A 144,179-nucleotide genomic window follows, 5' to 3' on the forward strand; every position below is an offset into this window, starting at 1 on the left:
GCCCAGGTTCAGCAAAAGGCACTGTCTCAGAAAGGAAGGTGAAGAATTTTCTTAGTTGGTTTTTCTGTTGCAGTGATAAAACACCAGGACCAAGGGCAACTCTGGGAGGAAGGGGTTTATGTCACCTACACTTTCCTATCACTGTCCGTCATTGGAGGAAATCAGGGCAGGGATTCAAACAAGGCAGGATCATTGAGAAAGAAGTCATTGAGGAGTGCTGTGTGCTGGCTTGTGCCTCAGAGTTTGCTCAGTCTTCTTTTTTACACATCCAGGACCACCTGCCTAGGGCCTGGCAACCTCTACAACAGGCTTGGTCTGACCACTCAATCTGTAATTAAGAAAATGTCCTACAGACCTGCCTGCAGGCCAGTCTGATGGAGGCATTGTCTCAGTTGATGTTCATCTTCCTAAATGATTCTAGCTTGTGCCAAATTGACACAAAACTAGCCAGGACAAGAATGAGAAAAACACTAGATGTTAACCTCTGACCTTCACATGTGTGCATGTGGTGTGTGTGTGTGTGTGTGTGTGTGTGTGTGTGTGTGTAGGGTGCTTGTTGCACAGGTCTGCCGACCTTAATTTCACCCCTGGAACTCATGGTGGAGGCAGAGAAAAGATTCTCGAAGGTTGTCCCCTGATCTCCACACATGTGTGTTGCCTGCCCCAACAACACACACAAAGAATAAATAGAAAAAATTGTGGCGAGAAATTAAAGTCAGCAGTGACTTGAAAGGATTTGTATTTTATAAATCACACATGTTTGTGTGCAAGTGTTTACATGTGTGCATGGACAGCTGTGTGTTTGAAAAAGCATTAGAAAACCATTTCTAGGTTAGTAGCATCTTCAGGTCCCTTCAAATGTTCGGGCCAAGCACCCGTGTGACGACTCCATTGATGCTTGTCAGAGCCAGATGCTATCTTGGTCCTGATGGGAGATATTTTGTAGGTTGTCCTTCAATGCCTCCATCTAGGAGAGCAGGTTCTGGGCAGGGAGTTGAAGCAATGAGTCAAAGCTTGTCTTGAAGGCGGAACACAGCATCATGTCTAACTGCAAGCGGAGTTTTATTGCCACCTGCCCTTGAGCAACTGAAACCTTTTGAGTGCGTGTCAGGAACTGAGCTCACATGCTTGTAACCCAAGGCGTGTAATAAAGTGTATGGCTGGTGACTCAGACTCAGGTTGCCCGGTGCTCTTGGGAAACAGACATGACAATGGAGGGTCGAAACATTACTGAAGATCTTTTCAAGGATTTGTTAGTGCGGCTTCGAGGAGACATAGTCGAAGACCCAGAAAGGAACACAGAAGAAGGAAGATAGGAGTGCCAACATGGAAAATTTCCTGGTTATTTTCCACGCAAAAGCCTGGCTGCACCACACGCGTGCATGCATGCACTCACACATACCGCTTCTTTTCTCCTTCCTTCTCATATCTTACCAGGCAATCCTGAAGTGTCACCATCTTTTCTGACTTGCCTAGTAGTATCTGAGGTCAGAGAGTGGGAAGGTAGCTCTTTCACAAGCGAGTGTATCAAATGAGATATGATATGTCTCTGCTTGCTAGGAGGACAGGTCAACACAGCTCCCGAACCCTTCAGATTACCCAACTAATGTCCTTAGAGTCACTGCTCACCTTTAACTCCCTAGGTGCACATAGTTTTTTCTGGCAACCTGCTCTGGCTCCCTCTGGAAAGTGCCTCATGGTTTTGCCCAGCGCTTTGTTACTCTGTGAGCAGACTCCGGAGATTAAGGTACAAACCATGGAGGCGTCCAAGCTGTGCCTCATCAGGAGATACAGTTCCTACAAACTGGCCCACATTGGTTAGTTTCTGTCTACTTGACACAAACTAAAGTCACTTGGGGAGAGGGATCATCAGCTAGGAAATTGCCTTTATCAAACTGGCCTATGAGCGAATCTGGGTGGGCATTTTCTTGATTAAGGGTTGGTGTGGGAGGGCCTAGCCCGTGGCGAGCAGTGCCGTCCCTCGGCGGGGATCTTGCGCTGTAATAGGAACTGCTAAACAAGGCTACAGAGAGCGAGCCTGTCAGCATCACCCCTCCACCAGCCCTGCTTCAGTTCCAGATTTGGGGTTCCCACCTTGAGCCCCTGCCTTGGCTTTCCTCAGAACAGACTAGAACTCGTAGGCTAAAATAAACCGTTTCCACCCCGAGTTGCTCTTTGGAACAGGGCCTTTCTATCAACACTTCCTCTGAACTCTGGGGCCGCTGGATCATCAGGAAAGCCTAGTAAGAGGCTTGCAGAACTCACTGCGCTCAGAACAGAATGCACCCTTCTCTGGGAGCTTCTCACTGGGAGTCACCGTCACTGTGTGTACTGTGGAACTCTGGGATTTCTCTCACTCGCCGGCAGGATCAGCATGCCGTTCTTTTGTAAAGAGATCGCTCTAAGTAGCAGCCTCATGTTGTTGTTTCCAGCATTTCCATACCATCTTTTGTTCCAACTGGAAAGCAAGCTGGAGTCTCCTAATAATATCATGGGCGAAGGGCTAGGGCTATAGCGCCGCTGGTAGAATACTTGCCTAGCATGCAGGAAGTCCTGGGTTCAATCCCTAGAATTGTGTAAAACTAGACGTGTTTGTTCTTGTTTGTAACCCCAGAACTTTGGAGTTGCAGGCAGGAGAATAAGGAATTCAGCTGCATAGACAGAGGCCAGATGGGATATATATTGAGAACTCGAGAAGGAAAAAAAAAAGAAAGGTTGAGACAGACATGCATTGAAACCCTGCTCTTACCACCTTACAGGTTGGTGGGAGAAAATCCCATTTCTTACAGTTTCCTGCTTCTCATCTGCATCCGTGAGGATGCTTAAGGAGCAGAGGAGAAGTGTCTGGGAAAAGTACTGGTTTAACAGAACTCCAGCTCTAAGTGGGTCCTTTTCTCCTTGGACCTGAGCAGCTTTGCCCAAGACCTCATTTTGTGGCCTCTAGGCCACATTTTGTGTCAGCTAGGTCTGCCCTTGTCTTAAAGAACTGTAGAAATTTGAAATTTTAAGCCTGGAAACATAAGGTCAACCTCCTCATTTTACTGATTGAGAACTGAGGCTCAGAAGTTTGCATTAGCTTGCCCAGACTGATAGTTGGTGGTCTCAAGGGTTTTGCCCTGTGTTTGGTATGGCACCCACAACCCCTGGCACCCATTTACAGATTAGAAATAGAGAGTCAATCTCTCCAAGCCCCATAGACCTCTGCTGAGGAACCCAGAGCACATTCTCTAGGTTCATCTTCTCTTTATATTCAAGGCGTCTTCCCCACCGTTAACGGGACGGTCTATGCCAAGGTCATTGCCTTTCCATGCTGTCTAAAGAAGTCTTTAAACTCATGGGGACACCATCTACAGAAAAATCTTTTAATTTTTTATTTTAAAAACATTGACCTGGTTATGGTTACTATTGCTGTGATGAAATGCTATGACCAAAGCAGCTTGTGGAGGAAAGACTTTATTTGGCTTATGAATCACAATCCATCGAGGGAAGCCAAGGCAGGAGCTCAAACTGGGCAGGAACCAGGATGGAGGAACTGATGTGGAGGCCATGAAGGAGTTATGATTACTGACTTGCTCCTCATGGCTTGCTCAACCTTTTTTTTTTTTATTTAAAAGTGTTATTTTAATTTTGCATAACAAACGCAGTTTCCCCTTCCTTCCCTTCTTCTGCTTCCCCCTTGGTCTCCCCTCACCCAACCCCCATTCACTCCTCAGAGAGGTAAGGCATCCCATGGGGAGTCAACAAAGTCTGGCATATCAAGTTGAGGCTGGACCAAGTGTACCCCCACCAGCTGTATCTAGGCTGAGCAAAGAATCACACCATAGGAAATGGGCTCCAAAAAGCAGTTCATGCACTGGGGATAAAATCCTGGACCTGAGTTTCCCCATCTTGATCTTGATCCCTTTGCTCAAATAATCCCCCTTCCCTCTCTTTGACTGGACTCTGGGAACTCGATCCAGTACTTAGCTGTGGACCACTGCATCTGCTTTTATAGTCATTGGATGAAGGTTCTGTTAGGTTGAGATCACGGAGTCCTCCCAAAACCAACTAGGAGACGAGTCCTGTATGTAAAACACAGTTTATAAACTCGGACTCTTCATGTGTCCATCATATTGGAGTGGTCAGAGAGCCCTGAGCTCAGCTGGGGTTTGGTTTTTGTAGTAGCAAAGGAGAGGATGAGGAATTTCTAAAGTTCATGACCCCTGATTGGCTGACATTTGTCTAGGGGTGTCCTGGTGAAAAGTGATGGGTGTGTGCTGGCAGGTGATCCTACCTACAATGGTTGGAACATTAGGAATTTCCTTGGGATGGTCTGTTCCTGGGTGGTGCCTGGGTAGTCTCAGTTTGTGGTCTTTCTTGGAACGAGGGTAAACTACTGAGACTCAGGCCTCTAGTGATCTTGTCATGGCTGGGTCCCACATTTCTTGCTTCACAAGTACCAAGGACAGGACCCAGTCATGGGTCCTGCTTACCCATGGATTTAAGGAGATATAATTGGGACCTAAGAAACATTAGCTATCACATTTTTCCAGGGCAGTGGCCATCCTACAAGGTCCTGTAACTCTCATCTTTGAGTAGAACCAAATTGTAATTATAATCCTGAATGTCCTCTTTGGTCTTGTGGTTCTGCATAAAGAATCAAGGTGTCTTTTTATTGTAGAACAATTTTAGTTAATAAATCCATTAATTGACAACTCTGGGCCTATTTTTTGGGGGTACATCAATGGGCATTAGAGATAGCTATTTTTGTCCCCCATGCCAGGGAGTTCCCCTTTGTCTCAGCATTTCTACCTATTCTGAGCAGGGAGCATGGTACAACGTGTTCCTTTTTGCAACTATTTCAAGCTGACACTGGGGTGTTGTCATCAGGGCCCAAGAAGGCTGAAGGCTAGACAAAGGTAAGGAGGGAATTCAGGCAATGGGGCACTCATCAGAAGCATCTGGTTCACAGACTCTGCTGAAGAGACAGGGAGCAGTCACATGAGCTGGCTTGGTCCACATCAGCTTCCAGCAAGTTCAGGGCTTGCCGTCATTTGGAGCAGGTTGTAGTCGGCAACTGATGCTTAGATGTGTCTGCCAGCCAAGTGGAAACATACTGAGATAGGTTTAAACTAGGAACAGAAGTTAAAATTTATGTGCTGAAAGAAAAAATTGAAACTTCCAGGCCCATATTGAAATCCATATCACAGATAAAAGCAGATAACAGGTATCTGTAAACAGCAGGAATAGACTCATACCTTTGAGTCCTAGCAAAAACTACAGATTTTGGTTAGAAATATGTATATTTTTCTGCTGTTCAGAAAGCCAGGTATGGGTTGGACAGAGATGTCTTTGGACTGATGAAAAACATCTTTAAGTTCTTATTTAGATGGCAACCAGAATAAATCTAAAATCTTGAGCTTGTGATCCAAACAGTAAGTAGTGATTGCTCTATCAGCTTGTTAGAATTATACCATAGAAAGGGAAAGAAATCAGAAACATTTTCTATATCTTAACCTGTATTTACATCTTAAATCATTTAGACCCATAATGCTTATGAGTTTTTATATCCTCAGACCTTTATATATCCTAAAACTTTTTTTTAATCAAGAGACCCAGTAGCTTAAAAAAAAAAAAAGCAAGTCTTGATTTCTATATATATAAAACGAGCTAACAAGCTGGCTGTAGCTCTATGGAAGGGTCTGGATACCTGCTGCTGCTAACCTGACAACATTATAACAGGCCTAGCCATCAATACTATTATAAATCCCAGAAGGATAAATAAATTATACCTGCTTACAGGCCAAGCAGCTTCTGAATCTACTAAAAATGACAGGGACCAGTGTCCATGTATAGTTCTCCATACCCAGGTCTCCATAGCCTTGGAGGCAGAAGTATCCAGAACAGCAATCTTACAGTCTTAGCCAGGCACATAAGGCAAAAAAAAAAAATTTTTTTCCCCTGTGGAAGAGGGACTGACCTTATTTTGTCTAGGCAAAAGTGGTAAATCAATTCTCCAATGTCCTGCTGTTTGCCCACAGTCTGGACCCAGTCCTGGCAGCAGGTGTTGCACTGGGGCACCTCGCCCAGTGGTCAGCATCATTATAATCCGGGAGGAGACATCACGGTGTCTCAGAATCTTCTGCAGAGACCGTGGGTCGCTGCTAGGCTCTCAGAGTCTTTGTCTAATATAAGCTTTTTAATCATGATTTTAAATGTCATATTCTGCAGACCTCTGAAGTATGAGGGCTGCTTAGGTGTATCTGATTAGACAGACTTTGTTTCTAGTTACTTGTTTTAAGTTTGACTTTGAAAACATATACAGGGAACTAAATAAGGCTTATTCCAGTAATTAATTATATCAATACTTTAAGGATGACTGACTAACTTGTATTTCTTAACAGTCTATAATAAGTTAGCAGCTTTCATAAGACTAAAACTTTACTTCTGCCAGGTTTAGCCTTAAAAAAATGATTTTGAATTGAAGCTAATAAAGAGTCATTTCGAAGGTAAAAAACGAATGAGTTTGTATCCAGCTGTTAATGCTGTCTCCTGTAAAGGCAAGGAAAAGGTCCCAGGGCAAATGGGAACAGGAGGGAGCCTAGGGGCTAACATTGCCCTTGACAAGTTCTAAGGAGCTACAGTCCTGAGTTTGGAAGAGCCACAAGTTTCCTTTTGCCAGAGATAAGGAGGGCGATGCCCATTTTAGGGAGTAAGAACTTTCTCAAAGCAACCTGAGGGAATGGGAGCTTTATCCAATGCCTGACTTTGGGAAAAGGACTTTGTAGTTTTATTTCTGTTAAGTATGAGCCTTAGGAAACAGCAGTTTTTCAACTGAAGTTTCTCTTAGTATCAATACAAAAAAATTATGACTCAGTTTATCCAAATAGCTTAAACCCAACTAAGTTAGTGAGGGGACCAAGAATAAGAATATAAAAATGTAGATTTCAGAACTAAGAATGTAGAAATAAAGAAATTTAAAATTGTAAACCTAGGAGAATGAGTACAGACCATCAGTGGCTTTCTCAGCAGCTTGAGGATTAACTATTAACAGTGGGTTATTTTGTTTTACAACCTATAGCTCTATTTACAAGGCTGAAGCATCCCTCTGCAAACTGAAAATCTAACACCCCCGGCCATCCTTGACTAACAAGGATATGAACTAAGTTTTAGGAGATAGATATATGACCTCTGGGTTATGCATCAAACTGGCAGCATCAAAGGGGAGAGCACAGGGCTTCAGTAAACACCACCTGGAAGTACCAAGGAAGACAATAGATTAAGTACAAACACTAGTTTAACTGAAAAACTGTTGTTTTCATTTTCAGAAAAAATGAAAGTAACTATGTTATTGTAAAGTAAGACAATCTGTATCTGAGTTTTACCTTAAGATTGTAAAAATTCCATTGTTCAGACCTAATGCTTGGTGCCCCTACTATAAAAAGGTGGGTTCAGAAACTGGCCTTTGCCACAGCCTTACAAAATCCATCTCTGGCTGTGGTCTCAGCGAGTTGATAAACTTTTTGTGCCCCCATGGAGATTTTTTATTTTATTTTTTATTTTTTCCTGAATTCTGGTTTCTGGAATAAAGTTTGTTTCTGGTTTATTAGACTTTGGTGGTTTGTCCCCATCTTTGCCTGGACCCAACAGTTAACAAAAACAAGGAGGCTAAACATACATTTTTTTTTAAGCCTGAATAGATCTTGAGCAAGGAGATACATTTTTAAAGCCATTAGTTAATATTTTTAATGCTTGGACCTTTTAATATAGCTTTTTATATGGTGGTGATCCTCCCATTACAAGTTTTTTTCCCATTGTTATTTTACAACTGCAGTTTTGTCATTGTTATGAGTCTTAATGCAAACATGACCTGCAGGTGGTCCTAGGCTACCCCTGTAAAAAGGTGGTTTTTGTTTTGTTTTGTTTTTTACCACCAAAGGGTCAAGACTCAATGGCCTGAGAAACTGTTTTGAGCCCTTTGTCAGACTGCTTAGGCCATTGTCTTGCTGCATTACAAGAAATGAACATCCCAGTATTTAGTTAGCATTTTGAGCTTATGGCTGTGATTCTAATTTTTAGCTTTTTATTTTAATCCCAAATATTAACAACATAAAACATTTTATAAGCACAAATGTCTCATAGTCTTAACTGTTCTTAAAAAAATTAAAATCTCTTAAATGCCTTCCTGCAATACCAAAAATAAAGTAGCTCTTTCACCCCATCTTTGATGGCATATACATAGCCTGTCTTTTAGATCTCAGCTCGCTCTATTTCACTGTGGCTGGTACTTCTGGTGACTGTCACCTGTCAGTGGCATTTGTAAAACTGTTAAGGTCCATTCTTGCAACTGCACATTCTTTGGGACTCTAGTCCTGCCATGCATCTGTAAACCTTGGCTATTTCCTGTGATCCCTTTATGTCTTTATAACCATTATCACCTGGGTGACTCTTAAATTAACAAAGTCTAGCTGGCAGAGCAAGGTACATTTTTGAGTATAAAAATATTGGGGTGCAGCATTAACACTTTAAATCATATATATATATGATTTAAATATATATTAAATCTTGTTTTCGGAATGGGATATGAGTCATCATGCAAAAATCTATCCAATCCAAACTGTCTTAGAGATCTGTTGTTGCCTCCTATTAAGTCACTCTACATGGTCACCTTTAATCAAGATGGTGGTGAAATTATGTGGCATCCAATTTGTTTTTTTAACTCTAGCAAAATGACAATCCAAAATTTAAAATGGAATTATGACTTACGATTTAAAATTACCCCTGCATAGATTTTTTAAATATTTATTTATTTATTATGTATACAATATTCTGTCTGTGTGTATGCCTGCAGGCCAGAAGAGGGCACCAGACCCCATTACAGATGGTTGTGAGCCACCATGTGGTTGCTGGGAATTGAACTCAGGACCTTTGGAAGAACAGGCAATGCTCTTAACCCCTGAGCCATCTCTCCAGCCCCCCCCATGCATAGATTTTAAGTTATCAATTCCCAGTGTTACTAATGACCTTTTAACTAGTTTCTTTTAATTTTAACAGATTTATGACCATATTTAGCAAAACAAACCTATAAATCTGAAGCTACAAAATGTGGCTGCTCTGCTTTGTTTCCTTCTCCTTGTCATTGTGTCGGGGGCTCAGACTGACAGATGACAGAGAAACTTTTACATAGGCATGGGTCTAATAAAGGGAGAGCCATAACCCAACTCCAGAGCCAGCTTTTCAATAAAAAACAGCATAAAACAGTTCAAACATTATCCATACCATCTAAATGTCTGCTAACCCAAATCCAGTAACCAGAGCTCAGAGATAAATTCTGAGGTCAGGCCCATAAATGTGGCCACAGCAGTGATGGATGATAGAGACAGCAAACGTATCCAAACCATTCCTGTCTCAGCTCCATGACTGCAAGAAAACTTTCTTAGATAAACTTTTCAACAAAACAGGCATATTCGGTATTTATAGGTATGAGAAACCACAGCAAACACAGTTCACATCCCTTCTGGTCCTCTATAACTTTTTATATACCTTTAATCCATTTTTCCTCTCTTCATTCTTTCAGTCTCCTGCTTTCTTCTTCGCTTTCCAGGCAATATACCAAAGTCTCTCTCACTTTTCAGACAACATAAAAACTCTTGCCAAAGTGGTTTTTTTTTTGTGTGGTTTCCCACAGTATATCATACTGTATGACTATAATATTTAAACAAGAACAGAAGCATTCATACACTATAAAATAAATAACTTTAAATTTGCATCACATTAAATCCTGTACCAGTGTGAAACATTTGAGACTAACAGTATTTTTCCATACCCTAACCAATAATAAATTGTAACTAACCCCTCTAAATGATGACAGATATTTATAACCCATTGGATCTGAATGACCAAAACAGCTCTGGTGAAGGGAAGTCTGGCTATATTGTAGCTTAATGCTTATAGCCAGTGCCCTTGGCCACGGAGCCAAACCTTGGTTAGGTTTGGCCATAAGTCGAGGCACACAGCCCCCACGACAGGCTTAGGTAGCCCATCCACCAGCATGGGAGGGGACAGGGTGGCATGCAGCATGGGGAAAAAGGATTGTTAACTTCTCCAGCCATAGCAATTAACCAGATTCTCTGTTCACTGTTTGAAATCTTACTGGAGTACATCTGCCTTTACAACGGTGGCTGGCAGCCTTGCTACATCGTAACAAGGCTGTGTAGCCCCACCACCCATCCATACAAGCATGCTACCCTGCAGCCTGGTGCTTGTATGGCAAATCAGCCTGTGTTGCCCCCACCCGCAGCCCCACTACAGGACAAGGCTGATTCCTTTTAATGAAGAGTTTAAGGTGGATAGAGGTTATTTGTCTCATCCCTTTTAGGAAAATATACCCCTGTGTTTATGGCCCTATCGCTGCAGTCCTGGAAGTGATCCAATATCAAAGTCAAAGAAGAGTTGAGTCTGTCCCATCATATTGGTCTCGTAGCCAGAAAGAGGACACACAAAAGACAAAAACAAAACAACACACAACGTAATACAGAATTCTCCTGGCTCCTGGAGGCAAAACCGAACCGAAGACGACAGCCTCGAGTGTGTGGTGTGACCCGCCTGTCTGCCTACAGAACTGAGACGCTGGGAGCACCCAGTAGTCTATCTACAAAAACCAGAGAGATCCACTCTCATGCAGAAGAGCCCTGGGGACATCTCCCCAGGTTCCCCACCTGTGATCTTTTCGCATATCCATGCAGATGGTCTACAGGTTCTTACAGATTCTGTGCCCATTTACAGAAGAATATCTAAAACAGAAAGACACAAAACAAAGCTCACACACAGAAAACACAGAAAACTTACTGGCTGGCTGAAGGCTCTACAGGGCGGTGGTCCTGGTGGGCTTGGGGGATCCCAGAGAGCCTCTAAATGTTATGCCTAGATTACGAAGTCCCCCCAAAACCAAGTAGGAGACCGAGTTCTGTATGTAAAAGCAAAGAGTCTTTATTCTTACACAAGTTTACAAACTTGGACTCTCCATGTCCATCATTGGAGTGCTCAGAGAGTCCTGAGCTCAGTTAGGGTTGGGTTTTTGTAGTAGCAAAGGTGGGGGTGAGGGATTTCTAAGGTTCAGGACCCCTGATTGGCTGACATTTGTCTTGGGGTGTCCTGGTGAAAAGCAATGGGTGTGTGCTGGCAGGTGATCCTACCTACAATGGTTGGAACATTAGAAATTTCCTTGGGCTGGTCTGTTCCTGGGAGGTGCCTGGGTGGTCTCAGTTTGTGGTCTTTCTTAGAACCAGAGTAAACTACTGAGTCTCAAGCCTCTAATGGGCTTGTTATGGCTGGCTTCTACAGTTCTATGATGACAATTAGGGGGTTATCTATCTGACTATAGGGGAAGACCAGTTCAGGTACCCTCTCCACTTTGCTAGGATCATCCTTGTGGATTCCTGGGAGCTTCTCTAGCACCAGGTTTCTTCCTAGCCCATAATGGCTCCCTCTATCAAGGTATTTCTTTCCTTGCTCTCCCTCTCTGTCCCTCCCCCAACTCAAGCATTCTGTTCCCTCATGTTCTCTTCCCTGCCCCCCTCCACTGCTTTCCCTCCCAATTTACTCAGGATATCTTATTTGTTTTCACTTCCCAGGGGCATCCTCTCTTAGGGTTCTCCTTGTTACCTAGCTTCTCAAAGGTTGTGGATTGTAGCTAGGTTATCCTTTTCTTTATACCTAATATCTACTTATAAGTGAGTACATATTGTGTTTATCTTCCTGGGTCTGGATTACCTCACTCCGGATGATTTTTTTCTAGTTCCATCCATTTGCCTGCTAATTTCAAAATCTCATTGTGGGTTTTTTTTTGTTTTGTTTTGTTTTGTTTTTACCACTGAGTAAAATACTCCATTGTGTAGATATACCACATTTTCTTTATCAGTTCTTGAGTGAGGGGTATCTAGGTTGTTTCCAGGTTCTGGTTATTATGAATAATGCTGCTATGAACATAGGTGAGCAAATGTCCTTGTGGTATGAGTGAGCAGCCTTTGGGTATATGCCCAAGAGTGGTATTGCTGGGTCTTGAGGTAGATTGATTTCCAATTTTCTGAGAAACTTCCAAACTGATTTCCAAAGCATTAGCTTGCTTTCTTATAGTACCCAGAACCACTTACCCCAGAGTGGCACTGCCCACATTGAAGTGGGCTCTCACACATCAACCATGGATCAAGAAAATACCCCACAGGCTTGACTATACCTGATTTTATAGAAACATTTTCTCAGTTAGGCTCCTTCTCGATGACTCTAGCTTGTCTCAAGCTGATATAATACTAGCCAGCAGAAACCGGCCGAGCAGGTTAATGTACTTGCTGTTAAGCTTGGTGACCTGAGTTTGGTCCCCAAGACCCACCTGTTATTCCATTGGGACACTTTAAGAACTAACCACGCCCACCCTAGCCACTTTTGACCTCCCCCTCGCCGCCATCTTTTCTCTCTCTCTCTTTCTCTCTCTCTCTCTCTCTCTCATGTGTGTGTGTGTGTGTTTGTTCTATGTTTGCTATGTCTCCCTTTTTTTAAGTAATAAATGTCTAGCTTTATGTATAGCCTTATGTCCATTTACTCTGCCGTCCACCGCATCCAGCCGCCTGACTCTGCCGCTCGCCCGGGGACCCTGACTCCCCCGGCCGCATGGCGCTGCCACCCTGGAGATCTTGTGGGGACCCACAGCCACTAGCAGCTGCTCCGTGAGCTGCCCGGGACATTCCATCATCATATTATTTTTAAAAAGAGCAACATTGGTGCCGGGACTCGAGAGATTCACCCGCCAAGGGCCAGGGTTCCAGCTTTACCTTTCGTCCGGGGCTCTGACCACCAACTTCCGGGATTGAATTGGACCGAGGGCCTTCCTCAACACCACCAACTGCCTGGACTCCTTCCTACAAACTACACTGGCTTCTAATTGTAAGTTTCCTCACTCCAGCCAGCTTATTTGAGCCTTTTTAACCCGGGATTGACCGGTCCTCCCGGTGTTTCTGGGCTCGGGGAGGGGTACTTCTCTGCCCCGTCGCTGGTGTCCATTACGGCTTGCATCCTGTTAAGCCCGTGCATTCCCTCATCTGGAGGCCCGGGGCTTCCAGTCTCCTTCTTCCTCTTTATTTCAGTCTTTTCTTCCTTCCTACCTTTCTCGTGGACGTAATTGGCTGATCCGGTTTGGCCTTTATCATCCCACATGGGCACTCGGACGCCTGGGCACATGGTTTGGATGTTCGCTTGCATCTCATCAACAGGGAGCCGTTCCCCATAGGCTTGAGATGCCACGGTTTTTGAGGGATTTTCACGGTCTTGACCTGGGAAAGCAAGTCGTACCAGCCTATGCGGGTTTTTCACAATTCAACAACCAGGCGGCCCCTGGCTTTTAAAATCCCCGCGGTTTTTCCATTCAAGCCACAACACGTGGCCACTGCCATGTTCATTGGGGTCAGGTGACTTTATCACTAGATTCAGTAAGTGCCAGATCACGCGACCAAGCTCTCTCATTCTTATAAATGTCCTGCCTTTTCTCTCCCCCCTCCTCGGTGTTCTCGGTGTTCTCGTTAACTCTGATTACAGGTGCTTTACATAGTGATGTGCTTTCTGATAGGGCCCATCAGAAACATACACTTTGCCTAATTCCTGTTTAATCTTTCTATATAAAATAATTGTTCGCTTCATCTCATTTCAGACCACAAAATCATAATTCTCATATTTTAAACTGGTATGTACTTTTTAAGTTGTTTTCTACCATTGTCAGTTCTGCCACTAATCTTAATGTTGCAAACAGTTTTTTTTTCTTTCTGTCTATCTTTTTACAAATGTGGATCTTACCTGTTAAGAGTCAGTACAGTCAAACTTAAACCCAATCTTCCAGACAGATTCTACAGCTATACCTAATAATCAGCCCTCAACTGCTCAGAGATCTGGGGAATGCGATATTTAAATGTTTAATTATTTAAAAAACTTTTCATAACAAAAAGAGACAGGTTGGCTCCTAGCAAGCACTCTCTTTCCTCCGAGAAGACAGAAGACCAACGTCCATCTGCAGTTTGCTTCGACTACCAAGCGCTGACCATTGGGCAAAAACTGCCTATCACCTAAACTGCAGACCTCCAAATGTGGACAAAACCACTGGAATTGACAGTCTAGCTGCCCAGGGTCAAGGTAGGCCTGTCTTCCTAAAGATTTCTTAGTCCACAGGGTCTTCAAAAGCCTGACAGGCTCTACATTAAACAACAAAGGTCAAATGCAACCTTCAGCGACCAGGGAGGACCAAAGAGTAGCTCTGGGTGCCAACCAAGTAAGTTCTCTGTTATTTTTTAATCAGTAACTCAAGTAAAATCTTATCCTTCTCAAAGATCTCTGACAGTCTGATAGCTGAGAGGTTTTGCCAGGTTGTCTCACCAAATAAAAATACTTTTCATTGTAATTTCTGTTTTTACAAACCCAAGGAGTTCTTAATACAATGTATATGTCTAAAACTTCTGTTTTTCTTATAAGTTCCAGGGAGCCAATTTAAAGAACCCATCATAAACAGGTCAGATACAAACCCCTCAATTCCCTGGTCCTAAATTTTTTTTTCTCAATTTAACTTTGTCCTCTGTTCTGCCAACACCCTAACCTGGTACAAGAGACACCAGACATTTCCATGCCACAGACACCTGTCCTGTCAGGAACAGAGACCAACTATGCCAAGATGTGACCAGCACCCAGCCTTCTCTCGGATCTCCCTCCCCCCCAAAGACGACGCCCACAAATCAGCCGGAAGCAGTCTTGAGAATTCGCCGCCCCAATTCCTTCAACCTGTAATGTCTAACCTTCTACTTTTTATTATAAAAAGGATCCGGGAATGTTATTCCATTGGGACACTTTAAGAACTAACCACGCCCACCCCAGCCACTTTTGACCTCCCCCTCGCCGCCATCTTTTCTCTCTCTCTCTCTCATGTGTGCGTGTATGTGTGTGTGTGTGTGTGTGTCTTTGTTCTCTCTATGTTTGTCTATGTCTCCCCCTTTTTAAGTAATAAATGTCTAGCTTTATGTATAGCCTTATGTCCATTTACTCTGCCGTCCACCTCATCCAGCCACCTGACTCTGCCGCTCACCCGGGGACCCTGACTCCCCCGGCCGCATGGCGCTGCCACCCTGGAGATCTTGCGGGGACCCACAGCCATTAGCAGCTGCTCCGCGAGCTGCCCGGGACATCCCATCATCTTATTATTTTTAAAAAGAACAATGCCACTAATATGGTAGAAGGAGAGAACCGACTTCTGCAAGCTCTCCTCTGATCTTCCCACTCATGCCGAGACATGTACATTGCCCCCAAGATAAACAAATTCGAAAAATGTAATACCCCTCCCCACTATTGTTTGCTGGACTGGTCACTGTAGCATACGTTTTTAACCCCAGTACTCAGGAGGCCCTGAGTTTGAAGTTAGCTTGATCTACTAGTGAGTTCTCATCCAGCCAGGGCTGAATACTGAGACCCTACCTCAAACAAACAAACACAAAAGTAATAAAAACTGATATTTTTTTAGGATACTTTTAGGTTTACACACCTGAAATGACTGGAATTTAAGTACAAATAGAAGAAGCAAAGTATACTTATATTTGGAGAGCTCTGTCTTAACAGAGAACCAGCTGTTGCTGTCCCTTCCTTTGTCACTTGAAATGGGCTTCACAACCTGTTTTATCATATTGGCTCTTTTCATCTAGGTCCCCTCCTATGGCAGTTATTCCTCTGGTCCAGGCATCCATAACAACCCACATTCTCAACCCCTGGTGTCTGGGTGGTGCATCTGACAATGCAGCAGAGATGCAGCATTAACTGCAAGGCATCTGCTACCTGAGGCAGTCACTGTGAGGTACAGGTTTTTGACAGGTATATTTTGATATGCTGTATTAATTTCTTCTCATGAACTGTGACAAAGACAACTTAAGGAAGGAAGATGTTATTTTGGTTCATGGTTTGTGGTGCAGTCCATTATGGTGGAGGAGGCTTGGAGGCAGGAGCATGAGGCAGCTGGTTGCATTTCTTCCAGTCAGAACACAGAGAAATGAGTGCTGGTCTTAGCTCATTTTCTCCCTTTTGTTCATTCCTGGAGTCTAGCCCAAGGGATGGTGCCACCCACATTCAGGGTGCATCTTCCCTCCTCGCGGAAGCATTTCTGGAAACAGAGATACCACACGTGAGTTTCTATGGTGATTCTGAACCCAGTGGAGACAAAGTTGATGACATCACCTCAGATTCAGCATTACAATATGGTACCGAGTAGTTCATTGTTCTCAAAGTCAGCCATACTTTACTTGTTTACCCCTTCCATTCTGTCCATCTTTGTCTGTCTCTCCTGTTCCCCCTCTTCTTACCCCCCTCTGTGTGTGTGTGTGCGCACATCTGTGTGTCTCTGCTAATCCTTGGCAACCACTAACATATTTTTCTGCCTCCATATTTTTGTCTTTTCCTGATTATCATATAGCAGAACCAAACGTTATTCGTCCTCTCCACAATGGCTACTTACATTTAGGAGTTTACCCGTATTACTCCCTCATGTTTTTGTACGGCTCAGTAGCCCATTTCTTTTCATCACTGACTGATGTTCCATTGTATCCATGTATCCCACCTTTTTTATCCACTCACCTAATGAAGGACATCTTCCTTTCTTTCAACTTTTGGCATCAATTATGTTACAATATGAACAAGCCTACTATAAATATGTAGACTTTTGTACAGAATAAATGTTTTTTTTTGGATGACCAACTGGTGTAGAAGGTCCTTCTTTCGATGTGTTGCTTGTATTGGTTAATGAATAAAGAAACTGCCTTTCTTTATTCTGATAGGCCAGAACTTAGGTAGGTGGAGAAGACAGAACTGAAAGCTGGGAAGAAGAAAGCAGAGTCAGGGAGAAGCCATGGATCCTCTGCCTGAGACAGACGCTGGTTAGAATCTTTCCCAGGAAGCCACTGCCATGTGGCGATACACAGATTAATAGAGATGGGTTAAACTGAGATGTAAGAGTTATCCAATAAGAAGTTAGAGTTAATGGGCCAGGCAGTGTTTTAATTAATACAGTTTCTGTGTGGTTATTTCGGGTGTAAGCTGGCTGGGCGGCCGGGATGAACAAGCAGGCCCTCATCCTCTGACAACCAACCACCCCTCATCCTCTGACAACCAACCACACTTTCAGAGTATTTTCATCTTCTCCAACTCCCTTTTTTCGGTTATCTGCTTTGTCACATCCTTTGAGGTGATCTTTCCCATTTACAAAGGAATATTCTGTATTGTATGAACTGCAGAACTTTGGGGCTTGGTGTACTGGGAGGTTTTGTAAGTCAACTTGACACAAGCTAGGGTCATCAGAAGAAGGAGCCTTAGCTGAGAAAATGCCTCTTTGAGATCCAGCTGTAGTGCATTTTCTCAATTAATGATCAATGCAGAGGACCCAGCCCATGGTGGCTGGTGCCATCCCTGGGCTGCTGGTCCTGGGTTCTATAAGAAGGTGGACTGAGCAGGCTGTGGGAAGCAAGCCAGTAAGTAGCACCATGGGCTCTGCATCAGCTCCTGCCTCTGGGATCCTGCACTGTTTGAGTTCCTGTCCTCACTTCCTATAGTGATGAACAGCAATGCTGAAGTGTCAGCCAAATCAACCCTTTCCTCTCCAACTTGCTTTTTGGTTATGACATTTTGTTGCAGCACTAGAAAGCCTAACTAAGACTCTTGGGAAACCTCGTGGTGGCTCCATTTACAAATAGCACTTGAAATACTCAGACTCCATTAGGCCGAAGGGAGCTCATCACCCCTAGAATGATCAGTTGCCGTGAGGTCTCAGCCCACAGGGAGGTCTCTGAACACTGTCAGTCACTGATGGTGCTTTGGGCTCCAGGAAGATTCTAATGACTTTCAATCCCATTGCCCCATCTTAGCTCACTGTCTCTGCTGTTGTGATAAACACTGAGCAGAACCAAGGTGGTAGTGGTGGTGGGGAGTTTTCCCTCACCTTATAACCCACCAGGTCATGGTTGTCACTGAGGGATGTCAGGCAGGAACTCCAGGCAGTAGCCTGCAGGTAAGAACTGACACAGAGGACGGGGAAGAATGCCGTTTGCGTCCAAATGAATCACCAGGAGCATTATCTACAGACTGGTATCAACCCCCTGTGCTAACTGAAGATGATCTCTGTGTAAAAAATATAGCTAGGGCTGACATATAAGATGCCATTCCTAGGATACTGACAGACTTGACACTGCACTCCTCTGGGTACTGGTTTCTTCTTGACACAGAATCTGGTTTTCAAACCTCTTCTCTCTTGACGGGTTTAGTTTCGTTTCTGTTGCTATGATGACATGTCGAATAAAAGTCAACTTGTGGAGTAAGAGTTTTTTCCACTCACAATTTCTGGTAACAGTTCATCACTGGGGAAGCCACATGCAGGAACTTGAGAGAGCTTTTATATTGTATCCGCAGTCAAGAGCAGGGGGAAACATTGCCGGCTAGTTACTCAGTTAACTCTTCCATAGTGAAAGAGCTGGTCACATTGTATCCACCAGCAGTGGGAAACATTGCGTATACACTAACTACTGGATTAACCTCCACTCTTCCATAGTTCTCCTGTTCTGGGTAGGAATGAGCTTCAAGGCAGTTCCTGACTGGATAGGAAGGTCTGCGTCTGACATTTTCATCTTTCATCAGTGAGAAAGGAAGAAAGTCCTCGGCATCTGCGAGCGCAGATTACGGCACGAGCCTCAGCACTTTCAGGCTCTAGACACCAAGGTCTTGTTTGGGAGATCTTAAGTGCAGCCGCAGAGAGGTTTTACATAGTAGCACGCGTGATCTCCAGTCGCCGTCCATCCTAGTGGAGAGAACAAATATCCTCATTTCAGAGCAACTGTTGTTGGAAATTCTACATGGAAGACAAACAGGAAGTTTTGCGGGTTTTTTTTTTTTTCAATTTCCCATTTCTGTTTCCTGCCTCTTCCCTTTGTGAAGTAATTGGAGCTACTGGGACCTGGTAGAGAACTCTCTGCTAAGGAGCAAGAATTTTGCTGAAGTTCGGGAGAGGGGGAAATGTTGATATCAGTTATAGAACATGTATACATCGTGGGCTATGTTTCCTCTTTCCATGCCATGCGATGTGTCACATGTGCCACGTGTGTCATAGCTACCAGGCGGTGGATGTTCTGGCTATGTTATGAGTTTTTAGAGGAAAAATTACTAAGACCATTTTCCAAGTCCACCTTTGGATGACTTCCTCGGAATCCAGCCAGCACGTTTTTTTGGCTCCATGGCGAGTGCTTTGTTTTATGACCTTGAGGTGTTCTGCAGCTGGACTCAGATGTAGGAACACTGCGCAGGGTGTTCTTCACGCCAGTCTTGACCACACTAGAATCTGCAATTTCCAGAATTCCCTTCTAGTTGGAGTCGCCAGAAATTAGAGGCGCTCAAGGGAGGTGACAGCTGGTTCTCCCTGACACTCTTTGCAGGTGCGTATAGTGGCAGATAGACGAGGGTGTCTCTGGGTGTCCCGGGATGTCCTTGCACCCTTCTTTTTACTGCACATCTCTTCTTTCTGGTTGTTGGCCCAGAATGTGGGTCAACACTTGACTGCAACATGTCTCACCCCCACACACTCATTTTTACACACCCACACACAAACACACTCATGTATACATAATTCTGATAATAAGATGAATCTCTGCAAGAGAATATATTTTTAAACTTTCACCTGATAGTCAGAAGGATGCTGTGTCAGACACAGGGCTAGGCAATGAATGCATTTTAAGGTCCTAAAAATAGTACAAGATGCTGCGGCTCTAGTGTGCCGCATGTCCACTGTCCAGTCAGGAAATCCTAATCAATCACTTAGCATTGTAGACCCTGTAACACAGCTGTGGCTCCATATTTTTCTGGGAACTTAGGTTAACACTGAATGAAACCCAGACAATCCACACTGCTTCTACCAGGCAGGTAAAACAGGCCTTTATCTGTCTTCTTTCAACCAAAAGGAGAGATGAAATGAGAGACTACTACATTTACCCAGAAAGCTTGCAAAGACCCCATCTCATACTCTCAGTCGTCATTCCCAGCTTTCGTTTCCCTAAAATGCCTGTGAAGGCAGGAGAACACAGCCATCCCAGCGCTGCAGGCCTCTCCTCGTCCAGCTGTCCTTTGGGTCCTGCATGTCGCTTGCTAGAGCGGTTTCTAACTCCCTCTTGGTCAGTAAGCTGGGACCTGACACTGGCCCCTAAGACTCCTGAGATTCGCCTGTTTGGGGGAGGTGGTCATGCCCTCTCTACTTCATTTCCTGACCTCATCTCTGATGACTGCCACGTTCTGTCAGAATCTGCACACCATACTCTGGGCCCACTTGTAGCTTTCTGAATTCTACACCAGGGCTATAAGGGAGCCAGGGAATCTGCAGACAGGACAGGAAAGGTTTTTAGATCTACCAGAACATTGCTGTCCAGAATGGTGGGATGGGGCCATGCCATGGGAGAATGGGGATTTAAAATAGTTGTGTCTAAGGAAGAGGGGAGGCTCCCTGAGTTCCCCAACTGGAGAGGGAGAATAGAGTGTATGGACATGCTGACTATAGGTATCAGTTAGCATGACTGGGGGCACTTTAAGGGAGTCTACAGGGAACCTGGGAGCTTGGGGCAAAATTGGAGGATGTTCAAGGGAGCAGAACAACTGTGGGCCCTGTAAGTGAACCTCAAGAGCTCAAATCCTGGGCCTTGGGTCAAAGGTAAATCATTTTTTGAGCCTCATTTTCCCCAGGCAGTGAGAATTAAAATGGTGTCAGTCAGGAGCAGGGATCTGGGGCATTGTGATTGCCTTCATTGACCACACTTACTAGATCTCATTAGCTACTAAATGCCAGCCAGATCAGCACTTAGAAATCAGCCCCAGCGTGACCCGAAGATGATCCATTTTCTTGAGTCTCTAAAATCTACATGGTGCACCTAGTATTGTTCTGGCTCCCAGTTTTGGCCCTTTTGTCCTCTTGTTAAATTGTTGTGCATGTCTGAATTGACACAGAAAGCACCCCGTCTGTCTCTGGGTGCGTGTGAAGGTACAGCATCACTTGGTGTTGCTTCTGGTCTTGCTATCCTTCCAGTCGGCATACCCATTATGTGTCGTGCCATGGCACACCATTAGGATGTCGTCTCCCACATCCTAGGGAAGCTGAGAGAAATGGAAACTCATAGAACCTCATGGTGCCACTATCTCTTTTCATACTGCTGCACACCACGAGAACACAGGCTCTTAATGCTAGGCTTAGCAAAAGTCAACGGGAATTGATTCCACATGCCAAGTATGTAAACGACAAGCGAAACGTCAAGATGTGATTCCTTCATGAAGGTTCAAGAAGGAATTAGCTTGAAACAGAAGCAAGTGGGATTCCAGTGATAGTTCAAGAAGAACTGATTCTCAGAAGCTAAGAACTTGAAGAGTGGATTGTCAAGGACAGTAGGGTCCTTTCTCTTGTCAATGGCTCTGATTGGGATACCTTCTCAGCATGCTTAAACTCTTTGGAACCCTGACTATATATGTATATATATATTGTAGACTGCAAAGCGTCTCACGGACATTTCTTTATCTAGGCTGGTGTGGCTTTCTGTATCCTTGAAACACAAGCAGGTGTAGAAGCTGAATTAGATTCAAGGGCTGGGCAAGCGGAGCTGCCGCAGTCCATACATTTTCCCTTCAGTGATCACGGGAGTCCATAAACTGAATGAGCAAAGAAAACTTGTTCTGCACCAAAAGAAAATCAGAAGCAAACCCCTCAAGCCAACAGCAGTGCTGCCTGATCTCTGAAGGCTCCGTAAACCTCAGAGCCCTTGGTTTGCTCTTGTTACAACCCCACCGTGCTGCCGAGAAGGAATGTTGCCCAGCCCAGCTTTGACCTCCTCCACAGTAACCTGGTTGCTAGGTGATGGTAAGGATTAGCTTTGTAGTAAATGGAAATTTCCCTCTTGCATTGATGCTTAGAGAGATGGAAAATAATTGAGGAGAAAAGCCTCGCCTATATCTTTGGCTCTTGGATTGTTTTTGAGGTTAATTTTTATTTATTTGCTTGCTTATTTACTTACTTAGTATGTGTGTGTGCATGTGTGCATGTGTGCCTGCCCAATGTGCCTGCTGGTGTTCATTGGCATTCAATCCCCTGTAACTGGAGCTATGATGGCTGTATATTGTCAGTGGGTTTTTGGAGCTGAACCCAAGTTTGTGGGTGCTGAGAACCGTATCCCTGCCTTCTGCAAGAACTGTACGCAGGTGCTCTTAAGTACTGACCTTCCTCCCCAGCCCTTAGATTATTATCTAAAGAGTTGCTTTTCTCCTAACAAATCCAAAGACAGGACAGGCAATAGATGGCTTTCTGTAGCCCCACAAAGCTCTCATTCGGGGCTTTTTTTTTTCTCTTATTCCTGTAGTTATTTCTTTCTCAAGAAAAAAAGTCTAATAATTCGAAAATGGAGGGAGGCTGGCTATGGTGGCACAGCCGATAACCCTAGTAACGAGGGAGGTGGAGACTCCTCAAATTGAAGGCCAGCTTCGACTACCGAGTGGGACCTTGTCGCTCTGCCTACCCTGCTGCCAAAAATGGAAAGAAAGGTGAAAGGGCAGGGACGGAGGGACAGAGAGGATCTTGGATAGTTGCATAGGCCTCCAGCAAAGCAAGGGTCCTATACTGTCAGGCTCAGCACTGTGGATGGACCAATAGGCCTTAGCACTCGAGAGGCCGAGGCTTGGAACTTGCTTGAGCTCGGGAGCCTGGGGCTGGCCTTGGACAGCACAGCAAGACTGCAAACTCCACCTCCCAAACTAAAAGACCAACTCTAGAATTTTTGAGAATATTAATACTCACCAAAAATTCTTTCGAATTTGCTGTGTGCATGAAAATTTTCTCCAGATTGCTGGGGGGGGGGGGGGAAATGTGTCTCCTGACACATGTAAGCTCTCAGCTACTTTTGGTCCTATTCTCTGTAGTTTAAGGACATCTAAGAACAAATTCCATGTGCAAAGTGTTGTGTGTAGGTAGAGATTTGAGACAAAGTGCACATAGTTCCATAAAGTAGACCCAAGCAGCACTGGACTGTCTCGAGCACAGACACGTGGACAGACTTACGCAGCCCTCTGCTGTCTCTGTCAGTGTGAGGGGGCCCTTAAGTGCATGGCTATATTCTATTTTGACGGTTTTATATACAAATATGCCCATAAATCAAGAACAATTCTTTGGTCATGGGTATCTTTCAATTTGAGTTACAGAAATATGTGTTTACAAGAACTATATTTTGCCTCTGTTGGTTTTATGACTTTGTTGACATAACATTTGATATTTACTTTAGAGCAAGGAAAAGAAGCACTGGGAATACATGGAAAAATCAATAAGATTCAGAAGAGAAAAAAGATGTTAATGTTTAACATTCCCAGTGGGTAGCATTGCCTTCAATCCCCTGACCACCTTTGGAGCCTGTCACCTCCGGCCCACCTACCCCAGAGCCAGAAGGTTCTTTCTAGGAGCTGACTGCCCGAGACCAGGGCTTGGATTGTAAGGATAGTCTCATAATCACTGGCCAGTCTTCCCAGAATGCTCTGGGCTGCTTCGTCACTCACAGCTTCAGTTCTGTCCACTGCCTCCCTACCAGCCCCTGACCTGTGTGAGGTGAGTGCTGATCTGGCTGGGCCCTCTCCTTGCTTTTGCACTAAACCCTCCCTCTCTAAAAAGACCCACATCTTCTCTGTCCCTTTGTTTCCGAGGGGCGGGCAATGAAAGGAGAAATAAATCTCTCTGGTAAGTTTTATCTCTTTCCTTCCTCTCTGCTCCCTCCTTCCTCTCTTCCCTTCCTCCTCCCTCTCCTTCCTCCTCTCCCCCTGCCTCTTATTGACCCCAGGGCCTTATCCCACTCAACAATCACTCCAGGGCTTAATGACCCCTTCAGCCTCCATCTTGTCATCTTTGGCCGCTTCTTTATCAGAGCAGGCCTCGTTTTCAGAATAAGTTCTTATGACCTGCGCTTCCCCTCCACAGTAGGCAGGGAGGGCAGGAGCTGGACTTTACTCTTTAAGTCACAAAGAAGTGCTCTCTGTAGAGTGAGACTTAAGCCAGTCTTTGCTTGAACGCCTTTTTGCTGAGAAAGTCAGCATCTATTCTCAAAACGCACCCCCCCCCCCCGGCTGTGTGTCACGTGTCTGTCAATCAGTGCCATTTTCTTCCGTGTCAACGTTTGAAAGATAACCAGACGCCCATCATTCACCTTCAGAAAGCATTGGATATTTCAGGTTTTATCTGATTTCCACATTTGGGGCTTCACTTCACAAGCGCTTTGTTTTTAAAGTATTTTTTGTTTGCAGTGTGTGTGTTTGTGGTGTGGGAATGCAGGACCACACATGGCACTGCCTGTGTGAGGTCACAGGACAATTTTCCTTACTCAGGTCTCTCCTTCCACTGAGGAAGGAAGCCTGAATTCAGGTTGTTCATCTGGTGTGACAAGCGCCTTTGGCCTACGGCACTGGCCCATTGCTGGCAATGTAAAAGCACCTCACATTATCTGGGAGACCCATACTAAAGGAAAACACCCACCAGTTTGCATTGCTCATGAACCTAGCAAATTGCTTTTTGACTCCTAGGTGGCTTAGTGTGTGACTTTGCCATTTTCCTGCATGCACAGTGCCATCTGGTGGCCACGGTGAACATAGCCCCTATATTTGCTGTTGCTATGGAAGCTTAGATAACTGCTCAGTTAATTTTGTTTTCCCCATTCTGGTATTTGACTCTGAGATCTGCCACTGAGATCCACCACTGCGCTGCTCTTTCATGGGAGTTATTTTTACATGAGGTAAATATCCTCATAGCTTACTGCTAAGCCCTCTCGAAATGGGCCTTATCTAATAGCAAGATATATTTGGGAGCATTCATAAATTTGTGTTTTGTGCGTTTCCCACCTCTCTCACCGAAATACCTCAAAACTATCAATTTAGTCTCTTTAATCCTATGTAAAACTCAGACAATGAAGGAAGTGGCCACTGGAGGGGTGGGGCATGAGAACACTCAGAAAGGTTCAACGCCAGGGGCGTGGTGAAAGTAAAGACACTTGCATTATAGTATCAGTTTCTTTTCATATTGCTGAGAGCAAACATTTGAGCAGAAGAAACTTAGGGAGGCTCAGGTTTGAGGGTAAGCCCATGGTGGCAGGGAGTGAGAGCAACTGTTAGCTATGGTGGCAGGAGCTACTGGCCCAGATATCAGAGAGCCAGAAGTGGAAATGAGACAGGAAACTGGGTGAGTTATGAACCCCAAGATTCAACTTCCTGTGACCAACTTTGCTCCACAAGGTTCAACTTCCCAAAGGTTTCACAAGCCCCCAAACCAGGAGCTGGAGATCAAGTGTTGAAACACATGAGGACATCTTACATTCAAACATATGGTAAAGGATAAGGCGTAAGAAGCAAACACCCTTGAAATCCTTCGGTCATGTCTAATTGTTTTTTCCTTGTCCCTTGAGATGGGGGTCTCATTTCTACTGATCTTGGCTGATATTAGGGCTCAGTAGGCACCACGTTGTCTCAAAGAAAAGTTCAGAGACACCAGTCACAGCAGAGGCAGGGACAGTTCATCAGGAGAGCAGCTCCTTCCACAGGAGGAAGGGGGCCCGAGCAGAGGGTAGAAGCTTAGCGGCCATGCGGTGCAAATAACTGGAACTTTCAGGTCACAGAGTGTGAGCTTTTTGGTTCATTTCAGTACCACTAGCTTCCTTTGTTTGTGCTCTGTCTGTTACCTGTAGCTGTACATAGAGCTTCATACATTACGTATCTGAATAGTGTCTTAGGTCTCCACCCAGGGGTGTGTGTCTAATATTATAGTGAGCCACAGATTGCCTGGTACTCGAATATCCTCATGCCAGGGCGGATGTCACGTACTTTAGCAAGGGGCGAGGATTCCTCAATCTTCCTCTGCACCACTTTTTGCCTGCTAACTTTTGAGTATAAAGCACAGACTGCCCTCGCCTCACTCTGCCCTGTTTCCTGCCTTGCTACTTTTCCAGTCTTGCCAGTCTCTGGTGATGACTGACTGGGGTCGCCGTTGCTTGCATGTCTTCACGCAGACCTGGACTCGGGACAGTGCACACGCTCGTCTCAGTTGCTCAGCTTTGCTGGTGGGCGAGTGAGCTTTGTAATCCGAGGAGCAGTGCAAGCTCATGCTCGCCCCGCTGTGGGGTTGTTTCAGAACTGTGATGATAACCTATGTTAGCAAGTGCAGCTGTGACGGGCTGCGAGTCAGGAGAGCCTACATCTGATTAGGTTGTAGGTGTGCGTAAGGAGAGTTTCATGGTGTGACCATGGCGGTAGATGAAGACGTGGTGGAAAAGCAAGGTGCTCTCAGGAGAAATGTTCACAGCCTCCCTTCCGCACTCACGCGATCGCTGCTTTCCGTGAGCAGTTAGTGTCTCCAGGAGACTGCGGGAGTCCAGCCCAGTCTGATTTCCATGGAAAATACAGAAAAAAAAAATCTCCATTATCAACTTGTCAAAGGAATGGACCCAGGGACAAAGAACACTACCAGACCCAGACACAATCTTTTCTTAACATTTATTTATTTATTTTTATGTATTTATTTGTTTTTATTTTTTATTTTTTTTTTTTTGAGACAGAGTTTCTCTGTGTAACAGCCCTGGCTGTTCTAGAATTCTTTTTTGTAGATCAGGCTGGCCTCCAGCTCACACAGATCCACTTGCTTCTGCCTCCCAAGTGCTGGGATGGAAGGTGTGTGCTACACCAGACAAAATTTAATTTTTTAGATCACAGTTAGTTACTTAGTGTGGAGGAAGGGGCATGCCATAGTCACATGTGTGGAGGTCAGAGGACAACTTCTTAGAAAACCAGCTTTAGTTTATCCAGTCACTGTGTGGGAGCTCCCAGGAGATAACACCCCCCCCCCAGGTTATCAGGAAGTTGAAGGGGATCCTATAGACATAGTAATCTGAGAAGATTTAGGGAAGTGGTCATTTTACATGGTATGCATTCATTCTAAGTGAAGTAGATGTTAAATTCAAGGACAACTCAGAACAAAATTTTCCCCCATGGAAAGACTTGGCAACAGTAATATTGGAGGCTGGTCCTCAGTTACAATGGCAAACATTGTGGAAAGAAGAAGCTAGGGCCACAGAACAGTAAACAGGGCTAGAGATATTAATATTTCTCAAGATCAGTTATAGATGAAGGCCAGTGTAGCACAAATAATAAAAACCCAGAAGCAGTCCAATCTGAAGATCAGAAAAGCAAAGCAGCCAAGTCACTAGAGAGCTCTTACTTCTTTGAAATCTTCAGACTGAAAGAGAGGGCGTTACTGTCTCACCCTGCCTCATATTCCTCTATAGTGCTAGGATTAAAGGTGCACACCACCACCACCCAGCCTCTATGGCTAACTAGTGTGACTACTGGGATTAAAGGGATGTGCAACCACTGCCTGATGTGTATGGCTGAGTAGTATGGTTGCTTTGCCCTGACCTTCAGGTAAGTTTATTTGTTAAAACACAAATAATATACCACTTGTTGGCAGAGGCTACTCATTCATTTCCCTGCCACCTAGACCCAAAATGATCACATAGAAACTATATTAATTATAACACTGCTTGGCCAATAGCTTAGGCATATTCCTGGCTAACTCTTATATCTTAAAATAACCAATTTCTTTTAATCTGTATATCATCACATTTTTATGACCTACTGGCAAAATTCTGTCTGGCATCCAGCATCTCTCTCCTGCGGCAGCTACATGGTGTCTCCCTGACTCTGCCTTCTTTTCTCCTCTATCTCTGCCTGGAATTCCTACCCTGCTCTATTCTGTTCTGCAATAGGCCCAAAGAAGCCTCTTTATTCATTAACCAATAAAAGCAACACACATATAGAAGGACTTCCCACATCAACCACTATAGGCCAATAAACCCAATTGCAATGGTAGCTTGAATTTGATGATCACTCCTTGACCCTACGTCATTTAGTAGCTTTAAATGCTTGAGACAAGGTTGAAGAAGCTGGAAAGAGGTCTGAGTAATTTAGGAAAATTATACATGGCCCAAAAGAAGTCTTGACAGATTTTTTTTTTTACAAAGATTGACTTCAGCTATAAATAGAATAGTATCAGATCCTAAAGTCAGACAGATTAATCAAATTTTTGGCTTTTAAAAATGCTAATTCAGAATGCAAAAGGGTGATTAGGCCTTTAAAGGCAAGATCAGCACCAATATATGAATGGATTGGAAATATGGCTGATATTGGATCTCATGCTTATGATGTTGCTTTGATAAGAGAAGTAATTTCTGAAAAATTTAAGAATAATCAAAATGTCATGTGTTTTAATTATAGTAAACAGGGCCATTTGAAAAGGGATTGTAGGCTAGGCATTTCTAAAAATAATAATTTTAGGTTCTAGGTATAATGGCAGCTAAATGCTCAACATATTGAAGAATCAAGTCTTTGGAATTCTCATTAAAAAGAAATCTGAAAAATGGAGAATGGTAACAGATCTGAGAGCTATAATTAAATTGCTTCAGCCAATGAGTCTTTACTTATAAAGACTTCCTTATTACCTAATGGATGGTTTATTATAGTGATTGGTTTAGAAGACTGCTTTTTTTACTGTATCTGCCCTCACAGTGTCTACCTATAATTCTTCTTAATTGGTTAAAAGGTATCAGTGGAAAATTCTTCTACAAGGAATGTTAAACAGCCCCACTTTGTGTCAATTTCTGTACAATAGTTGTTAGAAATAATTCATAAACAGTTTTCTCAATCTGTAGTTTACCATTATATAGATGATATCTTACTGGCTAATTCAGGTGAAGATGAAGTAAAGAGAATATTGCCTTGTTGAAGATTACAAATTGTTCCTGAAAAAATGCAGAGGAAATTCTATTAATTACCTAGGATATGATATAGGTTTACAGAAAACTTAGTCACAGAAAATACAAACTGGAAGAATTCAATTACAAGCTCCTAATGATTTTCCAAAATTTCTGGAAGATATTAACTGGCTACAGCCCACAACTGGATTGCTCAAGTGCTAAGCAATTTATTTCAAACCTTATAAGATGATTCAGACAAAGAGTCCAAGAAAATTACCAGATGAGGCCGAGAATTGGCTCTGATAGAAAAAGAATTACAGGGTGCACATGTGGACAGCTTGGATCTGGAGCTCGATGGTAGTCTAGTCATTTCACATTCTACTCATTCTCCCACAGGTATTCTTATGCAGAAGGACGATAATATCTTAAAATGGCTATTTTATCACACAAACAGTAAAAAACTAAAGACATATGTAGAAAAATTTTCTGAATTGGTTCTGAAAGGAAAAATGAGGTTTCCTTAATTAACAAAAATTGAGCCAGCAGAAATTGTGATACCTTTTACTAATACTCAGATGCCTCATTATGGGCAGAACATTGTCAAAGAGCTTGCAGCTAGAGACTAATGGAATTAGTTTAAACAAACTAATTGGATTCTTCTTCATATAGTGAAATAAGCACCAATTTCTGGAACCCCTCAAATCTATACTAATGCAAATAAATCAGGGAAGAAAGGCTTCTTGGAAGTTAAGAAAACTAAGTAAAATGGCTCAAAGCCATTATGATTCAATTTTAAAAAATCAGAATTATTAGCTATTCTCATGGTATTATTAGATTTTCCAGAATCTATCTCTCTCTCTCTCTCTCTCTCTCTCTCTCTCTCTCTCTCTCTCTTTCTTTCTTTTGTCTTTTCAAGACAGGGTTTCTCTGTGTAGCCTTGGCTGTCCTGAAACTCACTCTGTAGACTAGGCTGACCTTGAACTCAGATACCTGCCTGCCTCTGCCTCCCAAATGCTGGGATTAAAGGTGTGTACCACCATCACCTGGCTCAGAACCTCTTAATGTAGTTACTGACTCTCAATAAGCAAAAAGAGTTATTTTACATGTTGAAACCACTGAACTTATTCCAAGTAATTAGGAATAGAGATCATCCATTGTATGTAACACATATCAGATCCCATATGGGCCTACCAGACCCTCTTCCATTAGGCAGTAATGAAATTGATCTCTTATTAATAGGTAATGTTCTAAAAGCCTCAGAATTTCATAAGAAACACCACATTAATAGCAAGGGTTTGAAGAAAGATTTTTCTATTAATTGGCAACAAACCAAGGAAATTATAAGGAATTGTCCTATTTGTTTTTTGTATAACCAAACTCCATTATCTACAGAAAGTAATCCAAAAGATACTCAAATAGATGAAATTTGGCAAATGGATGTTTCATTTTGCAGAGTTTAGAAAATTAAAATATGCATGACATCCCATAGATACATATTCAGAATTTCAATGGCCAACAGCTTTAAGTTCTGAAAAGACTGATGTCTTTTATTTTTTTTTCTTGCCTTTTTGCTCTTTACTCTTTTGGCTCTTTTGGGGACCATCTACCAAGATCCCAAATAAATACACACAAGACTTATTATTTATAAATGCCTGGCCCTAGCTTGGCTTGTTTCTAGTCATTTTTCTTAAATTATGCTGCCAACCTTTTGAGCTTTTACTTTTCTTTATTTCTGTATATGTTTTTCCCCTTTTTATTCCGTGTCTGGCTATGCAGCTGTGTGGCTGGCCCCCCGATGTCTCCCTCCTTCTTTTCTCACTCCTAGGTCTCTCTCCCCAGATTTTTCCTTCTACTGATTCTCTCCACCTTCCAGCCCCACCTATCCTTTCTCCTGCCTTGCTAGTGGTCGTTCAGCTCTTTATTAGAACAATCAGATGTTTTATACAGGCACAGTAACACAACTTCACAGTTAAACAAATGTAGTATAACAGAATGAAACACATCTTTGCTTCATAAAAAAGTGTTTCACAACATAAATGAATATAACACAACTTAAAATAATATTCCACAACAGGCTAATTCTGTAATTACACATTTATCAGAAGTTATGGTCATTATGGGGATACTTGTACAAATTAAGACTCACAAAGCTCCAGCATAGTTCTCTAGTAAAATTAAATAGGTTTTTGCATATTTTAACAAAGCATATTGCAGGTATTACATATTACATAATCCTACAGAACAAGCAGTTATAAAAAGAGCTAATAACACTTTTAGAATATGCTTAGTAAACAGAATGGGGTAATAAAGACTCCCCAAAATAGATTACACAGTGCTTTATTAACTTTAAAGTTTTTAAATGCTAATTATAAAGGAACAAAGGTTGAATTAAATAAGCCTGTTTATTTTAAAGATGTGTTGACCTCAGAATGGAAACCAGGATATTTGTTATGTTGGGGAAGGAACTTTCTTTTGTTTTCACAGGAGAAGAAAAGTTATGGATACTGTCAAGATGGGTAAAAATTAGATTTGAGCAGAAGAGACTTCCTGAATAGGGAGAGGCAATAGTTGATCAGACAGCTTGTCATTCAGTCCAAACTAACTTCTAAAAACCAACAAATGCCTTTCATTGGGTCAGGCATGAAAAAACAAAAATAAATAATATTTTTGAATGATAATTTACCAAATGCGTAATTGCCTTACTGTCATGAAAGGAAAAATGGGTTTTCTTAAACCACCTGTCTTAATTCCCTGCTAGAAATGTTAAACTATAGATTGACATGTGGCCCCTGCCATTCTGATCATCAGCTTTTGAGTTTTTCTTAAATAAAAAGGATATTTTTATTGTTTGGCATTAAAAACCCAGTTAAGAGGTTTAAAATGCTTTATGTAAATTCAAAAAGTTACTACAGTTCAAGATTGTTTTCTAAATACCTAAGAGTTAGAACGATTTGGAGCTGAGATAGCTTGTTTGAGCAGGGCAGTGATAGTGCATGCCTTTAGTCACAGTAGAGACAGATGAATCTCTATAAGTTAGTTGTTGTCTAAATTCTAGACTTACAGTAAATAAGGTGGTATACCATATGTCTTTAATCCCACCATCCAGAGACAAAATTCAGGTACAGTTCCTAATTGGTATGTTTGTATACTAGAAAAATCACATACCGTATTTTTAGATTATTATAAAAAACCATCTACAGGGTTACTAGAAAGCTAGGCTAAAATTAAAAATGAATGTCCTTTGTGATCTAAAAATAAATATTCTTTAACCTTGAATATATATAAATATATATATATTTATCCACATATACCAAGACATATTTGATTTGAAAATTTCAAAATAATTTTTAAATTAAAACATAATACTTTTTCTGTTGCTAAAAAACATTTTGCTTAAACAAAGATATAATCTGCCAAAAAAAGTAACGCCCCAAAATTAAGGTTAGGGCAGGGTTTTGTTTTTGTCTTTCCAGGAGAATAAAAGCTTCCAACTAAGGAATCCAGAGACCACTGGACACATGAGACATCTGAAGAAGGGCAGACCATCAGGAGAAAATTTCCCAAGAAAAAAGAGTAAATTGGCCTAATGGTATTATCCATCTTCAACAGGGTAGAATTTCATAAATCTTCCCAAATGCTTGTTTCTGCTGTTGCCTGCAGATATAAAAGGCAAATGGTCTTTTTGTGGTCTCAAGTCAATTAAAAATTAAAGTTGGCTTTGGAGTTAGAGCATGGCTCTTTCCTTCTCTAAACCCATGCATGCTTGTTAAAGGAAAATCCAAAATCTTTGTCTTATGTTGAAAGAGCCACTTGACATGGGACAGAAGAAAACTAAAAATAAGTGATTGTTCTATTGTCACTAATCCCATAATTCTTTGATTTTATTTTGATTTTTTAAAATTTTTCTTAAGTTTTAAGTATTATCTCAACATCTATAATATTTTTATGCATATATAAACTTTCTGTCATGATTTTAGTGATCATACAGAATATTGACTAACTCTAGAAAAAAGATTCATCTAGCTTCTTATATGTGTTTTCAGGGTTTGAATATGAAACATATAACTAGAAATTAAGTTTGTGTATCCTGAATATACTTAATAGATCGCAGTCTTCTAACCTTTTGGAGATCTGCTACATCTGGCATTCAAAATGCATAAATTTTCTGCAGTGAACCATGACCATTCCTAACAGTGACCTTTGAGGCCTCCAAAAGGATGATGGGACCCTACAAAGACGAATCCACATGTGATATGGAATTATCCTCTTTATGCTGTGAATGTCATTGGTTAATAAAAGACTTCTTGGGGCTGGAGAGATGGCTCAGTGGTTAAGAGCACTGGCTGCTCTTCCAAAGGTCCTGAGTTCAATTTCCAGCAGCCACATGGTGGCTCACAACCATCTGTAATGAGATCTGGGGCCCTCCTCTGGCATGCAGGCATACGTGGAGGCAGAATGTTGTATACATAATAAATAAATAAATCTTTAAAAAAAATTTAAAAAATTAAATAAAAAAATAAAAGACTTCTTTGGACCTATATCAGGGCAGAACTTAGCTAGGTGGGGAAAACTAAATTGAATGCTGGAAGAAGGAAGGTGGAGTGGGAGAGAAGCCATGTAGCCCCAGTGGACACAGATTCCGGAACTTTACCTGGTAAGTCACAGCCACATGATGATACACAGATTACTACAATTGGATTAAATTAATATGTAAGAGTTAGCCAGAAATACACTTAAACTATTGACCAAACAGTATTGCAAATAATATGGTTCTGAGTGATTATTTTGGCTGAGCAGGTGGGAACTAACTAGCGGCCTTCCTTACAACAAGTTGGTGCCAACGTGGCCAACTAAAATCCACACAAAACCCGAGAGGGCTTGGAAAGGAATTCTAGACACTAAAAAACAAAGTTTAGCCACAATTCCCTCCCCTCTGAATGGGCTTTGCTTGCTGGAGACATGCTGTGACTCCTTTAAGAGAGGTTTATCTAATTCAGTGGTAGCAGAAAAACAGTTTTGCAGTTTTGAAATGGCGGCTTCATGGACATGGGCCATGTTCCCAGCAGAAACTCTGACTCTTTCAGGAGGCCAAGCATTTAAATGGGGTTTCTGGCTGGCATGCTGCAAATTACTTGGTGGAAGCATGGGCCAACTGGTTATCAGAGTTGAGGAGGTGAGGACAGATCCCACCCTGCAGTCTCAGAGGTAGTAAATGAACTTCCACCCTGTATGACTGGGTGGAGCACACAGGCTGGGCCATATTTTCCCTAGCAATGATGCTGCTTAGGTTTTTAAGAAGCTCTTAGCATTTTAAGAAGTAGTCCTGGTCAGAAAAATATTTTAGATACACATGGACAGATTCAGACATAAAAGACCTTTAAATGAAGCACAGTGTGTTTAAAAAAATGTATGGAGGCTTAGGAGAGAGAAGAAAAGGAGTATAGAGAGTTAAAAAAATTATTTTTTAAAAAAAGGTAGCATCTTTAAAGACAGTCAGAGATTAAAGGAGTAAAGATAATAAAATAAATATTAAAAATATTAGAGTAAAAAAATAAGCCATGTAAAGATGAAAAATACACAGAGAGTCTGAATTATGTATATTATTGTGTTTTCTTTGAATTTTTTGACCGTGAAGAAGCAAAGTAACCAACAAATATTCTTTAAATGTGTCTTGTTTTTAAAATTTGGGTCTAAGGATATGTTGCTTTGGAAAAGAGCTTCTTCTTTAGTTTTCACAGAGGAAGACAAACTGTGGAATCCTTCCAAACTAATGTGGTTTGATGGACCAAGAGCCCCTGAAAGGCTGCCGTAAACACCCCCAAAAATTAATTTACCCAACAAAAAACAGGAAGCAGTTTGGAGAGAATTATGCCCAAATTCCCTAAATGATTGTTTATAAATATTTGTTTACATTTAAAGGGGGAGATGCTATAGAAATAGATACTTTGCATTGGTATGGATCTTGGTTTATTGATACAAATTTAAGGTCAATTTTGTTATACTGTGTGTATGTATATTTCTGCTCTTGATTAAGGTATTGTGTTTATGAGGCTCATTTAAACATATAATATATAATTAAGAAATAAAGGTTAATAGATAATTATTTATAATAGTCAAACTTGTAGTCATGTTAGTTAGGTTTTCTAGATGTACAGAGATGTATTTCAGATAGATAGGCATTCTTAAAACCTTTCAAAGACTACAGAATATGGCATTTAAACTGTTTAAGAACTTAGGACTTTTCATGACAGTGAGACACATCTGCTCCTGGTAGCACCAATTACTTCAAGAGGAAGATGGGCATCGAAGAGGCTCCTTATGGACTTGGTTAGCCATTTGGGTAAGAAACTGCTCTTGCCTGGACTGCTTGATGGTATCCTGTGTGAACTGGACATGGAGGACTCACAAAAATGACTGATGAAGTTGCCTAAAGAAGGAGAGACAGTTCTTCAAGATTCCTGCTTCATGAAAGAGTCTGCCAGACATTCTACAGGACACAGAAAGGTCTGCTGGATACTATGGGCCTGTAGGCAAGATGGATGCCCTAATAATACAGAAGTTTGAGTGACTGTCCAAGCAGCGAGATGTCTCTGTCAATTCTAGAGTTTTAGAAGTTGCTTACAATATACTTCCTGTTTACTTAGGTAATATTGTATCCTTCTGAAGCCTTTGATGGAGTTGAAGAATTGATAATTATGGTTTTTCTTAGTCATGATAAAAGATAAAGTAGATATAAATATTTAACTATAATTCTTAATTGATACCTGTCTTATATATGTAATTGTACTATGTTAAAGTTAAAATCTTCCTTTTCATTTAATCAGAAAAGGGGAGGTGATATGTGATTCCCCTCTGTATGCTGTGAATACCATTGGTTAATTAAGGACTAGTTTGGACCTATAGAAGGTGGGGAAAAATAAACCGAATGCTAGGAGAAGGAAGGTGGAGTGGGAGAGAAGCCATGTAACCCTGCTGGACACAGATGCCAGAATTTTACCTGGTAAGCCACAGCCACATGGCGGTACACAGATTACTAGAAATGGGTTAAATTAAGATATAAGAGTAAGCCAGAAATACACTTAAGCTATTGGCCAAACAGTATTACAAATAACATGGTTTCTGTGTGATTATTTTGGGGCTAAGCAGCTGGGAACTAACTAGCGGCCTTCCTACAACACACATGGATTGTGATAATGCCATTAAGTCAACAAATACCCTTCAATGAGCAGTTTTGGACTACGGACTGCCCAGGACAACTTTAAAGCAGCTAGCTAAGATGATCCAGACTCACAGACTACTTCAGCCCAGACTTCAGATAAGTCTTGCATGTTCCTATCACACAGAGATTGAACAATAAATAATACAGCTAGCTCTCCCAGGACTTGACCATTATCCCAATTTTGTCAGGGTTCTCTAAAGATGCCATCCCCCATCCCAAGATAACAGGAATCCATTTTAAGAACATGATACCCACATTCCCAGAGCTAGGGTAGGTGGTTTTTGGTCATTGGGTGTGTTTTGGATGTTTGTTGTCATTTAAGAGAGGTTGATTACAACTTATTTCTGACCATGACAGTCAGGGAGAAAACTAAACAAATGAAGTTAGATTAAGGAATTTCTTTCTTCTTTTTCTTTCCTCTATTCCCCTTATTTAGACAAAAGAGGGGATGAGGAATGAAATAAAAAAAGGGGGGATAAGGGATGAAAAAGGGGAGATATAGGAATGATAGAATAAAAGGGTAGATTATTGATCTACTTTTAAACTAAAAAGTAACTAATAGCCTCAAATACTTTACATTAGTATGAATTTTTGTATATTGATACAAATTTAAGGTTATTTTTGTTACAACATACTATATACATGTTTCTACTCTTGTTCAAGCTATTGTACCTATGAAGTGCATTTAAAAATGTAAAGTTTTGGTTCTTGAAAGCTACTATTTAAACTGTTTAGGATAGTTAAGAAATGCAGGTTAGTAGTTAGTCACCCAGAACAATCAAACTTGTGATCATATTAGGTATGTTTTCAAGCTTAAACAGATAGATCTTAGATACATAGGTGGTCTTCAAACACTTCAGAGATCTATAGAATATGACATTTAAAATGTTTTAATAATGTAAGGTTTTTTCATGACAGTGAGAGATAGCTGCTCCTGGCTGCATCAATCTACTTCAAAGAAGATGATGGTCATTGAAGAACCTCTGTATTGAGTTCGTGCTGAATGTGACAAAGCTAGCCACTGGGCAAGAAACTGCCCTTGACTCAACTACTGATAGTATGTTGTCTAAATTGGACAATCAGGAAACAAAGGAAGTCAACTGCTGAACTTTACCAAGACAAGGTAGGCCAGTGCTTCAAAATTCCTGCTTTACAGGAAAGTCTGTCAGATATTCTAGGCCTGTAGACCAAAGATGGATGTTTCAACACTTCAGAGGAACCTTGGATGACTGTCAAGACAGCCAATTGTTTTTGAAATTTTATAGTTTTTGAAGTTGCTTACTCTGCCCTTCCTGTTTACTCAGGTAGTGTTTTATCCTTCTCCAATCTCTGATGGGGTTGAGGACTAGATAGCTACAATTGTATAGTTTTTCTTGTTACCAAATTAAGAAAAGAAACTCTCAAAGGAGATACAAAGTTTAAAATGGTTGAGAGACATAAAGTTTAAGTTGTTTATCTAAAAAATGTTTTAAAGTAGAAAAAATATTTTTAAGTTGGTAATACAAGTTGTAAGAGAAAGTGATTTAGGTACAAAACCTTGAATTCAATTCAATAAAGGATAGATAATAGAATACACACACATATACATACATACATATAATATATGTATATATAAAACTATATATGTATATATAATGTATGTATCCAAACACATATTTTTAAAATAGTAAAATTATTTTCTTTCTCTATGGAAAGATTTTAGGGTTGGTAAGGGCATTTTTTAAAACATTATTTTCCCACCCCCACCATGCCATACAACTGGCCGGGGCAGGACTAACCAGGAGCCATCAGGGGCCTCTAGCTCCAGGCCTCAACACAGAAATTGCAATAGTTCCTCATCATGCCATGTGGCTGGCATGAGCAGGACTCAGCCAGAAGCTGCAAGAGGACTCTAGCCTGGGGCCGAGACAGGGCAACAGCTCCGTGCCCTGCCACACAGCTGGCAGGGGCAGGACTCAACTAGGAGAGAATACAAGATGGCCGTATGGGAGAGAGAGCAGCAGAATGCCCATGGGAGAAAAGGAGATTTGAAGAGAGGAGGGAGTGAGGAATGGGCTGAGGCAGAGGTCCTACTGCCACCTAGGGTCAGATGTCTGGGTCTGGGCTGCTGCAAAGGATGAGGACTTGGTCCATGACCCTGATGAAGACAGAGAGGACAGGGCTGTATGGAGTAGGCCCCACCCCTCATGGAAGCATTCAGGAGAGCAGGCCCTCCATCTCACCTCAGCAGCACAATAGAGCTGACCCTGTTCGCAGCGGCAGAGGTGAGCTGGCCCGAGGCCATGAGAATGGGAGAGCATGTTGTGCCCCTCTTGTCCGCCACGTGGTAATGTAGTCGAGGGTAAGATGCCCTCCTCCTCTCATCCCTCAACACCTGCAGTCAGTGGGGGACCTGACCCAACCCCTCACCAGGTGCAGCACTAGGGAGAATGGGCCCTCTGCCTCACCTGAGCACCATAATAGAGTTGACCGTGTGGACAGGGGCAAGGATGAGCCAGCCCTGAGGGTGTGCGAGGGGCGTGGCTGGTACCACCTCTCTTGTCTGCTGTGTGTGGTGGTGGGGATGAGGGAAAGATGCCCTCCTCTCTTGCCCCTACCACCTCCAGCTGGTGAGCGAACTGACCCCTTTGTCAGCTGCATCACTTGGGAACGGGGGTCCTACACCTCGTCTGGGCAGCACGAGAGAGCCAACCCTGTTGACAGAGGTGGGTGAGCCAGCTCCAAAGCTGTAAGTCTACGAGAGCTGTCCCTACTACTTGTCTGTCATGCATTGGTATGAGTTGGGGTGGGGGCAGATGCACCCTCTTACTACCTGCATCAGACTAACAAGCTGACCTTCCCAGTTACTAGCTGCAGCACTCGGGAAAGTGGACTCTGCACTGAGCCTGGGCAGCATAGTAGAGCTGACCGTGGTAGCAAAGGTGTGGGTGACAGTCCCAAAGTTGTGAGCACGGGAGAGCTGTCTCCATTTCTCATCTGTCCTGCGGCAGCATGGGCAGGAGAGAGATGCCTCCTCCCCCAACCCCTTACTAACCAACCAACAATTCCTGAAGCTGATGGAAGAGTTGGCGCTGAGGGCATAAGAGTGGGGAGTTGTCCCGGTTCCTCATCAGCTACAGCACGCGGGAAAATGACCCCTATACCTGGACAACACAGTATTGCTGGCCCTGAAGCTGCAGGTGTGGGAGAATTGATCCTGAGGATGTGAGAGCAGAACGGGCCCCGCCCCTTGCTCATTGCTCCTGAGCTAGCCAGGGCAACGCTGTTGAGCTCACCCTGGTGGAGAAGACGGGGAAGAGCTGGCAGGCTGACCAACCCTGCAGCTACCCAGGGCCAGGACCTGTTGGCCCATCCCAACATCCATCCCATCTGTGATCTGCTGGAGCATGGGGGGGCGGTGAGGGTAAGGTCGGTCCTGTGGACCTATGGTTGCAGGGTCTCCACGACACAGGGCAGCAACAGGATGCCCAGGAAGAGTCCCAGTGAGGGCCCTGTGTTGATGGTGTAGACCAGGGGACCTTTGAGCCCAGACCAAGGATCCTTTGTGATGAAAGCCTGAAAGTAAAAATGTACAGATAAAGGGGTTTGCTGTGTGGTTCACCGCGTCACACTGAAGCTTCCATAATAAGATTTCCCCCTTTCTCCCTCTCCCCTTTAAATTTTATTTTGTTTTATTCTGCAGGGTGGGGAGGAAGACGGGTGTAACTGGGAGGCATGATGTGAACGACACAAAGAATGAATAAAAAGAAAGTTAAAACAATTATTTTCTATCAGAGCAACCACTGAAGCAACAAACACAGGAGGTTTAGTTAAAAAGTCAATAGAGCGGCTGCAGTAGAACCCTGCTTATCCCCTGGGTGAGAATAAGACCTCTATCACAAAGTTTGAGCCAAATTTGAAGCAAGGATTCCCAGAGAATGGATGTGAATTACACTAGTCAGAAGCTTATAAAGGCAAGCCCACAAGACTATGTGCTTCCTGCCTTTGTCCCATGGGGGCAAGCATGCATCCTGGAGTACTTCCTGCCTATGTATTTCCCACCTATGTGTGCCCAAGCACGTCCTGTGCAGTTGGGGCAACCAACCTTGTTTATAGAAGAGAAAACGCGTGACTTGTTATCTTACCTGAACAACGGAACCCAGTGTTCTAGGACATTATCTGTCCTTGGGCAAGTGGGGCTTAAATGTCAGCGGCATTTTGTTTTACGGATCTATTAAGCACAGTAATTTAAACCTAAAACATAACTTTAGCCCTTGCACCTAAAGCAGTAGGTAAATAAATACAAGAATGTGTAGTTCCCAGGTCAGCAGAGGAGCTATGTGGACCCCTAAAGAGAGCATTGCACAAGAGGTGTTATTAGTGCTGCGAGACTGGAGAGTAGGTCTGGAAGGATTTGCACAGAGCCCTACAAAATTTGCAAACTGTACAAACAAGTTGTCCAAGAGGAAGGCTAGAAATCCCGGCCAGGCCAAAGTTCCCGGGCACAGAAGTGATCCACAGTGCTCCAGAGTGACCTACGGTCCACCCTAACACCTAAATGCACACCTCAACCGAAGGCTGCTGGTGAGGCATGTGATATGCGAAGTTACATGTAGAGTTACATACTGTAGAGCATGTGCCAAAAAGCTGCACTGTGCAAATGAGCCCAAGGTTTGTGATAAGGTGACGTGAAAGATGCAGCCAGGCCATTCCATTGGGTATCTCTCCCACAGCAGCAGAGCTTCAGCAAGGGCCACAGACGTGAACATGCCGGAAGGCGGGAGTAAAAAAGCTGACGAGGCCGAGAAAGTCAGCACCAAGACAGAAGAGAAAACAGCCGCGTGAACAATCGCTACAAAGCCTACCTACACGCCCTTGACATGGTGTGTGCTGGAGGCATAGACAGACTGGCAGTGAGCCGGAGAACCAGAAAGGCAAATCATGGAAGCACTGGGCGCCAGAAATTCGGCTGGTCATTTTAATGATGAGGAAAGTCGATTTTAAAGGAAACAAGAAGACCAGAGATGCAGTGAGATAATGCACAAGGCCAAAGAAACCCATTTTAAAGGAGCATTAATTAACTAGTTCTAAATCTTTGTGCCTGGTAACAACACAGATAAAAAGCTTCAGAATACAGAAAGCCAAGGCAGACCCATAGGAGACAGTAAGCAAAACTGAAAGATGTTGGAGACTTTAATAGTTTCCTTCCAGCCACACATAGGGTAGGAAGAAAATATAAAAATACATAATATTTAAATTATACCAAAAGAAGTAGGTAAGAATTAATCATCTGAGAGTCACTACCTGAAACTCTTTGTTTCTAGTGCCAAGCACCAGCTCCATCTCACTGTACCTTTTGAGGTTGTGATGGTGGGCATGTGGTCTTCACGGGGGGGCGGGGCAGTTACACCTGTGTGCCACCTGGAGAGGAGACCCTGGTTCTCCATGCTTCAGGAGATCCTGACACACCAGTGTTGTGAAGCTGTCATTAGTGTTCATTATTGCCAGTGCGGAGATCAAAATGTGCCACCTCTACAGATGGCTTTTCATCATGAGGACACTACTAGGGTCTGTCAGCAGAGGCGGGACAACAAGCAGAGATGCTTCTCCATGACGCAATGGTCTCAGCAGCCCGAGGGATTCCTTTGAGAGACAAGCTGCATCCTTGGCTTCACTGCAGCAAGGAATCTGGCACGTGCCAGTGTGAAGTAGAGGCAAAGTTTATTAAAGGTTTCAAAAAAGATTTATTAATTCTTATGTTTATGGGTGTTTTGACTGCATGTATGTGTATCACATGCATGCATGGTGCCTGTGGGGGCCAGAAGAGGCTGTTGACCCCCATGGAGCTAGAGTTACAGACAGTTGTGAGCCATCATGTGTGCTGGGAACTGCACCCGGACCCTCTGTAAGCAGTCAGTACTCTTAACCACTTAGCCCATTTTCCGACTCCTAAAATAGATTTTCAACATAGATGTAAGTGTGGGGGTCAGTAGACAGTGAGGTGTCCAGGGGAAGAGAAGACACACCCAAGTGTGGTATGGGCTTCTCGAGAGTCCCCTTGCCTAGCCTTTGATGTCGCGGGTTGCCAAGGAGTGTAAAGGGCGTGGCAGGTGCCTCTTGCCATGCTCTCTGCAGGGCTTTAGCTGATGCTTTTACACCTTAGATTCTAAGAATTGTAAGGGAAGCTGAGCTTTCAAAACATCGTCTGGGGAAGGAAGATGGCCACACTGAAGGTCACATGTTCGTGGTTATTCAGGGTCATCGCTATTTTAACATTCTTATTTGAAAATACCTCATGCAGAAGGAATACCGTCTCTACGTCATCAACCTCCACAGCAAACGTTAGTTGTTCTGAAATTCTTTCTTTTCAGTTGACAAAGGCTTTGACCAAACTTTGAAGTGAGGGCTCCTGCCTTTTCCTGAGTCTCCACAATTTCCCCCATCATATTAAGTGAGATCATATCAAATAAGGAAATCCAGGAACATCTGCAAAGGCAGCTCTCTTCCCCACGCAGGAGCACCCCCCGTAATATATGACAGATCAGTAGGGAGACTGGCAGAATTCCACTCAGAAGGAAGATAGTCTTTTTATTGAGATATTTTACATGAACACACACGCAAATACAATCCTCCGAGGGAACAAATGTAAAAACTGACAAACCACCCAAACCACCCTTTCAGGAACGAGGAGGACCATACACGTGCAGATGAGAGGCAGGGCCTCAAGCCTACCCACACAGAAAGTTCTAGCTTGGTTTTCTGAGCACATGGGCCGTATTTGTAGCTTCACAGAGTAGGGCGAGTCCTGCTGCAGCAGCATGGTGAAATAACAGAAATTGCAACGAAGACAAAACGAAGCAAAACAAACCCGTACGAAGCTTGCTGTGCGGAAAGTACACAGTTCTAGGTTGCAGAAATAAGTTGGCCTCCACTCCCTTGCAGACCATTTGTAAAAACCCTTCACCACTCAGTTATTGGGGTGCATAGTATGTTTTCACAATGGGGCACATGTAAACATCATTTCAAAAATGTCTACAAAAGTGTAAGTGGAGAATTTCTATTTTTCGAGCAAAATATTGAGAAATTTGACTGTTTTTAACAGTTTTTTTTTGTGGGACGTATACATATAAATTTTTACTGATATACATATGTTTTGAAACATTGTTTTTATTTTTTGTTTTCAAACATTATTGTTTTCAGAAACAATTTTTATTTATATACTACTTTGCACTGACGAGCTGCACAAATCAAATGACGTCTTTAAAGAAACAAGGCAAGGAAGCTGAGTGAAACTGATCCAATAATTCAAGGTTTTTATGGTAAAATATTTACTTCATGTACACCAACTTCAGTTACATTTAGACGTCAGAGGTGGTAAAAATTAGAATTCAGAATTGTGAAAACAGAGTCCTTTTGATGTTTGAATAGTTGAAAGCAAAGAGTGGTTTGTGGGACTCAGCTTGACCCCCAGACACTGGCTTGATACCTACGTGAGGCCCTGAGGATGAAGAAGCAGTGAACGCAGGGCAGGATAGGGCCAGACTCTTGACTACCTGCAATTGTGTAAGTGCAGTGCCTCTGGAGGCCATTAGAGGGCATCAGACCCCCAAGGTGGGATTAGCAGTGGCAGTGAACCACAGGACAAGGACGGCAGAAACTAAATTAGTGCTTTCCGCAAGAGTGTGATGTACTCTTAACCACTGAGCCATCAACCCGGCCCCTAAGTGCATTAAATTGTAGTATATAACAAATATATGCTGAGTGTTTTAAAAGACTATTATCACTTTACAGAAAAATTAAGTATGAATTTTATTCTGGATTATTATTATTGTTATTATTATTGCTTTTTATGAGACAGAGTTTCTTTTTGTAGCTCTGAATGTCCTGGAACTCTATATAGACCCGGCTGACCTCAAACTCGCAGATACCTCCTGCCTCCGAAGTGCTGGGACTAAAAGGCATGTGTCACCACAGGTGGCTGTCCTGGATTATTTAACTGAATGTGAAATGCTTAATATTTTTATGACCTCTGAGAAACAAGGAGAACTATGCAGTCATTTTTTTAAGCTCACAGGACATGCGTGCACACAAGCTGTGTGTAGAGAAATACGCAATATGTATTCTTAGCATGTCAGTGTTCTAAAGTTCCAACAATTTACACAATTAAAAGGGCATTAAGGTTTTTTCTTTTTCTTCCTTCTGGCCTCCCATGATACTCAGGGTTCCAGTGTTAAAGAGAACCTGCAGCAGAAGGAGAGGCCCAGAGTCGAGATGCTCCTCTGGGTAGATGAGCTATTTGGTATCTGTAATCTATGAGGTTTTATAAGGGGTGGAACTGTCCCTGCTGGATATCAACGCACTGTGCAGAGACCCATCCTTCTAGACTGGATGAACTAGAAATCATGTTTTAATTTGGTAAGTTCCTGGAAGCCAATTTTTCTTGTCTGGTCTGTGAGTATTGCTTGCATAGCGTGTTAAAAGGCACATAGGGCACAATGTCTTCCCTCCATCCCCTGAGTAGCACAGAGTATTTCTGAAATGCAGCCTTGCCAGAGACACTGCGGCCCTTGGCACATCAGTGACTTCTTTCACTGTGTAGGTCTTTGTACGGCTCATATAAGGTTAGGGGCCTGGGAACACGCATCCAGCGAAGCCTTTAAGCTCCGGTCAGACTGCAGCTGGCCTCTGTTTAGGAGTAAGAATGCTGCACGGTGCTGTGCTTGGTGACCCTGGTGGAAGATGTGGTTACGGTAGAATTGCGATGGCCAGATTCCTCTAAATCTAAACTATGCTGTGGGCCCAGGCCTCCCACACTGGAAACCACAGTCTTCCTAGCCTTGAGAGAGGTTTCGCTGGGAATCTGGTAATCGGACTGCAGTGTGGAAGCAGGGGTCACTACTCTTTCTGTCACTGTGACATTCTGTCCTGCTGCCACACTGGGCACTACCAGAGCGGGCTGCACGGCAGAGCTGGGGGCAAGGATGCTCTCCCTTTCCCTCACCATAACATACTGCGCATCTTTCAGATGCTGGGTGACCTCGACTGGGTTAGGGATTCCGCCATTAGGCTGGATTACTCGTTCAGTAACAAGGACATTTTCGTCATTGGCATAATGCTGATCTACCAGGGTGGCGGCTGGAGCGTACACCCTCTCTGTCACAATTAGGCTCTGTGGCTGTCTAGGACCCAGGATCAGAGTGCTGGACGGCCCTGTGGCGCCTGTGGCATAGGAAGTTTCTGTCACTATGATATTACCAGAAGCCACGGGATCAGGAGCTGGTGGCACTACCTTCTGACTCTGCCTGGAAGACACAGAGCTTTCAGTGACAATTTCCTGCGTGACTGTCTCTGTGTGTGCTTCGGGCAGAGGTTTGGAGACTTGGAAGCCACGGTCAGAGGAGTATGTGCTCTCTGAATTGACCGTCATTTGTTTGTAGTGTGAGCCCGAAGCTGGCTTCACACTCGCTTCTTGGACACGCTTTTGTCTGTGTTCAACGTCCACATCCAAATTGATCTTTCGACCCAGGCAAACTTCGGCTAGTGTCTTGAATTTAAGCCCCAGGTCGTCTAAGAAGAGGTCATCATGTTCTCCCTCGATAAAGCTGCAACAGCCGATGGAGCCTCGGAGAGAGTCCGTCTCTTCCTGGGAGTAAACGAGGAGGCAGTCTTTGGCCATGTGGAGGTCGTCTTCCTCGGCATAGGAGGCCGCTTTCTAACATGGAAATAAGAATGGGGCCGGATCATTACCAACACAAATTCATTTAAAAGCAAGGCTTGATGTTCCCGTTTATAACGCAAAAACTAAGGAAAATTGAGTCTAATTACAAGAAAACGTAAGAGAAACATAATGAGACATCCTACATCACAGCTGGCCCATCTTCTCACAAACATCACTACTATGCAAGATGAAAAACAGTCGGGAACACAATGCCAGACTGAAAGTGAACAGTGTCACGGTGACTCAGTTAGAATCACACAGAAAAGCGAATTGCTTTAGAAGACAATTACTATTACCATGGAATTTACCAGTGACTAAACTGAGATGTAAATTGTATCAATTTCCGTTTCTTAATTTGCTAGGTGTACTGTGGTAACAGAGAACATGTGTGTGTTTGTAGGTGTGCATATGTGTTTGTGAGAGTGTGAGACCGAACAGAAAAAACAGGTAGGAAATAATGGCAAACGGAGTTGGCCCATGTAAGGAACGAATTGGCTTGAAAATTTCTGCTATCGTTGAGATATAATGTTATATATCCCAGGCTGGCCTCAGACTCAGTATGCGGCTGGGTCTTCCTGCCTCTGCCTCCTGCATGCTGCAGTTAGAGATGTGTGTCTCCACATCCAGTCGTTGATTCCTCTGACAATCTTATGAAAGCTTTGAAGTTCTGGCTCCCTTTTCTCTTTTGGGGGAAAGACTGAGCTTTGAACCTAGAGCTTTAAGCGCTTCCATTGAGCTAAATTTCTAACCCCTGCAATGCTACCAGACCTGTTCAAACACTGTGACACCCAGCGCTCAACTGCGGCAGTTAGATTCAGCCAGTTAACAGTGCTGCTATGTTTCTTGCATCCTTGCCAATTCGCTCTCTACTCTGACAGAATAGGCTCCATCCTGCACCTATAATTGTGGGTTTGTCTATTTCTCCAGCAGTTTTGGCTTGATTTGAAAAACCAAGGCTTTCAATTCCTGTTGTAAGGCAAAGACATACTTAGGAGTGGCAGGCTTCTGCATGAATTGACTAGTTTCCGGTTTGAAATAGATTTGGTTCTAGTAATGAATGTATTCTGGATGAATTTTGTCTACATGTAACACTTGTTTCCAGCCCTGTTTTCAGTCTCTAGTCTCAGGCCACGATCTCTGACCACCATCTTTCATGGAACTTTTTTCATTGTTTCATTGTGAATTCCCATCAGAATGACAAGTTTTATCGTATAAACAGTAAAAATGTGGAACTGAAGAGATTGTTCAGTGCTTGATCAGCACTTGCTGATCTTCCAGAGGACCCAGGTTTGATTCCCACCACCCACACGACAGCTCGCAGCCATATGTTCCTCCAGTTCCCGGGATCTGATGCCCTTTTCATTGCCTGCATGTGGTGCATAGACAAACATGTAGGCAAAGCATCCATACACACAAAACCAATAAATAAACTAAAACAAACAAAAAACCAAAGAAACAAAAATGTAAGTAGATCTATTAGCCTGCGTGTTTTAGGCTATGTTCTCTGTCCTCCTTCCGGTGTTTACCCTCTCCCCCCGCCCCCTCATGCCTGCTTCCTCAGAGAGGTTGTATCTTTTTGACCCAGGGTCACTTATCATAGTCACATGACTTCCTTTGACCAAAGAAATGCAAGTGTAGAAAGGGAGAGAGTCCGAAAGAGCCTGTGATGATTAATCTTCATTATTGACCTGACTGAATGGAGAATCACCTTGCTGACACGCCTCTATATGTGTCTCTGGGGCAGTTTGCAAAGAGGTTTGAATGAGGATGGAAGACTCTCCCACACTAAATGTGGGTGGTGCCATCCATGGGCTGGGTTCCCAAACGAAAGAAAAAGGAAAGAAGAAGATAGTGAACTGAGCACCAACCTGCACCTCTGCCTCCTGACGGTGGACATAATTTGACTAGTTATCTCATGAGTCCATTGCTATGCCTTCCTGGTGATGGTCTGCAACTAACTTCTCCAGCCAGCGGAACGCTCCCTCAAGCTGTGTCTGTCAGTTGTTTTATCACTTAATGAGATAAGCAGCCACCAGAGCTGATGTCTGGTTTTGCCACTGCAGTTTGCCCTGCGCCACAGGATGGCAGCTTCCGGGGCTCAATCTGCTTTCCTAGTGTACATCTTAGAATGATAACGACTTGGGACAGAGCAGGAGGAAGTTGACAGTAGAAACATCGAGAAGAGGCCTTTGTAAGAACTAAGCGGACTGTGCAGCCATTTGTTAACGCATAACTTGGTGAACACTGTCTGTCTCAATGGACCCCATCTCTCGTTCCCATTGCCTGTAAACACAACTAAACAGGGCTCCAAAACATTCCCACTAATTATACCTCTCACAAAAGCCACTTAGGAACCTAGAATCTCACATGTACATGTACATGCTTCCCGCTCCCTCCTCACCACTCATGAAAAGCAGGGCTCACCTCTGTGAAGTAGCTTCTTAAGAATTCCTCATTCATTGCAACAGCAGCTCCTCGAGCCCCACCCATGCCTCCGGAAGCCCCTGTGGCTCTTGTTGTCCTTAGTGCTTCATTGGCTGCTATGACTCCTGCTGTCCCCACTTGATGAGTGTTCCCGGCAGTAAGGAGGCTTCTGTGTTCTTCCCATCTTCCGTCCATATCGGACATCTCATGCTGTCCTTTGGTAAAGGAAGCTGAGCTACTGCCTTTCACCAGGCTTTCCTTGATCATCGCGCCTCCTGCACCTCCTAGTCCGTTTCTCACTGCTGAATTCTCGGCGTGATCCGCCACCAGAAGCGATGGCACCACCTAGGGGGAAACACGGCTCAGAAATGAATTCGAAGGACAGAGGGTCGGTGTACTTGGCAGAAGACGTGAGCTAAGAGAATGTAAAGCAGGAGAAGCAATTTTCTCCTCAGTGAATCAGGAAAACAGGGTGGGGCACATCTGTTGGAATCTTGTGAAGAACTTCTTCTTCCTGCTTCAGAGCTGATTATAACCCGTGCAGGACCCAAAGCCCAGATTTCCTTATGTGGTCTTGATTTACTCTCTTTCCCAGAATCCACCTCTCCCTTGAGATTGTCTGTGACAGTTATAAAACTTTGAAACTTCAGCTGGACACATGGCCATTCAAAATAAAGATTCTATTTCCAGTCTTCCATTGCTACCAGATAGGAGTCTCTTGCCTTCTTATTAGTTCTTATCACTTATATTAACCCATTATTCTTATCTATGTAGCCACATGGCTCGGTACCTTTGTTATAAGAGCTAATAAGAAGCCTGAGCTAATGGGCCAATCAGTTTATAACCTAATGTAGACTCTCTGTATGATTTTCTTTGGAGCTTACTGGCTGTGGGAACTGGGCAGGATAGAAACCCCAACAAGCTGGCCCTCATGTTACAGAATTGAGCCCAGTGAGGATAACTGAATCCACAGAAAGCCTGAGAAAGCTTGGGAAAGAATAGAGTAAAGAATATTTTCTTGGTAGCAGCAATTTCTCAGATCTCATCTAAGAGAGGCTTCCTGACTTAGCTTTAGCTGTAAAACCTTGCATCTCTTTTAAGAGGTCCTGCCATGAACACTTAAAAAGTGTTGATGAAAAGCTGACTGCATGCTTTTCGGTTTTCATCTGTAGCAGGAAAAAGGCTGTGCTGTTTTAAAATGCCGGCTTTCTGAGCCATCATGCCAGGGCAAATTCTGACTCTTTCAGATAGGCGGTCCGACTATGGAGCATTTGAGTGTGGTTTGTGAGCACACTGCAGCAGCTTCCTTGCTGGCAGGGATCTTGAAACACCACAGAATTATGGCAATAAATGTGGCTACACCCGGTACCTCCGCCATGAGCCTGAAATCTCAGAAAGCTAAGGAATGGGCTGGATCGAGCCATCAAAGTCACGGTTTTAATCCTCTCTATATTGCCTAACAAATTAAAGACTCATGTAGTCAGAAAAAGAGAGAGATATACAGTAAAGACAGATTCAAAGACGAAGAAAATCTCTAAATGGTTTACACTGTGTCAAAAAATGTGCATGCTAAAGGTTAAAGTCCTTAAAATAAAAAAGAAAGAGAATAGTTGGGTGTGGTGGTACACACCTTTAATCCCAATGCCTGAGAGGCAGAGGCAGATAGATCTCTGTGAGTTCAGGGTGTGGTAGCACACACATTTAATCCTAGCACTGGGGAAGCAGAGACAGGCAGGTCTCTGTGAATTCAAGGACAGCCTGGTCTACAGAGTGAGCTCCAGGATAAGATACACAGAAACCCTGCCTCAAAAAGCCAAAAAGTAAAAATAAAAGAAATAGAGGTTAAAATAAAGCCACATAAAGATGAAAAATACACAGAGAATCTTGATACTGTATGTTATTATGCTCTGTTTGAATTGTTTGAATGCTGAGGAAGGAGCAACAGCTGCTAAAAGATTTTTTTTTTATAAATGCTGCTGAATTAATTCAAGATAGGTATTTTGAAAATACCTTGACTTCAAAGTTGAAGTCAAAAGGTATGTTGCTTTGGAGAAGAGATTTTGCTTTTGTTTCCACAGGGAATGAGAGGCTGTGGATTCATTCTGAGTTAAGAAAAATCAGGTTTGATCAAGAAAGACGACCTGAGAAATCTCTGGTAGGAACTGATGGCCCAGATGTCAGAGTTCTACATCCAAAACAGGTTCAAAACTGCTGCCTGAAATGATTAAGGCTCACAGGATACTCCAGTCATGACTTGATCATAATTCAAAATTTTCTTTAGGTCCCCATAAGATTATCAGCTCCCCAACCAGCAGGAAGTAGCCTGGAATACTATGCCCACATTCCCCAAAAATGGACTATACATATTTTCCTTTGTTTAAAATAAAAGAGGGGGAAATGGTGTGGGACAATTCTGTATTCTGTTAATTATGTAAATTATGTTAATTATGTAAATGCTAATTGGCCAGTAGCCAGGCAGAAAGTATAGGTGGGACAACCAGACAGGAAGTAGAGGTAGGGCATTGAGAACAGAAGTATTCTGGGAAGAAGGAAGCTCTTCTGGCAGTCCTGTCCAGACACCAAAGAAGCAGGATGGGACCTGCCCCACTGAAAAAGGTACTGAGCCATGTGGCTAACATAGATTAGAATAATTGGTTAATATAAGTTATAAGAGCTAATACAAAGCCTGAGCTAATGGGCCAATGCTTTTATAAATTATGTAGACCTCTGTGTGATTTTCTTTGGGACCCAATGATTGTGGGAACTGGGCAGAACAGAAACCCTAAAAAGCAGGCTCTCATGCTACACTTCCTGTTGCCTACGGGTCAAGTTGTAGGAATCTCAGCTTCTTCTCCAGCACCATGTCTGCCTGCTTGCACCATGTCTCACCATGATGATAATGGACTAAACCTTTGAACTGTAAACCAGCCCATAAAATGCTTTCCTTTGTAACAGTTGCCAAGGTCATGGTGTCTCTGCACAGCATTAGAAACCTTAACTAAAACAGTAATCAACACGGAGAACCATCATGTTCTTCTTTGCCAATATTCAGCTTTCTGACACTTGCCGTTGCAACAGATATCCTGCAGGAAATGATACTTGTGGCAGACAAAGAGAGACCCCGGGTGAAGAAACATTGGAAGGGTAGGGGATCTGATCGTCAAACAATAGGAAAAGGGATTTGGGCCACTCCAAAAGCACCTTGGGGGTTGGGTCTACCTTGTCAGTGGACTATGCTGAGAACGGAAGGGATGCTGAGAGGACCACTTAGCAGCGGGACAGAAGTTCCAAGTCTAAATTCCCACAGGCTCCTGCTCTTCCAGCCTCTTGCTCTACATAGTTTGGATCACCTGCTGACTCCTGGTCTGCATTCTTGTTAGCACAGGATAGACCACAGTACAGTCAAAGCCTCTCAAGTCTGCTCTAGCACACGAGAGAGAATACGCTATCGCGGGAACCTGTTGTTTAACCAAGGCATGTGCGTGAGATCCAATGACCACTGCTGGACGAGCATGGGCATACGATTTAATGTCTGTTGTTCTGCCTTCTCTGTCACACCACAACACCAGCACAGGCTCCCCGACCTTGAAAGGTAGAGGGCTTTTCCTCTCCAGCAAGCGTGGTCATCTGCTGAGTCCCTCTAATCAGTTCCACTGTGAACACTCAGATCCCAAAGATGGAGAGCCCAGTCTTCCAGACACTGTTACTTCCTAGATGCTAAGGACTTTAAGAGTTGGATGCCAGCTCTTACTGTATACGTTTTGCAACTCAATTGCTGTGTCAATCTCTCATGACCAAAAATATTGCAAATACCCTCTAAGTAAGACACCTTTAAAATCATAAAATAAGGCTGGGCATGGTGGTTCACAACTGTAATCCCCATGCTCGGGAGTCCAAGGCAGGAGGACTGTTTTGAGTTCAAGGCTAGTCTGGGCTACAGAGTGAGATTGTTCGAACGCCCCGCATCCTCCCGATGAAATCAGACCAGAGAGCACCACTGTCTGATGAACTGACCTTGTCCTCAGGTGGTGCCCCTTCATTATTCCACGGGTGCAGCATCTCTATGGTCCCAGGAATGGGGGTGAAGCCTTTGGCGCCCTCTCCACAGTGGCATAACAGCAGCAAGAGCGGCACAACTGTACAAAGCAAAGCAGAGTCCAGAGTCCATTTTCCAACGAAGGCCACACCATTTAGAGCTCACACTGGACTTCCTGGAGCCCAGGCTTCACTTTGACACTTCATCTTATGTTTTGTGTTTCTTCACTGTGGTCCAGCCTTCCCAACTTTGCTTTGGTTGAATTACACCAAAGCCAGAAGGCAGACTAAGCCCTCTGACTCAGAGGTTTTATTCATTACAGAGAGCCTGTCTCTGGCTAGTGAGTAGAATGTTGTGATTGTATGAGATCAGATGTAAATCAGAGGACCAAACAAACGGAATGTTTTAAGGCTACTGTCAAAATCTTTTTTTGTCAGGCTGCTATCTAAGAGATGTAGCAGAGCGATCGAAAGCAGCCAAGCACGGCAGCACGTGCCTGGGATCGCACTTAGCTGCTTGGGAGCCTAAAACCTTGTCTCTAAAGCTCCATCCAAAACATGTGCATGGATGTGCACGCACACACACACACACACACACACACACACACACACACACACACACAAACCTGGGGAGTGGTAAGAACAGATGAAAACATCAACATATTCTAGCACACCAAAGCTATTGTACTTTACCTCAGAGTGGGGCTGGGTACGAGACCTGACTCTCTGACATTCCAGTTTGCCTTTCAATGACCTAATACTATTTTCTTTTCGTTGGTTTCGATTTTTTTTTTTTTCTGATAGGCGATTATACAGCCCAGACTGGCCTTAAACTCAATATGTAACTGAGAAAGACTCTGAAGTTCTGATGCCTCTGTTTCCTCTTCCTAAGTTTTGGGGTCACAAGTGTGCTGTACCACGCTCATTTCTATGAAATTTGGAGGCTGAGCCCAGGCACGTTAGGTAAGCGCTCTACCACTGAGCCATACACCCAGCTCCTACAGTAATTAAGTGTCGTGGGCTGAGTGACAGGTTAGGCTTCAGGGAAGCTGGGATGGGAAACCAGGGCATGGAATCCCTGGGTAAAATATGTACACCCAACTCCATGGTGAGTCAAAGCAAGCCACTCACCAGCAAGTAGAAACAATGGGCTAGAGCTCCACTGTAAACTGTTGAGTTCTGTGTACTTAACTAGCTATCTACAAGTGTCTTTAATGGGTTCCTCCTCTTTCCGTGGAGACAGCCCAGGCTGCCTTAGAGGTTGTGCATGCTCTGCCAAAGTTCAAGTAGACTGGGAGTGTAGGCGACCTCAGGCCTTTGGCGGACTGGAGGGCGAGAAGGACTGGCTGGGCACAGCGTGTTATTGCAAAGACACACAGAGTACTTAGAAAAGAGTTGACTGCACCTGGGGCTGGCCAGAGCAAGCTGAAAAGCCAGAAATGGAGGCAGGGAAGCCTCAGTGACGTGACTGTGCAAAGCATGGTTGGATTGGAATACACGAGCTTTGTAAAAATAACCTTATATCCACATGGCATATGCATGTGGCAAGCCTTTCTGAAGACCTGTTGATACTGCTTCTGGTACTGGGAATACAGCTGTGCAACAGCCCCCTCCCCCCCACAGAGCTGATCAAGATACCCACAGGAGTTACGGCAAAAGGTGGAGGAGCATAGCAATGCTCTGCAGTTATCCTAACGTTCACCCTCCAAAGTGTTCTCATGAGGTTGAAGCAGGAGTGTAAGGAAGTCGTTGGCTACAGGGCTAAGACGTCACTCTGGACGGGAGACACTGAAGACTTACGCAGCAAGAGCAGCAGGGCCAGGATCATGAGAGCGATTGCGGCGGGCCCCAGGCCAACGTAGTTGTCATACTGGGCTTCTGCACAGCCACCGCCCCTCAGACACTCACAGACTGTGAGCTGAAGGACCTGCGTCTCGGGGCAGCTGAAGCCCTGGCTGTCGGAAATGAGGACGGGGACCTCACTTCTCCCGAGCTTCCACTCGCTTTGCCGCAGCAGCACACTGGTCCCTGTGAGGGGGAGGCACACGGGCATGAAAACGATGGCTGTTGAGGGAAGAGAAACTAACCCACGTGAAGGGTCTTAGTGTAGCTCCGGCTGTGAGCGTTATTCCTCCCCAGCTCCCCATGGAGTTCATTTCGTTTGCTCATCAAATGTGTCCATAGATTTCAAAAGAAGTTTAACCAGCAGGGGGATAGGGTTAGACTCAGCTTTCCTAAGGTTTACTTTTAACTAATGTGTGTGGCCTAGAAAATGCTGGAACAGCCACAACACTGTCCAGTCAGCGGGAATGCAGCGATGCACGAGTTGACGTTTATATAAGTAAAATTTTCATCCAATGATGTTTATCTTACTGATTATTAAAAAATAAGCTGCCGAAGTAGTTTTCAAGTGTAGCAGAACCTGCACAGCGTCACCCCCAGTTTGGATAATTTTCAGCACAGGCAGACCCATCTTATTTTTATCTCGTTCCACTCTTTAGAGACAATACCTTTTCTTTATATACCTATTGTTCTGTTTTTTTTCTTAAGAAATTTGATAATGGAATTTCACATTATTTTACAAGCATTAGAATACAGTGAAAGACATATTAAAAAAGGAAAATGTGGGATTTGCCTCTGTATGTTGTGAATATGTTTTATTACCATTGGTTAATAAAGAATCTGTTTTGGGCCTATGGCAGCACAGAATTCCAAGAAGGGATAGAGGAGAAAAGAAGGGAGACGCCATGTGGACCCCAAAAGGAGACAGAAGCAGGACGGAACCATACTGGTGGGTCACAGCCACATGGCGATACACAAATGAATAAAAATGGGTTAATTTCAGATGTAAGAGTTAGGTAATAAGAAACCTAGGCTAATAGACTGAGCAGTGTTTTAATTAACATAATTTCTGTGTGATTATTTTGGGTCTTGGTGGCCGGAAAATGAATAAGCAGCCTCTGCCTATAGTTAGCACCCAACTGTTGAGGCAGGATTATAGCAGTCTGAGACCAGCATAGGCTACAGAGTAAGACCCTGTTTCAAAAAACAAGCAAACAGAAACGGCAACAACAGAAAGAGAAAGAGAGAAAGAGAGAGAGAGATTTATTGTGGGTGTGGCTATGCCTGTGTGTTCCAGTACCATGGTCAGCATGTGGAGGTTAAAGATGGATCCTGGGTGGGAACCCAGTAGTTAGGCTTGGCAGCTAGCACCTTTTCCAATTGGGTTCCCTTGCTGATATTATTTCTTTGGGACAGAGCTGAGCTATGTCAATTAGGCCAGTCTGGAACTTGAAGCGAGGTTGAGGCTAATCTCAAAACAGTCGTCTTGCCTCTGCCTCCTAAGTGCAAGGGTTGTGAGAACCACTGTACCAGACTTGTGTGTGTATTCAAAAAAAAAAAAGTAGTGGGAAAACCCAACAAAACCTTTCTCTGAACTATTTGAAGTAAGTTATAATAACTGGTAAGACGGTAGCTGATAACTATGCTGTAAATCTTTCTGAAATGGACTCCACCTGCTAAACAGTTTTCTGGGTGAAATTTTCTGCATTTGAGACTGTCCCAAGGACACTCAAAAGATCACATCAGCAAGAGAAATACGCCCAAGATACAGTGACTGTGTCTGGCAGCACCAGGTTAGCATGAGTGTCAGACCTTTGCCAGGTCACGTCCATCACAAACTAGCTTTGTGCCTTTTAACAAGTCACTACACCTGAGTAAGGCCAGCGTTCTCCACCATCAGGAAATTATGCAACTGAGCAAGGATTAGCTGAGACAGTGTGTGCAGAGGGCCTGGCACACAGTACATGCTCAATAACCATTATTTTAAACAGAATTATGAGTTCACTTTATAAATGTCTGATTGCTGGACACGGCTCCCGTCTCCCCATCTTATGAGACAAAAGTGCTTGAGCTAAAATATTATTGTATGTTCAGAGCCTCATTTCATAAGCCCCTTGAGAACCATATTGGGGATCACATTGGAAGTACAATTTGAGAGAAGAAACAAGGCCTACATGATTATTGTGACTATTATTTTTGATACAGGGTCTCACTGTGTAGCTCTGGCTGGGTTGAACTCCTGATGTAGACTAAGCTGGCATTGAACTCACAGAAATCTACTTGTTCTAACTCCCAAGTGCTGTGACTAAAGGTGTGTGTCACCACGCCTGGTCAGAAAGCATGGGAATTATACTAGAAGTAAAATTTGAGAGAAGAAACAGCCCGTGTTATAAACATCTTCATTATCTATCATGCTTACTGTTTAGACTTTGATAAGGTCAGTCATCTACGTACCTTCTTGGTGTACTATTTTCCACTGCTCTGCAGTTCCAGACGGCTGGTCGAGGACGGAGAAAGTGAACGGCCCGCTGTTCTGGGGTCCATCCAGATCCTTTGCAGTGACATTCACGTAAGGGGCATCCTCGCAGATACTCTGTACTGGCTCCACCAGCGTGGGGCAATTGTCATTGCTGTCTTCAACAGTGATAACGACGGTGCCAGTGATGGTTTTTTGAGGATGATCTTGAAAATAAACAGGAGAGCGTTCAGAATTCTGAGTCTATGGCTGACCACCGGCTAATCAGGTAAGGAGGGGGTGCTAACCGCTGAGGGCAGCTCCCATCCCGGCTGGGTCTCAGATTCGAATCAGTTCTAAGTCACTATGTAAGCAAGAATATGAAGGCATAACCGCTGAAGAGATGAGCCTTTTTTACACAGAACACATGCTTCCCGCACTGAAAGATAACAGCTGAATGCATTTAGTCACACAAAACATCTGTTTAAGAACTTACCACTGGATATAGCCACAACCTTCACAGTGTAGGTGCCATTCTGGACATATCTAGACTCAAAATCGGGAATCTTTACAAGCTTAATTTCCGAAGTGGCAGAATCCACGGAGACCCAGTTGTCTATATCGTCCACCTTTGCATATCTGTTCCAAAACAAACACCAAGTTCATCCTTAATTCTGGGCACACTGGGACTAACATCCCATTGTGCAGGTACTTGTTATACACACTGGATCTGAATGTCACATGGTAGTGGAATAGGCTTATGGTATTCAGTATACAGGGATGTTGTCAATATTTAAAAACAACCTAAAAAACAGTGGTTGCCTTAACTGGGAGCACCTAAACATTTTGAGATGCTGTACGTTGTTAGGAATGATGACTTTCAACCGAACTGGCTAAAAGTGAAGACAACGCATCTCTGGGTTTCCTCTCTGAAGTGAGGAAAATCACTGTGGAAAGCCAGCTATAAGAAGGCACAGGAAATATGCTCATATTTATAAGTTTTCAGAATTGTGTACAGCGAGTACTATTGAGTTTAACATATAAACTACAAACACAAGGCAAACACACGAGTCTCTTGGTTCAATCAAATCAATAATCCATTTTCTAGTAAGTAGCTATTTAAGCACATGGGAATAGATGACTAATCTACAGTAATATTTGTGTATGCTATTTGGAAATAATCCACTTGTATGCTTGAACTGCCCTTTATGCCTACTGTTGTTTCTAGTAACTGATTATAGAGGAAGGTATGATCCAGAACTTGGGAGGTGAAGGCAGAAGGATCAGGAGTTGAAGGTTAGTCTTGTCTGACATAGTGAGTTCAAAGCCAGCCTGGGCTAATGACATCCTGTCTTAACAAACAAACAACACCTAAAACTGTAAAAATAAAACTATGAAAATAAAATGTAAAAAGCAAATGGCAGCACATCTGGATTTTCACAGGTACTTTTGAATGTGCGTCGGGAATTTTAAAGCAGGCATTGATTTGCCTGCCCCGATTTTCCATATCCAAAGCCACACACTAAGGTTGCCTACCTGATGCGGCACAGGGAATGTGTCATGTGATGCCATTTCAGAAGCTTTGCAACTGATCCATTGTGGAACTCAGCAGCTCACATGTCATATCAATATCCATAAACTACCGGATGGGCAATCAGTTCAATACCACACGATGACAAAATTAAAGATATGATTCTTTTGCTGTTCTTATTATATTTTTTAAGAGAATTTTATTATTTTAATATTAAATTATGTGTAAGGGTGCTTATCTGTGTGTGGATATGTGCATGTGCAAGCAGGTGACCTCAGAGGCCAGAAGAGGGGGTCTGAGCCTCCGGAGCGGGCACAGGTGACTGTGAGCCACCTGAAGCTCTAGGAACCAAACTGGGTCCTCTACAAAAGCTGCAGGTGCTCTAAGTGCTGAGCCATTTCCAGACCTTACCGTCTTTAAGACTTCAAAAGCAGGAACTACTAACGAGTTAAACGGTTTAACTTAGCTGTGCCTCCCAGAACTTATGAAATGGTTAGGGCACTCCTGTTCTAACACTCTATAAGTGCACGCTAAAGAAGGAAGGAAGACTCTTTTGGGAGAGAAGCATCTTTTATCATTCTTCAAAGAATGCACACCATTTTCATGATAGTCACAGGTTCTGATAAAAATAGCAAAATTAAAAAAAAAAACCTGTCAGGAAGCCATTCTTAATAGTGTTAGAACATACAAGCTTCTCAGCATATGCAGAGAAAAATCACACAGAATCCTCCAGTCTGGGGACTTGGTTACGGGTGGCCCTGTCAGGCACACAGAGTCACGGGAGTTAAAAGTAGATCCCTGTGGAAGGGCGAATAAAAGATGCTTACAAAGACATCAGCGGAAGGCACTTGTTAGGATCAATTTGGGAAAGAGTTACCCACTCTATGGCCCATAGGTTCCATTAATGGAGACTCAGGAAATATAAACAGACAGTTGGGGAGCCTTGCTGCCACAGCTGGTCCTGTTTTTAGATGTTTTATGAAGCGGCAGCACCCAGGACACAGGCCTAAGGAAGGTGAGCCCCAGAGCGTCTTTGTTATAGAGCAGAGGGTCCCAAGCCTGTGTGTGTCCCCACGCCTGTGTGTGTCCCCGAGCCTGTGTGTGTCCCCGAGCCTGTGTGTGTCCCCGAGCCTGTGTGTGTCCCCGAGCCTGTGTGTGTCCCCGAGCCTGTGTGTGTCCCAAGCCTGTGTGTGTGTCCCCGAGCCTGTGTGTGTCCCCGAGCCTGTGTGTGTCCCCGAGCCTGTGTGTGTCCCCAAGCCTGTGTGTCTGAGCTGCAGGAGGAGTCTTCAAGCTCAACGACGTAACTTCATAAACAGCAACTTTGTAGAGAGAGATGCATTCTGATAATCTTAAAAGATATCAATGTAAGCTATAGAGACAGGGCACAATGAACTCCTTAGCGCAGTGACAGCAAATGCATTTTTCGCAATGACCATTGTGACCCCCCTCACACACCCAAGTTTCCTGGAAAGATGGTTCAGTGGTCAAGAGTGCTTCGTCATCTTGGAGAGGGCCTGGTTTCTGTTCCCAGTACCCACCGAGTGGCTCACAAGTGCCTGTGACTTGAGGTCCGGGAGCCTGGCTCCCTCTTCTGATGTCTGTGGGCTCATGCAGACATGTGGAACAGATATTCATTCATGTGCACACACAGAAAAGTTCACCCCCCCTTGAAATAAATAAAGTGGCTTAAATAAAGATTAATTCTCAGAATTTATTTGTACATAAAATGACTACTCCCATACTGAAATGTGTGAAATTACACCCCCATCCCCGAAAGCTCAGGACTGAACCCAGGGCCTTGCATTTGCTAGATAAGCAATCTACTTCTGAGCTAAATCCCCAACCCCAGGAATGTGTGAAACTATTAAAACGATGTGTGTGTGAAGTGGAATTTGTGGCAGGATTCTCTCTTTATTCACCTATTTGAGACAGGGTGTCACTGTATAGCTCAGGTTGGCCAGGATCTCAGAATCCCCCTGCCTCAGCCTTCACAGTCCTGGTTATAATAGTGTGCTGGCATCGTTCTCATGTGGTTAACCTTATCTGCTACTTCCTCACCGCCTAGTATGCTGGGAAATAAGGGAATTTTACAGTTATTTTCTGAGACGCTTTCAGCCTTCTCTAGTAGGTGTCTTAGAGGTGACCAGCCCAGCCCTGCTCAGAGGCTGACGGAAAGATGGAAACTCCGCCTTCCTTCGACGGCAGGCTCAGTTTGGTGAGAACTGATTTTAGGGCCTTCGGCAAACTGTAATTCTGGGATGTGAGGGAATGAGCTGCTACGATTTTCTAATGAGTTTTGAAAACCGACATTTAAAAACAACTGTCACGTAAGGTAATTAAAACCTGGAAACCCACTCAGAGCCATATCTTACTTTACTTTAGCTGCTTGTCCAGTGTCTTCATCAAAAACTTGAAATTTTCCGATCGACCGGCTGAGGCTGGATCTATCCATCGCCTCACTCACTCGGACGGAGACTACGTTGCTCTTGAAATGGATGCCTTCAACCACGTTCTTGACCTTGACCGTGATGGGGATGGGCGTAGGCTTGAACTTGTTCCCAATAGACTTGTGGAAAGCTGCTTTATTAGTGACAAGGATGCTGAAGTTGAGATCCTTCATTGTCTCGTAGTCCACTTCCTAGAGAGACAAAGCCAACATTACTGCAGAGGAAGCGGAGCCCAGCATATGCAGAGAGACACACGGATTTAAACAACAACATGAAATCTGGGGACACAGCTGCACGGGCAGTCCACTGTCACACCGACAGCAACCGGCTGCAAATCCTGGAAATCCATAAACATGAAATGTTCAGGAGGTTTCATTATTATTGTTTTTTTATTCTTTGAGAATTTTACTCAGTGAATTTTGATCAGTTTCACATCCATCTCACAACCTTCCGAGCTCTGCCTCCACTTTCTCTATGTTTTCTCTCTCTCTCGTCCTCTCTCTCTTAAGCCATGGAGTCCAGTTTGTGCTGTTCAGTTACTCTTGGGTAAGAGGGCTGCCCTAGACTGTGCCAATATATCAGGTGTCACGCCATTAAAGCTGACTCTTCCTCTTCCAGCAGCCTTCAAATGCCAATAGCTCCCCAGCAAGTGCTGGGACTTGGTACCCAACTACCCCCTCTGTGCCGGGAGTTTGTCTGGCTTGAGCATGTCTTATATATGATGTCACAGTCTCTGTGAGTTCACACGTGCAAAGAAACACTATCTTTAAAGTCATCTACTACCTCTGGCCCTTACAATTATTAGTATTTTTGGAACAAAAAATATAGCTCTTTCCTGGCCTAGAACTCACTCTGCAAGCCAAGCTGGCCTTGAACGCTTCTTCATTTTTTTCTGCCCACCTCATTAGGTGCTGCCTTAGGTGGCCTGATCCACCATGTCGAACAAAGCAAGTACTTTCGATTGATTTTTATAAAGATCATAATTGTTTGCAGAAGCATATATTTCTACTTTTTTTAACAAGTAAAAGAAATGTTTTGCAATAGGGAAATTAATGGGCATTTAATAAAAATTAATATTCAGTAACACATGTTCCATGGGCTTGTTTTTGATGAATGTGTGTGGAGTACATGGTGGCTGTGCTGGACAGTTTATCTCAACTTGACACAAGCTAAAGTCATCTGAGAGGATGGTGTCTCAATTGTGAAAGTGCCTCAATAAGATTGGGTTGTAGGCAAGCCTGCAGGGCCTTTTTAAAATTGGTGATTGATGGGGGTGGGTCACCCCTGGGCTGCTGGGGTCTTAGGTTCTATAAAAAAGCAGGCTGAGTAAGCCATGATGAGCAAACCAGTAAGCAACACTCCTCCATGGCCTCTACATCAGCTCCTGCCTCCAGTCTCTCCAGCTTACTTTTGGTTGTGGGTTTCATCATGACTCAGTGGCACGGCAAGCTCTGTTCCTACGGTAGCCTTTCCTCCTTTCCTTTCCTTTCCTTTCCTTTCCTTTCCTTTCCTTTCCTTTCCTTTCCTTTCCTTTCCTTTCCTTTCCTTTCCTTTCCTTTCCTGTCCTGTCCTGTCCTGTCCTTTCCCTCTCTCCCCCTTCCTCCTTCCTCCCTCCCTTCCTTCCTTCCTTCCTTCCTTCCTTCCTTCCTTCCTTCCTTCCTTCCTTTCTTTTTTTTTTTTGTGACAGGGTTTATCTGTGCAGCCCTGGCTGTTGGGAACTAGCTCTGTAGACCAGGCTGGCCTCGAACTTAGGGATCCATCTGTCTCTGCCTCCTGAGTGCTGGGATTAAAGGTGTGCACTACCACTGCTTAGATCCTAAGACAGATTCACACTGCACCTTAACATGCTAAAGGATCTGATCTTTCCTGGTGTAAAGAGAAAGCCTGCTCCCTACTTTTGCAGTGCGATGAGTATCCTACCTCTGGGATGCTGAGTCCAAGGAAGATCAGCCTTCCTTCAGCAAGCTTTGGTAAACTCTGCTATTTACAACACCCACTATGCAGTTTGTGTGATCACTGTGCACATAGTGTATGCTCCAACTCTCCATTTTAGAAATAAATATTGGTATTAAGCTACGCTTAACTCACTTAGTCAGTCTGTGACTAGCTTTTGAGCAATTTACAATTTTTATATAAAATTGATGTTGTTTTGAGAATTTCTATGTAGTTATTTTTTTTTTCCTGTGTTGACTTATATATAGCCTATCATAAAAAAAAAATCACCTACCCGAATTCACTAGGATTCTAGCCCTTCATCACTTTTACCTCTGGCAGTGTTCTGAGTAGTGTAGGTATGGGCTTGTGCTTCAGCGTATTCTACAGCTTCCCTCGTGACTGGATGATCTCGGGCTCCCTTCCCTGTGCGTTTGCTGTTTGTTTACATCTGTCCTGGGATTTGCTATGTAGACCAGGCTGGTTTTGAATTTACAGAGATCTGCCTGCCTCTGCCTCCTGATTGCTGGATTAAAGGCGTGTACCACCACTACACAGCTGCTCATCATCCTCCTCCTCCTCCTCCTCCTCATCATCATCCTCATCAGTCATTTATTTATTTATTTATTTATTTATTTATTATGTATACAATATTCTTTCTGCATGTATGCTTGCAGGCCAGAAGAGGGCATCAGACCTCATTACAGATGGTTGTGAGCCACCATGTAGTTGCCGGAAATTGAACTCAGGACCTTTGGAAGAGTAAGCAATGCTCTTAACCACTGAGCCATCTCTCCAGCCCCCCATCATTACTGTTTTTTAAGACAGAGTTTCACTTTGTAGCCCAGGCTGTCCTGGAATTTGCAATGAGGTCTAGGTTGGCCTTGAATTTTCAACAGTTCTCCCACCAAGTGCTGGGATTATAGGTACAAATCACCATATCCCACCAAGTTTTAATTTATTTGGCACTGCGGATTAAACCGAGGACCTCACACATGCTAGGTCGGCTGTCCACCGCTGAGCTGAATTACACATGCTCTCTAAGACTACTTAATTCAGTTTTTCCTTCATTGATCCAGGAGGCATAGGAAAGCAGACTACTGTGTTTCAAAATGCATCCCTTACAATACTTGCAGTAAAATCACGATAGACTTTTGTTCAAAAGGCAAGTTATGGAGCCCTGGCCCACCAAGTTCACGCTAGGTAGTGAGCTGCCGGGAAGTGCGCCATGCGAGGCCATGTGGCTGGGATCTGAGTTCCTGATCTGGTTCTGAACTATATATAGGGTGACTGCTTCTTTCCATATGACTTGGCCCCGTAAGGATGTCTCTGATCCTGAGCAAGGCTGGTGCCAGTTGATGTCCTCGTAAAGCATGAGAGTAAGGGGCTCAAAACATGTTAGTCTCTCCTACAGCCGCGGTCTGCTCTGATGGCGAACACTCACCACTTACCTTGACAAGGGTCACAATCCCTTCATTAGTCTGCGTGTCAGTCTCAATGTGGAAGTAACCCCCTTCATTTCCCGACGCGAACGTAAAATTTGCTAACCAGTTATCCGAGCCTATTTCATCCGCATCGGTCACTTTGATCCGCATGACTTCCACATCGACTTGGTTTTCTTCTACCAACCCTCCATACTGCAAAACACAGAGAAACACACAGCTCTCATTAATACAGTAAAGCACTTTTAGTTGGGACTCAAGAAATAGTAAAGCTACTACAAAAGTAAGTTACCAATTTATTTTCCACCACAGGTATATTGTCATTGACATCCAAGATCTGAATCTGAACTTGAGCCTGCTGTACCGGCTTATCGGTTATCTGCCCATCAGCATCTCTTGCTTCCACCGTCAAGGAATAGCTGCTGTGTTCCTGCAGAGCAATAAAAAATGAAGAGGACCCATCTGAGGAGGAAATTAGGACTTCCGGAAGCTGCCTTTCTGGTTTTGGTTCACCCTACCCTTAGGAAATGAATCACTGTCTAGTTCACTCACAAGTAACCTCCGGGGTCTATTGTTGGTTTGGGGATGCTAGTTATATGCAGTCAGAGCTTTTAGAGAAGGGCAGAAAACCTGGGGGAGTTTTGGATAATCCTACTGTGTCACCGGGAACACTCTTATGAGCCGGCTTCTTCAAACAAAGGTGGACTGTTCGAGGTGCGCTGGAGGAGGCTGTGGGACTGAGGCGGTAGCTTTGGTTCGGCTCCTATACAATTTCATCCAAGTTAAATGCTAAGTCAGGAAGACTTGGCCAGGGGAAGTAAAACTTGGAAGGCTTGGTCCAGACTCCTGTAGACAGAGGACTCCTAGGAACCATGTCCAACAGATGCCCTGATGTCAAATGTCGCTCAAAAGTACGAAGAAAAAAAAAAAAACCCAAACAAAAGCCAAACAAAAAACAGAGCATTCTCTTCTGGAGGTGGAAGCAGGAGGACCGGAAGCTCCTGGTCATCCTCAGCTCCGTGAGAAATCATAAAAAAATCAGATCACAGCACAAAGCAAAACAGTTGAGAAAGTGAACCCCCTTCTTATATATGGTCTCCGGTCCACGGCTCCATTCATCGAGTCTGGGGCTTAAGGGACTTAACAGCCACTTCAGTGTGGGAAGGTACCGTGTGGGATAGAGCAGAGTCTCATCTCTGCGGTTAGCTGCTTGCTTGTCTGCACACAGACTTAATCCTTTTGAGTCTCAGTTTCCTTATGTGTAAGACGGGAATAAGAGCTGGATTTGTCGCCCACGGTTTCAATGTGGATTAAACAAGACAAGCCTGGAGGCTGCCTGATGAGAGGCGGCTGTGATGGTCAGCTCCACGTCCACACCTCAGAAACAGCAGCTTCTCCGAGGAGCACTAGAGGAGACTTCCCACTCGAGATTCAGGCGAAAGCGCATCAGCAGAAGTTAGGAGTCACTGAGACCTTACATTTCAGGGAGATCTCAACAGGAACGCTGGCCAAGGTCCTTCCCGTTTGAGCCGTTGACTCCCAAACACGACACAGTGCAACAAAGTGTGTCTGCTTCAGATTTACGTCTGGTAGGACTGCCGTGCCCTTGGAACTGCTAACACTCTACTCTGCTATGCTGTTAAAATTTTTGTGCATGTGGCTCTTAAAGGTTATTGATCTTCCCTTTGATTAAAAAATTAGACTTAGGGATTGTAGAGACAGCTCAGTGGTTGAGCCGTGGAAGCTTTCTCAGAGGACCCAGATCTGGTTCCCAGAATCCTCAGCGGCTCACAGCTGTTCTATAATTCCCATTTCAGGGGATCTGATGCCCTCTTCTGATCTCCACAGGCACGAGGCCTACATCGGAGCACAGATATACATCGGTGCAAGCAAGATTCTCACATACATAAAATTAAAACTCCTTTTGAATTAGAAATAAAAAAGAAAAAGGGTTGAGAGAATAATCTTTCTGGGAAACAACTCAAATTCTCAAAATTTCCTTTGAGATTCAAAGCAAGAATTTTCTCCATTATGAGCTCTTTGATTTTCTCTTTCGTTTTTGAGAGCAAGTCTCACTATCCAGCCCTGGCTGACTTGGAATTCTCTTATGGAAACTAGGCTGGCCTCAACTCACTGATATTCACCAGTTTCTTCCTCCTGAATGCTGGGGCTAAAGGCCTGCACTATCAGGCCAAGCAGTCTTTGAAGCTGATTTCACTATGTCGCCCAGGATAAGCCAGAGCTTCCTGTGTGGAACAGGCTAGCCTTGAACTTGAGCAAGGCAGAGCTCCCTATGTAGAACAGGCTAGCCTTGACTTGAGCTTTTTCTGTCTCTGCTGGGAGTGCAGATGTGCTCATGGTCTGAGCCATGTGGTGAGATTTTATAGCCTTCGTGCTAAATTTTCCCAATCTGTTGCTTATTTCACCCATTTCAGCATGAACACAACACACCCCAGTTTGAATTGGCCACATTCCAAGAGCTCAATAGCCACACAAGTGAAAATTAGAACGATAAAGAGCGGAAAGACTAAAAAGCAGAGAGTGTAAAAAAAGAGGGCGGTATGTAACATTAACTTACTTCTCTGTCCAAGGTAAAACTGGTTGTATAAATCTCCCCTGTGTCTTTCTTGAGGTAGAACATGGGAGTGTTGGCAGGCTCCTGAGAGACAATTTTGTAGGCGATTTCGGCATTGCGGGTAGTGGGGTCATCCGCATCCGTGGCGATGACTTTCATCACGAGTGTATCTGGCATGAGGAATAAAGGTGTTGAAGTAAGGGTGCTCACAAATCCTTTCTGTCTTTCCTTACAAGGATCTATGGTTCTTATCAGAATGACACTATACCACTATCAGAAATTTACCTGGATGGGGACAGAGGGATGGCTCAGAGCTGAAGGCATTTGTTGCCAAGCCTGACAAACTGAGATCGATCGTTGGGACCACAAGATGGGAGGAGAGAACTGACCCTCACAGGCTGTTCTCTCATTCCAAGCATTTGTCATGGCACTTGTGCACACATGTGAATATACACGGAATACTTGGAAAGTTTTGAAAAATTGCTGTATGAGGGCCACACCACTCATCTTACAGCCAAGACCACTCATGCTTATTACCCAAGATCCTGGATGCTTATTCAGATGCAATCAAATTAGGATTAGTACAACTGTTCTTTTTATTACGACCAAAGAGAGTGGCCTCCTTCGGGTCTTAGGGAGAGCACTGCATTGAACGATACCATCAGCAGGTCTAATAGTGAAGTAATACAAGTCAGAGGTCAACGACACCCCACGTAGCCCCAAGCCAGGTGGCTGCTCATTTTTGCTCACAAAGTTTGACTAGACCACAACACTGTCCATTTTACAGTGTCTATAGCTGACTTCCCCTTACAGGGCGGGTTTAAACAGTTGCTGTGGAGACCTTACCTGCTGCATCAATCTAACCTATCATCTTTTTCAGAAAGATCATGATTCTTAAGGTCCTTTAAATTTAAAATAACAAGAGATCCAAACCTGGAGTGATGGGTTTATTATTATCCTTCCTGTGAGTAATACTCAATTTTACCAAAAGATAGAATTTTGTGTTTTTATATATGGGGGATAAATGACCATGGTTTTACATTCCAACAATAACAACAGCAACAAAAACCAACCAAACAAACAAAAAGAAAGGAAACATATTTGGGTCTCGGGTCTGGAGAGAAGGCTTAGTGGTTAAGAGCACTGGCTACTCTTGCAGAGAACTCAAGTTCAGTTCTTAGCACCCACATCAGGTGGTTTACCACTGCCTGTAACTTCAGTTCCAGAGGAACCGGCACCCCCTTCTGGCCTCCAGAGGTACCTGCACACAGGTGATGCACATACAGACAAGCACTCACACGCAAACACACAGAATTAAAGAAAAAGAAGCAGTATGTCCTTACGGGCAGCACTCAATTCTTCAATAGAGCCAACAAAGACATCCTGTTGGAACACTGGCTCGTTGTCATTGATGTCGAGAACTTTGATGCGTAGCTCTAAGGGCTTCTCCAGGTTGTTTCCTCTGGAGTCCTGGGCATAGCCTGTCAGCTGAATCGTGACAGGAGCAACAACAGATTTAAGCTAAACTTAATCTAATGCTATGGTATAAATATAAAAAATCATCAACTCATAAAAAAAAGAACTACAAATAAGGGTAAAATTACTCTCTCTTACCAGAAAATACGGTGTTTCTTCCCGATCAAGAATGCTGGTAACGTTTAGGTTTCCTGTGTTTTTATCGAAGACAAATATACCAAAAGGTGGCTCTGTAATTCCCTTCCCAGTGTATTTGTAGGTGATTTTTATTCCTTTTTCTTCTGCAAGGTCAGAATGTATCTAATGTAAAAAGAACAGAGGAATGTCTCAAGTTAAAACCTCTATAAGACTTTTTAATGACAATGTCCTGTTGAAGGTGCCACGGTATGGACAGGAGGCAGGTGGCCCAAGACATGTAGCAGTCCCGTGGAGCCATGGTCTAATCCCCTCTCAGCACACACGAGTGTGACACTGGCTAGCTGCCCAGTCTCCCTGGGTTTCAGTTTCCTATCTGTGAAATGGAAACCGGGATACAGCTCACTGTATGACTGTTGTGGAATTAAGATATAGCTGGAGACCATCTTGGAGGGCAGCAGGTTTTTACATCTTTCTTTGGTGTACTATGATAGAAACCAGTGACTTACGCATGCTAGTAGAGAGCTCTTACTGAGCTACACTTACAGGAAGTAGGTTTTATGAGACAGGATTTCACATAGCCCAGGCTAGCTTCCAACTTGCTGTGTAGCTGAAGATGACCTGGAACTCCTGAGCCTCCTGCATTTATCTCCCCAGAGCTGGGATTATAGGCACGTGCCACTAACCCTGTCTCAGGGGGGAGTATATTTTAAATTTGGTACAGACAGGTAAAACACTGCAGAAAAAAAATCACTTTCATAAATCCACCCATTCGCCCGGAAGGTATGAAGAGAGCATCGTCCCAGACAGGGGTAAATATAGCTAAGTATTTTCTCTGTTTGGAATAAATACGTTGGCAAATCAATACTGTTTCTAGCCTGCTGGGTGCCCTCCAGCTGGCCTCTTTGTTCTCCATAAGCGGTCTTATTCCTTCCTATGTTTCATTAGTTGTGTTTCCCTGTGATCCTCCCCCTAGGCTTCTCGGTGTCTGTAGTTTGTCATCACACATCACTGAAGACATAGATCCCTACCGGCCCAACCAGCTCTCTGGACTGAAACCTTAGGATTAATGACACATTCTTCCCACGGTTTTCCAAATGCCCTGGGGTGGGGCTTCGGTGAGAATTGCTTTTAGGTGGGGAGTTTGGAAAGTCAGGAGAATTTCCTGAGCTATTTTGCCTTCAGTGTAAAGTATTTTAAAAGATGAATTTTATTTTTCATTACGCGTAGGTATGTAGTGAGATGGGTGGGGGAGTTTGTGGCTGTGAATGCAGAGGACTGCAAAGGCCAGAGGGCGGCATCGCTTCTCCTGGAGCTGTAGTTATGGTGGCCGGGTGGTTGTGAGGCACAGGAGGTGCTGGGACTGGAACTCAAGCCCTCGGCCAGAGCAGTGAGGGCTCCTTCCACTGAGCCATCTCCCCAGGCCCTTGCTTTTTGTGAAAAGTTTACTAAAAACAACTTGTGTAATTAAAATGAATAAGATCAGAAAACACTTGTTAGACTCATAAGAGTCAGTTTTATGGAAATCTATTGACAGACAGTATGAAGGTCTCAGATACAAAAAACAGCAACAAAAGCAAAAGCAAGCAAAGTCCCAACAAAACACTCAGCTGCTTGCTGTACACATGCTGCTTTGTGAAGCCACAGAGGAAGTCTCGACTTGAGAAGGCTTTTATAAAAACAATGTGGTGGGGCTGGAGAGATGGCTCAGTGGTAGAGAACACTGACTTTTCTCATAGAGGACCCAGGTTGGGGTCCCAGCACCCACATGGTGGCTTACAACTGTCTGTAACTCCAGTTTCAGGGGATCCAACACCCTCTCCTAGCTTCTGTGGGCATGGCCCACACATTCATGTGGGAAAACACACATAAAATAAAAATCAAAAACAATGGTCATGTTTAAAAAAAAAAACAAAAATAAATACAACATGGTGCTGGAAAAAGGAAACTGTTGTCTTTGGTTCGATAAGTGTATTTCTCTTATAGAAACCCTTTACAGATAAGATAGGAAAGTTGAAGATCAAACTCGGATGCAGGCGAGCATGCTACTGAGCACCCACTTGGTAAGCAGGGCACAGACTACGTCCTTGGTAGCATCTGTGCTAATGAGGGTGGTGGGTAACTAGCAAGCAGAGCCTGGCCAATGTCTAGCACAAATAAGCTGTGAGCCAAACTCATTCAGGTTAAGAGCACAGACAGAAAAGAGGGGAAGGTGGAGAGGAGACGACACTCGATCAGGGATGTGATGATGTTATGTATTAAAAATCCCCTGGGGAACCGACTCCGGGAAGAGATAACAGCAAGACCCAGAGTAGAGGCTGGAGCGATCAGTGGCCAGTTCAGCACATGAGTCCCACAGACTCGGTAGGGGGCATTTTCCTTTCTGCCCTTCCCTTAGCTGATTGCAGGCCCTCAGTAATGGGTGGACATGCTTTGGCTTGTCTTCAGAAGTTTGCTCTTGCTAATATTTCAGAGAACAGATGTTACGTGGGTGAGGATTTAGCAAGAGCGAAATCAAGAAGACCAGGAGTGAGGTGGAGGTGACAGGGACCCTGGCAGTGGAGCCGAGGAGAAGGAGAGGTGACAGGGACCCTGGCAGTGGGGCTGAGGAGAAGTGGACGGTTAGTGTTGTGTTTTGAGGGTAAAATTGATAGTAACGGCTAGATTTCCAACTTGAAACCTAGGTAGGGGCCTCTAACTTTCCATCATGAGTAGGAGTGGGGTCTATGAGTGCCACCCTTCCTGAAGGGGCAGGACTGTTCACGGTTGCTAGAGGAGATGGTGCCATTTATAACGGTATAGTCACTGAGACAATGCAGGAAGACAGAGACAGGAAGGGGGGCGGAGGGCAGCAGGCAGTGAAGTGACAAACTGCAGGTATGTTGAAAACTATTAAAGCATAAAGGAGGTTCAGCAAGATGGCCTGCCTTCGGTCCCTGGAACACACATGGCAGAGGGAGAGAACAGACTCTTAGAAGCTGTCCTCGGACCTTACATGATTGTGGAGCTTCCCCACTAATCCAATGTGAAAATAATAAATAAATACAGTTAAAAGAAAACAGAACAAAAACAGAGGCAGAATTACAGTGTTATAATTATAAGAAGAATATAAGAACGCATTAAGGAGCCTCAGGAGGGGCTGTGTACCCAGGTTTGTACAGCTAACTCAACTTTGGTATTTAGTACGCCACACTAGCACTGCCATAAACTTCATTTGAAAACTTTTGAGTGAAAGGAGAGTTGTCAATCACGGATTGCAGAAGGCAGGCGTACACGGCTGTCCCAAGTCAAGGACACATGTCAGTCACTCTTCCTCTGACTGAGGAACTGAGGCTCCTGCAGCTGCTGCTTTTAATGATATTATCCTTCTATGAATATTGTGAGGTTGTGTATTAGACTAAGGTTGGCCCAATGTCAGATTCCCCAAGTTGTGGCTGAATCAAATCCTAAAATCATGGATTTAAGTGTTATTGATGCTGCATTGTCAGCATTTTCTGTTAAAAGGCCAAGTTCTGGGGGCATTTTTAAACACATCTGATAAACACAGCACCTAATTTCCTTAAGTTGGAAAGTGGACCTAGTAATTTCCATTCACCACAGTCTTATTAACCACACATACACATTCACATGCACACATACACACACACTGATACACACACACATGCACACTCAGTCACACACACTTGCACTGCAGACACACACACTCACGCACACACATTTGCACATGCAGGCACTCACACACACACTCACGCACACACATTTGCACATGCAGACACTCACACATTCACATATGCAAACTCACATACACACACTTGCACATGCAGACACCCACACACACTTGCACATGCAGACACACACACTCACACTTGCGCATGCAGACACTCACACACATACTCGCACTTGCACACACACACTTGCACATGCAGACACTCTCACACACTCACACTTGCACATGCAGACACTTACGCACATTTGCACATGCACAGACACTCACACATGCACACCCTCCCCACACCCATATTCCTCTGTGGCTGGTACCTTGGCAATTGGGTTCTTTCTGGAAAGGTCCTCTCCCTCCCGGAGAGCCACAGGAGCCGTGATCCACGCCCGCTTCTGCCGCACCAAGTGTCTGTGCTTAGGGACCAGTTTGTCTCCTCTACTCGCGCTGAAAACCTGTTAACAAGGTTACCTTCAGTTATTACATCCCCAAAGCTGTAGTGAGACATTCTCTCTTAAACTTAAAAATAGAGCACATTTTAATGTATTACTTAAAATAAACCTATTTGATTAAAAAACAAAAATAGTGTAAAACTTAAGATACGTTTTGTATTTTTTAACAAGCTTCATTTATGTAGAGGAAATGTATACATTCTAGCAAACTCTACAGGCCCATGAAAGAGGGCCTCCAAGGTGTTAAAATGGCAGGATTTGCTTTCCATAGTAAGAAGAGGTTTCCAAAGCGATGTCCACGGAAGCCCAGCAACTAAGCTAGTCCCTTACAGACTAGAAAGAAGACTATGTCAAGGGCTTTCTGTCCGACTGACAACTGAGTTTCACTTTCTGTGAGGACTTTTGGGTTGAAAACACACGACTCTGTGTTTTAGGACTTTCTCTTCACAAATGGCTGATATAAATTTGACCCCAGCAGGCATGGTTGTGCATGTATAATCCTAGCACCTGAGAAGAACAGGCAGGATTCTAAGTTTGAGGCTAGCCCAGGCTGTGGGCTTAGCCCAGCCCTACCAATTAGTAAATAATTAAGTTTGCCATTTTTTTATTTTTAAAATTTGACATGGGAAAATTACTTAGCGTATTTTAAATTAGGTTTTATAAGGAGAGTGTATATATATTCCAAACATTTATTTAGTTATTTTGTGTGTATGTGTGTGTGTGTGTGTGCGCGCGCGCGCGCGTGTGCCAGGGGTGTGCATGTGTGCCACGTGGAGGTCTAAAGACAGCTTGACATTCCTCTCCTTCCTCCATGTTCATGTCCAAACTCAGGTCCTAAGGCTTGACAGCAGGCGACTTTACCTGCTGAGTCTTCTTGTTGACCTGTAAATATTTTTTATCCAAGGAAAATTTCAGTGTAGTTGACTCAGTGTCTTAAGATCAGAGCAATTCTGCACCAGGTTCTTCTCACCTTCTACCCTTTTGTTACTCTACATAGCCATGTGTTTTATTTCACAGTGTTTACACCGCCACTCATTTTCCTTTGTTTCTATCTGAAACTTTTTTCTTAATAAAATGTGAATTACAGCTTGAAATATTTTTCAATAAAAACCTTCATGCAATATATTTTGGTCATGTTTTCCCCTCCCTCCTCTCCTCCCAGATCCTCCCTACCCAACTTCATGTTCTCTCTCTAAGAGCCAGTGAGGACATTAAAGTTTACAATGTAAAACTGTAGAGATCCTATTCTTTACTCATTCCATGTTAATGTCTCAAGGAAAACCTGTCTTGATCTCCCTGGCCACACAGTTCACAGCCATGAGTAAAGGACTTCATCTCACTATGTAGACCAGGCTGGCCTTTCATCTCACTATGTAGACCAGGCTGGACTCCAGCTAATGGAAAGACCCACCTGCCTCTGCCCCATGAGTGCTAGGACCAAAAACGTGTGCTCCTCTGGCAAAGTCTTTTTTTTTTTTTTAATAAAATGTCATGCTGAGTATTCTTTGATGTGGTCTCCTCCATGTTTGTTTGAATGAGATGGTCCAGGTCAAAGCATAGCCAACGTGTTCACCAGAAAAACCAAGGCACTGGGTCCCCAGAATGGGATTAATCTCCCTTAGTTCCTCACCTCTAAGTGGAGTCCATTTCCAAAATCCAAGCAGACCTGTAAAATAAAATTACAGACATTAAAAATACGAGTAACTGTCATCATCATCATTTGGGAAAAGAAACAAATTATAATGTTCTCCCTTACAAAAAACTAAGACTCAGAGAGCAGAATCTACCTATTCCTTGGTCCACTGAGTAGCCTTCAGAGAATACACACACATACACACGACTATATAGTATATACACCATATATACACATATTATGCACATATATTATACATACACACATATATACATATTATGCATACACATATTATGTGTGTATGTGTTTATATGTGCATGTATATGCATATATGGGAAGGTATACATGTGCCACAGGGTGCATGCTGAGATCAGAGTAAAAGAGTCTCCATCTTCCCACCATGTAGATTCTGGGGGTTGAGCTCAGGTCCTCAGGCTTGGCAGCAAGTGCCTTTACCTGTTGAGCCATCTTGCTGGCCCTGAGAACAACTAGCTTCTCTCTCTGTCTCTCCCTCCCTCCCTCCTCCTCCTCCTTTTTCCTTCCTTCCTTCCTTCCTTCCTTCCTTCCTTCCTTCCTTCCTTCCTTCCTTCCTTCCTTCCTTCCTTTTTTCCTTTCTTCCCTTCTTTTTAAATGAACAAAATAGGTCCGGGAATGTGGCTCAAGGGTAAAGGCATGGGCTGTGCCAGCCTGACTGCTCAGTAATGCACATCTGCAATGCCAGCTACAACTCCTACAGAGGCAGGAGGAGCATCCAGACGCTGGGTGCTGGTCTATCATGGTAGAAACAGTAAGAGAAACTGCCTCAGTGAGGGGAGAATTAACTCTCAAAAGTTGTCTTATACTCACATGCAAAAATAAATAAACAAAAATTAAAAACAAAAAAAATCATTTACTTCATAAAGCCTTAGACCATCTCGACTGTTTTCTCCTCACCCTGTGGCTTTTATCTCATGCTTTCTGGGGCATGGTTACTTTTCTTCAGGGCTATGGGTCAGCGATGAGTCTCCCAGGGGATCCCCAACATCTCCATGGCTGCACATGCATGTACACCCCTCCCTGCCCCGCAGTCTGACCTCTAGTTCATTTTCAGCTCCCCTTACTCGGTCCTTTGCAGGCACCATGACAATCTGGATGTCACCACAACACGGAACGGGTTATAGTACAGCCAATCTTCGTCTCAGCCTGCTCCCTAGCTCCCTTCCTACTTCTGAATTTTGGTGCAATTTCTTTGCAGTCCATCAGTCTTCTGCTGGCCTCGTTTTCCTCCTAAGCTTTATCCAATGAGCACTGCCTCTCACATTTATATGAAAACAAAAACATTTGGAGTCAGAAATTTAGTTGCTCAGTGATCACAACAGCCCCAGTAGCTACTGTTGTTAGGACAGTGCAGAATGAGGTAATTTTTATCTCTGCAGACCAGCCAGCTGTCCTTACAATGTCACCAACGGCAGCCAGGGAGACTGGTTTCCTTAACCCTCTGCTATTTGTGCCTCACATTCTTTCCAACTCTGGTAAGCCATTATTGTTCTGCTTCTCTCTGCTCTGGCCATACTGCTGGACGAGCTTATGGTGCATAGACCTTTAATGGCCAATCCTTTGTTTCTCCGTGGAAGTGGGGACTCTTTCTATGTGACCTCACTTTCATTTGCTCAGAGTGGCTCAGCCGCTAGGAAGTCCCTCTTAATAGATGCATTGTTCCCATCTGCAAAAGGGCTCCAGTTACACTGAACATTACAGCCGCTGCTGTGGTCTTGTCCCCCGTCATTGTATCCCCACCATTGCATCTCAAACTTCAGAACCAGGGAGTCACACTGACTTCCGGACGGACACACTGTTCAGTGAGGCCACGTGCAATCTGAGATCACACCTTCAGTCATCCCCTCCTGTCCCCAGGCGAGAGACGACCCGAGGCCTTGCCATAGTTAGCCACCAACTGTGTACTTTCCTTTCAACTCTACCTCGCTCACATTCTCCATCTCAGGAACCGCGCGGCCACTTGGCTAAGCGTCCACCATTTTCTGAGGCGAATTGAACGTGTTCGTTCTGTCTGCACTGGCTGACCAAACCTATCTGGGTCTTTCTTATCCCAGAAGACTCACCTTTGCTTCTGCTAACACTGAATTCTTCGGCTTGAACCCTTCTACGTCTAAACTAGGAACAGCCTGCATCGATAGCCTTTGCTTCTCCACCTTCCCTGTGTGTATGCATTAACTGTAATGTGTCTTCAGCTTGGATTTCTGCAGTCATGCCTGCCTTTCCCCCTGTGCCTTAGGGAACACAGATCCTCGGAGCCCACGCAATGTGGGAATCAAGGCTTTCTCTGAAAAGGTGTGCTCTCGGACAGCCTTCATACTCGCATGGTTTCCTGAGGCGCCTGCGCTTTGTGGTGACACTCAACCCTCTCTTTCCTTGCCTCATCTAAAAGAGGCTCTAAGGCGAGCCTCTGGGTAGAGAGGCGCTATGGTTTGCAGATATCTGCCTTAAGTCTCCAGCATTTGAACAATGGGTCCCTGGCTGGTGGCTGGTGGGGCAGGATTAGGAGGTGTGGCCTTGGCGGAAGTATATTGCCGTGGGGCAGGGTTTGGGGTTTCAAAAGACACATGCCATGTTGAGTTAGCTCTCTGAGGTTAGAGATAAAAGCTATGAGTTGTTGCTCTAGTCACCTGCCACCTGCCTCCACTCTGCCATCACGGATTCCAACCTAGGAGCCCCAAGGGAATTTCATGATGTCTTTGCATATAGAAAAGTAACTAATACAGCAGCCTTAGTCAATTACCCACCTTCTATGCTATAATCAAATACATTTTGCTTACTTTTTCTAAGTTACTTTATCTAGTGAGCAGTGGCTAGAAATGTCTGAGATGTACTCCCCAAACTTTTATATTTTCAACGACATGGTAGCAATGTTGAGATAGGTTACGACTTTGTATGCCATTAAAAATAGAAAACATTTTTGTTCTTTCTTTTTTTCTTCCTTCCTTCCTTTCTTTCTTTCATTTTAGCATGTGTGTGTGTGTGTTGGGGTGTGTGCCTGGAGGCCAGAAGAAAGTGTCAGAGTCCCTTGGAGCTGGGGTTACAGGTGGTGCTGGAAACGGAACTCAGGTTCTCTGCAGGAGCAGCGGGGACTCTTAACCTCTTGAGTCATGTCTTCAGTTTCCCATTTCATTTTTGTCATTTCAATCTTATTGGCCCTAGCAAAAAAGTGCAACCATGTGTTACTTTAGTATTATTGTAACCAAATAGCATATATTTTCCTTGATAAAAGGAAGTGATTTATTACCGTCTACTAAAAAGTAAACCGATCAGGTGAGAATCTTCAGTGATCTATTGAGACCGGTTTCCTAGGTGTTTGTTTAGAAATACAGATTGGATGGAGGCAAAGACATTCCCCACGTGTGGGAACAGGCATCTCGTGGGAGGGCAGTCATGACTCCTTCTTTTCCTCCTAGGGAACTTGACGACAGGAAAATGTCACGCGCAACGCCTGGACAAGAAGAGCAAGCTTCTGTGTACTCAGCCCAAACAATGCTTTTAGATGAACCAGAAAAATCCTTCAGAAGCTCCCTCACACCACAAAAGTTTAAATGTTTCTACTGTTGGATCCCGTGCCTCACATAAAACTTGGCCTTCCTGATAACAGGCAATAACCGAAACCAACCAGTCAAAACAAAACCTTAGTAGTAAGGAAGGCCAAATAGCACTGAAAAATGTGTAACTTTGCTCTCAAGGTCAGCGGCTTTAGAAAGGGCTTCTCTGACAAACACCGTCAGTGTACTCTGGAGAACTGGGTGTCGCTGGCTGACAGCTCCTCCTGGCTGACAAGCCCTGTGAAATCTTGCTCCCCAGCAGGTGACCTTGAACTTCCTCCTGTGGACCTATGGTTCCATGGTGGGGTGACCCTCAAGCTTCAACATCTCAAACTAGTATCTTCTACTGAATATAGAGGTGCAGGAAGTAATTTCAAATTCTGTTTCAACTTGAAGGCACGGAGGTGGTGTGATATTTCCATGCTAGCAGGGATGTCTGTGAGGGTGAACAGTGCTCAGTGGGAGAGGTTTGGGTTCTTACAGGGTTGGCTTAGCATGGCTGGCTGTTCTTTAAATTCAGACCCTCTCTGCGTTGATTAATGTTGTTGACTTGACAGGATCTATCACCACCTCAGAGACAAATCTCTGGGAATGTCTATGAGTTTCTGGTGATTAGGGATAGTCTACCCTCATTTGAAAGGCAGCATTTCATACGGTGGGGTCCCAGACCGAATGGCAGCATTTCACATGGTGGGGTCCCAGACCAAATAACAGGAGAATGGAAGTGAGCACCAGTGTTCATCTCTCTGCCTGCAAATGCAATGAGGCCACCAGCAGCCTCAGGCTCCCGCCCAACAGGACTTCCCTGCTGTGATGGGCTGTACTCTCAAACAGTGAGTCAGAGTAAGCCTTCTGTCCTTCGAAGTTACAGTGTGTGTGTGTGTGTGTGTGTGTGTGTGTGTGTGTGTGTGTGTCATAGCAACGACAAGAGAAACTCCTATTAACTTTCAAGACCATTTCACCCACCTGTCTAACCATAAAGAATGTTCCAAAATTCTTTGTTTCTCCCTCGAGCTATATAGAAGGCATTAGACTGAGGATGCTTGGTTCTGCTCAAGTCCATTCATAAAATGAGTTCAACTTTGGATGAAACAAGTAAATAAGATGAGATAAATCGAGGGTACTGAACGCCATTTGTTTATTACTTCGTGTCTGTATCAGCAGAGCTGGAGATCTGGCCCTGGGTAGCTTCGAAGGTTTTGACAGGGCTTCTGCGGCCATAGGACCTTACAAGGCTGACAGAGGTCGGGACTGGGTGCCGTCAAGAGTGACAATGATTTAGTAGCACTTCTCTGATAAACCTGATGTGGACCAGATTTATTCTGAAATTTAAAAGGCCATTCTTTCTTCTTAAGTTATTGTTTTATGAAGTGGGGTTAGTCTTTGTAGGTCTCACTTTATAGGTAAATGTTACAACTTGGTTTAAAAAAAAAACCAACTTTGGGGACAGTGGGGTGGGAGTGGGCAAGGGTCTTTGCTGCAGGAGCCTGCTGACGGGATTCAACCCCTGGGACCCACGGAAAGGTGGAAGGAGAGAACCCACTCCAGAAAACTGTTCGCTGACTCCTACATGTGTGCCATTGCTTGTGTCCTCCCCCTAATAATAATCACAATAAGTAATAAATAAAAATCCCCTTAGGTAGAATGGCACACTCCTTTCATTCTAGAGCTCTGGAGGTTAAGGCAGGTGGATGGATCTCTGTGTCTGACACCACAGCTTCGTCTACATAGTGAGTTCCAGGCCAGCCAAGGATATACAGTGAGACCCTGTATCAGTTAGTCAGTTAGTAAATCAATGAATTCATAAATGAATAAATAATCCAATTTAAAACTTCAAATTGTGAATGACCCGGACAGTGTCCCTCAACAGTCGGTGTAAGGGTGCAACTGTGGTATTTCTCAGTTGCTACCTTTGAAAACTCTTCAACAGCAGAGGAAAGAGGACTCTGAACTCTATTTTCTAATTTATGAGGTCTGCATTTGGACCTGATGAATACCTGACAGGTGACTAGCAAAGTGTATGATTGCCATAATCTCCTGTCTGCTCTTCAGACACCAGGCTAATCTCGATGTAATGACTCTGACTTCAGATGAATCACCCATTGAAGTTGGCTCCAACAGGAAGGCATCGACTCGGTGCCATTTTACTGACTCAGAATTCTGAAACATGAATTGAGCCATACTGTGCTATACCCAACCTAATCCATTCTATTCTGTTGGGAATTTTTGTATCCAGTGAAGTTCTGTGTCATTATGGTCAGTTCCTAGACAAACCGACAGAAACCTCAAAAAAGCCAAAATAAATTTTCATTCCTTGTGGATTAGCATTCCTAAATTCTTCTCCAAAGACACCCCAATGGCTAGCAAAGGTAAGCTTTTTTAATGTTTAACCTTTTCTACTCTCATTTTCACCATACAGAGATGTGAAGTGTTTTTCACACTTGGGTGCATCCTGATTACAATGAAGACTGCCCCGCCCACCCGGGAGTTCCTGTGCATAGTCCGGGCTTGGTCCAGGGCATGCACATCTCTTCACTCTCCGGGTAACATTATTGCTTCATGGCCTTGAAGGCCAGTTTCAAAATCCACTGCCTAAAATCACAGGCTAGCAAGGGAAGGAGAAAAGATGATGGCCTGAGCCGGGGCAATTTATAAACCAGATAATGAACGCTTTGATGCAGAGACCTGTGTACGGACATGACTCTCAATAATGAAATTCAAGCATTCGGGGTTAGACAAGAAGACTTCACCTTATAAGGGCCAGTTATTATGTGCCATAGGATTGCTTTAGAACGTGTGTGTGTGTGTGTGTGTGTGTGTGTGTGAGAGAGAGAGAGAGAGAGAGAGAGAGAGAGAGGTGTACCAGTGTCTGTGGAGGCCAGAAGGTGTCAGATCCCCAACAGTTGAGAGTTAGTTGTGGAAACCCAACTGATCCTCTTCAAGAACAGTATGTACTCTCAACTGCTGAACCATCTCTCCAGTCCCAAGATTGCTTTCAAAGGTACCTTCTCTCTGGTTTCTATCTCTCCTTCAAGTTTACACCAATCCTGGACATTTGTCATTAAAAATATTACCATTTTATTGCCTCATTTCCTTAACAGCCACAAATGCCTTTGGAATCAGGCAAAACAGAAGTTAAAGTGTGCAGTGTGCTCACTTTATTGGACAAATAAAAACTGTGGGCTCTCTCTCTCTTTTGTTTTTTGTAGATAGTTATCTCTGAAAATTACACTAAAAAAATAAACCAAGGGAAACTGGTCTTCCTCATCTCTGAGGTTAAGAGTGCAGTCTTCTTCCTACCACTAGGTGGCAATGGTCTGCCAGAAAGGCCAACTCCAGGAACCACCGGAAACTGACCCAACAGTTGTCTCCAGAACAGCGGACTGGCAAATGGAAGGGCCTGGAGAGCTACACGAACACGTTCGCAGGAGTCTAGCCATGGAATTAGGTACATTGCTCTCTTGCCCACTATAAGCTTCATGATCACAGGAGAGTGTGAGTGCACCCAGAAGACTGTTTTGCACAAGCACAAATCATGAGTGTTAAGTGTGTGGGAGTCAAGAATTTTCTATTCAGTCTATCTAGGCACTCAATATTTATGCCCCCTCCCCCCAGTTAGCATGGAGAGTAATGGATCTCAGGTGTCATTTTATGCATACATGACTGACTGCACTCTGGTCTACCTTCCTCCTCCACAGTCCAACCCCTTGTTTGTCGTTCCCCTTCTCCCCAAATAGCCCTCACTTTTGCTTTTGTGACATACACCCCATAATTGTTTCCCTTCCCATTTTGTTTAGATTTCCTCATTCCTACACGGCAGAAAAAAACAATGACATCTTGAAATTTATGGGCAAATGGATGTATCTAGAAAACATCATATTGAGTGAGGTAACCCGACCCAGAAAGACAATTATCACATGTACTCACTCATAAGTGGTTTTAGACATAAAACAAAGAAAACCATCCTACAATTCACAATGCCAGAGAACCTAGACAACAATGAGGACCCTAAGAGAGACATACAAGGATCTAATCTACATGGGAAGTAGAAAAAGACAAGAGCTCCTGAGAAAATTGGGAGCATGGGGACCACAGGAGAGGGCATGAGGGGAGGGGAAAGGAGGGAGGGAAAAAATATATAGCTCAATGAAAACAATAAAAAAGAAAAACAAAAGAAAAACTTTTGTGCTCCACAAGAATATCATTTAAATGGAGATTCCATGTGTGGGAAGAAACATGCCATTTTGTTCGAAGTTGGCCTATTTTGCTTAACGCAATGATCTCCAATTTTATTTGCAAATTCTTCAGTGAAATTCAAATTGCTTTGCTAGCTTCTCAAGCACAGGGAGAAACAAGCTCATTTTGAAGGATCATTTCTGTGTCTAAGAAAATTAGTGAGTTTCTAGGCATGCGCAACAAGGACACCACTCTAATGACTAAGAGTTTAGATATAGTTAGGAGAGAATAAGCAAGTCATTCTTCCTCCCAGGACGGAAGGGTCCACAGACCCCCACGGAGGCCCGAGACTCCAGACCAGATAATCCTGACCTCTGTGCCTATGAGATTATTTCAGACATAATCATATCAACAGAAAGTTGTAAGTTAGGCATAGTAAGAGATGAACAACAGCTGTAAAAATGATTTCAATCCTGTACAAAAATAAAAGTTATTTAAATTGTATGCATTGTTTATACCTTGAGTTCTTCATCTAATAGTTTTCTACCATGATTGGCCAAGGAAAACTACAACTTCTGGAACTAAAAGCTGCTGAAGGAGACAGTCTTAACTGTGTGACAACCATCTGCAGACAGAGTTCTGTGGGAGGCAGAAGGTACTTCCTGCTGGCAGGAAGGAGGTGGCAATGGGCGTGGCTTTGGAGAGGGCACAGAACTGGTCTGTGTAGATAGAAGACAAATCAAAAGACAGAGATGTGAAGTCATGCAGAAGAAGTGCTGCCTCCAGAACCCACCGTAAAATGGTGGTAAGGCGAAAACCAGACAAAAGTGGGAAGGACTTTCTCTGATCATGAGGAATGAGTCACCGCCGGCATCAAATGGGGACTTTGCCACTGGGCTTCTGAAGGATTCTCTGCTATTACAGTATGATGAGAAAGGCAGATGACAGTTTGAAGATGAAAGGAATAAGCCAGGAGGAATGGAAGCAGTCCTGGGGTAAGGGAAATGAGACAGGTGGGTGGAGGTTCATCCTTGGTAATGCCCTTGGTGTGGGGGGACAGCACCAGAAGGAGGCATACGAGGACTAAGGCTTACAGGTGAGTGTCTGGAAGGCTGAGTTTTTCAGGATGCATTGGACCTATGTTAAACTAAGATGCTGAGGAAACTGATCAGGGAGCGACAAACAGTGGGGTGCCCAGGTCAGTGATACCCAGCCTGGCCACCCCACCGGCCTCCCAGCCTTCTTACTCCTGTGATCCCAGGGCCTGGACCCTCTCAGCTGCTGCCACCTAGTCCGTCCCAGCTTCTAGCCCCGTGTGATGTCTTCCAAGGAGGCACCCACGACTGTCCTTACATCCTGTTTGTTCAGAAAAAGTGGGTTACAGGCAGAACTCACTAAAGACAAAAAGCCCCAATAAACCATTCCTTCTTTGGATTGCTTCTGTGGGCATGCTACTCACAGCACTGTGAAGCTAAGTAATGTCCTCTCCAGAACACCCACTTGGCAAGAAACCTTTCCGGCCTCTTCCCTAAGCTTGGAGGCCGAAGACCCACATCCTAGGCACCCTTCAGCCTCACAGTCTATGTTAAGGCAACGTGTGATGTGGGGTTTCCATCTGTTTGTTGTCAATATGTTTTATTACCATCGGTTAAGAAAGAAGCTGCTTTGGCCAACGGCTTAGCAAAATAAAGACAGGTGGGAAATCTGAACAGCGGTAAATAGAGAGAGTAGGCAGAGTCAGGGAGATACCTTGAAGATTTTGAAGGAGAAAGATGCCCAAAACTTTATCTGGTAAGCCACAGCCTTGTAGTGATACACAGATTAGCAGAAATGGGTTAATTTAAGATATGAGGTAGCTAGGAATATGCCTAAGCTATTGCCCAAACAGTGTTATAATGAATATAGTTTTTGTGTGATTATTTGGGTCTGAGCAGTCGGGAAACGAATAAGCAGGCTCCACCTACAAAAGTGGACTCCTCTAGCTCCTCCATAGAACAGGCCTGTGGGCTTGTGCTTACTCCTCTCAACCTAGAATGTTCTCCCTCTTTCTGCCAGTCCATCAATTTATAATATTTCATATAAATTTCAGATCAGTTTCTCATATCCTGGCTTGGAGAATCAGAGCTGGGCTGGTTGCTCCTTCTGTCCTGTGGTGATTGCTGCTGTTTTCTGCACACAGTGGGAAGTTCGTCATTTCACTGTACCATTTACGAGACCGTAGGCATCATGCGGGCAGGGCATGTCTGCTTTGCTATAGACTTGTGTCTAGCACGCTGCCTAGCACTAAGTGGTTACACATAGCTGGTTTCTTTTCTTACATGCATTTCTCATCTTACCATGACACCCTGGCACCCCAAATTCCTGCATAGCAATTATCAAACCAATCATCAATGGGTTTTGAAGAAAACAAGCTAAATGTCATACGAGGCATACTTCTGAAATGTTAGGATGAACTGAGCTGGGAAGACGTCTTTCATCATAGGCATATGGTTAAAGAGTGCTCCAAAGCAGCTGGGCTTCAGGCAGCCCTGGGGAAGAAGCCGTTAGTGGGAGGCTTACACACATCTAGCTCATTTGTACTTTCAAATTGTGCTTCTAATTTTGGGGGAACTGGAGAAACGGCTCTGTGGTTAAGAACACTTGCTGCTCTTGCAGAGGACCTGGATTTGGGTCTCAGAGCACAATATGGTGCTTCACAATTGTCTGTAATTCCAGACCCAAAGGACCCAACACCCTCTTCCGGCCTCTGAGCTCTGTATGTATGTAGCGTACTTACAAACATGAAGACACAACGCTCATACACAAAAGAAATAAATCTCTAAAGGCTCTAATTTAATAGAATTTGACCATTTTAAAAGGTATTAACCCAGGGGCCAGCAAGATGGTTCAGCAGTGCTGGTGCTTGGTGCAAGACCAACGTTCTGAGTTTGATCCTTGGAACATGCATTGTAGAAGTAGAGAATGCTTGTTCTCTGACTTCCACATGTACACTGTGGTATACATGTTCACACACACACACACACACACACAGACAGACATAAAACCTTTTGAAGAAAAACTTAAAAATATCAATCTACGTTTGACTTTTTTTTTTCTGTTCTAAAGACAGGGTCTAGTTATGTAATTCAGGCTGGTCTGGAACTTACAACGTAGCCCAGGGTAGCCTGGAACGCATACTCTATTGCCTTAGCCTCCGACGTGCAGTGGTCATGGATGTATACCGCCAAACCTGGCACTAATGTGCAACATTTCGCCCATGTGGGCACTGGCATGCTTTCAAGTATTTTGGGAAATACAGACCAGTAATTCTCACCCTTACACTAGGGTCAACTGGAGTGTCTGCAAATTCATCTTTCTGGACCTCAGCCTTAGACACTTGAGTTTAGCTTCAGAGTTCCTCACCATAAGGGAGAATTTAGACTGGCACAGCCTCATTTTTCAGGTAAAGTCTGTTGACTGAAATTTATAATTAGGAAAACTGTTGGCATTTCCCTATTAACTCATTTTTAGAAAGCAAAACACATGAGCTGTCCTTTTCAAAATTCACAGATATCTGATCATTCCTATGCGCATCAATATTTACCCTGCAATTTGTACTTTATTCTTAAATCTAGGCAATTTAGTTGCATAGCTTGCATAATTATCTAATTGCTGGCAATTTGTGGAGCCCATCTGTTAAATTGGGTACCCTAAAATAAGGTGTTGAGATGTTAATGACTTGCAAACAAGGGTCTGTGCAGATTTAGCTGAGCCCCTGAGGCTGGACCTCACTAAGCAGAACACAAAACCTGGGCACAGACACACAGAGGGGTACAGAGTAACTGTGTGTGAAGAGGGGAGGCTAGAGTGGTAAGCTGCAGAGGGGGAGGGTCAAAGACAGCCCACCAGCTGTCAAATGCTGGAAAGAGGCATGGAGGGGACGCAGGGACCAGGGTCCTACTCACCTTGATGCTGGGCCTCCCAGCTCTAGGACTGGGAGATAGGAAACATTTGCTGTTTCAGGCCACCCAGTTTTAGTACTTTCTTAAAGGCCTGGCGAACCAATATACCTTTAAATCCCTCAGCTCACAGAACATGGGCACCCGTTGAAACCCCCTTCTCCACTGCTACCGGCCCTCTTAGAATGGCTTTAAATGTATACAACATACTGCATTATAAGCCCAAGTATATTAAAATTACTTCAGAATTTATAAACTAAAAGGGTTATAGTAACTTCACATACTTTACTACTGAAACGTGAGTTTAAAGAGTATGCTAGAATTTATTAGTGAAACTTAAAATAAATGGTATCTTGAAATAACCAATATATTAAAATGTTGAGGGGGCTGGAGAGATGGCTCAGAGGTTAAGAGCACTGACAGCTCTTCCGGAGGTCCTGAGTTCAATTTCCAGCAACCACATGGTGGCTCACAACCATCTGTAATGAGATCCGGTGCCCTCTTCTGGCCGGCAGGCATACATGGAGGCTGAACACTGTACATAATAAATAAATCTTTTAAAAAAATGTTGAACCACATTGTGAAGATGCCATAGTTCTGCTAATGTGGACACATCACCACAACTTAAACAAATGCGAAATCTCAGCTAGAGAATACATATGTGCGTAAATTCCCGCATGGGAATATATGTGCACATAAGTCCCCGCATTTGTGAATAAACGTGTACATAAGTCCCCAAATGGAAATACATGTGTACATAAGTCCCCGCATGGGAATACACGTGCACATAAGTTCCCACATTTGGGAATACACGTGCACATAAGTCCCCACATGGGGATACACATGCACATAAATCCCCACATTTGGGAATACACATGTACATAAGTCCCCGCATGGGAATACGCGTGTACATAAATCCCTGCATTTGGGAATACACGTGTACATAGGCTCCCTCATGGGAACACATGTGTACATAAGTACTCACATTTGGGAATACACATGCACATAAGTCCTTGCATGGGAACACACATGTACATAAGTCCCCGCATGGGAACACATGTGCACATATGATCCTGCATTTCCAGACACCACCTGAGTTCTGTCTGTGGATAGCTTCACAGTGAAGGGACCCGGATGAAGAACACTGGAAGTCTCTTGGGTTTTATTCAGAAACTCTCTTTGTCATTTTGACAGATTTGGCCTAAATGTGGCTGACAGTCAACCCTTACTTCGTGGGTGCTACTGAAGGAGCAAGCCAGAGACCGCTGCAGGCTCTGCAGAGACAGCTCAGTGCTCAACATCTGGGCCTGGGCACTCATAGTTGAGCACCCTTAACTGAAATGCTTGGGACCAGATGTGTATCAGATTTCAGTTTCTTTACAGAACCAATACACGGGCAGACTTTACTGACAAAGCTTCTCCAATCCAAAACTCCAGGCTGAAATGCTCTGAAAGCCTAGGATCTTGGGTCACTTTAGGTGAGGACCCGTACTCCCATGGCACTGAGGGAGGCTGCCTGCTGCTCCTCTCCGGGTGCACAGATGCGATGACCTGAGGTTTTGTAGCAGTCTTATTCAGCCTCTGATGAATCCGTGGGTGGCCGGAGGCAAGACACAGACATGAAGCTTCTTACGCGGTCCACTAACAGTGTTCGCTAGATTGTGGGAGCGACAGTATGGCCCCCGACCCCAGCTGAGACAGCTACCTGCATGGCTGGGCCTGTGACTTTGAAATTCCCACAGCTCAAATGGGTGTAGATTTCTGCAATCCTTTTTTCCATATAGAAAAATAACAATTCCATAAACTATAATGTTCTAAAATTAATCCCTTTTGTGTGTGCCTGTGCGTGTGCTCATGTGTTAATATCTCTCTGTGTGTGTGTGTGTGTGTGTGTGTGTGTGTACACTTGTGTGCGCATGGGGTTAACCTCATGGGTCATGTTTCTTAGGAACCACTTTGTCTTTGGGGACAGGGTCTTTCATTAAACCTGGAACTTGCCGAGCTGGCTAGGCCAGTCAACCACCAAGTCCCAGGGAGTATGCCTGTCTCTGCCTCCTCAGCACTGGGATTATAAGGGAACACCTCTACACTAGGTGTTTTTTGGAATGGATTGTGGGAATCGAACTCAGGACCTCTTGCTTGCAGGGCAAACATTTATTCAGCTGAACTCTCTTTAGTTCTAATCCCCCCCCCCCCACCACCAGCAGGCTAGAGTAAATGCTATCACACGCGGCTGAACTGACCAAACTGACTACAACTTACATTCCCTGCTATGAAGGACCCCTTTCCAGCCCTTACCAAAGCATGGCCGGGCCAACGTCGTACAAACTGAGAGCAGAATGCTGGCATGCCTCCTGTTCTTTTCTGTTTGTATATGTATATATATATATATATATATATATATATATGTATAATTTTTTTTGCCTACGCTTCTTGGGTCACCACACCCCTTCGTATTTATATCACAGAAAGCACTCTAGAAATACACAGACTAGCCGGAAGATTCTGTCCCTTTCCAAAGGAGTAGCCCATCACGTCTACGGAAGTAAAAACCTATATAAAATGCTAGGATGGGTACCTTGACCTCACCTGTTCCTCTGGGAGGCTATGAACTGGTGCTTACTATACCATGTGGAAATTAAATGAAGTTTTTTTCCTTATAAGGAGATAATTTGTATCGAACATTCCAGGTGAGCCAACGGCTGTTGGCTTGGTCTTTGAGGGATAAAGTTACTCCTCAGGTCAAAACAAAGCCCAACATTATGTCATAGAAAAATCTCCCGAAAAATGACCTCAACAGCATGGGCAAAGCAAAACCAAAACAGACTGTACCAACAGTTCCTGGTTACCAAGGTGTCGGTGGAAAGTGAGCTCGTTGAAATCTTTGGATTGAATTTACTCATCTTTTTTTCTGGTTTGCCTTTTTAAAAAAATTATTTTCTCCCTCCACCCCCTCTCATCATAATCTCTCTTTATCCCTCCCATCCACCACAACTTTAAATTAATTGTTCAGAGGCAAGAATTTCCAATAGGGTGAAAACACTTGCTTTTTAAATCACAATAATGATGTAGGAAAACGAGGTGTGATTTTTGTATCTAATCTCTCCGAACCTGTTTGTGAAGTCTCGGCGATACGATCCCACACTTGATCAAAACCCAGTGGGCAAATCAATGAAAGTCACAGACATCCCTAAATTGCATGCAATTTTGTTAGCTAACAAACAAACAAACGAACGAACTCAGCCATTTAAAATCCAAGTTGATCATAGAAACCAAACGTAAGAGAAATCTAGACCTTGGGTTAGGGCCCTGCCTCTAGTGCGGAAAGCCCTTTTCTTTAAAAGGGTCGTTTCTGAAAAACCACTTTGATGGAGTTGGCTTCGATTTCCCTCTAAATTACAAAAGCTATTAAATATGTTCATGTTAATACCGGGAAAGTGCTAACCGATCAGGCGAGTGACCAAAGCTCCTGGAAACTTTAAGCTTTGAAGACACCACTTTTAAAGCAGGTATTTTTAGTTGCCGTTTTTCACTCTAGGAACTCAGGTGTTTCCTGGTTTCCCGGTTCACGGAGTTCCTAGCTGCAGGAGCTGGGAAACTGCGGGAACTTTAGCAAACTTGAAAGAGGGTGCGCATGAGGCTTCCCACTGCCTCCATGTTTCCCAATCCAGAAGGCTCCAAACCAAGTCCCGAGCCCCCAGGAAGGAAGTCCCTGCCCTTGGGCTCAAAGCACCCACAGATCACAGTTAGATAGGTCACTAGGGCCTGAATGGGACGGTCAAAGAGAGAGTGATTGCGTGTGAATTCTGCCCACTCTGCTCGCCGCAGGTCGGGCCCAGTGCTGTCCCACCTCGGGGACGCCGCAGGTCGGGCCCAATGATGTGCCACCGCGGGGACACCGGGTGCGTTCCTGGCTGGGGCGCCGGGGGCGGGGGTCACTGTACTTACCAGCAACAGCAGCAGCAGGGCGCACTGGCCGCCCGGGCTCCGCGCCATCGCCTCGCTCCGCCGCACCCTCGCCTCCGGACCTCGCCGGCGCCCTGCGGATCCTTCAGACCAGGTCCCACCCGAGGCCGCCCCTCTCCGCCTCAGCCCTGCCCGGGGTGCGGTTCCAGGTGTGGCCGGGTCAGAAAGGGTAGCCGGGGGCCGGCCCGCGAGCCTGGAGGTGGGGAATGCGCTCCGCGGGGAGGTGCGAGCCAGTTCCCGCCCTCCGCACCTGGGGCGGTGACGTCCCGCGCTGGGGACCTTGAGTAGCTGGCCCCGCCCCGTCGTGCCTCCTGCCTGATCTCCCCCCCCCCCAACCCTTCCTCTGGGATCAGCTCGAGTAGAGAACTTTCTAGCAGCCTGTCCAGACCCCAGGACACAGGGTCTAAGGAGCGGGACTCGGAACCCACGATCGCAAGGCTGCTGTGGAAACCGGCTGGCGGTGCAGGAATGGGCGCAGGTGGCGACGGGGAGACACGCGGGACACGTGGCGTGGGGCCTGCTGTTGGGAGCGAGGCTTCAGCAGTGTCCTTCTAAGGGCTTCTCACTCATCTCTGTGGCCCTTTCCAGCAGGTTTGCAACTTTTCTGGCGCAGCGAGGAGACCTAGAAGGCCGTAGAAGGCTCACATAGCAGGGCAACAGAGACAGGTCTTTGTCCTGCTGAACTCGGTTAGTAACATCCAATACAGTGAGCTGCAGTAGGAATAAAATCACAAAATGTTTATGAATCTTTCTGCAGTAGCCAGCACTTCAGGACTCAGTGATAGCTGTTAAAATTAATACAATATTATTGAAAGAGTAAGTGAGTAAATGTTAAACTGAACTCTATTGCTATACTGTTATTCTAATTACTATTATTTTTAGACATAGTCTCACTTGTAACCCAGGCCCATCTCAGACTTGAGATCCTCTTGCCCCATTCTCCCTGTCCAGTTCTGTGATTACAAGTGTGTTACCAGGTCTGGTTAAATGAATTCTTGAAAAGCAGAAACTGAATATGGGTGTCCAGACACTGAAGTCAGCACAGGTTAGAAAAATCCCCTTTGGCACATAAGAAGTAAAGTATTATGGAAAACACTCAGGTAAATCTGAATATATGTACATTAATTATCTGCACAAATATATTTTGAACTAACAGTACAGCATCTAAAGAAAGGTGTTTGCCATAATCTTTTGCCGATGGGGGCTTTGTAAGTTTTAATTTTCACATCTTATTAACTCTTCTGTTTATTTCTGGTTGATATCGCAGTAGTGGAAGATCCTCTATGCGCAGAGGGCTGATGGGAAACTGGAGCCGCTAAATTTAGCTCAAGCAGCCGAGTTACTGCTATAGTCACAAGAGGCTCCCTCTTTTCTCTGAGGATCCCCTACTCTTTGCCCCTTAGTTTCAAAATGACACTTTTCACAGTGCAATACCATCCTTAACTATGTTATTGTCAGCCCCTTCTCCCGAGTCTGCAAAGACGCCCTATGAGCTGAGAAGCACATCCTCTTGCTTATAGAGTTTGGTCACTGGCCGACTTACCCTGTTTTGCATATGGTGGTCGGTAGATGAGCTGGTGACAGAGGAGTTTCTGCTCACTGTCCTCGGCAGTGGAGTGGACCCCTCTGCCCGGTTACACAGGTAAATGTTGAGAGAAGAGTGTCTTTCAGTTTCTATGCCTTCCTCTTGAACTAGCTGTGGGCACTCCATAACCTGCGGTAATACCCATGCTTCACAATACTGGAAGAACTAATCCGAGACAGCAGGACTTACCAAAATGTCTGCCGACCTTCCCAGGGAGCTTCCTCTCAGCTCTACCGAAGAGCGCTCTTGCCTGTGAGCCCTGTAGACATGTATTTACGCTTCATTATCAAGACCGCAGGAACTGTTTCCTAATGAAGATAATTGTAGCTTCAGTGTAAGGACTAGTGAATGCAGATTTTATTTCTGTTGAATTATTCAACAGCCTATGGGACTGTCAAAGTAAGGCTTCAGGCAGCATTCCTCTATAAGGTTCTATCCCAGGACCTGAGAGGTGCCAGTCCTACCTGTACCGTGTGATGTCATCACTTTGCCAATTCTGAGAGGGGACTTTCTGAGAACCAGATAATTCATATCTACCTCTTTAGCCCCTGATTTCTTCACACCTGGATGATGTTAAACTTATTTAATAAATCTCTGCATATAAAGCTAAGTGCGGTCCTTTCCAATGAAGCAGTAAGATGACTGTGGGATAATGGAAATGTTGACAAGATGTGAAAATTTTAACTCCTAGGCTCCTCCCTATCTAAAGTAATTTAGATTATGGTACACTCATTTTCTTTACATGCTTAAGTTCATTAGCCCAAAACATATTTTGTTCCAATAACTATATTCAAATCTGTTGAAATTGGCCTGGAGAAGTGACTCAGTGGTTAAGACTGCTTGTTGCTTTTGCAGAAGAGCCAGGTTTGGTTCCCAGCACATACATGGTAGATCACAACCATTTGTCACGCCAATTCCTGGGGGTTCATCTCCCTCTTTTGATCTCTCTGGATACCAGGCACACACATGGTGCACATGTATACACACAGGCAAAGCATTCAACCACACACACACACACACACACACACACACACACACACACAAGCATTAAAATTCGCCTGTTTTCCACAGTGGGGATGATGGTACTTTCTAAGTGATTAGTTTTGGGTTCACTCCTAATATCACCTAAAATAAACATTTTAAAGGTCAATTAAAAATTAGTGTATCTCCTCCCTACCGTCACTGCCTCCTCTTCCCACCACTTGGTCTCTTTTTATTATTGACGTCTTTTAGCTAAAGGTCAAATAGCTAATCTGGCCATGTAATTCCATTGACAAGCCTTCTAATTATTAGAGTTAATCTTTGAGACTTTAAAAGCCCAACTTGGCTGTTGTTGTAAGAAAATACTTCCCCAGAAAATCATGTAAGGCACAAAGTTGTTGTGGTCAGTAGGCTTACCCACAGAATTCTGATTTATATTTGTGGGGGAAGGAATGGTCAATTAATCTCTCTTTCTCTAATTCTCTCCCCCCTTTTACTTATTAAACATGATTTTACACTTATTTTGTCATTGTGTGTGTTGGCGGAGGTGCGTGTGCCAAGGCTGGAAGTAGAGGACACGCATATGGAGTCGGGGGATGGCGTGTGGGTTCCTGGGAGAACTGGGGTCCCCAGGCTCGGCAGCCACATCTTTACTCTCTGAGCCATCTTGCCTGCTCTTTCTTAGCCCTTCCCTGCCTGTTCATACAATGATGTGTCTTTTGAGGTGCGTTTTCATTTCCTTCTTCTTCCCTGACACCAGGCATAATCTGCAGCCATTTCTAGTGGGCAGATCGGCCACAGTCTTTCTTTCTAAGCTTCAAACACGAGCCATTACTACACATGTGGATATTGCCTGGGAACCTCAAACAACCATGATGATGTGGCAGAGCTGTCACCTCAGCGCACCGACAGAGAAGGATGTGCTCATTCTTCATTTGCTTGTTAGAGTGAGTGGTGGCCTTGTCACCTAGCTACCCAAGCCGGACCCTCTCTATCATCCCCAATCTCTCATTAGGACTCCCGAATCCACAGCGAATCATACTCCCTGTGTGGAGCAGCAATCGCTGTGATCTGACCCAGGTCAGCTGCTCTCCCATCCCGCTGTCTGAAGACTGTTAGTTCCGTAAGACAGCGACTCAGCCCTAGTTAGTTTCATAGGGGAAGAGTGATAAAAATTCGTTGGACCTAGCCTGCAGACCAGAAGTAATTAATTATAAGTGAAAAATGAGTATTATGAAGGAAAATGCTTTGAGTACCCATCGTTAGTGAAATGATAGGTTAGTTAGAAAAAGCTGGTCTGTGATGTGTGTTTCTTCTCTCTCTTCTCTTCTCTTCTTCTTCTCTTCTCACATACGCGCGCACGTATGTGAATGTAATCACATGCATGTACATGTGATCTGTGTATGTGTGTTTCCTCAGCAACCCTGCAGCCAAACAGAGAAGGTGTGAGTCAGGTTGTGGAGCACTCTGGCTGATGGCTGAGAGATTTAAGTATCCAGGATATACATGGAACTGAGTGTGGCTGGGAGTGGGAGGGAGGGGTGATGCCGTCAGAGTTCAGCAGCCAACTGAGAACAGAGTTCATCACCCTGAAGGTGGAGAAGTTAACAGAATTATCCTTCCTCTCAGTCCGGGCGAAGGAGCTGTGTCCTATGCCCCAGAGGCCAAGGAATGAGCGTCAGACACGTCATAGCTGGGTCTTGAAGTTTCTGGATTCCCTCACTTTTTGGACCAGCAGCCAAATGCAGCAGCTTAGGAAGTGAGAAGGAAGCACTGTAGGCTATGGGCTGCTAATGGAAAGGTGGGTGGAGAGGTAAAGTCAGCAGAGGGAGAGCTGGCAGAGCTCAGAGGAGGCAGCAACACTGTTAATAAACAGTCGGCACCCGGCAGGCAGACGCAGCCCTGAGCACGGGCGAGGACACCAATCTTTGAGAACGACATAGTCCACCGCAGTGAGCTGGTGCCTCACTCACCAGTTCCCCATAGGTTCTTCTGTGTGAGTCAGCACCCTAGGACCCATGACTGTGGGGACAGAGTCCCTTAACCTAAGTATTTTAAGGAAACTGTTAGTTGATCATGAGGAAGAGAAGAAACAGAAAAAGATGCAAAAGTAACAAAGAGTAATTTGTGCAGTGGGGGACAAAACATTTACTCTTGGGTCAAAGTATTTTCCGGTGCGACCGAAATGTGATCAAGATGTACACAGAGCGGGCCTGGGAAAGCCCAGGCAGGTGGTACTGCCCTCCCCGCCTGACACTCCCTCCCTCTGAGTCATGCCTGCTGAAGACTCCCTTGGCACCCAGTGAGTGCTGTGGGGAGGTGGCATGTTCTGCGTGTGACTCTGCCTCCTCAAATATGCCCCCTGTGCTCCACCTCATCTCAGAGCCTTTGTTCCCAGTGACTTTTCCCTTCGCACGATCTGTGCTGTTAATTTCTTCATTCTTCACTTTCTTTGTCCTCAGACTTTATCTTCTCGATAAATTCCTTCTCTGCCCCATGGCTTTAATGGTGTCACTGCCCCTCTTCATGCTTCTCTGTGCCCTGTTTCTCCTTGGCACATCGCATCCTCACAGGTTATATTTCTCTTACTATGTTGTCCAGAATGCAAATTGTGTATGGTTTCTCTGTGTGTTTCTAGTTTTTCTTGGAAAAACGCAACTGTGAAAAACACATGAATATGAGAAGGAGCTTGCAGAGAGAAGTTCCCAGGAGTGGGAGGAAAGCAGTGGAGGTGAGGGATTGAGAGTTCGCAGAAGCCGCTGTGTGCATCCTTGAAAACGTCAAAGAACAAATTTAATCAGAAATTTAAACAGGTGGACTCATCCAGTAACTATTAGTTAAATGTATGAATGAAGAAGTGAATAGGTTTTTGAAGTTTTTTTGGAAAATGTGTGCATACATGTGTGTGTGTGTGTGTGTGTGTGTGTGTGTGTGTGTGTGTGTGGTGTAATAAGGGCAAAGTGGGAAAGAGCAAGAAGATATCAGTTTCTTGGAGCTTATGGGTAACTCTCCAAATGAGGGGGGGTGTGGTTGAACCTCGTTCACAAAGGACAAAATTTTCTGACTTCCGCTTTTGTTCAAAGGTGACTGTGAAGCTGGGAAGCTTAGAAGCCACTGGCAAGCATCTCTGTGTCCACCCGAAGTCTGACAGTCAATCGTGATTGTCCATTAGACAGGACATAGTGTCACCATGGAAACTCACCTCTGAGCTTGTGTATGAGTGGTTCCAAAAGATCTAACAGAGGAGGGTCACCTGACCCAGCATGTGGGTAGCACCATCCTACTGGCTGGAGTCCCAGACTGAACAACAAGCGAGGGTAGCCAGTACCAGCTTTCAGTCTCTCAACTTCCTGTCTGGGTGTGCAATGTGACCAGATGCCTCATGCTCCTGCCTCAATGCCTTCCCTACCATGACAGACCATGCTCTTATGCTGCGAACCAAAATAAACTCTTCCTTAGTTGCTTGCCTTTGTCAGGTATCATGCTACAGCAAGGAGAGAAGCAGCCAACACCCAGGAGGACAGAATGAGAAAACATGAGCAATCGGGAAAGTCCCCTTCCATCTGGTACCAAGCAGAACAGACCTTCATTACAGGAATTCACTACGAGAAAGGTTGATTTTATCCACTCATGGTCAATCTATGGCTTTGGTTTTGCCCTGGGATTGTTTATGGGAATTCTTAGAGAGATAAAGTCACCAGTGGTGGTCAGGAATGAGAGGAGGGTGTCCTTGGCTGCTGACAGTGGCCTGGAATCCATCTGTAGTCTGACAAAGTAGGGTTTTATGGGAGGCCAACTGCAGTGTTTATAGAAAGCATTCAATAGAAACAAACCACTACTGAGCAAAGATGACTAATGGGTCCATAGAAACACACAGAAAGAAACCCTCAGAAGACGAAAAGAAATTTCTTGGATATTTCATTCACTTGCACACAGATAAGTAGCATTTTTCTATATAACAAAAACCACACCAACCAATCATCTACCAACCACAAAACAACAACAAAAGAACGAAAACAATAGCAACAAAAAGCTAAATAGATGCCATGAGAAAGCTTTGGAATACAACCCCAGAAGGTCTTGACAAAATCATGTTGGGTTGAAATCTTGAAATGACCTATCGTGATGGCTTAGATCATAGAACAAACACACAAAAATCTCAAAACTAAACCTCCCAAGGCCTTAAAGGAAATACTTATTTTAATCCACTTTAAAGATCGTTTTAAAATATGCAAACATGAATGTGATCTCTTTAGAATGTTGATGCTGGTTGAGCTGATATGTAACCCTCACGTTCAGAAGTCCGTGGATGGTTGACTCTGTTAAGATGCTTAGAGTGCAGTTAAGGGTGTGCAATGGTGATGGTTCTTCTGGGAGCCTAGCGATGCTAGGAGGTGTGCCTTGTAGGCCCCAGGATTGAGTCTGAAAACAAAGATGTCGCTGGCTTGCATTCTTAGGAGGAGGTAGGAGGCAGATCCCACCAGGATATGAGAGAAAAGTGTCCATGTGTGCTTGTCCTTGGGAGGGCAAGAGCTTGTTCCTCCAGGGAAGACAGGGAAAGCGTTGCTGTGGAGGTTATTTGCACCAACTGTTCTGACTGAAATGATTTTCATGACTTCCAGTTTGACATTGTGAGTGGCATTTCTATCTAGTAACTCTACTTCCGTAGCAAAAGTAATTGAGGACCTCAGAGCAGGAAAAATGGCAGTTTAAGTCAAGTCCACTTCTGTGATAAACACACAGGGAGTGGGGATGCTGAATCTGCCTTTTATATACTATTTGGGAAGGGCATCAGAACCTTGTTCAGCATCTCAGAAGAGTGGTTTTGGTTTTTCGAGCCTGGGTTTCTTCGTGTTGACCTGACTGTCCTGGAACTCACTTGGCACACCAGGCTGGCCTCAGACTCTGCCTGAGTGCTGGGATTAAAGGTTAGCCATCCCCCATATTCAGAAGAGTTTTTAAAATTTGTTTTGTTAGCGTTATTACAGCTTTGTTTTTGTGAAATTGTTTGGTTTTCATAACTTCTAGTTCTTCCTCAAAGTAGAGATTTTATCAAAAAGGAATTATGTTCAAATATTAAGCAACCAATGAAACAAAAACTTGATACAGGGTCTGGGGATGTAGCTCAGTTGATCGAATGTTTGCCTTGCGTGCACAGAGCCCTGAGTTTTCCCCAGAACCACATGAAGTCTGTGTCGTGGAGTACACCCGCAGTCCCAGCACTGTGGAGGTAGAATTAGGAGGATCAGAAGTTCAAGGTCGTTTTTGGCTTTGTAATGAGTTCCAGGCTAGCTTGGGATACATGAGGCCTTTCTAAAAAGGAAAGGTCTTATACAGAGGAAGGGAAGTTTTATACAAAACAAATACATGGGAAAGCGTTTTACTTCATAATCATAATAACTCTTACTAGCTTGTAGAAGGATATTGTGGTTAATTTTCAATACAAATCATAATGTTTATTACAAACATGACTGTATAGCTTGAAAGGTAATCTGTCATTTAGCAAGGTAATTGTCAGTTAACTTCTCCATAATTTTCTATTTCACCCGCTACCAGATTGTCTCTCTTAACTTTTACTGAAGCAATAATATCTAAGTGATGTCAGACCTTTGGAATGAGTCACATGGGTTTCATGCAAATTCAGCTACAATAGAGGGGAGCCTGACAACAAAAACTTGTTTTGATTAATTTTCCAATGGGTATGTAGGAGAAAGAAAGTCTGCCATTATTTTTATTTCTTAATGTTGGGATTAGAGCTGTCATCTAAATTAATTGGTTAATTGGATGTCAAGTGAACAGGTTAAGCAGAGCAGTATTTCAGGGAAGCCTTGGAGTTAAACAGACAGAAATCCATATGAGGCTGTATGTGAAGAACTCTGTGGTCACTAAGAGCAGGTGAGTTTCCATTGGTTAGCCCTGTGAGACAATCAGCCTGTCTCAGAATTTTTAGTAGATGCTGTGGTGTTTTCAAAGGAAATGGTCTCTAAAGGGAGTGGCAATATTTGGAGGAGGTGTGTCCTTGTTGGAGGAAGTGGGTCATTGTGGGGGTGTGCTTTGAGGTCTCCTATGCTCAAGCTGTGCCCAGTGTGGAACACAGTTCACTTCCTGTTTTCTCCAGATCACGATGTAGAACTCTAAGCTCCTTCAGCAGCACCATGTCTGCCTGTAAGCCTTCATGTCCTGCCATGATGATAATGGACCAAACCTCTGAAACTGTAAGCAAGCCCTATTAAATGTTTTCCTTTATAAGGGTTGCCATGGTTATGGTGTCTCTTCACAGCAGTAGAAACCCTAACTAAGACATCATCTTAAGAACAAAGTAAAAACATGCAGCAGAGGATGATTGTTGTCCTAGAAAAGATACCCTGAGTTTCAGTTTAGAATTTGGCAGGATATTGAAAATGACCACTTTCTCCCAATAGAAGATAGTCAAATCTGATTTCTTTTTATTGTTTTGTTTTAAAAATTTTATTTATTTATTATGTATACAGTGTTCTGACTGCATGTTTGCCTGTGGGCAAGAAAAGAGCACTGTATCTCATTACTGATGGTTGTGAGCCACCGTGTGGTTGTTGGGAATTGAACTCAGGACATTTGGAAGCGCAGCCAGTGCTCTTAACCACAGAGGCATCTCTCCAGCCCTCTGATTTCTTTTATTTCTCAGTCTCTAGCAGCATTAAACCAATTAGTCAGAATGGGAGATCTGAGTTCTAGGTGTTTATTCACACAGAGAGGGTCCTACACAGACAGATAGCAAATATATGATCTATTTGGTTTTTGCTTTGTTTTGTTTTTTGAAACAAGCTCTCTATTTATAGCTCTGGCTGTCTTGGAACTCACTGTTTAGACTCTGTAGACCAGGCTGGTCTCGAACTCACAGAGATCCACCTGCCTCTGTCTTCTGAATCCTGGATTAAAGGTGTGTGCCGTCACTCCTAATGTATGCATTTGTTTTGAGGCAGAGTTTCATGCTCAGATTGGCCTAAATTCAATCTGTAGCTGAGGGTAGCTCGTTCTTAAATGAGCCACCAATCAGCAAGTCATTCCCCAGATTTGGTTTGAGCATATGCATAAAAAAGGCTATTACCTCCACCCAAAGCCACTTGGCCTGGGCAAGTGCAAATGAACCCTGAGCCCATGGCACTGGGTGGTTGGGCATCATCATGGTGAAGGGGTACAGGGTGGGAAAATGGGAGATTGAGGCAGGAGGGTTCATGTGCTAGGGAGAGAGACAGATCTGGAAAGGCTATTGTGGTAAGGAATGGTCCAGTGTGGGTGGACCATGGTGATGTCTGGGCTTGGGCTGCTGCCAAGGGACATGTCTGGGTCCATGGCCCTGTTGTGGCCTGTAGTCTGGGCTGACAGGTGAGGTCATATGAGTCTTTAAGAATCAAGCTGCTGCGGGGGCCATACAGATCTGGGTGGCCTGTGCTGCCACCTGGGGCCATGGTGATGTCAGGACATGAACTATGGTGGAGGGCTATGTCTGCGTCCCTGGCCCTACCACAGCCAGGGCTCAGCAAGAAGCTTAAAAAGAATTAATATAAACATTAAAAAAAAAAGGAAACTGCTGAAAAACGTAAAAAGAAACTGCTGAGGAAGAAGAAGAGAAGGAGGAAAAGGAGGAGGAGGAGGTCATGGCAGGGCAGCAGTGACACATGCCTTTAATCCTAGCCCTCAGGTGTCAGAGAACTCAGATCTCTGACTTCAAGACCTGTTAGATCTACAGAGTGAATTCCAGGATATCCAGGCTACATAGAGAAACCCTGTCTCAAAAAAAAAAAAAACAAAAACAAAAAAAAAACAAAAACCCAAAACAAAACAAATAAAAACAAAAAAAACAAAGACAAACAACTTTCCCTAAACAAACAAAAACCCCAAAAGACTGTGGATCAGATGGTATCAGTGGTTTGAGATTCTGTAGGGCAGGCAGTCAGCATGTCTAACTTAGAGTTTGTCTTAAACATTTTGCATGCAAATATAGCTTTTCCTCATTACTTACTTTGTCCCAAATCTATTTCATGACTACAAGAACCAGATGAGGTACAGGTGGTTATTATCCATAATAATAGTTCGTAGACATTAAGCAGCTCGCTATGAGTTTGAATCCTAGTAGCTTGTCCCCAAAGTCTGAACTGTTGTTAATAAGAAACTCAAAACACACATGGACGAAAACTGAAACTATTTTTAAGTTTATCTTTTGTTAATCATTAAAACAGTTATTTCTGATTGATTAGAAGGGATAAGATTTCAAATTTTTCTCTACATTCTTCCCATAGCAATTTAACTTTATGAAAATTTTAGTGGACTTTCTTTGAACAACTCGTTTCCTGTCCTTAGCAATGTCTCCGGATTGCTTCTACAGCGGATAAATCTTTGGTTAATCAGAGTTGGTGAAGGTGGCCATTGCAGGCATCCGCAGGCAGGAGAAGCCCTGGGAGAGTTTTGGCCGACAGAATAGGTCTGCGGTTACCTTGGCGATGTATTTGTTGTTAGTCTGCTTCACTGAAAGGCAAGTCCAAGACCAGCATAAAAGAAGACAGCGGCAGGGATCTAAGATTGTGTCTCTATAAAGAACAGCAAGGATCTTTGTTTGTTTGTTTGTTTTTAACAAACAGGGCTGGAAAAGTCACTCTGGACTTGAAGCACTTCCTGCTCTTGCAGAGGACCCCAGTTCACGACCACTTGTAGCCTAGCTTCAGAGGATCAGCCACCCTTCTGTGGCTCTGCAGGTACTGTGCTTATGTGCATATATGCACACACGGATGAATAATTAAAATAAAGATAAAATCTTAAGGATAACTTGGATGTCAGCTTATAACCATAGAGGTGGCTTCTGAGGAAAAATTGTGACTTTCTAGCAGCCGTGAAGATAGGAGAGATGTGTTTTAGAACCTAATTTAGAATAGTTTTGAAGGGACAGGGAATGTCAGCCTCATCAGTAATAAGATCTGGTCAAACACAGACTCTTGATGATATCTATCTAAATGAAGTTAAGTGGAAAATCTAGAGTCTTCTTCTTCTTCTTCTTCTTCTTCTTCTTCTTCTTCTTCTTCTTCTTCTTCTTCTTCTTCTTCTTCTTCTTCTTCTTCTTCTTCTTTTCCTTCTCCTTCTTCTTCTTCTACAGATCTCGCCTCAAGTTTATTTGTAAAAGCAGCATAAGGTCCTGATCATCTGCAAATACTGTATAGATATTCAAACCAGTCCATCTGTCTTCACATTGGCAGACTGAGACCATTTTATGGGACATTCACAGAGGTCTGGGCCCCTTTGGGAGCCTGAGATGGAGCTGAGGCCTCTGCCTTGGTTTGAATCTTTGGCTTTGTTATTTGGAGCCTACGACCCCTGGCCATGTAGCTTCTAATTCGCCTCCCAAGCTTGGTGTGAGCAATGAAGATGAGATGGCTGAGTTTGCAGCTGGGGACCTTTGACATTTGACATCTGTCTGTCTGTCACATTGACAGTTTTATTGTAACAGTTTTACACTACCTGCTTTATTTGTTTGTGTGTTTGTTTGTTGTGTGGGGGACATGCATGAGCCATAGTGTGCATGTAGAGACCAGAGGGAAACTTTTGGGAGTGACTCTCTCTTCCACCATGTAGGTCCCAGGAATCAAACTCAAGTTGTCAGAATTGAGTGCTAGCACTTCACCCACTCAGTCATGCCACCAGCCTTGCTATGTGCTTTTTTGCATACTGCTTAAAATGTGTAGTATATGAAGTCAAAGGAGACTTAAATTTTCTACTTAAAACAATTTTTATTTTTAATAAAAAATACAGATACATTGTTATAAATGGAGAGAACTCCTAGACTGTTCCAAAGATCAATACATTTTCAAACTCAAACACACATTTAGATTTTCATCTATATAAACTTTACTACTGTGACCTGGATTCCTTTGCATTTTAATAACGCATCAAATATCCATTTTTGAGGCTATCTTTCTAACCTCCTTTTGTTTGAGACAAGGTCTCATGTAGCCAGGCTCGTTATGTGGCTGAGGATGACTTTGAACTTTTGATCTTACTGTTTCCATTCCCAAGTGCAGAGTTATAGGTATGTGCCTGGCTCTAAATCCCCATCTGATAAGTTGGGTTTAAGGGCTAAAGCTAGAGTGCTCTGAGAAACCCGAGTCCACCTCTGAACATTGAGTAAGGGCGGTCCTGATTGTTAGTCTAGCAGAGGCACAGACCAGCGTCTGTGCTCTGGATCAGAGCAAGTCCCTGGGCAGAAGCGAGGGGTGGGCTGCTCCATATGCTTCCCCTATGCTGGGCTGCTCCACATCCTGGGCTCATCTCACCCAGTACAGGTGAGCTGAAAGTCTTGTCTTGGAAAGGTGGGCTGCTTAAGCTTCTCAACCTGTTTATCCTAATACATACATTCCTGGGAACCACAATGCTAGCAATAGGGACAGGTCCTAGGGATAGTGACATTTGGGTGTTTGTTTCACCCAAATGAATATCCTTAGAATGTATTTACTTTTAGGGTTAAAACATAATTAATTAATATTCGGAGTCTGGAAAACATTTTAAAGCTTTCATCATGAAAAAAATATCTGATGTCTGCGGTGGTTCATGCCTACAGTCTCAGCACTCAGGCTAGCATGACTGCATAATGAGTTTCAGGACAGCCTTAGCTACAGCAAGACCCTGTCTCAAACAAAACAAAACAAAATAAAACGAACCAATCAACCAAAAACAAACATCAACAACGAAAATAAAAACCCAGAAAGGAAAACTGAAAGACCTGCTTTTCATGCAATATGAGATAACTGAGCTGGACCATGGCCTTGGAAAGATTCGGCGAAGACAGTAATGCTGAGAAGCAGGTGAGGTAGGGTGTTCTTTGTGGGCTGAAGGTTGGGGTCATGAATAACCAGACACGTCCTGAAGAACTGCATTACTGTTAGGGCAACTCTCATGAAATATGTTCTAGACCAGAGGTTCTCAACCTATGGGTACATGATCCCTTTTGGGGGCTGTTGTGACCCTTTCCCAGGGGTCACATTTCAGATACCCTGCACATCAGGTATTTACATTGCGACCCATTACGGCAGCAAAGGTACAGTTATAAAGTAGCAGCGAAAATAATGTCGCTGAGTTAAAGGGTTGCAGCCGAAGGAAGGCTGAGAACCGCTACTCCAAATGTTTGCTCACACAACATCCTCCCACTCAGCATTAATTGCTACAGCTGTCCAATTCTATTTCACTTGAAAATGGTTTCACTTTTTCTCCTAAGGTTCACGCATCTCACTGCCTGCTATTTCCATCCACGGCCCTTTTGGTTTAGAGAAGAAACCTCGCTTTCTCCTCCCACAAGCCCTGCTCGATGGTATTTGCACACCACACCTCATGTGCATCTGTGAGCCAGTCCTACTCGTTGGCACGTACACTAACGCTATTTTTTTTTTTAAGACTGGCACAGGCTTGGCTTTGGAGGCGTATCTATGAGGGAGCTTGTGTTTTCTGTATGAAGTTACGTTTCATGGACTAGCTTAAAATACATACAAAATATTATTTACATATACTAAACTTTCTTACGTGTTCTTTGCTACTTGTATTTTAAAACTGTCTTATTGTGAATACACACAGAATCTAGTTGCAGTAATTTAAACATGTTTACCCACAGCTCTGGGCTTGAGCAAAAGACATGCTTTGAGTTCTCTCACCAAGAAGACAAAACCCCTGAGCTGCATCCATTCCCTTGCCCCAAGCTGCCCTGAAAGCTTCACCATGCACCTCAGATTCCCACTGTTATTAATAATACTCTCATATCCTTATTAACGATGCCAGAAAGCTGACAGAGACAGGAACCTGAACTCCAAGAAGGAAGCCAATGTAGTAACCCACACTGCGTAGGGCTACAGCATCTTCTTTTGATGTTGATATTACAGAAACTGTAAAGATGCTTAGGAACACTCCCTACATAATATCTTAAGATTTTTTTTGAAAATATACAGGTTTACTTGTGCTTGAAAAAAAATCAGAGAATTAGAAATGCCAACAGACCTAGCTGGTGTATAAGAATATGTAAGTCAGAATCATGATCAGAGGTTATCCAGTAGGAGCCAAATTAGTCCAATACCACAAGCTTTGCTAGATTTTAAAAAGATATTTGGGTACAGATATCCAAATGTGGCCCGTATATTTTTCCAGTTTGCTTTGGTCATAGATGGGAACAGGTTTCTTTTGTGTAGAGCATGCTGTAGGAACCCCGCAGCTCTGTGGGAGCCACTATGCTGCCAGAGATACTAGGAAGGGGGCAAATCACTCTTTCTGTTACGGTGACATTCTGGGTGAGACGTGGGTCAGAGGTGGCAGTGGTGGGCTGCACAAGGGAACCCGAAGTTGCGTGAGTTTCTGTGAGCAAATAGTTACCAAGCTGTAGAGGGTCAGGGATGGCAATGGCAGGGTGGACAGACCCGGAAGTGAACAAAACAGAAGCATCCTGACTGCCAGGCAAAGTCTGGTGCCTTTGAGCACCCGACTGAGAGACCTCCAGACTGCCAGGCAAAGTTTGGTGCCTTTTGGAACCTGACTGAGGGACCTCCAGACTGCCAGGCAAAGTTTGGTGCCTTTTGGAACCTGACTGAGGGACCTCCAGACTGCCAGGCGAAGTCTGGTACCTTTGAGAACCTGACTGAGGGACCTCCAGACTGCCAGGCAAAGTCTGGTACCTTTGAGAACCCGACTGAGGGACTTCCAGACTGCCAGGCGAAGTCTGGTACCTGTTAGCACCTGACTGAGGGACTTCCGCAGGGCGAGCGCGGATGCCTGCCCCAGAACCGCTGTCTTTAGGGCCTGGCTTTGCCTGCTTGGCTTCGTCATCAATACCGAGACATATCTCTGCAAGCTTTTTAAATTTGGGACCAAGGGACTCCAAGAAGCTGTCATCTAGGTCATCTGGAATGAAGCTGCAGGAACTGAGGGTAGGCGAACAGGGGGCGCCATCCTCGCCTTCGTCATCGTAGATCAGCAAGCAGTCATTCACTTCCCGCTCATCCTCCTCCTCGGCGTAGGCAAACGATTTCTGAAGATGGAGAGAGGGGAAACAGACCTCACAAAGACCATCGAACTTACCCATAAAGCCCAAGGCTGGAGAGTGAACCCCCACATTAGGAAATCCCCACTAGTGATGAAAATGTTCTTCATATTTTAAATTTGGTTATTTTTTCCTTTGGATAGCTAAAATGTTTTCATTTATTTATTTTTATTGTTAGTATGTTTTAAATAAATGTTCAATAAAATAGGTTTATGACATTCTCATAAATATATATATATCCTTGATCTTTGATCATATTTAGACCTCTGCTTGCTCTTTCTTGTTCTCCCCTCCCTCCTGCTAGCCATTTTCCTTTTCCCAAACAGTCTGTCCTTGGTGTCTATGTGCTATATATGCATATATAGTTAAATTAGATTTTCCCAATGAGAGAAAGCAAGGGATGGCTTTTCTTCCTGTTACTGTCCCTTGTTCCCCTCCTCTCTCCTATTTTTTCCCTTCCCTTCCAAGAAGTCCCCCCCCCCCCTTTCGTGCCATAGGTAAAAGTAAATCTAGGTCCACATACTAGAGAAAGCAGGATATGGGTCTTTCTGAGTCTGGTTTCAGGAAATACTCTTTAATTAACATTTTTGTTTGGGGAATTGGCAATATGGCTGACAGTCCATCAAAGAGGCTAGCCTAGGCTTATGTGTTAGTTCTTGATTTCATCTGGATTTCAGTCTCCATAGCCATTGTATATACTGCCTAGAGTCTATCACTAGGGCTGATCGTTTTTTGTCTCGGGGACAGGTGGCTTTCTCAGCGTGCACTGAGACAGCTTTCACCCCGTGGGGACTTTGCATTAACTTTGTCCTGTTGTCTTGGTTTGTGAATTTGAACTACTGGCTCAATTTTGACAGTCACCAAAATTACCTGATTTATTTCGACAAGAGGAAGCTTTTCTTTCCTTGCATTGGAAAAAGTGTAGAAGAAATGAATCTCAAAACTAATGTGTACAATCAAGTAGCCAGATTTCCTATATAAATGAGATAACCCAGCCTGACAGTTTGCTACGCAGTTACCTGATTAAAGTAGGAGCCTAGGAAAGTCATGTTCACTGGCGCAGCAACGTAGTCCTTCAAGGTCCCTCCAGTGGAATGCCTCGTTCTCATCGTTCCTGAGTGACCCAAGGAACAGGGGCCAAGTGTCCCCGCAGCTCCTGATCCAGTAGCCACTCCCAGTTTGGTAGTCATTTCCATTCCCGAAACACCTTCCACCACTGTCCCTCCAGCATATGTGTTTGTACAGACTTCTAAAGGCAGAAGAGAGAGAGAGAGAGAGAGAGAGAGTTCTCTGATAGTCCATGTTGTGACTTCGTAAAAGCTCCCATGGGTGCATATGTATGTGTATGTTTGTGTGCAAGCATATGTATGTGTATGTTTGTGTGCACGCTCAGGGTTGTGCTCATGCCCATGTGGTATGTGTGCACATGTCAGACATGTTGGAGGTCAATCTTGTTGACCTTCAGGGCACCATCATCTCTTTTGGGCCCAGGTCTCTCACTGGTCTGGACCTTGTAGATTTAGCTAAACTCTCTGACAGTGAGACCCGGGGATCTGCCTCCCCTATTGCCCCAGCATGGCCACAATACTCAGCTTTCTCATGAATTCAGGGTCTCATGCTCACACAGCGAGCACTTAGCTGACTGAGCTCTTTCCAGTCCTTAAAGTTCTCTCATCTTTGATGGACAGTTGCCGTATAAAGCCGCAATGTGAGGAAAGTATGGTGGTGTGGCTGGGGAATAGCATCGCAGAAGGTTTCTGTGAGAGTAACAGGGAAGGGGCGTGGGCAGGTGGAACAGCCACAAAAACATGCCAGTCAGTTAGAGGAGGGTGCAAGGGAATTGGGTTATCAGTGGCAATAGCCAGAAACAAAAACGTGAAAAGAGAGTTGTCAGTGATCAGTCATCGAAAGCTTCCGAACACATGTACTCTTGGGTACAATGACACTGCAGTCAAGCAGCCATACCAGTACGGGAAATGAAGAGAGTCTCCATGATGTGGCTGTGCAAAGTAACAGATGGTATCCACGGGAAATTTAAAGAGTTATGATGTGTTTCCTATTTCTTTCATGTTACTCTTTCATAGATTATTTAAATCTATTTTTACTTTTTATCTGTGCATGTGTGAATGTGGGCACATGTGTATGGGTATCCACAGAAATCGCAACAGGCTATCAGATCCCCTGTGACTGGAATTCACAGGTGCTTGTTAACCACCCAGTGTAGGTACTGGGAATTGAACCCCAGTCCTTTGGAGTGCAAACAAGTACCCTAAACCACCGGACCAATTCCAAGTTCATCATGAGCTATATTTTACAGACAATTCTGAGTTTAGTTTTTGCTATATAATCATAGTGGGAGAAGCAAGTGAGTATTTGAGGAGCTGTTAAAGGCCGTCACATAACTGGAGATAACTTATGTAGATTTTTGCTAACTATAGAATTAAGAATAAAATCTCTGTGAGTGTCATATCTTATCACATGCTAGTTTACAGTGTGCTTCTGGTAACAAGACAGCATGATTGAAATTGTTACTCCGTAAGCCCAAAGAAATAACAGATCCACTTAAATGTCAGCTTTAGGCTTCATGCCCCATGGTGATTACATAGAACTAGGAACTAAACTCAAATCAGGAACACAGTTGATGCTGTTACACTAGGAAGAGGGACAGAATTGCAGATGTGCATACAGTGTACACACACACACACACACACACACACACACACACACACACACACACTCACATATGAGGCATGAACGCTCACACATGAGGCACAGATGTGCACACATAGAACTTGATGGGCAAACATAACCCGACCTGAACTAGCAATAGACAGAGTTGGTGGTAGGCACAGTTACTGCTTGAATTTTCATTTACAGTTTTCTAATACTGTAAAATAGTTCCTAATTAAAAGTTATTGATTAGTGGTTGGAGAGATGGCTCAGAGGTTAAGGGCTTGGCTGCTCTTCCAAAAGACAGGTTCTGTTCCTGGTACCCATATAGTGGCTCACAGCCATCTTTAACCCTGTTTCCAGGGGATCCTATACTCTCTTCTGACTCCTGTGGGCAACAGGCATGCAACTGATGCATAGACATACATGCAGGCAAAATACCTCTAAGCAAAATAAAACAAAAAATTAAAAATATTTTAAAGTTAGTAATTAGTTGATTGAGAGCTATAGTTGTTTCAATTCATTGAAATTTGGAAAATTTAAAAAAAGTCTTTAGATTTTTTCCAAACAGCGACATCAATGAATAAATTAACTCAGGGAGGGCAGACCAGTGCTGTGGACTTGGTTCAGACACAAAGAACTGTAAAGTCAGCTTCTAATCTCAGTGGTGATATCTCTCGTTATGTACACGAAAGTGCAATTATTGTTCATTTCTTAATTTTGCCTAGTTCCCCTCTAACCTGCCCTTACTTTCAAAGATACATTTCAAAAATAAATTCTAGTGACTTAGGAGGCTGAGGCAGGGGGATTTCAAGTTCAAGGACTGCCTGGACAAATTCGTGAGAGCCTGTCACAAAAGAGAAAACGTAAAAAAGGATGGGCTGTAGCTCAGTGTGTGCACTTGCTTAGCAGGCATGGCGCCCTGAGCTCAAATCCCAGTACAAATAAATAAACAAATTTGATGTCTACTCACCAGAACTTTCCATAAAATCTGCACCATTGGTTGTGATAGGAGGCACACAAATATTTGTCATTTCCTACAAATTATAAGACAAACACATATTTCAGTGCAATATAGATGAAGTGTGGCCCCCTTGTAAGTGATAACATTAAAATCCTTCTAGGAGTGTGGCCCTTTTTCGGACAGGACTTCTGTCCTAAAAGTTCCCATCCATGACGGTCCCAAACCTCCACTTAGGCTTAAGATGTCTCTTGAGTTCCCTCCATTTCCTTTCCTACTTAAGTATGAATCATTCCCCACTGCACGGCTGCAGTAACTGTCTTACAAACCGGATCCTCACCTTGTCTTCAGGCTGGGCTCCTTCGATTCCCCATTGATGGATTGTTCCTTCTGAACCATCAGGCACAGGAATAAAGCCACCTGTGGCGGCTCCTCCCCCAATGGGACCTGATCCACAGTCACAGGCCAGCAGCAGAAGTGGGGCCACTGGGCAGGAACAAGGATAACAAGAGAATGCTTGAATCCATTGGAAACTATTTGACATGGCAATTACATGTTACAAAGGCAATGCAATAATTCAAACATTAAAGGAGTATATTTACTGAATGCAAAATTAGTGTCTACAGAATACAATTTGGTAAGTTAAATGCAGTAATTTTCCACTGATCATGAGCTGTTGGAGGCCAGGCCATTTCTTGGAGGGTTTGTTCAATTTTGTAATTCCGTTATTATTATTATTATTATTATTATTATTATTATTATTATTATTATTATTATTATCATCATCATCATATTACTTGTTATTTATTATTATTATTTATTATAATGTTATTATTATTTGCTTCTGATGTTGTTATTATTGTTGTTGTTATTACTATTTATTGTACTTAAACTATTGTTTAAGTACAATAAATAGTACTATTTGTTGACTGTATCAGTTATGTCTAGCAAATATACACAAAACTATGATACCCCATAACCAGGATTTTAGGTGATTTTGATAATACTTAAGAATCTGATCTTTACTAAAGAGCAATTGACCAGCAAAGTGCAACAGAGATTAAAGACAGTTGAATCAATGGCTGTTAGTGCACGGTGTGTAATGCGCTGTGTGTGTGTGGACTGTAGGTGTGAGGTGCTGGGAACTGGAACCCAGGTTCTGGCAGAGCCTGTGCTCTTCACCTCAGATCGTCTCCCCAGTCCCCATCAGTGCACTTTTAATTGTGAACCAAGAGTCCTTAGCGTGGAGGGTCTTCCAGCCACTGTGCCATTCTTTCTGTTACGGGTAAGACATGTTCATTTAAAAGCATTTTTTTCATATGTATGGGTGTTTGGCCTGCATCTTTGTCTATGTACTGTGTGCCTGCCTGGTTCATGCAGAGACTGGAAGGCAGTGTCAGATTCCCTAGAACGGGAGTTACAGGCACTTGCTGGCTGCCATGTGGGTGCTGCAACTCAAATCCAGGTCCTCTGGAAGAGCAGCCAGGGCTCTTAGCTGTTGATCTACTTTCGAGCTCTGTTGTCACTGCCTCATCTCCATCTCTGCTCTGTCAAGGTCATATGAACCCTAAGGCTTGAACTGTCCGCTTAGAAGTGGTTCCCTGAAGGATTAGCAAACCCCGTCTCCAAATAAGACTAGCTAGGGTTTGAACTTTGGATGCATGGCTTTTCAGTTCTGTGATCCCGAGTTGTATGATCTAAGTCATCGATTCAAAGGGGAAACAACTGGTGCCTTCATCATGGTTGTCTGAGAGAGGGAAAAGACAGTAATGGATGCTAGGAAGACCTGCTAGTATTCTTAGAATGAACTACATAATTATGCAAGTCATATATTAGTATAAAATTATGTCAAGTTATAAAATAGATGGAATGTAGTTCATACAGTATATTGAATTTTAATATAATGCTTTTATGAATTGTATTTATCATTAAAATATTTTATTTTTAATAATGTGCATCTGTGAGTAAGTATGTACATGTGAGTGCACATGTCTCTGAAGGCCAGAAGAGGGTGTTGGGTCCACTAGAACTGGAACTATAGGCAGTTGTGAGCCATCCACTGTATGTACTGGGAACTGAATTCAGCTCTCCTAAGAGTTATGTGTTCAAGACCACTGAGCAATCTCTCAACCCCACAAACTGTATTGCTAAAGACGGTTGAAGTAGAATCTACATATACACCATGAAAAACTGTTTTTCCATTAATATTTTATGATGAAGTAATAAACTAAGGAATTATTGTGAATTTATTGAGGATCTCTTATCCGACTCCTTTAGAAGTTTCTCTAAAGAGAGGACTCTCACATTCACAGCGTCATTTCATTAATGAAATTTTGGTTAAAATGAAAATTCCAGAAATCTATCTACTGAATAAACTAAAATGCACATTTATTAAAAGACAGTAAGACATGTAGTTTCCCCTAAATGTCTTCCTATTATGTGTGAACATTAAAATGTTTTTTAAAGGTTTATTTTATGTATGAGTGTGCGCTACATGTGTGTCTGGGAGTTATGGGTGGGTGTGAGCCACCATGTGGGTGCTAGGAATTGAACCTGGGTCCTCTGAAAGTACTCCTAACTACCGAGCCACCTTTGCAGCCCAGGGGTGAACATTTTCAAGGGTGCACATGAGATAAGGGGTAAACTCTGATTTGAGGACTTGCTGGATTAAATAATACATTTTCAGGGCTCAAGTTCTGCTAACGTGGATCCTAGATGATCTCTCTGAGGTTATGTGACCAGCATTCTTTTGTTTTAGAACTGTAGTCGTGAGACTAGTATATGGGTCGGCGATGTATATGTACATCTTAGAAAGCCCATGCATATGAATAAAGGCATGGTCTTGACTGTGAACATAACTGACTGAATGTAGAGCATCTTTAGAATTTTTCCCTCACTCTTGTCCCCTACCCTCCACGTGTGGAATGTGCTTGTGAGCACACACTATATGAGTGTACTCATGGAGGTCAGAGCACCACCTGAATATCATTCCGTGGGTGTCTTCCCCTTTTGTTTGGGACAGGACTGAATGGCCTGTGCTTCGCTAAGTAGGCTAGACTAGCTGACCAGTGAGTTCTAGAAATCAGTGTGTCTCTTCCTTCTGTCTTACTATGGCTGGGATGACAAGCATCCATCACGGCGCTTGGCTTTTTAGGTAGGTGCAGGATTGAACTCAGGTCTTTATGCTTGTGAGGCAAACACTATTGACTGTTTTTTGAAATGTTTGCCCTTTAAGTGATTAGAGAATGATGCTTCTCACATTGCACATTGCACAAAGACTCTTGCAAATGTCGCCCTGGCCACTGACTCCGAAGGGCGTTTTAGCTTACTCACACAACAGCATCAGGAGTCCCAGCAGGATCAAGCCGATGGCAGCTGGCCCCAGCCTCCAGGATGACTCTCTGTGCCTCATAGGCTCTCTGCTCGGGTTAGGGGCTCGACACATGCTCCGGTCATCACACTGACACACTGTCAGGGTCAGGATCTCTGGTGTGTCACACTGCCCACCCTCATTGTCCTTCACAATGACTGGGACGCTGTACACTCCTGGAGACACCTGCTGCTGGGCTCGTAGTAATGCTGAGGTAGCTACAAAAAAGTAAAAACTAACAGTGAGATTAGGTACCGTTTGCTCTTAAAACCTCCTGTTTGTGATAATGTCAGAACGGTCTTGGAATCACGGTCACAAACCGTCAGACTGGTGTGGTTGGAGCAGAGCTGAGTGGTGAAGAGGTTTGGCGGGGTCAGTCTGCCCACCAGGAGTGTCCAATAAGGTAGGCCACATGTGGCCCAAAATAGCTCTAGATACAGTTGAACACAAAATTGTAAAAGCTAATCAAAACACAAGAGATAGGTTTTTTGTTTGTTTGTTTTTATAGATTGATTGCTCAGTACTTGAAGTCTTTAGAAGACAGCTTCAGTGTTGTGTCATGAAACACAGTGTTCTGAAAATAAACATATATATGTTTATTTATACAAAATATTATATATATATATATATATATTTGCAGCCCCCAGGCTCTTATAGGTTCAAGGTTGTGGGTTGGACATCCCTCTGTGGCCCAAGACAGTTTTTCATCCAATGGATCCTAGAGAAGCCAAAAAGTTGAACCCCTCTGGCATCTTCTTGTCATTCTCTCCCATAGCCTGGCAGGCCCATGAGTCTCCTCCACAAGAACCCAGTCTTGTATTGTTTTTTTCCACTGAAGATGGTAGGAGATGGGGCATCACATTGCCATGTCTATATCCTGAACTTACCCACTCTTGTATATATCTGCACCAATACTTATAGGTGCATGAGCTCATGTATGCTTTCACACTCTGATCTTCTGTCTGACTCATTGAAATCCACTTTCGGCTTTGGGGGTGCCCTCTCATCTGCTTATCCCCAGAGCTGAGGGCCTGGGTGATAGGGTTCCTAGTGGTGGGGCCCATTGCCTATTATACAACTGACCGTCACCTGTTCTTGGTTCTCCATTTCTTTATCACCTCTTTCTAACTAGGAACCCTGGCAGTGTTGTATTGCTCGAATCATTCTGGAACCCACAGTGCCCTTGACATTGTGCCATGGCTACACAGTTTGCGTTGACCAACCTAACTCAATTCAGTCACCCCCATCCTGTCACCCCAATACTTGACTTTGGGGCCCTGGGAGTGCTAGGCATGAGCTGTACCACTGAGCTACATCCCCAGCTGTCTCTTCATTGACCGTGTGTCTATCTGGCAAACTCCTTTGGAGACCAATGGCGCATACAGTTTGACGCTATTTCTCTAAATAAGATCAGAACGCCGAGAGCGAGAGAGCAAGATTCCTTTGGTGTCTCTGGCCATGACTGACGTACGACAGCAGGATATACCATGGAGCACATCCACGAGAGGAAGCAAGATTTGCACAGAAACCAGTGAGGGAAAGTGTGTTTGCAGAGGACTAGAAATGGCTTGGTGGCCACTGTGCAGTCCAGAAAGGGACTTTTGACAAACTCAGAAAATCTATGATGAACACGATACACTTCAGGAGGAAAAGATTCCCTCTTTTTCACTGGCTAGTGGGTTTGCAGCTGTCAGCCCACCGTACTCTCAAGGTTCCCTCTTACAGGGCAAGCTCCAGCCCAGGCTAGACCGCACAGAGAGACCCTGTCTCAAACAACGATACTAACAAACCCAGAAACCAGTAAACGATGCTCAGCTCATCTAACTTCTCCTCTCTTCAGAAGAGACCAGGCTCATGTCTTAGTTTCAGAGCAATGCTTTCAGTTTTTCTCAGAAAGGACCTCTGTCAAGAGGGTTCATCTTCCTCTGGAAATACACAGCGGCCGCAGCTTCGGCCCACAGAGGCAAGTTTGCTCGCTTGCTCACCGTTCACCATTCTGATGTTCCACATGACCGGCAGTTTCAGAGGCTGCTCCTCCAGCGACACTGTGTAGGGGCCAGTGTATCTGCCCCTCTCCAGGGTTCTCACTGAGAGGAGCACGGACGGCGAGGCACTGCTACAGATCTCGTTCTTCTCCAGGACAACTGAGGGGCAGTTTTCACTGAAACTGGGCACTTCGACGTGTACTGTGCCTGTAGACGTCTTACCAGTGTTTTCTGTAAGAATAGTAAAGGAACACAGAGTACAGTTGAACAAAACATGATCTTCTACACCCTGTCTCCTCTCTCTCTCTCTCTCTCTCTCTCTCTCTCTCTCTCTCTCTCTCTCCATCTCGTTGCTTTCTCTGAGTTCTTCTCCTTCTCTTCCTCCTTACTGTTCCTCTCCACTCCCCTTTTCTTTCTATCTTTTCTGTTTTTCTCCCTCCTTCACACACTCTTCTCTTCTCTCTCTTCCATCCTTTCTTTCCCTTTCCTTCCTTTTTCTGTCTTCCCCCTCTCTTCCCCCTCTTTCTCCCTTCCTTCCTTTCTTTTTGAGAAAGAGTCACTCTAAATTTCTCAGGTTGGCTGTAAACTTCGGCATCAGTCTCCTGAGTAGCTGGAATTATAGATTGTCCTGAACACAATTTACAAGATTAATTTTTTATATTTCTCTCTTGTTGCCAAGTTATGATAACTTCCTATGAAAAGAGGGTGTGTTTGTTATTATCAGGAGTAAAAAGACATCATCCTATCTCTGCAACTTATAAAACCAGTTCAAACTTGTCAAGTTGTCTGGTGTCTCTAGTAAGCAGCATCAGTATTAGTTAAATAGTCTTGAAATCAAAGTAATTGATTCATTAATTACAAATGAAATTAAAACAGACAATAGCTTGTAAGGGTCTTGCTTCTGCAATTTGAGCCCCAGTATTTGAAATAAATAATTATATTTATTACTTAATACTTAAAAGTTTACTGAAGCCAGGGTGGGTGGTGGCATGTGGCTTTTTAATCCCAGCACTTAGGAATAGAGACATGTGGATCTCTGTCAGTTCGAGACTAACCTGCTCTACATAGTGAGTCACAGGCCCAGCTCCATATAGTCAGGCCCATTTCAAAAAAGCAAGCAAACAATTAATGTTTACAATCAAGCAACAAAATAAAATTCTTCGGTGATGAGATGATGAATGAGTTCTGTCATTTTTACTGTTGGGTGTTTTTTCCAAATGTTAACATTTTTGATGTTTGTTTTTGATGCTTATTACCCTGAGCTTAAATTAATTTTATAGATCATTTAACACATACATTCTATGAATATTATTTTAAGACATCTCAGGAGAGAAAACTTTATTGCTTAATGGTGTGAGTTTACAGGGAGCTCACAACGTGAACTTACATTTGGAGCGAATTTTTGGATTGACTGTCTATAGGAATTTTTCCTTGTCCTCTAAAACTCAGTTATTTCTGTAAGTCAAAAAATTCCCCCCAAGGCTTGGGAAATGGCTCAGGGTGTGAGAACACTTGATGTACAGGCATGGGAACCCAAGTTTTGATCCTTAGCACTATGTAAAAATCCAGGGCTACTGTGTATATGCCTGTAATTCTGTCTTGTGGGCCTGTTGACAGCCAGCATTGCTCCAGGTTAAGTAAGATACCCTGTCTCAGGTTACTAAGGCTTACACTGATGAAACAGGAAGCTCAACATCTTCCTCTGGCCTCCACAAATGCATGGACACATGCTTTCCCACACACATAAAGACGAGTATACATCATATATACACACAAACACACGAACACACACACACACACATGTACACATGCACACTTTCTCCCTCACCCATAGTGTCCAGAGGGACCAGAGTTATGGTGGGTACCAACTAAACTGGGAAGTGGAAACTCTTAGTCTCTTTTAGGTTAAGGTGTGGGGTCTCAGACTCAAGGCCGGAAAGTTCCTAAGATAATAATATCTATGATAAAGGGAATATGCAAAACATTCATGACCATTTACTCGGAAGGAAATTCATTTTTTTTAGAGATATTTAATTCAAAACCATGGAAATAGCTTTCTTACCATCTATAGCCAGAACCTCAGCTGAGATTGTCTTGTTAACTATGAAAGTAGAATCTCGGTCGATGTTTTTGATAAATTTGATCTGAGCAGTTTTTGGGTCGATAACAAGCAAACCACCATCATTACGACCCAGGACATATCTGTTTTATAATAGAACAAAATATAAAATGTTACTTGTTCAACAAATATTATTCATTAGACAGCTAACATATTTATGCATGATCTAAAAATGTTGTATATGTACTTGTAAACAACATCAGAGTGCTGGAAAGGTAGTTCAGCACTCAAGAACACTTGCTGCTCTCTAAGGGGATCTGGGTTTAGCTCCCAGCACCCACATGGCAGCTCAACCACCTATAACTCCAGTTCCAGGGGATCTGATGCCCTCTTCTGGTTCCTTAAGAAACTACACACATAAGACACAAAGACACACATGCAGGTAAAACACCCATTCACATAAAATAAACATAAACATATCTTATAAAGCAATTAAAAAACCAGAAAATTAGCATGACATAGATGGGTCACAATGCATAATCCTTACGCATGCATTAGTCTGGTTACCCAAATTTGGCTGTGAAAAATAAAATAGAACAAAGTAGAACAAACCCTGTGCCTTTGCTCTTTACACTGTGACTTTACTCTGTACGGTGCTTTGTGCTTCAGCTATTACTGACTTTGCTTTGGATTGAGCTATAATGTCTTATCTCACTGGAGCTCACTCTTCTGATGAAGTTCTAGCCTTTTCCAAGTCTCAACTGTGAAGCGCTCTCCTGATTTCCACATGGGCTAAGGCATCCCTCTTTTAGGGTCTACTAATTTACGGGCATACTATTTCTGCTCATGGCACAATGTATTCTAATAATTTATCTTTATATCTCTTCTTAAGTTGTCTAGCTCTCCAATTTCACCCTTTTTGTAGCTCTGGTTTTGGCAGCTAGTGGGCGGAGCATTATGCTGTAGTCGCTTATAGATGAATGCTATACTAAGGCCTGAAAGGATAGAAGGCCTGTCTTACCTGACAGCTGAGGCAGCTTTACCAGTGTCTTCATCAGTAGCTTGATATGTTCCCAGGATATAACCAGCCAGTTTATTAGTACTTATACTCCCTGGCACAGTAAATGTCTTGGAAGGAGGACGGAATGAAATGCCTTCTTGAACATTGGTGACTTGGATTATGACTGGAGTTGGTTGCACTCGGTACTGAGAGATGACGGACTGGTGGAACTCAGCTTTGTTCCTGACGGCGATACTAAACTGCAGGCTTTGCATTTGCTCGTAGTCCAGAGCCTGGAGTGAAGACCAAATTAGACAGAAGGAAACGTCACGAAAGACAAAACAAGCAAGCACAATCTGGAAGACAGGACCTAATTCTGTACAGCAAAGTAGGTTCAGAAGTGATTGTAATGCCAAATAGAGAATGCCTTAGGATTCTTAACTCATGAGACCTCGTTTTGGTAACCCATGTTTAAAGCATAGTGTCTCCTTTCTAGATTAACAAGACATCAACCCTTTTTAGGCTGTAAGGTAGAACTTAAGAAGTACTGAATTTGTGGTGGTAACATGGCTCAAGTCTTCATTCTGATACATCTGAGCTGTGATCCTCAGCTTTTTGCTTCTAAATGTTATGTACATTTTATTAATTTGTTTAAAAATATTAGTCTTTTGGTACTGGAAACAAAACCCAGGATGCTATGTAAGGCAGGCAACAGTTCTATCACCATGTGACATTCCAGGCCTTAACTTTCTGACATATAAAACCAAATCTTATCTCATCAGGTTGTTGGGAGGCTGAACAAATTAAATTCTATAATTCATTCTTTTTGCTTGTTTGTTTGTTTTTGAGATGGGGTTTCTTTGTGTAGTTCTGGCTGTCAATCTATAGACCAGGCTGGCCTCCAACTCAGAGATCTGCCTACCTCTGCTTCCTGAGTGCTGGGACTAAGGGTGTGCCTTATCACTGCCTGGTGATACATTTTTTTTAATAAACAGCCATTTGACCATTAGTAAAATATTCATTGGATTCATGTATAGTCTTTTCTGACACAAATAAAATTCCAGGGTTCAAAGGCCACCTATTGCATCTTTGTTGGCAAAAAGACTAACCAATTCTTTTTATAGCAGTGAGCAATGGGCCCAAATCTTTATAAAACCATTTTTCAGTGTGTTTGCTTATAGTGGCTGGGTTTTCTAGTTAAGCTGGCCTAAATCAAGAATTCAAGGTTAACAGTTTTCATTCATTCATTTTCTTCTTCTTCTTTTTTTTTTAGGATGATACATTAGGAAATGCTAATTTTGGCTTTATCTATTTACCAGCAGAAATTTTTTAAGGGAAGAGATCTGAATTTGAGAGTCAGCTACAGGGACTACTTGACGTGTCAGAGTTCCCCAGCGGAAGGGAAAGTGTAGGTAGAGGCAAAGAGATGGCAAAGCTGCCTGGAAGCAGGAGAAGGCTTCTAGTCAAAAGCTGGGAAAGGCATCTGAGAGGATCTGAACTGAGAGCACTGAAAAATGCTGTGAAGTTCTTCAGGGAAAAGGAAGTATTTTCAAACACTCTTGCTGCGGAAGGATCTGAGCTGACTGGTAGGGTCTTGGGCACCGTAATGCGAAGGTCTGCCACTTCATTTTGAAGTAGATGGTCATCCACCTGGATGGCATGTGTAGGTACCAAGGTCTTTTTCCCTTCTTCCTGGCGATTCACAGGGCCGTGTGACCTCTGGCTTCCTGGAGATTCTGCATTAGCATTGGCTTGAGGGGATAGCTTAGGAATAATTTGACTCTCTTTGTTATGGTGATTCCACCTGTAATCAAGGTTCTAGCAGTAGGCTCCATATGCCTGGCCCCTCCCAGCTGATTCTGCCTGAGGTGCTGGGGTATTTCCCTTTTCCTGCTCCTGATGGGAGGAGGCCTTGCTCTTTTGATCCCGGTTGCCCACTGGTATAAATACCCGACTTGAGTTTAATAAAGTGGCCATTTACTCTTGGTAAATGAGCAAGGTCTCTTTTTTGTGTGTGTCTGTTTTAAACCCTCAGGACAGTCATCCATTCTCATGGGCCCGAGTTCGGGAAGGCGCACACTTGGATCGGGTGTGGGTATCCACAGGAAGGAGTGGTCCAACAGATGGCGTCCCTGGGTGGGCCTTAAAGAAGAACTGAACAACTGCGTCCTGCCATCAATGGATCCACCATGAGAACCCCAAAAGAGGTGAAGGGTCACCCCACGATCCGGAATCTGGTCAGTTTTATAGTGTGCAATTGTGTACATATGATAAGGGGGTGAATAAGCGTGATATGTAAAGTATGGGTGCCAAAAGGTCTGATCCGGAGCTGAAGGCTAGTGGGCAAATCAGCTGCTAAATTTCATAAAGAGACTAGGCACCAGGATTAAGATGACACTACACTAGAGACTGCTTAGATGATCTTAAAACTCATTCCCTGGCTCTCACATGCAGGGAACTTTAATTTTTGCCTAAGAGCACAGGCTGGGCACAGTTAGCTCCTAGCGGGAATCCGTTCCCAAGGCAACAGGGCCGATGTAACTAATGACTAACAAAATAAATAGCCGAGGGCCCATATAGATACGGGCCTCGGGCTAAGAGAGGATTAAAGATATATTTGTAAGTTCTATTAAGAGTTTTTGAGAAACAAAAAAACAGCTTCACAGAGCTTGTCTTTCAGGGAGACTAGAAAGCTCCCATACATGTTTGAATGCAGGTCACAGGACTGCACTTGGTCACTCACTATGGCTGAGGTTCTGCAAGGTGCACTTAGGAGCAGAGAAACAGGCTGCTGGGTGGCACAGAGAGGAGTGCAGGCAGCCGCCAGGCCCTGCCTATGAGCGGCGGGGCCATTTCAGGCAGGCCAGGGAGGGTTAAAAACGCAGCGATATGCCGGTACACACAGCCATGGATGCAAACTCGTCCGGGAGGCACGGCCACACTGACCAGACACAAAAAGGCAGTCGCACTGCTCCCTCGCCCAAGGTGGCTGATGAGCGGTGGGCCGCAGAAACCTGGGACAGGACACAATGCCGGTTATGGCGGCGCCTGAGCAAACAGATAAAAAAGAGAATGCTAGGCGGCCGAAGAAAAGCGGCGATGCCTGACTGAGGGTGACCATGGCAGCAACTGACTACAACAGGGACATGGCGGGCGCGCTAGGCACCTGGCGGACTCCGGCGCCTCCCAGGCGGGGGCTACGGGAGGAAGGCACAGGGCAACACAGGGCGCGGCGCCCGGCCTTTCCGCGGGGTCCATGGCTTATTGGCAGACTGTTCTGGCACCTGAACTGGCTTGGAGGACTTGCCTGGACAACAGAGGCAGCCCACAAAAGGTGGCAATAGCCAGGCCTTGGTGGTACAAAGGATAGTTAAAAATCCGCCCACCAAAACTCAGGTGACAATTTGCAGATGGAGTGGAACGGGTCTGTGTCCCGCCCCCCGCTGTGCAGCGCAGCTTCAGCAGTTTTAAGTTAGAAACTGTGATAGATTCAAAGGTTATACAGACCCAAAAGAGGTTAGCTAAATCTTGGGATGGTTTGTTGCCTAATTTTCTAAAAATCCAAACTATGCCAGTTTGCATTTCCACCAATGGTGGAGGAGTTTCTCTTAAGCATAAGTTATGAGCAATATTTGATCTTGATCATATTATAGGATAAGATAGAGTCAAGAGTTATTTTGATTCACATTTCTCCGATGATTAAAGATGTTATAATTGAGGATTTTTTAAATGTCTTTCAGTCATTTTTGAGTTTGTCTATTGAGAATTTTCAGTTTAAATTTGTTGCATATATTTTTATTTGATTAATTGTTCTTTGGAGGACTAATTTATGGAGTCCTTATGTTTTTTATATAGATTGATGACTGACAAGATTTCCATATCTATAACCAGATATGTTGATCCTATTAATTATTTCTCTAATGTTGACGGGAGACAATGTGCCCCCATAAATGTAACAATTTTTATAATTCTGTCCAGTTATGTAAATGCTCACGTACTGGATCAGATAATTATTTTCTGCCCCTGGAAAAGTTTCAGGCAGAACTAATTCTAAAAAGATGTTTTGGGGCTGACAATTCAGCCCAATTCAAGACCTGCTATGATGGTGCGGGCCAAAAAAAAAATGATGTTTTGAGGTTGGCTAATTCAGCCCAATATTTAGGCCGGTTACAATGGCACAGGCCAATGGAATTTGCTCCTTGGAGACAGAGACCTACAGATCTCTATATGTCCAAACCTGCTTGGTTATAGTTTAGATCCTAAACAGCTAAGCACATCGCTCCCAGAGACTGATGAGGGGAGCCAATTTCAGTGGCGCATGCAGGCAGGATTTGCCTCAGCTAGTGTCTGGCATGGTCCAGGTCATGTACTAATATACATGATCTGGACCGGGTTTTGATTTGGGGAAGAGGAGCGGTTTGTGTATTTCCACAGGATGCAGAGCTCCCGATCTGCATCCCTGAGCGATTGGTGCGGACCATGGATTCCTCTGTTCAGAGACCTGAGGATGAAACGAGATCAAGAGATCCCACGGACACGGCGGCAGAGGCTGCGGCGGAGTTGACAGATTCCTACGAGATGATCCAGCGCCTGATTTTACCCCTTTCCCAGCTTTCTGTCTTGCTCTGCCTTGATCTGTCCGTTTCAGCCAAGGCTGCTTGACCCCCTGAGGGAAAAGCAGCTACTTCCCCTGCCTTGTTTACAATGTTAGATGTTCAAGGCTAAAACCTTGCCAGATAGACAAAATTACCATAACAAATAATTTAAATTCACAATTGGACGCTATAGTTAATCTTTACAACTGGGTATGAATTTTGATCTCTGCTGGTCGCAGGTTAAGATTTTGCTGCTTTTTCTCAGACCCCGGAATACAAAATTGCTAATTGGCTCTAATTTAGTTTGACTAATCATACCAGGGGTCCCATTTGCCGATGCTGTAGCCCTACTCAAGGGCCCTATTCTGAGCAAACGTTTCAGATATTGTGCAAGCACTATCTCTTCCAGGAATGCTTATGTATACGTACGCTGGAATGCCTTCACCTGGCCAATGGCTTCAGGTCCGCCACGGCCTGGCCCTAATAGGCGTTCGCCTTGAAATATCTTTCAACATAAATATGGCTGGATTCAATATATGACTAATGAAGCAATGACGGATTTATTGCACGGGGGGGCTGTCTCGCCTAAGACAAGGGGTGCGTTTGGACCTGAACACATTCCCATGGACGGGTTTAGAGATCTGACCCAATGACCGACATGCCTAAGACAGCTGCTAGTCATCATATTTAATATATATATTTAAAGGGAGACTTGTAGGTACCAAGGTCTTTTCCCCTTCTTCCTGGCGATTTGCAGGGCCATGTGACCTCCGGCTCCCTGGAGATTCTGCATTAGCATTGGCTTGAGGGGATAGCTTAGGAAGAACCTGGCTCTCTTTGTTATGGTGATTCCACCTGTAATCAAGGTTCTAGCAGTGGGCTCCACACGCCTGGCCCCTCTCATCTGATTCTGCCTGAGGTGCTGGGACCTTTATTCCCCTTCTCCTGCTCCTGATGGGAGGAGGCCTTGCCCTTTTGATCCCGGTTGCCCACTGGTATAAATACCCGACTTGAGTTTAATAAAGTGGCCATTTACTCTTGGTAAATGAGCAAGGTCTCTTTTTTGTGTGTGTCTGTTTTAAACCCTCAGGACAATCGTCCATTCTCATGGGCCCGAGTTTGGGAAGGCGCGCGCCTGGATCGGGTATGGGTATCCACAGGAAGGTGGGGTCCAACAGGCATGTTAGAATCACGTTGCTTAATTTAAGACTTAATAATATGAGTGTTTGCCCCACAGACTCTTCCCACGATTCCTTTCTGTATTCCATCTAGAAAAACTGCAGGTGATGTGAAGGTGCTGTTGGCACCGGGGCCAGCTCAGGGCACTGAGAGTCAGGGGAGGATTTACAGAACAGAGTAAGTCATCTTGTTTGTTTCTTTAAAAAACGTGGTAGTGGACTAGTGGCAGTGAGGACGACAACTGGGGACAGGCAGCAGGGACACCTGCTAGACAGTATCGTAAGAGGGAGGGAGCAGGGCCAGGCAGAGGCTAGGTGGTGAAAGGAAGAGGAAGCCATCCTTGATTCAAAGCTTGCGGCAGAACTCGGAGGCTGGCGGAATGCTGTAGTAATTGTCAAGGTTCAAGGATAACAGCCAGGTATCAAGTTTGGGAAAGTGAATGACCCCGGGACATTAAACAGGGAGTCACGATGATGTTGGGATTTATAACAAGATCCTTGCAGATTCAGAAGCAGTGACACTCTCTGTGAAATGTGAACCACTAAGGAAGTGTTTGCAAAGCTTCCAGAAGTCTCTTTGTTAGGAAAATACTATCACTCCATCTTTACGTCAGACCTAGGCAGTAAAGAAGCTCCAGAATGTTTCAAATCCAGTGCCAAAGAACATCATCACAGTTGCTACCGTTCGAGTCTACACTATTTCCAGGCACAGCTGCCCTGATGTAATTCCAGCTGGGGAGGCTGTCACGCTGAACCCAAGTTTTACTCAGTGTTTTGCTTTTTACCTAGCAGAATTTGTTAAGCTTCCATTTTCTAGAAATTTTGTGATTTCTTTCTGTGATGAGATTAGCTAATGCACTTAAAACATGTTGACAAAATACAAGCCACAATCTCATGCTTTATCTCTTCTGAACTCCAATCCAACTGCAGACAGTGAATTTGATTAATATATGAAATGTCTTTTCTTTCCTGTCATGAGAGTATGCAAACCTCCCCCACTTTGTGTGTGTGTGTGTGTGTGTGTGTGTGTGTGTGTGTTAAAGAAAGTATGGTAGCTTGGAAGGAAAAAAATACTATTTCAAGAGAAGTTGTCTTTAGGCAATAGAGCTATGATGATAGTAAAATAAATGCTATTCACTTTGTTATGTTTTCTATTTTTTTAAATAATAGGGTGGCTGTATTATTGATGTAATTTATTTGTATAACTAATAGTTTGAGTTACTGTAGAATGTTTTTACCCACTAAAGAAACTCAGACCTTACCTTAACCACCTTCAGGATGCCTTCGTTGGTTCTTGGATCTGTTTCGATTTCAAACCAATTGCCCTCGTTCCCAGAGGTGAAGAAGTACACGGCCAACCAGTTATCCGTGTACTCTTCATCCCAGTCTGTCACTTGAAATCGCAGTAGCTCGGAGTTTAGAGTGTTTTCCTCAATGCGCGCTGAGTACTGAAAGGGAGATGCGCAGGGTTTAAGAGTCAGTGTTAGGAGTCCTGAGGGCGACCTGGCTGTAGTACTGCAGCCAGCCACTCTGTCCGGAGCCAGGGTCGTTTGGGTGACCTGGCTGCTTAGCTCAGTGTGCCCTTCCTCCCGCACTGTGTCAGCCCTCCTCCAGCTGAAGAGGATGGTCTGCAGCCCCACTGCTAGAACCGCTAGAAAGGGACTCGAGATTCTGCATTAGGGTTTACCTAAAAGAATATTTATTTTAAATAGTATTAATTTCTTATTTCTCAAATTATGTGTTATTTCATACCAATCCCTTAACTGTCATATTTGAGCATTTTGAATTGAATTTTTTTTTTTTTTGAGACAGTGTTTCTCTGTGTAGCCTTGGCTGTTCGGGAACTCATTTTGTAGACCAGGTTGGCTTCAAACTCATAGAAATTCACCTTCCTTTGTCTCCCAAGTACTGGGTGAGATTAAAAGCATGGACCACCACTGCTCTACCTAAACTATTTTTTTTTAAATAGAAAAACAGAAAATTTAAAACCCAACAGACAGGTAATTAATAAATTGAAATGCTAAACTGCTAACCACATATAAAAATGGTTCTTCAAGGCCAGGACCAGGGCGCATACCTGAGAATCCCTAAGCACCGGGAAATTGTCGTTGACGTCTTTCACTTTGATACTGCATTCGCATTGCGTTGACAGTCCCGTTCCGTCATTGTCGGTACCACTCACAACCAGATGGTAGCTACTGATTTGCTGAATTTGGAGAAAAAGAATAAAATTTACAAGTGGCCAGTAGTTGCCTTCTATGGATCTGATGAAATGTTTCCATGAAAACATTTAAGACCATGAATCGTGGCTCATGCACACTGTTAGCTGTCCGTGTCAGAGAGGGACTGGTGCGGCTCCAGATGCCTGGGTGGAGGTGTGGAGGGGCTGTAAGAGGCTTCCTCTTTGGCCGACTTCTGAAGGAAGCGTTGTAGATGCAGAGCAAAAACATGGATATAGGAGTGAGGGGTGCTGTGCCTGTTTGAGAGAATGAGGGGTGCTGTGCCTGTCCGAGAGAAGCTCACGTGTGGCGTTTCCCTGCCAGTCTGTTGGGAAAACCATTTGTATGAAAGAAATGTGCGCCTGAGTAGCCTGCTCTGGTGGAGAATCATGGTGGTGGGGAATGAAGAGAGGGGAGAGGAAGAGATCCTTCGGTGTCTGTAAGGAGAGGTAAAAATAAATGGAGATGTCTAGAGGAAAGGTGTGCCTTCCGACTTTTATGACAGAAATCTCCTCATCTAAGAAATTTCTCCCATTCGTTAGGAATTAATCCCAGTGTGGTCTGCTTCTACACACCAGCGTCTTCTTTAACCCCATTTGAGCAGTCGTGTGAGAGGTACTGTCCCAGGTACACATGCTACTGCAGCGGAATCACATCCATGGAGGCAGGGTCCTCCAGACCGTCTCTTTGTATCCTCAGGTAAAATGGAGGCACCTCTCTTGGGTTGCTAGTCGTCAAACCCTTTAGATAATCTTCCTTACCTCGCGATCGAGAGAACTGGTCAAAGTGCGGACTTCCCCAGTGTTTCTGCTGATGAGGAACATGGGCATGCCTGCCGGCTCCTGGGAGACAATCTTGAAGGCAATTTTAGAGTTCAGATGGTTTGGTTCATCTGCGTCTGTGGCGTTTAGGATCATTACCAGCGAATCTAGAAATACAGGAAAATCCTCAAAGACCTTACATTCACATCAAAGAGCCAAACTAGTTTAGCACTGATCCCCATTCAAAACAATTCTTTTTATTAAAAAAAAACTACCTATTTGTTTAAAAAAAAACTCAAAGTGTGTCACTATTGTTGTTTCTTTTTTGAATTTGTTGGCTTTCAGAAAAATCTTCCAATGTTCCCTCAGCCTTGACTTTGTTGAGGTTGGGGCTATCTTCTGGCTGGAGTTCTTCCCCAGATAGATGCACCTGTGTGTTTCCTTTTAAATATTACCCAAGGAATGTGACTATGTCTCGTCCTCCTCTAATCTAAACTCACTGAGCTTGTGCATCCAGGCTGCCCAGGAGGCCTCTTCATGGTTGGGACACACACAGAGGTTGTATACCTAGGTCCTAGCTTCGTGACGAGACCATAATCTACAAACGTAATTCTGGTGGGTAATGGCTGAGAATTACTACAAAATTTGGAAACGAAATCTCAGACTATTGTGATGAGGGTTTTTTTTTTGTTATCAAACTACAGAACAAGAGAACAGAATAGTTTTTAAAAATGGTATAATGATTTGTGTAGTTGAAAGTCGTGGATAGGAGGTGGTGGGTGCGGCTAAAGACTTACTTGAAGCACTATTTTCTTCAATTTCACCCTTGAATATGGTTTGTGAAAATATCGGAGCATTATCATTGACATCTAAAATTTTCACTGTTAGTATGAGTGGTCTCTCTACATCTTGTCCCAGGGCGTTTAGAGCTCGGCATGTGATCTAGAGACAGAGGGAGAATATCTGTTATCACTGTATGGAGCTAGTTTGAGTATGATTAACACCCATAGAAATAGACCAATGCTGGTATTTACAGAAGTTAATGAGAAAGGAAGAAAGAACATTTTCCCCAAGTGTGGGTAAAGGGAACTCTTGCTGTTGGTTCAGTTGCTCTTCCTTCAAGCTGCTGCATTTTGGCAGGATGAAGTTCTGGAACATGTCCCCAGTCCCTCCCCTACTCCCCGTCATCCCCTACTCTCCGGTGTATTATCCCAGGGTCATGAATCATGGGGTGGGGGTTAGGAGAAGGATTAATCGTATTCATTGATACACTAATCCATGTAATAATTTCTTCTCTTGCAAACCTACCTGGAGAGGAGCTACTGGCTAACTTCACAAAGTACATGGAGAAGGCTAGTTTGATTGGGAACTGTAGAAGGAGCAGTGGGCTACTTTTCGTTCTGTCCGGCTCCTGGCCGCCTGGCTAGCTTTATCCAAAATAATTACATGGAAACTATATCCATTTAAACATTGCCTGGCCCATTAGCTCTAGCCTCTTCTTGGCTAATTCTCACATCCTGATTAACCCGTTTCTAATAATCTGTGTAGCACCACGAGGTGGTGGCTTTTTGGGAAGATTCAGCACGTCTGCTCTTGGCAGCACCAGGTACTTCAAGACGAACTTGCTTGCGGCCCTGGCAAGGAGCGTACTACCATCCCCAGGAGCAGGGGGTAGGGAGCCGACCACCGTGCTGCCCGCTCCTTGGGCGACCCCGCCGGGCTGAGGCGACGGAGCACCCGGCAGCCTGAGCGCACAGCCGGCCTTGACTTGTCTGCCAGCGGCCCCACATTGGGCATCAGGGAACTCACCAGGAAGCTCGGCGTTTCCTCACGATCAACTATGGCTGTTATGTTAATATCACCATTGTTTGGGTCAACAACAAAGATTCCAAAAGGGGGCTGATCAATTCCCACCCCAGAAATTCGGTAGGTAATCTTCTGGGTTGCTTGAAAATCTGAAGTGATCTGTAAGGAAAAAAACTGGCTTAAATGTCAAGCTGACCCTTGATGAACCTCTAGCTCCTCCATGGTCTAAAGTTATCTGTTCACTTGACCCACCCTTTCCGTTGCTGTCATTTATTTTTGCTCTATTTATTTATTGGAGAGTCAGAATAAAAAATCAAGTACAGTTGTTCTGCTCACCAGCATGGACCAAGAAAGACAAGCCATTCTGAGCTTATTTGGGTCGTGGTGCCAGGGTGGGAATGTTAAAATGTTGTAAGAAAACAAAGGAAGCTTAGTGGTGAAAAAGCTTCTTCTGGATGCCCAAGCCTTACTTACCATTTACAAAAGGATGCTTCCGCAAGTTCGGGGAAGTGACAAGGAAGGGGGACACGGAGAGAATAAGGTAACAGATGTTCAGAGTACGTGTGAACATGGACTGATTTTTATGTTTATAATCTTAAAGCTGTTTAGCAGAGTGAAGAGTACAGAGCTCACGAGACAGCTCATTGCCCAGCCTCAGTAGTCTCCCATCCACGGCCACGCCCGCATTCACTCCCAGTCATCTAATTACTATCTCTTTCTATTTTTAGCCTTGTTTAATAGAATGTGGACAGGCACAGGCTTATGCATTAAAATGAGCCAATATATTTCTTAATCCCATTTATAGCTCTAGAGGCTGTCATTCCTCTATCTTTTTTTTTTTTTTACAATATTAATATAGTTTTGTTGTAGAGGACAGGTTGTTGTTCTGTGGACTTTCCAGGCTGCACGTTGTTGAGTGGAATTTCTACATTGTCTTTTATTTGCATGTAATATGTTTATTCTAAAGCGCACACTGCTCCGTCTATATGACTTACCTTGGCAATGGGATTTCTTTTTGAGTTGTCTTCTCTTTCTCTGCAGGGCTTGGCAAATTTCACCCACTCACGTTTGTACCTTCTTTTGACCTGCTGCAGTGCTGTCCCGTCTTCTCCGGGCTGCCCTCCTGCCTGTGTTGAAAGAGACCCCCATTTATCACACCCATGACTGGCAGTCTTTGCTTTGAATATTGATCACAGATAGATGCCTACGCTGAGGAGCTTTACGTTTCTACATTGATGAGCATTTGCCCACCTGACACTTTGTCGAGAAGAAGCAGCATTAAATAGGTCATTACAAGGCTATGTGATATTTAATCTTACTATTTAGTCATATTTGATTTCCCCTATAAACTCCATAGTAGGATTTGACTTCTTGTTTATTGAGGCTATGAAGAAAGGAGCCAGACATAGTAGTGGATGCCTGCAAGCAGGCACCAGGGAGGCTGAGGCAGGAAGATTGCCAGGAGTTCAAAGCTAGCCTGGTCAGCATAGTGAGTACCCGGCTAGGTAATACTAACCAGAAGAGCGGTTCTCAAGAGAAGAGAGCCAAGCACCCAACCCAGAATCCAATAGAAAATAAGAAAAAATAAACAAGACCATATGAGACAATAATCATAATATGTATGATAACTTTAAAATATCTTGGGTTATTTGCTAGAATTTTAGTTTTACATATTTTTACAGTTGAATTATCACATAAGTAAATTAAATGCTTTTCTCAATATAACTAAGTTTTACCAGTGAAGTGATTCTAATGATGCAGGCTGCACACTTTACCTCTATTCGCAGCTCCCCGTCCACCAGCAGCACCTGCAGACATAGAAACAAGCTCCACGTGAGTTCCCCAAACAGGTGACTGTGGAAGGCTGTCCATCCTTATCACTGCATCCTGTTCTCCAGGTTGTAGTTTGTTTCTAGCTTTAAAAAAGTCAGTGTGCAGAAGGATCCCGAAGTGTGAAATTCTACCAGGAAAAGGAATATTCTCCAAATAAACAAGGTCCTCAACTTTTTCAATCTGACTTTAGACATTTTAAGGATTTATTTGTTTTACTTTATGTCTTTGAATATTTTGACTGCATGCATGTATCTGCACTATGTGTGCACCTGCTGGATGCCCCACAGCTGGGATTAAGGATGGCTGTGAGCTACCATGTCAGTGATAGGAATTGCACTTGGGTCCTCTGCAAAAGCACCAAGGGCTATTAATTTCTAAGATATGTCTCCAGTACCATGACTTCAGATTTTTATGCCAGAAAAGAGGAATTTACCATTAGAGGCTGATGTTGGAGGATAGACAAACCTGAGATGTAGAGAGAATGCAGATCAGCTTGGACTATAAAATAAAAGCCTGTCTCAAAACAAAGCAACAAAACCAAAGCAAGGGAGAAGATTCACAGCCACCCCCACAACATCACCATCATCACCATTGCCACCACCATCACCATCTCCTTGGCTGTAAAATTATGCTTTCAGGCAGTCTCAGTCACTAGATATTTCTTACATGGTTATCATATAAAAACCTCCCAGAAATCATTGCTTTCGGAACTGTTGTGATAAACTCCTGAAAGTGGCCACAGAGTTATTGACAGCTGCTATGCTGGGCATGATGGAGCATGCCTACAATCCCAGCATGTGGGAAGCTAAGGTAGGAGGGTTACAAAGAACTGGAGAACAGTCAGGAAAACATAGCAGGACTTTGTCTCAAAGAAAACTAGGAAAAAAAAAAAGCAACAACAAAATCAAATCCCCAAACCCCTGTTATCTCTCATGTGTGCTTACACAAAAGCAACTCCAGATTAACTCCTTCTAAAGACAGGTTCTTTTGTTCCCCACTTTTTAATCACCCCTCCTCTTTTTAAAGCTGAACTAGAGTAAGGACAAAACTATTCTGGTTTATGAAAATGGAACCTTTTTCTAAAAGCAGGGATTGTCCTATGGCGGTTTTAGGTGTTGTTTGCTGTAAGACATGAACCTTTTCTTCTTCCCACTGTAACATCAACATTACACTTCATTTTTAATTCCAGACGTGGTGGTGGTGTCTTCAATCCCAGCACACAGGAGACAGTGGCAGGTGGGTCTCTGTGAGTCTGAGACTATCCTGATTTACATTGTGAGTTCTAGGCTAGGCAGAGCTACATAATGAGACCATGTCTCAAACAAACAAACAAACAAACAAACAACAAACAACAAACAAACAAACACAAGAGTTTCATTGTGTGCTACGGGTCTAAAAATTTAAATGAGGATAAAAGAAGTGGGACTGCCTGGGACCTTTGCTTTCTTAGGAGCCCACAGGCCTGGCGTCTGGATTGCTTCCCACCTGGAATGCATTCCTGCTTCTCACTGCCCACCTACAGGTGATTCATCCAGTCAAGCACCAGCATGCTACATGAAGCTGCCTTTACTAATGGCTCCCTCTCTGAGTTTGTACAGCTCACATTCTCTTTAAGGGCATGTAGCTCACAAATGCTCCCTGTATCTTACTGTTTTATGAGTATTAAAGAATTTCTTCATGAGCTTTCCAAATCCTGGGTCTTATGCTATGGTTCTTCCCTATTCAAGTGTTTAGCAACTATTTGCTGGTTCACTGAGTGTGAGATCTGAAGAAAAGAAGGTCATGGAAGACAAAATACAGGGTAAGTTTAGGAGAGTGATAGTGGTGGTGACTTGCTTAGTGTTTATTCACAGAACATTGTACTCAGTATTGCTATTATTTATTGCAACCACCTGAAGAAGATTTGATTATATAACCCCTGTTTTTATGTATATAGAGATGCAAGAACACGGGTACTTTTTCCCTGTTTAAGAACCCTTGATGAGCTAGGGTTTCAAACATAGCCACTTTATCTCCAGGGTGTGTGCATTGCCGTGACAATAGATTCTAACCCCAACCTAACGTAAATACGCAGAAGAAAGTTATATGATGGTGACTTATATTTTTATCTGGCCAAAGGCTGTGGTTGATCCTGAAACAATGTAGATGTATTACATCATTTATTTTTAAAGATTATAATGAACAGGCAGGTCCAAGTCTTAACTAAAGGAGCAATTACGCCAGACATATGATCAACCCCTCCATCATAAGCATTTCATCGAAAATTCTGATTTTAAATAGCACCTCACAATGATGCCCCAACATCGTGCAATCTCTGAGGAGAGATGGGACCAGTATGGTGTGGTCACTGACCGTTCTTTCTCATCTGACTATGAGGGGAAGGATGGGCCGGGCGTGCTCCTCTTTACAGGAAAAATGGAGTCATTCAGAAACCATGAGTCACGTCTGTGCTGGCTCCGTGGAGAATGGAGCTTCTCTAGACCTTAAAGCCCTGATCCTACCTTCCCAGGCAGGCAAAGCCTGGTGTGTGGAGAGTTAGCAGAGCAGACCTTGGGATGTCGCATTTCCAGGGCTCTCAGAGAACCAGAACCATCGGATGACTTCTCCATTTAAACTCTCTTCTTTTAAGCCTGATCTCAAAGAATGTCCCTTCATTTTAGTGTTGTGGAAAGATGTTCTTTGTTTCTGGAAACATGAGAGATACCATAGGAAACATTTCTGAATGCTGAGCCATTATTTTTTGGCTGGCTGGAACTGTGATTGCAGCTGTACATTAATTCTGAAGAATGGGGGGTTCTGGCTGGAGAAACAGGTCACCGAGGGTGGGGCTCAGAAAGTTGCCTCCTTCTCTAGTCCCAGCAAGCCCTCTTTGCCTCCGTTGCGAGCAGCTATTGATGTAAGATTCTCTTGGCACGAGCTTTGCCCTCATGCTTTCCAGTGGCAGACTGGAATCATTGGCCAAAATAAAGCTAGCCTCCCTTGAGGTTTCTGTCAGCTGCCTGCAGCAGCTGTGACAAAAGCAGCTTACACAGCCACTGCCCGTTTCCAGAGGTATCACAGCGCCCGCCACACTCCCTGCTGGGGAGTTCAGAGCATAACTTAGGTAACTCGAAGAAGTCATTACATAGTTTAAGTATGATTTTAGATTTATGCCTTTCAGGCAAGAAATGGCATGAAATGCCCATAGGCTGGTGTTTCACTGCTATAATTGATCAACTAGTCAGAAACTGATTGTAAGCACATAGGTCATAGCAGCCCTTCAGGATACATTTGGTAAATGAGTTATACAGTGCACAGCTCACAAGAATGAGTGACTTCTTCTGATTTCTATGTGGAAGCTCCTTCACTTATGGTGCACAGTGTCCTAATAACCCCCTGTAAGCTAGAAATACTGATCCGCACGTGCATGTAACATCCACAATCCTCTGAACATCATAGCTTAGTCTGCAGCCTCAGAACACTTGCTACAGTCTATGGCTGGGGAATCATCTAATACAGAGGCTGTTCTATAATGAAGCATTGAGTATTCATGCTATTTATTGTATTTTACACTGAAAACAAAACCCCAAGGGATGTATAAATATAAAGCAGAAAAAAATTTAAGTGTAAGTCAGGACTGTGTAGAATTTTTGAATTTTAAAGCCACAAAACATCTTAATAAATGTTATATTCATCAAGACAAAGACAAATTCTCCAACTGAATAATATATATTAAATTGTTTAGAAATTAGTATTTAATTTCAGGCAATTCAGTTTTTGAGAACTGATATGTAAACTCAATTAATTTAGAAAGCTGACCTTTTTTTTTCTGCAGTGAAGCAAAGCTAAGTAAAAGTGATGTCCTTGGTTGCTTGTGGATGTTCTATTTGGATGTATTGGGGGATGCTGTGTCAGGGGTGCTGGTATGAACCTGGTCCCTGCACACTGGTTTTCTTTTTAATCGTGTGTGTGTGTGTGTGTGTGTGTGTGTGTGTGAGAGAGAGAGAGAGAGAGAGAGAGAGAGAGAGAGAGAGAGAGACCACGTGTGTGAAGGTCAGAGGGCAACCTTAGGTGTTGGTTGGTCTTCATCCACCTTGCATGAGGTAAGAGCTCTGGTTTGCTGCTGCGGTCGCCAGACTCCTGGGCCATAAGCGTCTAGGGATTCCCGTCTCTTCTTACTGTCTTCCCAGAGGCATGTTCTGATTACACGTGTATACTGCATGTTCTGATTACATGTGTATACTGTGTGTTCTGGTTAATGTGTATACTGCATGTTCTAATTACATGCGTATACTGCATGTTCTGATTACACTTGCTCGGCAATCCCCTGAGCCATCTTCCTAGTCTCCAGGCCCATTTAAATCCCGGTCCTAGACATGCACCACTAAATGGCTGGGGAGCATGACCCAGTTCTTGCATTTCCTCATCTGCCATAGTGAGATCACACCATTTCTTATTTGCGTGTTGGTTTGTTGTGGGGATTGAACTATGAGCCCAAGTGCATAGTAGGTGCTTAGTAGATGCTAGTAATTTCTGTTAGAATAACAAGAAAAGGAAAGGGGTATCAAAAGCCCTTTGACTGGTACAGAGACTCCTTGACACAGTGCTCCACCGTACCGCTGTGCAGGCTGCTCCTCGCAAACTTCCGGGTGCTGCTTCCACTGCAGATCCCGTGAATGCACTGAAGTTGTGCAATGCACAGCCTGGCCAGCGGCACTGCATTAAGAAAAAGTGTGCATTAAGCAGATTCAATTATTCGTCATGTAATTATGGACGACCAACCCATCATCTGTGTAATTTCCTCATGAGGCATTTCCCCAAACAAGCCCTCACCTTAGGCTATCAGATTGACTTTTTACTGGAAAGGAAGAACCAAGAGCTAAGAGGTTTACGAGAAACCTCTGGGACATGAAGTGTTCTAGTTAGGGATGAGAACCGGCTTCTGGTATTAAGCAAGGGGGAAGACTAATTGGTAGAAATAATTGGGTCTATCCCAGCTGCTGCCCAAGCCAGGCGGTGTTAGGCAGGAGTCCTGGCAAGGCTCCCTGCCTTTAGAATTTAGAATTTCAAAGAGATTCAGTGGGACTCATCTTCATATGTATTCGTCAGTGGAGGAAACAACCATCTCACCAATCAAGACAGGAAGAGACACTTCTGAGACTTCCATTGACTGAAGTGGGATGTTTGACTTAAAACTGTTTTTATAAACTTTGATGGGGCAGAGAAAGATGGCTGGAAGGGATCTTGCTAGTTTTAGGGGATATTCTGCTCATAACCTGACTTTTTAAAGGCTGTCACTCTTCCCCTTTACCACAACAGCTTAAAGAGCTGTGTTAGGGCCGGGTGGTGGTGTCGCATGGCTTTAATCCAGCACTTGGGAGGCAGAGGCAGGTGGATGTCTGTGAGTTCAAGGCCAGCCTGCTCTACAAGAGTTAGTTCCAGCCCTAAAACTACAGCGAAACCCTGTCTCAAAAAACAAAAACGAAAAGAAAAAAGCTGTGTTAAACCTTCGGGTATGACATTGTCACATGAGGTTGACAAGCTCATTCTTCAGGTAAGGAGTGTTAAAGCACAGGATGTGTGCGAGAGTTTGTTAACTATGCGGCGGGGAATGATGGGTTTCTCTGAGGATAATCTTTATATTCAGAAGTGAATCTCTGAAGGGGAACATCTTCCATAAAAAGTTTTTCTGATTTTGTGTTATGTGAAATAAATCAGATACTAAATTAACTAATAAATCTGACACCTTAAAAGGGATATTCAGGTTCACATTATACCTACATATTTCAAAGAATTAATCTTAAAGCCCAAATAGCAGAGATTTTTGAGAAAAACCTCTACATTAGAAAGCATGTCATTTTCCGACACTCACAGTATATTTAATTGGCTTTTTTCCCTGTAATTTTCAAAACATTCATTTCAGAAATAATGTTTTTAAATTTTTTATTTGTGTATTTATATATGTAGGTGAATGGTGTGTGTGTGTGTGTGTGTGTGTGTGTGTGTGTGTGTGTGTGTTATGTATTTACATGTGCCTGTGCCTAGGGGTCAGAGGGCATTGGGCATGCTCACTATCACTCTTTATTCCCTTGAGACAGGGTCTGTCACTGAACATGGAACTAGGTTAATGGGCAGCAAGACCAGCAGTCCTCCTTCTCCATTTCCCATAGTGGGAAGCTTCAGTCATGCGGCCATACCTGGTTTTACATGGTTCTTGAGGATTCAAACACACATCTTCATGTTTGTTTAACAAGCTCTGTTAACCTACTGGGACATCTCCCCAGCCCCACACAGCTATTCGTAATATATTCTAACTGAAGAAACATGTTCGTCCTTCCTTGACATATTAAAATGGATGTCAGTGGTTACTTAAATCATTAAAACACAATACTGGGACTGATATCATCAAGAATCACCCCTAGAATGGAAACACTACAAGTGGATGGTATCAGAGTTATTCAAATGCTTCTGTTTCTCTAAGCACTTCTGTGAACACAAGAACGCTCCCTTCTCACTGTGGGCATAATAGAGGCAGGGGGAGGACTAAGGTGATTCACTCGCTACTGTTACTACTTTTTGCAGCTTGCTTTTTAGAGACAGGATTTCTCTACAGAGCCCTGACTGTTCTGGAACTTGCTATGTAAGACTGGCCTTCAACTCACAGATCATCTGCGTCTGCCTCTCAAGTGATGGGGTTAAAGGCATGTGCTACCATGTCCAGCCTAAGATGGTTCTTTGTTGCCAATGGAGAGCACAGGACCGGGAGTGAGTCACTGGAACAGCTGCACAGTCTCGCTGTTACATCTCACGTTACAGCGCTGTCAATGACCTTGTGTGGTGTGTGCGATGGGAAAGGTACCTAGAAACCTCCAGACATGTCTTTCAACTTTCAGACACCACCCTTCAACAACAAATGGTGCCCATGCTCTGAGAACATTGCCTTTTACCCGTAACCACATTATGTCAAAACTCTGGGTGGCTCCGCGTTCTAAAAGGATTCCATTTGCCTTCACAGAATGAACCTTTCAATGTCACACTCATCTACCTTTGTAAATTGTGCCCCGATCTCCTAACAGACACTTTCGGTCCAGTCAAACCGGTAGCTCCACAGCCCCTGGCAAAGGCTACAATTGCCCTGTCTTTGCTTGTATCGGTCTGACAGTAGTTCGGTCCATCACCATTTATGGAATCTCAACTCCCACTCAATCCATGGAATCTTATCTGCCTACACCGCCCTCTGCAAGTAGAATTAGGACACGGCTTTGTTTAATGTGAAGCACAAATGCCACCTACATGAACAATTTTAAAATTTCTTATACTTTTATGAAAAGGTTTGTTAAAAAGTTAATTAGTGGTATATTTAGTTTAATCTACTGAAAAAGATTATAATTTCAATATGTAACAAAATAAAAACTAATAAAATATTTTACACTCTTGTTATGTGGTATGTTTTACATTTAACAGCATATCTCATCTCAGAACAATTATATCCCAAGTGAAAAATGTCCATGTATGGATAGTGGCTATGATATCACACAGCTCACATCTCGACCCTTCATTTTTTCCCTTTCTGTTTCTGTCTCTCTTCGTCTCTGTCTCTCTCCCCCTTTACCCTTCCTTTCCCCCTCTCCCTTCCTCCCTATCTTTCCTCTCTTCCTCTCCCCCTACATGGGCAAAACTTCACTGTGTGTTGGGAAACATATATGCTCTAATTTCCTCATCACCAGCATCACAAGAGAACTGAAGGTTGAGTCAAAGTTAACAGAGGCCTTGTTCAATCACTGGTTCAGTTTTTAAAAAGTGGTGCGGTGCCTCCTTTCTGTCTGAGCACTGTCACATGAGGGAGAGTTGAGTTATTCCTCCACAGGAGGCGTCTGTATAATGGTAGACAACTTTACTTTTCAGGCAGTCCTTGAGATCTGTCTCCCTGTATCTTAAAAGCCACCGTTCTCTGTGTTTTGAAGTGAGGCAATGGCAAGAATGGATGCTGAGGCCAAGTTTATCATCCACAACGTGGTGATAAACCTTGCTGATTTTCCCCGTATTTATTTATATTCAAGTTTTTGGTGAAGTGCACGTATGAGATAAGTCATATTTTTGTCTCACTAATACAATGATTAAAGCATAAACTAGCTTATAGAATCTGACTAATGCTTTTACTCTTGATTCTTTTTGTCTATCAGAAAACATGTAACATTTCCCCAGCCATCAAAAGAGCTACTCTCCTGAACATGAACACATAAGTTCATGTCACCCCTCCCCAAAAGGCTCGGTATAGTTTGTACATGGTGGCTAAATGTAAAACCGGTTTTCTTAATAATCCTCCCAACTTGTCTAGCATCAAAATTACTTTGATTTTAGTTCAACGGTTGATGAGTATTCTAAAAACAAGTCGGGTGTCAAGATTGGGCATGCCGAGCTCTCAGCCGTACGCTCAACAGGAGATGTGTAATCCTGGAGAACAGAAGAGGCTGTGTTGTGCGCGTTCTCATCCGGGTGTCGGAAAAATGCGCTGCTTTGAAGAAAACGAAGGTTGTGGAAAACAAAATCTGGGATTGGGATGAGTTAATCTGATCACTGAAGAAGTAACTATACTAAATAAACTTTTTCCTGCTTTACACTTCTTTTCAAAATTGAACATTAAGAAAATCAAAAAAGGAAGGAATGTAAAATTTTCAGTTTAACGCTCAGTTCTGCTGTGTCCTCTTTAGAATGTACACCAGGGATTCAGCAAACAAAGCCAATCTTCTGGTCTATGCAAGGAAGCAAAGGGAGTTTTCTAGTGTTATAAAAAGAAGGGACTTACCATCAGGAGGACCAGAGGCCCCAGGGATCTGGGGAAAAGGCAGGTCATTGTCGCTGGTGTCCCTGGTGAACAAATCCAAGCCTCTTGCTGCAGCTCCTCACCCGAGTGTCTGTATCCAAGGTCTGGAACTCCCTTCTGGAAGTGGTGACTCTCTTGTCTGCCCTAGGACTCTCCTGGTGGCCTGTTAGTCTGTTCCTCCCCACCCCAAGCCAAGGATTGGTCTCAGCTGAAACGCTTGCATCACTGCCTCCCAGGTAAAAGCTGAGACACACCTCAGTTCCTACAGCAATGGAATCCTTTGTTGGAAGCGAAATGAGATGTTCACAGGCTAAAGACAAGAGTTGACTAGGAAGGTACCAGATGAATAACACATTAATCATGGCATGAAAGTACAAGAGCTGGCCCTGCCACACTTAAAAAAACCGATCTAGTTGGCTTCTGATGGTCATAGCTGAAAACTAGAAAGCTCCTGAAGAAGAAACAGAAAACCCCCAAACCTGCTTGTGGAAAAGTACTTGTTTGAAGACTGTGTGTGGATAAGGGGTGCATATTAATTAATAATGTATGTTATTGAAAGGTCTACAAGTAACAAAGGAAGGAGCCATATCTAGCCACCACGAATACAGAGTTTGAATGAAATTAATTAGCAATAACTAGAAACAAACAGCTCCAAGGGTGCGCTGGGGTTTGAGGTATATGACTAATGCATTGCAGAATCTGATTGTGTTGGCGCTGAAGTGACAGCCTATTGTGCCTTTGTTCGCTCATAATTTAGGGAAAGTAGATTGACTATCAGATAGGTTATCACAGTGCTCATTTAATTACCCTTTTAATTTCCCGAGGCAGTCACCAAGTACACTGTCACATGGTCAGAAGCACCTGAACACCCGGCCTGTACCCCAGGTTAGGGGAGGGAGCTAGAATCGGCTCTTCTCTGAAATATCTGAAGAAGGATTTGAGGAAGAACAATTTTATCTTTGAAATATTTATACATCATTTTAGAAGCATTTTGTTATAGGTAGCTCATTTAATCCTAAAGCATTTGACATAAAAGATTATGTAGGCCAGGAGTTTAAAGAAAATCTGGTAGAAAACATTTTGTCTCTGTTTCTCTTTAAATTGTGATGAAATATTTGGGAATATTACTATTAAACTTTTAAATGACATTCCTCGTAGAGTTCCCTCCATGTGATTCCAGCAAACACATTTTATGCACTTTTGGACCAGCATTAGAAAGTGAGTGACTACTCAGCTCTTGTCAACACTGAAAGATAGAGGCACAGGACAAAGTCTGGACATGGAGGTGGTTGTTCTGTGCCTCAATCCTTGGGAGACTTGGGAGCAAGTGTGAGTGTCTAGAAGCTGAGCAGAGATTTATCGCATTTGCCAGTGTTTTGTTCAGTGCTGATATAAGTGATCAAATGTTAGGGGCTCTCTGAATTTAGTGTTTGAACTTAGTTAAGGTTGTAGATAACCTTGGGGTTTCTGCCTCTACATTGTTCACACAAGGAGAAATGCAGAAGAACGACAAAGCAATAGTAAAAATCACCACAAACCCCAAGCTTAGTTTGAAGAGTCTGAGTGTATTTTACCGATTTTGATCATATGCTGACTTATTTGTGTTGTGCCCAGATCATGACCCCCAGAAAGAGACCACCAGAGAGGCCCAGACTGTAATAAGCAAGGTTTAATCAGCAAAATAAAACATGTTTGGAACTCATCTCCATCCCTGTTACAACAAGGTAGAGAGGAGTTGTATCTCCTCTGTGGGGTAAGCTTTTAAAGGCATAACTACAAAGAGAATCTTTGGAGATGCTTTGACATGGGTACAAGGACTTTTACTCCCTCACATTTTGTTAAGTAAGTTTTTTTCTTGCTTTTAGAGCAAGGCTACTGTTCTTGAGTTAGGGCCTCCTTATCAGCCTGTGCCAGGTGGCCGGCTGGGCTGAGCTAAGTGACCTTGTGCCCAGAAAATCCTGGGTGGGAGAGGGGAAGGCCACTATCTTCCTGGGAAAACATTCTGCTAAGAAATTTCTTCTTGCCCCTTTGAGAATAAGGGGTGAGGGTCCCACAATTTGTAATTTTGTTTTTTTGGTGAGAACCTTTGCCATTCTACTTTGTTTGGTATTGTTTGAGACAGGATCTCACTAAGTTCAAGGCTCAGACTGGCCTTGAACTCAAGGTCTCCCTGCCTCGGACTCCTGTGTGCTGAGACTGTAGATGGGCACCACCCAGCTTGAGACTATATTAATTTTCAATTGAAAAGGTAAGTTTCTTTAAAAGTAATGCGAAGAAAGCAAGGCTTTATAAGTAATATTCCAAACTTATTGGTAGGGAAGGAAAGATAAATCAAGTGTGGCGGCTTTCTCCCATAATTTAGTATCTTGCAATTCTTTAGGTTATTTTTGAGCAAAGGTATCCACAGGCAGATGAGACTCTCTGTTTTTTGTCTCTGTTCCTTTATATTTTATTTTACTATTCTGGGTTATATAAGGCAAATTTCATGCAAGTGTATAATATACTTGGGGCATGTTCCTGCAAGCCCTGCCATCATTCTGTTTTCTGTATAACTCCCTCAGACAGTTTGACTTCTATGTAATGCCATCTGTGCTTATAGGATTTTATTCATTGCTATTAAATATAGGACCCACATATGAGAGAAAACGTGATTTTTGTCTTTCTGAGATTGATGTAATTGCCTTAATATAATTATCTCCAGATAAGTCAATATTTTGGCAAATGACATACCTTCATCTTTCTTCATGATTGGGACATTCCATTGTGTATATAGACCATATTTCCCTTATCTGTTCTTCTGTTGATGGGCATAGGTTGGTTCCATGACTAAGTTACTGTGAAGTGCTTCAGTAAACATGGAAGAAATGCAAGAATTACTGTGATATCTTGACTTGGAATCTTTCAGGTTAATACCCTGAGTGGTGTAGCTTGGTTATATGAAGATCTACTTTCAGTCTTCTGAGGACCCTCCACTGACTTCCATAGTGGCCCGCATATCCTGTTCACTGAAAGATGGACCCTTACCAAGGTAAGGAAGCAGCCTGGTGTAGCCATGTTCATGTGGTTGTAAGAGTAGTCTGGACGGTCTTTTACACTTTCTCTTTCTATTTAACTTGTGTTTGGAGTTAAAGAGGTTATGAACTGCCATGTGGTGCTGGGAATTTGAACTTCAGTCCTCTGGAAAAACAGACAGTGCTCTTAACCATTCACAAGTTTCCAGTGCTTTCTGTTTGAGCAATGGTGCTATTATTCTTGGGATAATTGCTTGGAACCCCAGCCTCGCTTGAACTGGCTCTGGATCAAGAGACTGAAATCAAAATGAGAATCATAACAATAACAATTAAAGGGGAACTTCATTGTATGTGTTGGCTGTGCCCCAACTAATGTACCATGTGAAGACAGGAGAGGCTGAAAGTGGATCCAACACAAGCTGAAGAATTCATCTTCTCTTTGCTGGAAACTGAGCCTCAGACGCCAAGCAAATAAAAGTGAGTATTTATTCAAATGGGCAGAGTCTCCAGAAGTTTCCATGCTGTTTTTGAAGCTTGTTATCTACAGTAGCTCCCTTATCCATCAAGTGCAGACACTAATTAGACTTCGGCTTCCCTGGCAAGCCTTTGCTGGCGTTCATTGCTTCCACTGGAAACATGTAAGCAGCTCTGTGTCACATTTACTACTTTTCTGATGTTTCATTGTGCTTGAATGTTCACAAACTCATGAACTGAGATTAGTGATGCCAGTCAAAAATGTACCTGTATTTTGATATGACTTGTAAAAGCATGGATCTGTTTTCTTTTGTTATTCAAGGTAGTGGGAACTGTATACCTCTTCCATTCTGATCATCCAGGGGAGACATCCAGACATGCCAGGAAGTCTGACTGTGCTGCAGAGAACAGCGTGTGTTTAATTAGTGGAAACCCAGCTGTTGTCCCAACAACGCTTCACATGCTTCTGTGGTTCTTAGGAATATTTTGATAGAAAGCATTACATAATCATCATCATCATCATCATCATCATCATCTTCTTTTTCTTCTTCTTCTTCTTCTTCTTCTTCTCCTCCTCCTCCTCTTCCTCCTTCTCCTCTTCCTCCTTCTCCTCTTTCTCCTCCTTCTCCACCTCCTCCTCCTTCTTCTTCTCTCCTCTTCCTCCTCCTCCTTTTTTTTCTTTTTTCATGTTTGTGCTTGTGGCATCAAGGATTAAATCCAGGACTTGGCACATGCCAACTGAGCACTCTGCTGTTGAGCTACATCCTGACTTGTATGCTGACACTAGCCCAGACTTCAGACTTCAGACTTCATTAAAAAAAAATGAATGTATCTGGGAACCAGGTCAGCTTTTCTTGCTCTGTTAGTCTGATTTAGTAATTGCTTCCTTGTGGGAATGTTTTGTAGATAATAAAATGTGTGAGTGAGAGGTTTTCCAAATGAACCAAATGCTGCTTTAGAATAAACTGTTTCTTGGTTCCTGTGATTTGTTGGAGGTAAAATTGACACACTTGAGTCATTTTACAAAAATATATATTGAAGTCAGGAGTTCCTTCTTCTCCCAGCTACCTTAACCAAGTTCCTAGCATCTGTCTCAAGGCAGAGGTAAGAACTTACAATTTTGTTCTTGCTCAGGTTGCCACTCATTAACATCCTACATGCTATTTTTAAAAAGATGCTATTTCCTGTGCTGGGTGGTGATGGTTCACGCCTTTAATTCCGGCACTTGGAAGGCAGAGGCAGGCGAATCTCTGAGTTCGTGGTCAGTCTGGTCTAGGATGGCTAGGGCTATACAGAAAAACCCTATTTTGAAAAACTAACAAAACAAAACAAAAACCTGAACAGAACACCAGTAGTGCAGACACTATGATAAGCAATTAATAAATGGGACCTCATGAAACTAAAAAGCTTCTATAAGGCCAAGGACACCATCAATAGGACAAGATTGAATGCAGCCTACAGAATGAGAAAATATTTTCACCAAATATCTGATAGAGGACTAATATCCAAAATGTATAAAGAACTCAAGAAACTAGATCTCAAAAACCCCAAAATGGGATACAGATCTAAACAAAGAATTCTCAATACAAGAATCTCAAATGACTGACAGAACACCTAAAGAAATGTTCAGAGTCCTTAGCCTCAGTAAAATGCAAATTTATATTACTTTGCAATTCCATCTTACACCTGTCAGAATGGCTAAGATCAATAATACAAATGACATCTCATGCTGGAGAGGATTTGAAGCAAGGGGAACACTCCTCCACTGCTGGTGGGAGTGCAAGCTGTGCAGTCACTATGAAAATCAATATGGCAGTTCCTCAGAAAACTGGGAATCTATCTACCACAAGATCCAGCTTTATCACTCTTGGGCATATACCCAAAGGGTGCTCCATCCTACCACAAGGGCACTTGCTCAACCATGTTCATTGTGGCTTTATTGATAATAACCAGAAACTGAAAACAACCTAGATATCCCTCAACCAAAGAATGGATAAAGAAAATGTGGTACATTTACACAATGGAATATTAGTTAACTGTTAAACTCAACGACATCATGACATTTGCAGGCAAATGATGAAACTAGAAAAAAAAATCATCCTTAGCGAGTTAATCCAGACCCAGAGAGACAAATACAGTATGTGCTCACTCAAAAGTGGATATTAACTGTTAAGTAAATGATAATCAAGCTACAACCTACAGATCCAGAGACGTAAAGAGAAAGGCTTTTGGGGGGTACACACGGATCTCTCTGGGAAGGGGAAATAGAACAGAATTTGTGGTTGGATTGTGGGCGGATGGGGATGGGAATGGGACGGATCACATTGGGGAGGAATG

The 144,179-nt window shown here is 43.6% G+C and overlaps 2 protein-coding genes and 2 long non-coding RNA genes across 5 annotated transcripts; 2 read left to right on the top strand and 2 right to left on the bottom strand.

Moving 5' to 3' along the window:
• The first annotated feature begins 23,456 nt into the window (after nt 1-23,456).
• On the top strand, nt 23,457-35,940 carry LOC146891820 (uncharacterized). Its single transcript, XR_015005429.2, has 2 exons — nt 23,457-23,650; nt 32,303-35,940. It is a non-coding gene; the product is annotated as an uncharacterized LOC146891820 (long non-coding RNA).
• Nucleotides 35,941-42,589: 6,649 nt separating this feature from the next.
• Nucleotides 42,590-89,647, bottom strand: Dsg2 (desmoglein 2). Its single transcript, XM_048442674.3, has 15 exons — nt 89,492-89,647; nt 73,840-73,875; nt 72,078-72,212; nt 68,043-68,204; nt 67,772-67,916; nt 66,432-66,598; nt 64,146-64,283; nt 63,863-64,048; nt 60,405-60,670; nt 56,998-57,140; nt 56,501-56,728; nt 54,005-54,232; nt 52,184-52,305; nt 48,170-48,514; nt 42,590-45,739 (listed from the first exon to the last, which is right to left on the bottom strand). Exons 1-15 carry the CDS (start codon nt 89,537-89,539, stop codon nt 44,717-44,719), a joined length of 3,372 nt encoding a protein of 1,123 aa, XP_048298631.3. The 5' UTR covers nt 89,540-89,647; the 3' UTR covers nt 42,590-44,716.
• A 189-nt stretch (nt 89,648-89,836) lies between these two features.
• LOC125405877 (uncharacterized) lies at nt 89,837-95,539 on the top strand. Its single transcript, XR_007233704.3, has 4 exons — nt 89,837-89,987; nt 90,101-90,196; nt 94,714-94,806; nt 95,159-95,539. It is a non-coding gene; the product is annotated as an uncharacterized LOC125405877 (long non-coding RNA).
• Nucleotides 95,540-101,813: 6,274 nt separating this feature from the next.
• On the bottom strand, nt 101,814-138,520 carry Dsg3 (desmoglein 3). 2 transcript variants are annotated; one of them, XM_085700086.2, is made up of 17 exons: nt 138,340-138,520; nt 134,151-134,249; nt 129,497-129,529; nt 128,717-128,848; nt 127,725-127,880; nt 126,713-126,857; nt 125,916-126,082; nt 125,013-125,141; nt 124,198-124,383; nt 117,184-117,455; nt 116,166-116,305; nt 114,104-114,334; nt 112,082-112,336; nt 109,089-109,234; nt 108,761-108,824; nt 106,137-106,366; nt 101,814-105,105 (listed from the first exon to the last, which is right to left on the bottom strand). In XM_085700086.2, the coding sequence occupies exons 1-17, from the start codon at nt 138,385-138,387 to the stop codon at nt 104,242-104,244; spliced, it is 3,297 nt and encodes a 1,098-aa protein (XP_085556212.2). In that variant the 5' UTR covers nt 138,388-138,520; the 3' UTR covers nt 101,814-104,241. The 2 variants fall into 2 exon arrangements, with proteins under 2 accessions (XP_085556212.2, XP_085556213.2); XM_085700087.2 differs by lacking the exon at nt 134,151-134,249 and having other exon boundaries at nt 138,340-138,519.
• Nucleotides 138,521-144,179: the final 5,659 nt, after the last annotated feature.

Source organism: Myodes glareolus, chromosome 13, assembly GCF_982192425.1.
Source record: "Myodes glareolus chromosome 13, mMyoGla1.1, whole genome shotgun sequence".
Classification (NCBI taxonomy): Eukaryota; Metazoa; Chordata; class Mammalia; order Rodentia; family Cricetidae; genus Myodes; species Myodes glareolus.

Excerpts from the sequence above, each read along its gene's own strand:
- Dsg2 (XM_048442674.3), bottom strand. The coding sequence starts at position 89,539 with ATGGCGCGGAGCCCGGGCGGCCAGTGCGCCCTGCTGCTGCTGTTGCTG. Across the intron at positions 68,205-72,077 it reads GAAAGAACCCAATTGCCAAG|ATACATTCTGACCTTGCAGA; the intron begins GTACCAGCCACA and ends TTTTTACATTAG. Across the intron at positions 52,306-54,004 it reads GGCCCTGCTGCTCTTGCTGC|TTGTGCCGCTCTTGCTGCTG; the intron begins GTAAGTCTTCAG and ends TGCTTTGTACAG.
- Dsg3 (XM_085700086.2), bottom strand. The coding sequence starts at position 138,387 with ATGACCTGCCTTTTCCCCAGATCCCTGGGGCCTCTGGTCCTCCTGATG. Across the intron at positions 117,456-124,197 it reads GCATCCTGAAGGTGGTTAAG|GCTCTGGACTACGAGCAAAT; the intron begins GTAAGGTCTGAG and ends TCTTCACTCCAG. Across the intron at positions 108,825-109,088 it reads GAGCCCAGCCTGAAGACAAG|GAAATGACAAATATTTGTGT; the intron begins GTGAGGATCCGG and ends TATAATTTGTAG.